The sequence below is a fragment of the Haliotis cracherodii genome, unplaced genomic scaffold (assembly GCF_022045235.1).
Source record: "Haliotis cracherodii isolate W230 unplaced genomic scaffold, xgHalCrac1.p SCAF_18, whole genome shotgun sequence".
NCBI classification, from domain to species: domain Eukaryota; kingdom Metazoa; phylum Mollusca; class Gastropoda; order Lepetellida; family Haliotidae; genus Haliotis; species Haliotis cracherodii.
In genome coordinates, this window is record NW_027266273.1 from 1483104 (window position 1) to 1627282 (window position 144179).

At 38.8% G+C, this 144179-nt stretch overlaps 6 protein-coding genes across 7 annotated transcripts; 2 read left to right on the forward strand and 4 right to left on the reverse strand.

Annotated features, from left to right (window-relative positions):
* Positions 1–10026: 10026 nt before the first annotated feature.
* On the reverse strand, positions 10027–22069 carry LOC139466100 (NADH dehydrogenase [ubiquinone] 1 beta subcomplex subunit 3-like). The gene is made up of 2 exons (XM_071248115.1): positions 21874–22069; positions 10027–10395 (listed from the first exon to the last, which is right to left on the reverse strand). Exons 1-2 carry the CDS (start codon positions 21993–21995, stop codon positions 10236–10238), a joined length of 282 nt encoding a protein of 93 aa, XP_071104216.1. The 5' UTR covers positions 21996–22069; the 3' UTR covers positions 10027–10235.
* Positions 12941–16859, forward strand: LOC139466098 (uncharacterized). Its single transcript, XM_071248113.1, has 3 exons — positions 12941–13181; positions 14175–14282; positions 15309–16859. Exons 1-3 carry the CDS (start codon positions 13015–13017, stop codon positions 16846–16848), a joined length of 1815 nt encoding a protein of 604 aa, XP_071104214.1. The 5' UTR covers positions 12941–13014; the 3' UTR covers positions 16849–16859.
* LOC139466099 (uncharacterized) lies at positions 18607–21738 on the reverse strand. Its single transcript, XM_071248114.1, has 3 exons — positions 21422–21738; positions 20889–21074; positions 18607–19980 (listed from the first exon to the last, which is right to left on the reverse strand). Exons 1-3 carry the CDS (start codon positions 21692–21694, stop codon positions 18841–18843), a joined length of 1599 nt encoding a protein of 532 aa, XP_071104215.1. The 5' UTR covers positions 21695–21738; the 3' UTR covers positions 18607–18840.
* Positions 22070–40832: 18763 nt separating the features above from the next.
* On the reverse strand, positions 40833–52423 carry LOC139466101 (prohibitin 1-like). The gene is made up of 6 exons (XM_071248116.1): positions 52238–52423; positions 49002–49163; positions 43878–44020; positions 43268–43384; positions 41552–41647; positions 40833–41170 (listed from the first exon to the last, which is right to left on the reverse strand). Exons 1-6 carry the CDS (start codon positions 52323–52325, stop codon positions 40958–40960), a joined length of 819 nt encoding a protein of 272 aa, XP_071104217.1. The 5' UTR covers positions 52326–52423; the 3' UTR covers positions 40833–40957.
* A 2547-nt stretch (positions 52424–54970) lies between these two features.
* LOC139465652 (lupus La protein-like) lies at positions 54971–72055 on the forward strand. Of its 2 annotated transcripts, none has more exons than XM_071247385.1 (14): positions 54971–55052; positions 56932–57019; positions 57769–57838; positions 58416–58522; positions 58897–58998; positions 61263–61373; positions 61713–61813; positions 62558–62620; positions 65348–65378; positions 65835–65975; positions 66697–66814; positions 67388–67509; positions 68526–68559; positions 70806–72055. In XM_071247385.1, the coding sequence occupies exons 2-14, from the start codon at positions 56948–56950 to the stop codon at positions 70847–70849; spliced, it is 1116 nt and encodes a 371-aa protein (XP_071103486.1). In that variant the 5' UTR covers positions 54971–55052; positions 56932–56947; the 3' UTR covers positions 70850–72055. The 2 variants fall into 2 exon arrangements, with proteins under 2 accessions (XP_071103486.1, XP_071103485.1); XM_071247384.1 differs by having other exon boundaries at positions 55032–55120.
* Positions 72056–100293: 28238 nt separating this feature from the next.
* LOC139465653 (BMP-binding endothelial regulator protein-like) lies at positions 100294–117829 on the reverse strand. The gene is made up of 10 exons (XM_071247387.1): positions 117218–117829; positions 112612–112697; positions 107256–107358; positions 107041–107123; positions 105308–105398; positions 103515–103810; positions 102969–103106; positions 102671–102827; positions 101664–102461; positions 100294–101500 (listed from the first exon to the last, which is right to left on the reverse strand). The coding sequence occupies exons 1-10, from the start codon at positions 117324–117326 to the stop codon at positions 101313–101315; spliced, it is 2049 nt and encodes a 682-aa protein (XP_071103488.1). The 5' UTR covers positions 117327–117829; the 3' UTR covers positions 100294–101312.
* Between the last annotated feature and the right edge of the window lie 26350 nt (positions 117830–144179).

Sequence of the window (144179 nt, forward strand, 5' to 3'; positions counted from 1 at the left end):
TAAATAATCATATCTAAATGTATGATAAAGAGATTTTGTGAAACTAAATATTTTTTTGAGACTTTTGTTTATATTTTTAATACTTTGCAAACTCGGAACTACTTTTTAAGTCGCAATTACAGGGGGTGGTGAAACGTCCCTGTGTGTTAGGTAGGGAGTATTTACGTTTCAAGGTTTTACATTTGAAATGAAAACAAAACCCCAAACTTTCCAGAAGACAACTGAACAAAAAGGATATAAATGTCGAGTGAAATATCATGTTTCTCTCATCGATTGAACGGGGAAAAGAGATATTGTCACGACATGAAATATCCTCTATTTATTTTACTGTCCTTGTTGACAGGCTTTTATAGTTTAGGTGTACTTATCTATCTCAGCTTTGAAAGTCACGGTGTGGCTGAAATACTGCCGATGTGACTCAGTCACTCACTTATAGATTCAGCTCATTGACAATGCTTTATCAATAATGAAAGATGCATTGTATCAAACATTTTTTTGTAACGTGGTGTACCAATATCAAACATATTCAACAAGATTCATTACTTAATCAAAAGAAACCACGTATAGCGTACTAGGGTTCAAACGCCTTTGTATATAGCTATAAAAGATATCATTACCAGTTCTCACAAATGTCTGTAAATTAGTTTCAGCTGTTCTAAACATTGACCATACTTCCTTCAACGTGAAACACTGTGTCATTGTTCTCAAGATTGACCCACACTTGTTATACATTTCATCATTACCTTAAAGATATTAAATACAAAGGCCGCTCACTAATAAAGACTTCTGTATAACGTCATACTAAATGATCTCAAACATTGCTGTCGCCGAGCATAGAACGGCTGATGAATTGAATGTCGAGTATTGCTACAGGCAACTCGGTTGATTATTCATTTGTTTGTCAATATATGTGTGAGCCTTGGGCTGCATATTCTCCGAGATTGGGCTAGCGGTTAGTGGTTATATAAATGTCAAGAACGACAGACATCTTTTGATGTGTTATGTCGGACGTAATTCCTTTGTTTGTTTTCGACAAGAATAACTTAAATGTGTAAAGGTATGTTTTCTCAGTTGCCCGAGCATATGATTTTAAGCATTAACGTTAAACTGCCTTCGTTTCGTTACAAACCAAGTTATGATACAAATATAATTAATTCACGTGTTTGTATTTTGTGTGTTCCTTCATTCCGCACGATACCTCTGTGTGCTTGCTTGTTTGTTTGTTTGTTTGTTGTTTAATGCCGCACCCAGCAATATTCCAGCTGTCTGTAAATAAAAGAATCTGGACCAGACAATCCAGTGATTGATATCATGAGCACCCATCCACGCAAATGGGATACGATGACATCCATCAACCAAGTCAGCGAGCCTGACCACCCGATCCCGTTAGTCGTCTTTAACGACAAGCATGGGGAGACCTATTCTACATACCTCTCATCTACCCACATACCCAGATCCATACCTACCTCTCATCTACCCACATACCCAGATCCATACCTACCCCTCATCTATGCAGATCCATACCTACCTCTCATCTATACTGCTTCATACCTACCTCTTACCTACCCACATACCCAGATCCATACCTACCCCTCATCTATGCAGATCCATACCTACCCCTCATCTATACTGCTTCATACCTACCTCTTACCTACCCACATACCCAGATCCATACCTACCCCTCATATATACTGCTTCATACCTACCTCTCATCTTCCCACCTTCACACCTACGATGTACTTCTCTTCAAGGCAATCTCCCACCAACCTATCATGCCAAGCGCATTTTGGACACTTGCAGACCTGCAAGAAAACATACACAACATGCCTGACATTCCAATTTGTCTCAGGGATAATCATATCTGACATGCCATTGAAAACAAATTAAAATTTGCATTAGATCCATGTCGATATATAATAATGTGACCGTCTTATGAGTCAGCAATGACGTCTTATTTTGTCTTTTGAGTTTCGGGGATAAATGATGCATGATCAACGATACTTTACTTTCAATAGTCTGTGGATAGAATAGATTAGATATGTAAGAGCGTGGGAGAAGTAGCGATATATTATGATTCCGGGCAGCTCACCAAGTAATAAGTCAGAAATGTCTGTGTTGAGATTGTTCATACTCCGACTACTAGCTGCCACCGCATGGGAAACTTGCACCGACCTTTCAAACTTGAAAAGGTCCCTGCAAGAAAACATTCGTCTTGAGGTGGGAGTGTTTTTGTCTCTGAACAACTCCGGTCTCCTTCAATGTGTCAAGGAATGCAAGTTGAGGTCCAGATGTCAGTCCTTCAACTTCAACCTGGACGCTCATCAGTGTGAGTTACTGGACACCACCAGTTCTGGAATGTCTGATTCAAATCTTCTAACCACTGCTCAGTATGTCTATTCGGACATCATGTCTTGGGCAGGACATATTGCGGGGAAATGTGAGGATCATTCTTGTCCATCAACTACAGTGTGCCGGGAGAAAGGGGTCAGCTACACGTGTCTGTGTTCCGATCCACCCGCAGTACAGAATGCAAGCCTTGCAATAGTGAGTAAATTATCAATTCTTCCCATGTGTATCTGTTCGTACATTACACACACAAAATACCGAGAAAGGACATTACGTGATATGGACCATTAGTTATGAAATGAGCAAACTGTTTGGAAATATTTATTGAAGTTGTCAGATGTGTTCATGTGGATAAAACATTTACTTCGCACTTCTCAACGCTTGCACGTTTTTGGACTTATATCAAAAACAAAATATAGAAATAAGGATAAGGACTTATCGAGGCTTTTAGGGTGCGTGTTTAATAGTTGAACTACCCGATCCTCTTAGATGTAGGAACAGACAGTACCATGTACAGGGAGAATAGGGACACGGATTTGTTCGTTTTAAGATTTGCGTCTTTACTTGATTATGTCAAAAGTCCGAAACGTGCAGGTGTAAAATTGGAACAGTTTTCAGTCACGGGAAACACTCCGCGAATTTCACAACAATATTCCCGTAGCTTTAAAATTTGACGTTTCCATTTGACGTTAACAAACAATTATTGCAAACCCTTATCATATGTTTCTACAAGTATTATCTTCCGCAGGGTTCACCTTCAGAGGTGGTTAATGTGATTTGAAGCCTCTGATTTACCGTTTTGAATTGACTATTATCTAAATTCATGGTTGTTTCCTAGAGCACATGTTGGTAGCTCAGTCGAGCGAAGGAAGTAAAACACTCTAGGGGGACGTTGAAGGATGACAGGTTGTTTATGTTTTGATATCGGTCGAAAGCGTACACGTTGGTAGGTACGTGACTGAACGCCCCGAGTGACCATTGTTCCGTTCTGTCGCTTACACCCATGCAGGGAGTCGGATAATGATGCTACATAGTCGTAGTCGTTGGACACGTGGTGGCCGTAGACGACGCAAAGACAAGACAAATCCGTCACCTGCTAATGATAGTCTGGGCTAGTCTCTCCGTTTGACCGCGTCCGTCTGATTTCGTAGGTAGAGGTATATATATAACGTGGTGCAACGCTAGTGACCCTTGTACATGTTAAGTCTTTGAATGGCAGTTACTGTAGAAGTGGATTCACATAAGAGAGAATACATGGATGTCATCTTCTTTTTTATAACGAGGAACTAAACGTTTCGAAGTGCAATGTACAGTTTCAGGTGAATGAAGGAGTAAGAAAATAATCCGAAACACTGTGATCCTCAAAATAAAGAAGTTGACATCCATATATTCTCTCCCTCACACACATTCATAAGATCCGGTAACATAAGGAGGTTTGAACTGACATTTGTAGATAGCGCTGGGGATTCGTGTCCTGCTTTGAGGGGGTTCATGAATAGTGGCGATGATGTTTATAGGATATATTAAAACAGACAAAGGAGATAGAATATCGGTGGACTTTGGAGTGACTGGGTTAGTTGAGTTTAAATGCTGCTTTGGACAGTGTTCCAGTTTTTTCTGGGCGTGTCAGCCTCATTTTTGGAGGAAATCCCGAAGCAATGTTGATGTCAGACTTTTACTGCTTTGGTGAAACCCACGAGCATGGGTATAGTGCTGACAAATCTAGAAACATGATTGGGGCCAACCGGGATTTGAACCCACAAACATAGGTTCCTGGGTGCCCAAGGGAGGGAAACTTTGGGCATCTTAGACTTTAGAAACATTGAACCACGTCTCCCGGTCAAGACCATTAATCCCCAGCACTATCTATAAATTGCCATACAGGGAAACCGGCCCAGATGAACGACAGGAGCGGGCGGATTGCACGTTAGTCGTGGCGTCGGCTATGGCCACCGCATCACTAGCAACTACATTTATGATGAAGAATCGTAAGTGGTGCGGGTCTCTGCACCGGGAACACTTGGCACTCGGTCCCGGTTTGCACAGTATCAATATGTATCCTTCCGAATGTTATTCAATCATCAACAATAAAAATTGTGTCTTACGTCGTCCACCCTAAGCTACCACCCACATATTAATTAATCGCGAATGTGAATAACGAGCATTGCGGGTTCGTCATAACGAAATATGATTTTTTAAAGATGTGATGTATGTTTACAGACCGCGCTGAGTCAGATCATGTGGGAGATCGGGGAGGAGGTGAAATATGTATGTGACACCCCATTTAGTCCCCGAGGTCGGCGCGTCTGCCAGTCCGATGGCTCGTGGACGGACTTCTGAAACTGAATACTCCGCTGGACAAAGCTACGGAGGCCGTGTGCTTTTGATGTTGTGTGTTCCCGATTAACAGTGCTGGGTTGGACGTTTGACGTTCAATATTAAATGTACCTTCTTCGGTGTAAATAAAAAGTGTCGCCTTCGTTAATGAAGAAATAAGACTTCATGAAATCTTTCCCCTTTAGTCAAATTACCGGAACGTTAGCAACAAATGCTGATCTTGTTATATGGCAGTGTATTTTATTGTGTTACATTGTTTTTGGTCGAGATTCGGTAGACGCTCATTGCATTGTCTTTGGACAGCGATCGGTCGTCAGGAAGTTACTACATTTAGATGCAAGTGTGGTGTGAAAACTTTCGGTTTCATAGTATGTAACCGAAAGTTCTGTTCTGTTATGTTCTAGGTTTAGACTGTTGAGGTCACTGTATAGAAATTTCCAGGTTAGACTATATTAGGGGACAAGAGCGTGTTTACGGGATCTCTCAGGTATTTCATTGCTTCGAAACCAGCTTTCATGTTAGGATCGCTCATCATCCCTGATTCCCTGCCATGCCTATCTCGGAAGCTTGACCACAGTCGCCGCTGGGTGAATATATATAATTTGACACTGATCACTGCCATCATATTATTTATCACCCCGGTATCTCAAAGCATTCAAACTCCTATCAATCACAATCACTTCAGTCCTTTCTGTAGCCGTTATCCCACCCAGGTCTTAACACCACCAGCTCTAAAGCGATTGCCTTCAAGAACACATGGCGTGACGTAACGTTCACCTCGACGCCTGTAGACACGTGTCCCACCATCGGGTCAGAGAAGACGGAAACGTAACAGTGATAAGTACCCTTCTCCGGCAAGTATGGAACCTGTCATTTCTTATAACTGCAAGGTATGGGGCACAGAATAAATTTTGTTGTAATACTGTAGCAAATAGTGCAAATAGTTTCACACCTGAACAACATGAAGAAAACATGTTTTAGGGTATTATGGTTTCAGAAAACACAAAATGTGGTGTGCAGAATTGAGCTGTGATTTTTTCCTATTATTTACAGACATTAATAGAGATATGAGTGAGTGAGTGATTGAGTGAGTGAACGCCGCTTTTAGATATATTCCTGCAATATCACGGTGGGGTACAACAGAAATGGGCTTCACACATTATACCTATGTCTGGAATCGAACTCAGGTCTTCGACATGACAAGCGAACGCGAACCACTCGACCGCCCCAATAGAAATATGAAATGTTACTAGCATTCTGGCATAATTAACTGGCATGTCACCAATATTGTTTCAAAAATGCTTTCAATAAAAGTGTTAATATGGCCCAAAACAGAATTGGTTGGTATTTAACTCCCCTTTCTCTTGGATAAGCTTGGAATTAGACACAGTGCCTTAAGATTTTTTGACAAAAGTTGAGAAATAAAACTTACAGAAGATACAAAGATGACAAAATTAATCCGTATCTGCATCACAACACGGTAGAAAATACAGACTATCAAAAATGATAGTTTCATGGACAGATACATGTATTTTCGAACCTGGCCTTTTACAGTCAGTTAACGCCTTTGCCTCGGGAGATGGTTAATGTAGGAAAGAAGATATCAATAATTTGATTTTAATGCTTGTTACATTTTCAATTTCCACAGGCGTGATTCCGTTTTGTCAACTTAGGCTAAAACCACCACTTTTCTGTTCCTCACTTCGCTGTTTTCAAAAGATGATTATCCTAACTCATGTACAGCTGAGCTTCTGAGTTTGGCGCAAGGCAGTGGTGCTCTATAGTGTCTAGTAATGCGATGTGAGTGGTAAGGACAGGGTCTCATATTACATGATTTTGCCAGAATCTCCACATTTGGTCTAGTATTCACTCTATCGCCTTCCAAGATATTTTTTACACACCTTCTTGGCTATCTTTCGTTCTAACCACCTTCCTTGCTATCTCTCTTTCTTGCCACCTTCCCTTCTCTCTCTCTCTACCTACATTCACAGCTACCAATACATCTCTACCCACCTTCCTCTCTACCTACATTCACAGCTACCTCCACCTCTCTACCCACCTTGCTCTCTACCTACAAGGGCGGTCGGGTAGCATAGTGGTTAAAGCGTTAGCTCGTCGCGCTGAAGACCCGGGTTCGATTCCCGACATGAGTACAATGTGTGAAGCCCATTTCTGGTGTCCCCCGCCGTGATATTGCTGGAATTTTGCTAAAAGCGGCGTAAAACCATACACACTCACTCACTATACCTACCTACCTACATTCACAGCTACCTCTACCTATCTACCCACCTTTCCAGCTCTCTCTCTACCTACATTCACAGCTACCACTACCTCTCTACCCAGCTCTCTCTCTCTCTACCTACATTCACAGCTACCTCTACCACTCTACCCACCTTCCTCTCTACCTACATTCACAGCTACCTCTACCTATCTACCCACCTTCCCAGCTCTCTACCTACATTCACAGCTACCACTACCTCTCTACCCAGCTCTCTCTCTCTACCTACATTCATAGCTACCTCTACCTACCTTCCTCTCTACCTACATTCACAGTTACCACTCTCTCTCTACCCAGCTCTCTCTCTCTCTCTACCTACATTCACAGCTACCTCTACCACTCTACCCACCTTCCTCTCTACCTACGTTCACAGCTACCACTACCTCTCCACCCAGCTCTCTCTCTCTACCTACCTACATTCACAGCTACCACTACCTCTCTACCCAGCTCTCTCTCTCTCTACCTACATTCACAGCTACCTCTACCACTCTACCCACCTTCCTCTCTACCTACATTCACCGCTACCACTACCTATCTACCCACCTTTCCAGCTCTCTCTCTACCTACATTCACAGCTACCACTACCTCTCTACACAGCTCTCTCCCTCTCTACCTACATTCACAGCTACCACTACCTCTCTACCCAGCTCTCTCTCTCTCTACCTACATTCACAGCTACCTCTACCCACCTTCCTCTCTACCTACGTTCACAGCTACCACTACCTCTCTACCCAGCTCTCTCTCTACCTACATTCACAGCTACCTCTATCATCCTTCCTCTCTACCTACATTCACAGCTACCACTACCTATCTACCCACCTTTCCAGCTCTCTCTCTACCTACATTCACAGCTACCACTACCTCTCTACACAGCTCTCTCTCTCTCTCTCTACCTACATTTACAGCTACCTCTACCACTCTACCCACCTTCCTCTCTACCTACATTCACAGCTACCACTACCTCTCCACCCAGCTCTCTCTACCTACCTACGTTCACAGCTACCTCTACCTACCTTCCTCTCTACCTACATTGAAGGCTACCACTACCTCTCTACCCAGCTTTCTCTATACCTACATTCACAGCTACCTCTACCTATCTACCCACCTTCCTAGCTCTCTCTCTACCTACAATCACAGCTACCACTATCTCTACCCAGCTTTCTCTCTACCTACATTCACAGCTACCACTACCTCTCTACCCAGCTTTCTCTCCCAGTCCAAGCTATCTCTCTTTCTGTCCCCACTTTCTATCATATACATATATAGATCTATATTGTCTTTGACAATACTCATACTGCTTGCTACATCTCTCTTCTACATTCCTAATGCCCTACGCACATTCAAGATGACTACTAGTATCTATTCTTGAATGCAGGATACTTCATTAAACTCTAGATCCTATGACTATGTGTCTGTAGCACGAAATAATGTGTACATCAAATTTGCATGTATAACCTTTCAATAACAATAACAATAACAATGTAAAGGCACATCAATAGTTCACAACTATGCAGTGCTGATTACTGGTAAGTCCCGTCAGTAATTATCTTATCATTCACAAAATAAAGCTATTCAATATAAGAATGTCACATATATTATATATATATATATGTTATTGATGGAGGGTTACAATACCTTGAGATAAGCATTCACCATAAATATCATAGCAAAAGTGAGAGGTTTTTAAATGCTTCCATTTTCAACATATACCAGTGAACTGGAATAATTGATAACTTTTTTCTAAAGAATTACTCCTGTTTTGTTTCTTTCTGGTTTGGTTTGTTTGTTGTTTAACGACTCAGCTATATGACGGCTGTCAGTAACTCAACTAGCCTGGACCAGACAATCAAGTAATTGACACATCTACGCAAAAATCACCAAACCTGATGACCCAATCCATTTACTTGCCTCTTACAACCAGCATAGGATTCTGGGGGCTAACAGCTGAAAGAGTAACGAATACCTATTGCCATTTCAATGTACTGTATGTGTCACTTTGTAAACAAAAAACAAAACATGAGTCAGGAAATAAAAGATTCAACTAGAAATTACTTTGCTACATAAGGAAATACTTGGCGAGTAATGGCGACACTTAGTTATATTTTCCAAGTTTATATATTTTGTGGGCTAAATTGAAAACCATAACACTAGGTGAGGTGAAATAGGGTTTAACATCATGTTCTAGGTTCTTACACTTATACAGCGATGTGCATGTATGTGTGGATCCTTTTATAAGTCCAAACTTATGCCTGTTAGTGCTAGCCCACTGAGATACCCAGCTCAGACACAATACAGATTCCAAGCAGGCCAATCCTTGTTTTATTTTGAATACCGAGCACCAGAGAGAGTAACAAGTCATTTCTTTTGGTATGACATGGCCAGGGATATCGAACCACCCACATGCCAATCTTTAGAGAAACACTCTATCCACACTAGCATTAAAGAAGCAAGGAGTCTGTGGTAACAGCCATGGTTTCAGTGTCTGCAGTTTTACAATCTCATTAAAATCAGATCTTAGTTCTCGCTATTGCTAAACAAAGATCTGCGGACATCCCATTATAGGCCACGTCAGAACGACCTTTCATCCGACCAATCAAAGCGTCACTTAACAGATCATGAAAGTGACAGTCGAAATGTGTTTCTAATCATGCAACCTCGAAAATGTTAACACTGGGTATTCCGAATTACGACCCGTATGGCTGATTCAAAATAAAAATTATCGTCTATCGCTCACTTCTGTGGGATAAACACGGAGGAGACATTGAACAGTACGTGGGAAGCTCTGCCATACATTCTCAACCATATATAAGACATTCCAGAATGTTCATTTGTTCAGTTCAAAGTATAGACAAATTTAAGACTTAATATTCTGGTTGTTATTTTCATGTGAAGAACACAGAGCATGAATGTTCTAAACTTCATTTTTTCCTATTCCCATACAAGAATAATCAAATGGTAATCAAACTGGTGATAAATCTTGAAATTTCAACCCATTTCTAACATTTGCCCAACACAAAATGTTACATGTACATAATTTATATATTACAACAAACTGAAAAATGGCTTATGATTTTTTATTTGTCTCTTCAAACTTCAAGTACAACTATTGTGTTTAACAGAGCACAGATTCACACTACCCAATCTTTCAGTGGGATCATTGTTGTCTCACTGACAGCCACAATTCAGTGCAAACTAAGCGTGCAGTCAGTTAACATGGCTGGGATACAAGTCTTCATTTACAAATCATGTCACTGTCTGGCTGGAGTTGCCTCCCTTAATGACCACCATGCTCATCCTTTTTGAAAATAAACTTCTGAGCTAGTAATGTGACGACAACAGCTGGGAAAGCCCACTTGAAGCCCCTTCCGACACTTTTCATTGCTGCCCGCCCTACTCCTTGGAAGTTGTCAGGGTGGTAACGCCACACTTCATTTCTGCAAAAAAACATAACATGAAAATACTGAAACATTGTTCAACTGTGTCACTCACTGACATTGACATTAATAGCCGAAAAGCATCTTGGTCAGTGTTTAAGGGGGGACTGGGCCTTGTGAGTTTTTTGGCCTTGTATTTGAATCATGGGACATCTAAATTATAACTTTTTAATTTTAGATTTAAGTAAATAAACAGATTTTCATTTCTAACACAAATGAACAGGTCATATGTCATACAATCATGTAAGTGGACCGGTGTGTAGTATTCCACACCCTGATCCACATTCAATTATCTATCTAGTTTGTTGAATATTGCATCTATGATGTCTACTGTCTAACTTACGGTACTTTCTGTCAATATTGACAGCTTTTTCTTATGCATAATTTGTCATCATCACTTCATGAGTAAGACATGGGTGATGAGACATACAAGTTTAAGTAGTTAGGGCACTGAAATGACATACATTCAATTACTAAGGAAATTACAAGAAACAAGAAAAACATTTAACATTGGTTATTAAATAGTATAACACTAGTTCTTTAGAGCTATTATTCAACAAAACAGCTTAAGAGAAAAAAATATAACAACTGAGATGATAAAATGTACATATTTACAGTATAAAGTTAACAGTAAATAAAAGGAAAGCACAGGTAAGACTCATTTACCATATTTACATATAGAGAATTTGCATATGGGGCCTGACCAGTTCCTAAGAAACCTGATTGCCCCATAAGCAAATGAATATAGCCTGAACTTAGAAGTTGTTACACGGGGAATCTAGGCTGTAAGTTCCTGTCTGAGGGATTTGATTGGCTACTTTAATCTTATCAAATTTGAAATATACACAGATAAGACTTTACTAACAAGTTTGAATGTATGCCTTTGCCACAGTAATATTCAATGTATTGACAAAGACAGGTTCTGTGTTCAATTTCACAATTGTGCAAACTGTGTCACAAGAGGATAATGAAAAGAAGTTCTTTTGAGTCATGAAAAAATGGTAAACACTGTTTATGTTATGTATATCTTTGATACCTGATCGGGTGGTCAGCTGACTTGGTTGATGCATGTTAGTTTTTATATAACATACAATCTGTCAGGTAGTCAATCACTGGATCGTCTGGTCCAGACTCGATTATTTACAGACCGCCATCATATAGCTGGAATATTGCTGAGTGCGGCGTTCAACAACATAAAAACAAACAAAACTTGGATACCTGCAAGGTCATATGTTTTCCATCATATCATGTATATAATCAAGGTAATGTATGCCTCAGTTTTGATTTATAGTTAGAACCTGGCTGGCATTTGTTTAAATATCATGTCAATAAGCCCTCACTGTTTAATGTTGGAAATGTCATGGTTCATTTCACCATGTTCATGATATAAAACTTCAGCTGTTAATCTCAATGTAGTCTCATCTTAACGTATCTACATGATCTAGTTAAGTCAAAACATTTAATAGTAAAAATATTTGGATTCCAAAGGCAATAAAAGAAATGATATTAATCATGGGAATACTCCAAATCACTGGCTTTCAATCTGCGCTACACAGAGGATCAACTCGGGTTGCCAGCTTGAGTGCATGAGCATGATGAGTAAGTTGGGTTTTACACCACTTTGAACAGTATTCCTGTTTCATCAGTGTCAGCTTGATGCGGAAGGAAAGCCATAAGAAATGTAGGTCTAAGACATTTACCACTTATGTGAAACCCACAAGCATGGGTATGGTGCCTGCTTGAAACTCAGCTAGGCTAATATGTTAACATAATTAGCCAACACCTTACTACAGATACACCATCACAAATAATAAGTGCTTGTGTACATATGATCAGCACCTATTTGGTTACCTTGATACTCATGTGGTGTAGCCTTTTTTCTCGGCGAAACTAAAAAACTTGATAAAATGTTACAGATTGTCCTCAAATTACAATGGATTGATTCTTTAAAAGTGGTGAGATAGGTAACCCATACCACAACTCACAACTAACCCTAAGCTTCATTACGGAGTACCAAACCCTCAGGATCATAAAGGAGTGTTTGATTGGCAAGGGTTTGCACACTAAGGATCATGAAAGGGTGTTTGATCAGATAAGGGGATGGATCCAAGAGCTAAGGATAGACTTAGGGTTACCTATCCTAACTAAGGTTCAAAGTGAACCATGAGCCAACTGCCTGCACCTGGAGTCAATTGGAGCCATAGCTCTGTCCGGAAAACTGCAGTCTTGCATTAATCTTCATGCTGGTTTTGTCAACAAAGGTAATGTAGGCAATTGCCAACTTTAGAAGTAAGCTATATATATTCATGGATGTTGAACTTGACCATCTTGATAACAATGGAAGCATCTTGTAAAAACCCATAAGCTACATTTGAAGAACACAAACTTTAAAAAACGTAGAATAATATCACGCAGGCCTACATGAAGCATACTTTTTACAGTTTGACATGTTTATGGATAATGTGTTGCAGCTAATAAGCCATTTCATCGATTACGTCACAGTTTATGTGCACATACGCGTCACGTGATACACAATAATATTTCGAGGGACAAACATCGCAGTTTTTCGCGCGCCTCTATTTGACAGTTGTTTTGCCGTTTACCCACATCAGTATTAGCATGGCTTCTACCTCGCCTTTGTTTAATGTTTCTCTGCTGCCCGAAGATGTCCCTGGAGCTCAGTTTATTTATCCAGACGTCGATAGACATTCAGTTGTTCAGCTGAAACGGTGGTTGGAGTGCCGAGGCCTGTCGATGACAGGAACGAAGACCGAACTCGTCGAAAGGTAAGTCGTCTTATTTATTGGATTTCGTTAAAAATAGTATATGTAAGTTATGAGAATCTATGAAATATACATCTTTGTTAAAGGTATCGTGCCGTGATTGTTATTACAGTGGTATGAAGGTGCTCTGATGATTAACCCGATGAGCATAGAATTTACGAGACAGACGTCATATCAAAATCCAAACCGGAAGTGATTTCCGTAATATTTGTTAATGCTAATAACGGATAATATTGAAATACATTTTTGTGTTTCAACTCCATAAATGTATGTGGGAATAATAGATTAAATCTGTCGTGCTCTGTCGTATTCGTTATCAGAACGACATTTGCCTGGATGAGAGAATTCGGGCACTAAACGTTCGTCTGAAAAAGGGCAATAACTGTTTTCACCATTCTAATCTAACAGCTTGGGCTATGATACGGTATTTCCTCTATTATTTTTATATATTCATATGATGACCACAACCTGGTCTGGCAGCCACAATACTATATGTACCTGTGCCAATTATTCTATTTACACATGCAAACGTTGTTGTTATTATTACTATTATTTTCCAGATTTGTTAAGGCATAAATAATTGCACACAATTTCCATGTAAAAATAGAATCGAATTACCAAACACCTTTATTGTCATTTTCATCTCTATGTAGTGTTTTTCTTCACTCACTTGGGCTAATATGAACAGAAGTATACAATTAACTTAGTTATTAATATGTATAATTATTACTTCAGTATATAACACCATTGCTTCAGGTAACGAGTAAGAGCATTTTGGCATTACCATACTCTGCAAAAAATTTGATCTTATTATCATGATTACCCCATAACAATGATTAAAGTGAGTGGACTAATATTACTAGTAATAATATAGATGGAAAGTAATCATGCAGTCATTTACTAGTAAGCTCAGTGGTTGGAAACTGAATTCATCTACTCATTGATCAATATCTGAAATTGTAACATGACTGATGTTTACCCATTGTTTTCCCACAGATGTCAAGAGTGTATCAGAGCTCAGCAGGACACAGACATTTCCATTTCTATTGATAATGGGAAATGGTACCAAATAAAGGTTCAAGATGTTTTGGCATCTCTTAACAGGTAACTATGAGGTTTCAATTCCAGATTTTATCTTTGACCAAATGCAAAGATTGCGTAAGAATGGGTTGAAATATTATTGATGCATTTCCATTTCTGGATTGAAATGGCATTGAATTCTGTGAACTTTTGTCAAATGGATTTAATATTGTGAACAACATTTGTAATGGAACATCATCTAAAAAGTACCCAAAAATAAAATGTAAGGGAATTTTAATTACTGTTCATAGCATATTTTATTCTGAGAAAATTATATTAATCACTTAAATAATTGAATTAATCAACTCAAAAAAGATTTTTTTACAGGAATCAGAAAATATTTTTCCATCAGGTTGAAAAAAAAATGTTCGGAATATTCTAATTTTCAAAAGCTTCATGTCTTATGGGTCTTCAATATCCTATGGGTCTTCTGTTATAAAGTCCCAGGACCCCACACCCCACCCCCAAATTAAATCAAAATAATTGGTCCCTTAAGAAAGATAATACTTGCATCACATATATATGATATTACAATGTCACATAGCTCGGTTTTAAGGAAGTTGATTTAACTTGCACCAGGTGCATGTTGACATGAAAACGCAGTTGCACTAAACAAAATCAGCTAGCCCTGGTCCAATATATATATAAAAGTTGAAACAGGCTGGTCTGCGGCCTGTGTCTTGTTTATTTTTGGATTATTGCTGTGAAACGTGATAGGAACATTTGCACACAATCTAGAAGTACCTACAATGTGACAATGTCAAGCCCACGAAATCATAACAAATTACACACAACACAGATTAGTTATGTAGTATGGTAAATAAACTGTACAGGTATTGAATGTGATCCAAGATTGATGTGTGGATACACAGGGGTTAGACTTATAGACAAACAAATTTGGATATATTTTTTTACATGCATTTAGTGCATTTTGACATCAATATTAGGTTGCATGTTACAATAATATGTTGCACTGGTGCATGAATTATATAGCCAAATAGTTACCTGTGTCATGATTGTGTATTGCACTATTTTCTCTTTGTATTACAGTTCAAGTCCGTGTTCGGCTGTGAGGCAACCTCCCACACCACTTATCACTGGATGGAAGGCCTTCCCTTCTGGCAACATCCCACCAACCTTCTCATATGGTGATATATACCAGTATATTATTGCATCAGCCAGACTACAGCCTCTACCACAAGTCACTCCTATCAATGACGGTGATGATGATGATGATCAGGACAACACCTTCAGCACTGCAAAGCCAATGAAGAAGGGACGAGCTTTTTTTAAGAGTGGCCACATACAAAATATTCAAACATGTTCTAAAAATGAGTATTATTATCTTAAATGTGAATGTCTTCCATCATACAGACTAGGTATGATGTACCATGTACATGTTACTCTTGATAATTTTGCTGTCATCCAGGATGCATCATGTGATTGTGTAGGTTCAGCCACTGGACGTTGTAGCCACATTGCAGGATTATTGTTTGCATTAGAGGATTATACTGTCAACTTTGGCTATACAGCACCCTCATGTACTTCTTTCTCTTGTTCCTGGAATAAACCCCGAAACAAAACTAGAAACCCACAACCAGCCCACACTTTGCAGTACAGCAAAAAGAGAGCTCCAAACCGTGTTATTGATCATGACCCATGTCCTGTTGCAGATCAGTCTCACAGAGCTGACAGTAGTTTTGCAACTGCTTTCATTTCTTCTGCACTAGCCTTGGATACAAATACTTCATGGCAGAGTATCCTAGAAATTACTTATGATGATTATGAATTGTCTAATGACTTGAAGTTACATCTCATGGATAAATGTGATGTTTTCATTGAAAATGTGAAAGAAAGTATTTCAGAGTATGGGGTTGGCCCTTGTGAAGTACCTGGTACTGTGGGTCAAGCAATTTCTGATCAGTGGCATAATGCCAGGTGGTACAGAGTGACAGCATCTATTTGTAAAGACTGTTCTATGGTATCCACAGATCGAGGTAGATATCGCTTGTTATCATCACATGTATGGGGTATTGATTGTTTTAATACAGTTGACATGAGGTATGGATCACATAATGAAAAAAGAGCCTTTGAAGACTATTCATTAAAATATGTAGAAACATTTACCTGCCTTGCAAGTGGTTTCTGGATAAATTCAAAGTATCCTGAACTAGGATGTAGCCCTGATGGCATCTTACAGTCTCTCAGTACAGATGTGGCTGATGGTGTTTTAGAAATTAAGTGCCCATCAGTACTTGAAAACATTAATCCAACTGAGGCAAAAGAAAAACTTACAAAGAAACAATACTATTCATTTTGCAGCACTTTCGAAAATGGCAGACTAAAATTGAAAAGGAATCATAAATATTATTTCCAATGTCAAATGCAAATGGCCATCTGTGAAAAATCTTTTTGTGACTTTGTAATATGGTCGCCTGAGGGTATGTCAGTAGAAAGAATACCCTTCAATAAATTATTTTGGGAACAGACATACCGCCTCTTGAAAATATTTTACAAAAATATTCTAGTTCCTGAGATATTTGAAATGAGAGTGCCAAGAAAGCTACTTCCCTTTGATCTGTCCAAGTAAGCATAACAAACATGTAACATGAGTGAATGTCCATAAAAAACAAGACACAGAAGTTAATGGTCAGTGTGTTATATTTATTCACTTCCAACATTACTTTGATCGTAAAACTGAATCACATGATGTATGATTCAGCTTTTTTTGAATACACTGTACAGTGTATCCTTGTGAGGTTGTCATGATTATTAGTACAATATACTTCATGTATAAACTTGACATTATACTAAGTGAGCTCCATATCGTACCACACTTATGGTGAATATTTTTCTTGTGCTGCATTCATGAAGAAAGTGAAACACCTTTGCTCCCAGTTAGTATCGTGAGGGCTAGAACTTGTTCTCGTTATTCAAGTTAGTAAACATTTCAACATTTTTTCACTTCTAACATTGTGAGAATGATGAACGTTAATAACTAGTATGCATGGTGTACAGCTTAAGCAAAGCAAATAACTGTCCAGATAATGTTATTCAAGTTATGTGAACAACCATGATAACAATTATGTGCAGTACTGTCATTTGTCATTATTTTTATACTTCACGGACTAAGTATTTCACAAATGTGGATACAAGTTAACTTTGATCAACACAGCATGAAGAGATTTTGTCGCATACCTACTTATTGATGCAATACATGTAGTGTCATAAATCGTACATAAGTAACAAAGAAGATTCAAAATTGCATGTGGTACCTTCAGAATCAGGAAGGAGAAAAGGACACATTTGAGTTTAAATACATAATTGGTAATAGAAACAATCATATCATGAAAACAAAACCAGTAATGACTTCTTGAAACATTTGTTATTGTTTTCAAGGAACAAGAGGTACTAAGTTTACAATCAGAACATATTTTTCATTGTTTAGAGTTTAACAAACAATTATGGCGGTGACAAAATGGTTGGGCTGAAAGGCATAAAATGTTTTGCATATCTACAGCGGTAATGTTATTAATATTTTTCATTATCACTATTTTCAAAGTAATAGTTACATTGTTGGAATATCATAAACTAGATCAGTGGAGACATGCAGATACTGTTACAATTGAAACAATGGTTATGAGTGTAGTTTTTTTTATAGAACCATGAATCATACTTCTCGCTGAGAGATACCTCCGTAATGTTTACCCTTTTCTAGTTGTAGTCTTGACATGTCAATTATTCACGCTGTACAAAAGTGTGCATACCTCCTATACGGAAACTGGGTCATACCTCCTATACGGAAACTGGGTTAATGTTTCCGGCCTGTTCCCATGACAGACATATAAATTTGTACAACAATACCATGTTCAAATGATCATTCCAATACATACTGCAGTTGTTGGGGAAAATACCTTGATAAACAGTGAAATAATTGTAATACCTTGTTTTCTAATAACAGTTATGACGATACATCTCACCCTCAGGGACATGTAATAACACAGGTGAAGTACTACAGCCAACAATGCTGTTAAATATTAAAGTGGTTCAAAGCTCATATGATGATGGCTTCATGTCCTTGAAGAAAGTTTAGCATGATTCCAAAAACGATTTTCTGGGATAATATGTATGAACATTATGACACAGAACAGATCACAATTGTGAATGATTCAAACATCTATCTTCACAAAAATAAAACTGATCAACTAATTAGTAGCTATTTGATAAGGACGCAGTGAAAACTGCAACAGACATGAGTTCACCAGCGCAGTCGTGGACATATACATGAGGTGTCAATAAAAAATTTACGAGCAATATTACTCTTTGTTATTATTTCTTGCTGCAGGTAGTCACAAGTCATGATTGAACACCGATATATGGCATCGCAAATGGAAACTGGTGATAGATGCTGAGCAATGACTTGGTTCATGATGTACATGTTTTAGTGCGCTTTTTATTGTATAAAGAAGTATTTATGAGATATTGAAAAATAATCAGCTGATAACGACAACTACTCGGGCTAGAATTATCGTACCTCCAATCATATGTAATATACATTCAATCATGGTAATGGGCTAATGCCCTATTTAACAAGTGGTGGCTGATAGTTGGAAAGCATTCCTATAACAAATACTATCTGGGACGCTAAGTGTTTCATTGAAAGAGGAATAACTGTGTTTAATATACGATACTCCCTCAACCTTCCCACTGATCTCTCCACATGTATTCTTGTTCTAGCAATAGATCGAGTCAAGATATCTTCTTGAGGAGTCAGCTTGTCCCTTTTGCCTAGAAATGGAGGAATATTCAAGTGTGCTCTACGGCTCATGAGGAGATCTTTGATATTGAAGCCTCTATCGGCTAAGATCAAATCACCTGGGTTAATTTTTTCCAGAAAGCCTGATTTCCTGATAATATCTCTGTCTGATATGCCACCTTCATATGCATCAGACAAAAATGTAACAGCACCAGTTGGAGAAATACCAAGTAAAACTTTCAAGGTGTTGTGAGTTTTGTACTGAGAGTACATGTTGCCTTGCTCACCATAATCACTTGGTCGCTCAGAAAACACTTCGAAACAATCAACAATAACTCTGATGTTTTTGAAGCTTTTAAACACAGATGGCAATGTTTTCCTGATAAGATGTCTAGAAGGAAAGATGTGATCTTTCAAAGTAATAAATTTCATGTACAGAAACTGAATCCAAGTGGTAATGATACAGGAAACAGAACCGACACTGATGTTATATCTATAGGATAAATCTTTTGTTGGAAAGTTTCTCCTTAATCTGACAAGTGTCAAAACAAGCTGGTCTTTGATTGATAAAACCCTGCACTTGCCAGGTTTACTGGAACTTATCTTATTTCCACGCCAGTAACAAATGTCATTTACACTGTCCCCAAGGGAAGCAAAAAGATGATTAAAATGAATAGTTTTCATGCCAGTATAGTACTTGAATTTCTTCTTATTAGATACCAAATTATCAAATAGTAAATCACAGCTTTTGTTGTCAAGATCCCTGCTTATTTCACAATCTGAATCAGGGACTTGTGCGGTCATCTTTTCATAAATTTTAGATACCAGAATGCTGGAACACACAAACTCAGTCTGGTTGGACTCATGCTTCGTTGTCGGCATTGCTTGGCAGGCAGCATCACTGGACCTGAGCTCAGTCAAGGTAGCCTCTTCTGTGTCAGCACCAGTAGCACAGACATTCTGTTCCTGTTGACATAAAAATTAACTAATGATACATAATGTTTGCTCATTAACATCTAAGGCATGGTTAGGAAATTGTTGTATCTTAGTGGCAATGTCATGGTTGAAGTAAGTTCCTGGTGCCTGAGTGAGTATGGCTTTACACCGCTTTGTGAAATACTCCAGCAATATCACGACAGGGGACACAAAAAATGGGCTTCACACATTGTGCTCGTGTGGGGAATTGAAACCATTCTTTGGCATGGCGAGTGAACACTTTAACCACTAGGCTACCCCACCGCCCCTCCTGTTGGCTTGAGGTCATAATTGTAAAATATATTTTTTCAACAATACCACCTACTACAATGATTGCATCAGCTGCTATTAATAAGATAAACAAATGGTGAACAAACAACGTGCTTAAATGCTTAATGCATCAATGAAAACAGTGTTATCAATTTCAATGAAATTGAAAAGGACAGGGAATAACTTTCAAATTACAACTGCTTATTATCTAGCCATGGTGAAATGACATTAATGAGTCTTCTAGTTGAACCTTTATTCCAAAAGGCACACCTAAAAATGTTCATGTGTGACTGTGGCAGACAAGAAAACAAAAACAGGTCTAACCCTTTAGTTTAAGGTTAGGTGTAAGGTGACATTTTCATAAACAAGTTATCTGCTGAAGCTAACACTGACTTGCAACTAGGTCTATATACAAAGTAAATATTCCTTTAGGATAATATTATTAATGGTTTACATTCCAAAATTGCATACCATAATTTTTTTTACTTAAACAAAATATGGATCTAATATTTACCATTGTTTACATGGTTAAATATGATTGCAGAGCCCATTTACATCTGATTACAGGCTTAAATTAATTTTTTTTACAAATGTAATACATTTATGGCAATATAAAATTTGGTCCATACCAATTCGGTATTGACTGTTTCCTGCCACTCCAGGTGCTTTCTAGAGGTGTATGGGTGGTCAGCTGCACACACTGCAAGTAAAGATAGGCCATCACCTGCTGTAGAAGTGGGCTCCAACCTGGATACCTTACATGGAAGGGGACATCTCTCCACAGGGCTCTTTCTTTTCTTTGAAAATTTCACCACCTTGAAAAAAAATAATATATGGACTGCACAAATCTGCCACTATGTTTGGAACATGGGCCTAGAATCTACTTATTGCTCACATGGTTGCTTTAATCAATTTTCCATGACATTTGAACCCAAATTAATGCTTGTCATTATTCCAAATTAAATAAATCTGAATCAGTTGTTAAATCTGAAAACTGTTCACCAAATTGACAAAATGTCGTATGACATATCCAGTAAACACTTTGAACATCGAACATTAATTTGACCTTCTAGGCCTAGTCTACTTATGGTGTATCGACATAGATCTAGATGTATGTGTCTGACGTTATAATGACAAAAATACACAAAATCATAACACGTACCTGATCAAAAGTATATGTTGCCGGGATAGGATCGGGATGTTCAAGTGAAGGACCATTCCCGCCGATAAAGTGCTTGGAACATATGTAGGTGTACTTGTTGACCTTGTCCGTCGTAAAGCCCTCTCGACAACAAGCGCGAACCCACCTTGCACACTTCTCAGGCTGCTTGTGAAACTTAGGAAACAAAATAAAATGGATCCCTGCCATGTCAGGCCTATCCGTATAGCGGTTGTCACTTCGGCAGATCCCATACGCACAGTGTTTAGCTGGCATCGTGTTAAAATATCCGAAACCGCGCTACGATTCTAACAAGCGGAAGAGGGACAAATGGCAATGTTTGTCCCTCGTTTTTCGCGCATGCGCGAACCTAAAATAGAGCGGAAGTATCTAAAATTCTATTTTTAGTAGTTTGGCCTTGTTGATGAAATGGCTTATTCTGTGTTGTTTCTCACCGTATCCATGGATCTTTCAAGCCTCTGGCGGCCAATAAACTCTGCAGTTGTTCTAATTCTTTTATCCCTTCAACTTTATACTGTCTCCAGTCAGGTATTTGGACTTTCCCACCGCCTCCCATACCGAAATTTGACTGGAATCGGCAGCCTTCGTCTGGTCACCTTTCGTTCACCTTGCCGCCGGAAGTGAACGACGCGGTACTTGGTAGATTGTAAAATGCCGAACATAAACATACGGAAATGACTATTGTTGATAAAACACCACATTGCTGATTACATAAAGAGTTAAACAACAGACAAGTGGTTTATATGAATTGGTGAAAAGGAGGCTGATTGTATCATTTATCATTTGTGTTCGTAAGATTTCACGCACTTATTTTATGTAATATAAAAGAAGGATCGAATGAAAACGGAAAAAAAGGAACCAACGAGAAACCTATGTAATAACGGTGTTAGTGCAGCAATTACCAGGTAGTTTAAAACAAATGTGTACATTAATTTCATTTCAAATATCTCACCCAAATTTATTTAGGTATTAGATATCTGAGATAATAGCTACCGGGTATGTAAGGATTACAACTAGGCAGTACATACCGGTGGTTGATAGAAAGAGCTACAGACTACAGACATGGCAAGCAGACTGTAAAGTTTTAAGCTGAAGAATTCCCACAGCAGAAAATCTATCAGCTATGCATCCTTAAAATAATTCTTATTTTAAAAAGATATACCCACATAACAGGCTGAAACATCCCCCTGGCCAGTGGCTAGTTCTTCCCTGAGAAAGTAATTGCCTTGGCCAGATCAAATCCTGGGCCAGTTATTCTCCACTGTGGACAAAGCTTCCCCTACAGGTCTTCTAACATGTATTGACACAGTAAAGTGTCTTTCATGGCCAAGCCTCTCCCATTAAGGATTTATTCAGGAAAAAAATATTTCAAATATTTCTCATAATTTTAAAACTTATATTCATCTTCAAATAATTCAGATATTGTTCCACAATGTTAAAATGTTTCTATTTTTAGATTTATGGAATATGAGGATGTTGATGCAATTTGATGATTGACAAGTGCTAAGCTTCTATGCTGTAAGAGATGTTCATGATGTTTCTGTGAAACAAAATATGTGTATTATTTCTCTGTACTATTCAATAGTTATAATTGAAATGGCAATAGAAATATTATGTAATTCAAGTAGAGGAAGAACTTACTAAATATATGTAATTGGAGTGTGTTTTGACGAGGGACAACAACTAAGTAATCCCGCTGTTTAGGTAATGAAATAATGAGATTAACAAATCAAAGGCAAATCAACAACACCAGTTTTGAAACGGAGTCTCCTTCCTTGTTCTCTGACTAAACAGATCACTATTAGTCAAAATACATATGTGCAAGATACAACAGTTGCTTCCTTCAAACACATGTCAATTGCATGAAATATGATTTAAACTTATACAAAGTATGTGAAGTAGTAAATGCGATGGTTACTGATACTCATACTATGTTGTTTTCATTGTCCGCTATTAAAATACTCCGGCTATTGTTATATCACCATGTATGTTATATAAAAACTACATAATTTGTCAAATATGATATTGGGCATCTTGATGTATTGGTTGAGGTTCTGCAGGGGGTCGCTAGGTAAATAATGGTGAAGACTGTGTATTTTGTGCTGGCATTGCTCAATTTCTTTAGGAATTAAATTTATAAGTATCAATACTAATATCCTTCCTGTATTTGATATCTAGATTTGATAGTTCATTATACTCGGAGTGTTTGCATGCATGTATAGAAATATGTTTCACTTAGTTATTAGAAACCACTGGCTAGAACACAATGTTGTTGTAAAGGTTGTCCATCCCTTAATCCAGGTGGTATTAAATAACCACCCAAGATAAACCTGGAGTTATGTTTGTAATCCTCCTCACACTTATCTGACGCTACACCTATAGCAATGTGTATAAACATAAGCATTTCTGATATTTATACTTATCTGATGCTATACCAATAGCAATGTGTAAAAACATGAGCTTTTCTGATACTTTTACTTATCTGACGCTACACCTATAGCAATGTGTAAAAACATGAGCATTTCTGATTAAATGTAATTTTTTTAAACTTACCTGATGCTACACAGTGCTATAGGTGTAGCGTCAGGTAAGGTGAAACATGAATTATTGGTGTCCCCTGGACTCCCCCTCTTGTTAGTCAAGGTAAATTCCTGACTGACCTTATATTATAGTGTGTGTGTGTGTGTGTGTGTGTGTGTGTGTGTGTGTGTGAGAGAGAAGAGGGAGAGAGAGAGCCCTCCCCATGTGTCAATTTCTTGCAATCCTCCTACTTGTTCATTTCAAGACGGTCTTTGACATCCAAATAGTTCATGACATCACTTATGTCCTATATGGCTAGAATTGTTTAAGAACTGTCCTTTTCTAATAGCTCTCCCTGTGAACCTGCCATGCCTTTCTGCAATACCTTACTCTGGCACAAATATCTATTGTAAGAAACATTGGTGCAAAAGATTCTGGGAAAAAGAGAAAAAACAACCTTTGGCCAATATCACTTATGGTCATACATTCAATCAAGGTTTAAGCCATGTGCCCACAGTGGTGTTCTTAGGAACGAGACTTTTCAACCTTTTGTATAATGTGAATAAATAAAAAAATTTAAAAAATCACTGATTTGAACAAGATATCTTCATAAGAAAACCGGACCCGGGGTAGAATAGGTCTTCAGCAACCAATGCTTGCGGTAAATGGCGACTAACGGGATCGGGTGGTCAGGCTCACTGACTGGATGATGCATGTCATCCATCTCAATTGCGTGGATCGATGCTTATATTAATCACTGGATTGTCTGGTACAGACTCGATTATTTTACAGACCACCATCATATAGCTGAAATGTTGCCAGGTGCAGCGTTAAACAACAAACCAACCAACCAACCATAAGGAAACTGCATGTCAAATTCCAGTTTCATCAGTCAAGCAGTATCAGAGGATTTCAAGGTGCTACCCCTACTTTCTTGGCATCCCACATACCACATAATTTGTGTCTGCATTCAATTTATGAACTCTTGAGTCATATCAGTGTACACAAATTAGACTGGGATTGTTACATAGAATGCAAGACATCCATGCTCATAAACTTGGGACCAATATATTATTGATCTGTCACCCTTTGCAAGAAAAAAAAGTTGAAAAATAAATTTCAACACTGAAATATTGGCATCCGTATACCAGGCAAAAGTTCTTTCACTGAACAGCAAAGGGCTAACTGGCAAAAAGAGCAAAAACACTGGCTTGTTGTCCGTGGAAAGTTTAGGCCTGTTTGAATTTGTTTTGCTATTTTCTTCTGTACCAACATGGTGGAACTTTGCCTGGACAATCAGACCAACAGGTCCTCCCAATGTCGCTTGAACCAGTTTTTAAAGCTAATTTTGGTTTTCACAGCATGCTGCAACTACATGTGAACACCTCATTTTTGCCAATTCTCCCCAATGTATGCAGATAAATTGTTTAAACATGGTGGCATGCCAGTGTTTGGTGCAGTTCTAATATTTTGCACCTACTTCGATTTTAAAAGACAATGACCACATTTTCACTTTAGTAGTATAGGTAATAGGGGTTCTGGCTCACTTCCACTGGAGCGGGATTCATATACTTATACCACCACTACAGGAGGAATTTTTTATGCCAAAATGACTATGCGATTCAACGATAGTCATGAGATTAAACTAAATTGACCACCACCTGGAGTCTATGATATAAATTTTTATAGGTAATAGGGGTTCTGGACCACTTCCACTGGAGCTGGATTCATATACCTATACTGCTACTACAGATGGAATTTTTTATGTGTAAATGACTATGCGATTCAACGATAGTCATGATTTGTATTAAACGAAATATCAATATTAATTAATAATGAATAAAATTTACTATAGCCCACGAGGATATTGGAAAGGTGTAGGAGCAATAAAAAAATTAGCCACCGCTGCTAAGGTATCTAAAGATGTGGCCAAGGATTGGTTAAAGAAACAAGCGTTGTGGCAAATATATTTACCGGCACCGCGTTATATACCGAGGAAGAAGTTTGATATTTCTACGACGAATGAAGTTCATCAGGCTGACCTCTTGTTTCTTCCCCACGATAAGGTAAAACGCAAAACGTATAAATACGCTTTAACAGTAGTGGATGTGGCTAGTCGATACAAAGAGGCTGAGCCATTAACCTCGAAAGAATCAACAGAAGTAGCTAATGCACTGAGTCGCATATATAAACGCGGACCGCTAAAATGGCCTAAGCTATTTCAAGTAGATCCCGGTCGCGAGTTTATGGGATCGGTAACTAAACTCTTAACAAAGCACAATGTCAAAATCGTCCGTGGTGAAAGAGAGGCCCACCGTAGTCAAGCCATTGTTGAAAGATTTAACCGGACACTAGCGGAACGTTTGTTTGGCTATCAGTATGGGATCGAAATGAAATCGGAGCGATTGAGATCAACCGAATGGGTGACACGATTATCAGCCGTTGTATCAGCGCTGAATAATGAAGTAACGAGATTAATAGGGAAGAAACCATCCGATGCGATTAAAATGAAATCCGTGACTTCCGAATCTTCAGCACCGAGGAGAGGCAAAGAACAAAAACTTCCGGATAGAGTAAGGGTAAGATATTTATACCAGCCCGGTGAACTCGAAGGAGGCCTACGTCGCGCAACCGATCCCATATGGTCCCTTAAGACGTATAACATTAGTCGATTGGTAACGAAAGAAGGAGAGCCTATTCTTTATTATCTTCAAGATGGACCGGGCAGGGCATTTGTACGAGAAGAGTTGTTCATAGTTCCCGACGGTACGGTATTACCACCATAACCATAAGCATAGGTAGTTACACCATCATTATCAATCCATCTCTTTGTATCTAAGGGGGATAATGATGTCTTGTTCATTCTTAATCCATATATCCTATGATCGTAACTTCTTAAAGAGTTCATCTCGTGTTTGAACGTTCTACCATTGAATAATGATTCTTTATACTGTTCATGTTTGATATGCTTTTTTACCACATACTTCTTAACACCCTTAGCTTTTCTTATCTCTCCATTATCGGACTTTTTTATAGAATACATCTTAGGTCTTAATCCTACATACTCCGCTATAGGAGTCCCAGCACATTCATCCTTCATCTTACCTAACACCTTTTTATTTACTACACTGTGCAGTGGATTATCTTTTGGGTAATCGCTCGTGTCGTACATATCTATTTTTTCTGCCATATCTTTATACACATCCTCGGTTTGTATTTCCATCAACAAAGAATCTGTGTCGGTATATAACACCTCGCATCTATCGCCGTATTGCTTCTTAAATTCGTTGTAATAAAAGTCATACATTAAGTGTTTTGACAAGTCGAGAATACTCATACCGACGTACACCGGTCTGTTGAATTTTATATTACTTTTCTGCATATGCAACGCGGCTAAGTCGTTATCGAATATCTTGCTTCTGTTAAAAGCCGGACTGGCTATAAGTTTCCTGAATCTTTCTTCCTCATTAGATCTGACTAATTTAACATCAACACGCTTCCTTAGATTCTCCATAGTTTTACCGAATACCGAGTTATTCATGAGCTTATACAGATTCTTTTCGAAATCGCTGGTAGCTATCTTTCTTAAATCTGTGTTCAGCCTTATATAGGGCTCCATCCAAGGGCTTTGATCGAACTTAAGAACTCTGTGTATTTTCTTTAGTTTCATACCTAACGATAGATACAACTGGAGATTTCTGTAGTGAACTATATATTTCGTCTTATCCATCAAATTTGGTACGAGTTTTTCTACGTTAGCTAACCTATTATTACCCATCAATGAACGTTGATATTCCGACATCCAGTCTTTATTAACCATTAATCTTTCGGGAGCTAGCGGATAACTGTTATGGTCTTTATGTAAGGAACTCGGATATTCCAAGTCAACTTCTAGTATGTACCCTTTATTCTCATCATTATTATTGATATCATTGACCCATTCAAAACCACCCGTGGGTAAAGGTTGACTCATAGCCCATCCGTACAAATTGTTAGCGTCGAGATATAATATGTGCGTGTCGGGTTTACTCGGATCATATCCTTCCACTAATTTATTATTAGCCTTAGAATACCTTTTGGCCGCCATCGATATACCCCCTCTTAATCCTTTCTCAATAAACAAGTGCATATCGTAATCTGTGAGTAGTTTTAGTTCTACGCCGGTCTTCTTCAACAATGCATCCCACGATAGTCCGGGACTGGAATAGTACCATGCCGGGTCCAAGCCGTATTGTTTTAAACACGTCTTTCTAAATATCTCGAATATATCAGCGAGTAACAGTACATCGGTTTTTAAGTACAGATCGTGATAATCGCCTAAATTCTTACAACCTAATTTATCCCAGACCGTCAGAGCGTGTTCATAATCGGCATCTGTTATTCTAGATTCCGTTAAGTTACTATAGAATGATTCGAGGGGTGGTAATTCAGTTTCTTCGAATCTAGACCAATCATCCATATATTCGTAAGGATATACACCTTTTCTCAGCAGCAAATGACGAGTTATCTTATCTGTATATTGATTTGTTATAGCGAAGTCATCGGGATTGTTCGCTTTAGCTAAATTGTCCAGGGAAGATAACAGAAACTGTACGGAGTCTATGAATCTAAGCCCATTACTTTGCTTTATTCTAGATTTCCCATCCTTGTCCCTATAATGTATAGGTTTAGTCAACGAGAACGATATGTATTTTTCCATATTGTTAGGAATGCACGTTAAACCGCCGTCGGTCTTTGAGATAGCTTGCATAATGAGATGTGAATCATATCCTCTAAGGTTATGAAACACAACGGGGATGGGTATTGTTTGAGCATTCATTTTTAGTTTCAAGTTACACTCGTTATGAGCGGCTCCCCGATAATTACCCGTGACGTGACAATGATCTCTTACGGAATCCCCATCCAGAGGTTTATTACAAACGTGACAACTCGTTGACTTCTTGTGGGCCCTCCAATCATCTATCGTCAAACGCATGGGTTTCTTACACGATAATTCTTCCCTGATTATTCTCTCTTCATTTTGTAAATATTCTAGGAACTTTCCCGCTGCATCGGGACCTCTGTAAATCACGGGAGTGTTTGTTTTCCCATCATACCTTACAACTATATATCCAAACCCACAAGGAATATGTTCTTGAGTTTTGTAGGTAAAACTACTCTCTTGATTATTATGGTTGGTATTTTCTATGGGTTTGATAAGCGCTTCGAAGTCGGCATAAATTACGTACGGTACTGGCATTTGATTACAATAATGTTCAAATTTTAATATATTTTTTCCCTCTTTAGGCATATCGATCCTGATAGCGGTCTGTCCAACACCTCTACAGTCTTCTTTATGCGCTTCTAATAGATCTTGTCTGCTGTACCCATGCAGGCATCTTTCGCAGAAATATTTCTTTCCCTTATATTTAGTTTGATCGTATAGCACCCTGTTTAAACTCTTTATCCACGTATAATGATATTTTCCATCTTTTTCGATCAGAAATGAATTGATTCTGGGAATATGTTCCGGAGCGGAGCTTATCCTGTGTACAACAATTCCTTTAGAATGTCCGAAAACATTTATAGCTAAATTATTTTGCTTTTCCACCTTATCAATTTGCGATATTGGTGTAGGTTCGTCTATACCATCGAAGTTGAGTCCATCGTTTTGGGGATAGCTAGAAGGTCTGTCCGCATTTTTGTCTACGGGGAACAATGCAGATCTTATCATCATTCTTAAACAATCATCGGATTTATTTTTTACGTTAATTATGGCTTTTTTCTTCTTATAATACGGGGGTAAATCTATGTAAGATCCACCTTTGAAGGGCATATAATTCGCTATATCTAAATATAAACTATCGATTCTATCCACACCCCAACCCGAACCTCTATTAGTCCAGCGTTCTAAAGTTTCCTGTATCCTCTGAATTGATGTATCTAATGATGCGTTTATAGTATCGGATTCGGTTATAACTTCTTGATTGCTACGGAAATATGGTTCGGTATATTCGACGCTATCGTCTGCGTTACTTTTACTCAATGTCATTTTAATCGTCAGCTGGTATTTTATACTTTGTAAATCATCTAATTCCTCGTTAATTTTACTCGATATGATGGGCTTAATATCGTTAACATCCATGTTGGAATTAATATCCATCTTCCAACCTCTTAGATATTTACCAACGCCGGCGGATGTGGGTACAAATATTAATTCTTGTTGTTGTTGATTATCATCATCCTCGTCTTGTTGATTATTATCTAGTAAAGCGATCAATTCAGCTCTTCTCATTCGAGAATAACCTCTCAGCCCACTGTTTCTCGCTCGAACTCTGAGTTCTCTAACAGTCTGGGGTGGTTCCAAACCGAGTAAGGTAATCAATTCAGCTTTTCTCATTCGAGAATATCCACGTAGACCACGTTGCTTTGCCATAGCTTTTAACTCTCTGACAAAAACCATTGTGGTTGAATGGTATATGCAAAATGATTCATTTGTCTAATTGGTTGTTTTCATATATCTAAATACGTATCCTCCCCAACCTATTCCTCTCATTGATGTAATCTCTCTTCCTAGCATAAATAATCTGATTCCTGACCCTATCAGCACCATGTTCCTTACATAAACAATAATGACCTTTGACCCCTATCCCGCATTCAGAACACTTATAGTTTATGTGTCCACGCTTGATGTAATAATTGTGTATACCGCAGTAAACATCAACACAGCGGCGGTTACATAGAGTCGTCTTCCCCATGAGTGTAAACTTGCAGTTATTCATGGTATATACATCTATCACATCATTTGTCTAAATGCAAATCACATCTACACTAGGGAATAGCTGAAAATCAATACTGCGGATAACCCAATAATAACAAATGCGACCTCTCGGTCTTTCTGAGCCTCTGACGGTGTATAAAACTGACTCATTGTTGGTCTAGGTATTGGGTCGAGTTTTTTCCCATAAACGAGGTAGTATTCGTGCATGGCAGATTCGACATCCTTAAACGTTTGAATTGAATGTCCTTCCTTAATCAGTTTTTCATGAATAAAGTCTAATCTCTTCATTCTCTGCTGCGTATATTGTAACTGAGCTGCTTGGTATTGTTCTAATGCTTTCTTATGTCGTTTACGCTCCTCTTCAACTTCTTTAGCGTTTGATTCCCTCATACTGGAAAATAAATAATTACTCCCCGAAAAAGCTAGAGCATTAACAACAGCTCCACCGACCATCATCGCAATTGATGCCATATAAAATATTCAAATGTTCAATAATATAAAATATTCAAATGTTTAATTACTTCATTATGTCTTCCGGGATAAGTCCTTGTTTGATGAGCATATCCTTCGTTGCCATTGCTAATCCAATATCCAGAATCATCATACCTATGTCATATCCATTAAAATCTAGCTTGGGAGGTGTGGCTTTAGTAAGCATTTTAGCCATACGGGCATATCCAATGGCCAAGCCGGTGACCACCGCTGAATGATACGTCGCGTTTACCAACATTTTACCGTCTGTAACTGGAGTAGTCATGCTTCTTATAGCATTATATGAGGACTAACCTCTAATTGAACTTGTTGTTGCGGCGGGGGTGACGTTTTCTCTTCTTCGGTCTTATAAAAGAACCATACAGCCGCTATACCAGCAACTCCTACTAGTGCCCATGTTTTAATCGGATTTGAATTATTTATTAATTTTGCTTTGCGCGCCAGCCCTCCCTTTCTTCCTGCGGCTATTTTTTTGGGGTTCTTAGTAACTCTAGCTTGTTTTTGTGTTTTCTCATTCACTTGTGGTTCCTCATTCACTTGTGGTTCTGTTTCCGCAATCTGTTGTGGTGTCACCTGTTGTGTCTCCATTTATATTATTAAGTGGGCACGTATGTTTAAATTGACAATACCTAGCCGTTATTAAAGCTGTGGTGAGCGGAGCTAAGAACATTCCGAATCTATGATAAAACTCACAGCTCACTGAGCTTATAGCGTGTTCGATGAATGGGTCTTTCTCTAGAGATTCGCATAAATACATGCGATGTTCTGCCGGGATAGGGAGAAACGTACTAGCTACGACTGTGTATAGTTGTAATATAGACGACCCTATCGTTTTAGTCATGGTAGCTCCCAGTCTAGACTCGTAACGCGCGTACAGTTTTTTAATCTCTTCGTCGGTCATGTTATCAATTTTTTCGATGGTATAATTTTCTCCCAAATATTGGGAACATTTTCCACCGGCTACCAAAGCCGCGAGTCTTTCTCTATGTTTATCTGCATGTTCTTCTGTATGTTGATCAGATTCTTTGAGCATTTGTTCGATGAGTTCGTCGCATTCCATAATGTAATACCTAAAGAGATATTTAAGTCTAACATAATATAATATGACGTATCCAATACATCCCGTAATAATGAACTGTTGCGAAAGAATGATGATTTCGAACCACATTTTATGTAATATTAACCGCTAATGTTCAATTTGCTACATTTTTGCTACATTTTGCTATAATTTTGCTACATTTTTGCTACATTTTGCTAAGCAATTGCATAAGCAGCTGGTTGATCGGTTTTTAATACGAGTTTACAGTGCTTCGTTGCTGCTAACACTTTTCTGACTTTGTCACGTTCATTCTTGGTATAAATGACGTCATTTTCGCGTAAACATTCCTCGAATGAATCTCGATCTTTGCAATGAAACAGCGCTACCCATTTGGTCTGCTCTCTGAGATCTTTCAGGACAGAGTTGTATTTTTGAGTAAGTACCCAAACGCTATGTTGAGTATGCCGACCGGAGAATGCTAAATACGAAAGCATATCCTTCTTTTTTGTTAATTCTTTACTCGCGCTGCAGTCGTCTATTACGAAAAGGGTTGATTCTCCTTTGTATTTTTCATGACATACTCGGAGACAGTCTTGTAAACGATCGCCTGGATCGACTCTGTGTATTCCGTCGTCATTCATTACCCAATCTCTCGATAAGTATGTTTTATTAACGCTTATAGTCGGGCACAGAATAATAATATGATCGAAAACGTCCCGATAATGACTTTCTAAAATATCTAGAATAAAGGCTGTTTTTCCGCAGCCCGTTTGCCCGCATATGATAGCGCAGTGCGGATCTTTAGGTAAAAGATTATTAATAGATCGCTTGCACGAATCTCCCATTCTGTATATTAAGTTGCGCATCCATAATCACGTACAAATATATGTTTAATTTACCAGCCGCTTCGAGGAGCTTCGTTATCTGTATGGTGGCACCCTCGCTAGCATTTTCTATTCTCCTCCCACTGCCGTGTAATTGGTCATCGTCCGTTGTTCGCATGTCGAGCCATAGCGCGTACTTCGAGGTGAGGTATTCACCCATCGATACACTCCCTAGAGACAGATCTTTCACGACCGCGTTAACTTCCGGAGAGCGTTTTATAGAAGGAAGTTTTTTAATCTCATACCACTGTTGATGCGATAGCATTCCTTGGCTATATAGTTGATTAGGAACGCCCTCGATAGTCAATTCTACTTTTGTAATCTTGGGATTGTAGAACTTCTCTGTATTTCTTTTAAACGCATCGGAGGGGTCCTCGAACAACATTAAAATACCCTTCAACGACCTCGTGGGGACGTTTAGATTGATATTCCACAACGTATCTTTTTTGTCCATCGTGATCTTTCGGTGTCGCAGCACGCGATCGTACAAAATGGCTAAACTTCCCGAATACTGGTTACGAATTTGTCTGGCTAATTCGGGATCCGTTATCATATCGTACTCGAGCGAGATATTGTCAATGGAATAGCTAGCATCTACATTAGCGGATCTGATTACTCTACCGTAGTCGTTAAAAGTGAGTTCGTATTCTAACCTATCGCCTAGGGATGCTTGATAAAAGGGCATGTGGGAATCTAGTAATTCAAAGTCTAGGGGAATATAGAATCTGTTACCTAATGCGTCGGCAACGGCCTGATCTTTTACGATGGTACCATCACCATTTTCAGCACCTACGCGCAGTCTCAATGTGTTCTTATTACAAATACCTTGGTACTGTAAGTTTTCCCGCTCTTTATCCGTTCTCCAGAGATCCATGTAACAATAGTATACATCGCTATCGTCGATACTCAAAACCTCATTACCGCTAATTTTAATCGCAATTTTCTTAACGATAGCACGACCTAAGTTCTGAACCGGCTCCCTGTTAACGTCGGTAGAATTCAAAACAATCGTAAATGCTAGTCGGACAGTTCCCGGAACTAACACATCGTGTGCGCCGAGATTAGGAAAGCGAACCAGAAGCGTTTGATTCTGATCGATGGTACTAGGATTATTAGTTATAGTTACAGACTGACGAATTGCTTTGACCCCTAATGGATCTCGAAGTCTGCGTTGTGGGTTTAACTTGCGTCCGTATTGCGAAGACATTGTTATATTGAAAACATGTACCCTATGTTTAATATAAAAATGACTGATTTTGATATTAATGACTTAGATCTAAGTACCTTTGGTGACCCAATCGAAGATACTGATGAAACCAGGTTTGGTGACACAAATCTTAATGATGAAATTTTACAATCAACCATCAATGATTATTACGATGCATTAAAAGATGATACTCCAATAGGTCGTGAATATTCAAAGTTTGAGATAGATAGTAAAGGAATATTGCGACTGCGTGGCGCTCCGGATATTGATCTTATGCATTCTCGTACTCGTAAGCCCCTAGCCTTGTCTACGATAGCCGCTAAAAAAGGCATCGGCTTTGTTCGTGATGAATTAGGTTTTGTAGACTACCGACGACTTCCCGCGAAGACTACTAATGCTCTTCAGACTATGAGGAAAGAACTCGTTAATACAGATGATTTGGAAGCAGCCTCGATGGTGGCCTCGGACGGACTCGGAGAAATCTTAGATACCTATTACGATAATTCCACGCATTCAGAGTTCAGTATTAGGGAATTACGAGGTCTTGACAAGGCAATGCAAACTATGCGGGGAGAACTCATCAATAATATAGCCAAGCTATCCGAAATCGACAAGCATATAGCTCAAGAGAAAACAAAACTCGAACAGGCGGGCGATGAATTCAGTAGACGTCGCGTTGCTGAAAGATTGCGTAACCTAGAAGAGGAAAGATTGGCCCGCCTCGAAGCGGCTTCCAGTAATAGAAAGGCACTTCGTTCGCAAATCAGTCGTATTCGAGAAACTATCGATCAAGTCCTAAACGATGATACTACACTGGCCGATAAAATTAAAACATTGTTCAGAGAACAGGGCATAACAATTGCTAGTATTTTAACCGCGTTGGGATTTATTATATCGACTTTGACTCTCTCATTAACAGGTGGTAGTACAGGTAGCGGAGGATCACCGCCTAACGATAAAAACGGTATAAGAGAGTGGATAAAAAAGCATTTAAAAGCATTAGGTTCAGCACTGGGAAAGCTAGCTGAGAAAGCCGCGGCTGCACTTCCCGGTATAATAGGGAGTGTTGTTTCCTGGCTATTGAATTTATTAGCTAAGACCACCACTTGGCTTAGTCAAAACTTGTGGGGGTTGATCGTAGCAATTGCAGGGTTGTTGTACGTATTCGCTAAGAACTATTTAACCACCAAATCATGAGTAAGCCAATCGAGACTCCACCCACTACAAGCGCTGTTTTTTCATCGATATGTTGTTGATTTTTAGCCGCAATATGCGGTGACACTTGTGCATCAGTAGATGGTTGTGCATTAAAAGATGTTTGCGGCTTGACTATTCCCTTTTCACCCGTGATCGTTTGCGTTATTAATTCGACGTTCATATCTGAATTTATACCTGGTTTTTGTTGATCGGTAGCGATAACAATTTTATTATTATAACCGATCACTTGACCGATCTTAAGTTCCATATTACTCGGAGACATGTATAGTCCCGGTGCATAAACAAAGTCCACTTTGGATTGAGCGTACTGTAATGCATCTTGAAAACGCTTTATAGACGATGGAATGTCAACTGGTGAATTAATGGCGTCCTCCACGTTTGCGACAAACTGTTTTTGCGCATCGAGCGCCGTCCCAGAACCGATAATGGACGTTCGTGTTTGCGATTGCGCTCCGAGAATTGCCCATACATAAGTTCTTATCGATTCATTAACTCTTACAAATCCTGGGTTAGTAAAATTATTTTCCGTTTTATCATTAAGAAATTCATTCCAAGCGTCTCCGGGTGGTTGCTCAACCTTTTGGATGGTGAAAGCAACACCACCCTTAAAGTTCATACGATCATCTCTCCACTCGTTACTTGAGAGAGCAAAGCTCGGAAGGAGCCGACCCCTTTTCAGTAAATCATCGCTGACTTCTTTAACAGAGTGTGCACCAGCGTATGGAATACCTAGACCATGGTTAACTCCACTCAGACGCCAATCTTTACTCATAGAAACATTAAATTCATTACAAATACGTTCAAATGCCTTCTTATCGTACTGATTATTTGTGGAATTCCACGCTCGATCCTGCGGTAATGGAGCACTAATTTCTTTAAGTATACTACTTCTGATAGTACACGTGAAATGACATAACAGACTTATTCAGTTCAAATCCTGGAGCGTAAAGAGATACGCCACATCCCGTTGTGGCACACCATATGGCAAAGTTTAACTGATTCTGCCAAAATTGCATCGGATTGTGAAACCAATCGTGCACCATTTTATCGCTAGTTGCCGTGACCCTGTACTTTTCAAAGATATCGGGGAATTTAACTAAAAATTCAGCACCAGAGGCAGTTACTATAATCGATTGATTAGTAATGCAAGTTGATTTCATATTTAAGTTATGATATAGTATCATTGTATATTTAATATGTATGTTACACTCCCGGGAATAACAAATGGCCAGTCTATTGAACTGCTTCATACAATCGATAACTCTGATGGACAACTCGAAGTCGCTCTATGCGATGTAACGTATTACCCACGGTGGACCAATATAAGTGCTGCGAGAGGTAATAATAATGGGATAAGGTTATCTAAGGACCAAGGTAGAAATATTGTTATACCTGATGGGTATTACAGCGTATGCTCACTCAATGATGAATTTTTTAAGCCTTATGGAGCTAGTCTCACACAAAATGAGGCGACTGGGAAAATAAATTTATCCCCTGGAGAAAATGGTGTATTTATTATCGGAAACATAGCATACACACTTGGATTTGCAAGACATGATATTGTAAGACTCTCTTCATCAAAAAATGAGGGATCTAAATTACCTGATTTAGTTCCCTATAAAGAGCTGTGCATCCATCTTGATCAAATCAGTACAACGGATAATATTCAACTAGAAAGCCCTTCAACTCTACTCAGAAGTGTTCCAGTGAAAAATGAAAAATACAATAGCGGTAGAACGGAATCTTTCTCGTCATTACAATATAAAAAATTAAAGCGTGGTATTATTTCAGACCTCAAAATTTCTGTATTAGATGTAAAACACCAACCTGTACATATAGGATACTTAAGTGTAACACTCCATATTATAAATAATGGTTGATGCATCAGGCCCTGGAACGCTTAGACAATGTAATACAATTGCGCTTTCCGATCTCGGAGACACGGAAGGATTCGGTAAACCCGGTACCAATGGTAAGTTATACGCTTTACACTTACACGATAATGTATACAAGCGGAAAGAAGTCACATTCACGGGTAATCTGGAAGATTTAAGCGATGTCGACGTTAGTAGACTCCTTAAAACCACTCCGTACAATATCATTTACAACAGTGAGAATAAATGGACTATGGTCGAGGCAAACATCAAGTGGCTACTGAATATCGTCATTACCCCACCTTATGCGATGATGGGTAAGGGACATAATTTAACTAAGATAATAAATAGTGGCATCGTACTCGCGGCCTATATCCCGTCAAAACGAAAAAGTGTGTTAGTCACTCCCCTGCCAGAAAAACCAGGTCATATGTTATATAGTCGTCCGGCAATCCAAAATGTTAGTTTAAATTTGGTTACAGAATTCGATGATATTAAACAGAACTTGAGTGCAATACCTAATATTTCTACGCTTATTATTGAAGTCTTGTTCGGAGATGCACCGGTAGATGCCTTCGAAATATTACCAGGTCTATCGATTAAATGGCTCAAGAAACACGAGCGTCAACGTTGCAGTATTATTCATGTCGGTGCATCGCCCGTTGCAACCCTCGAGGGGGTTCAAATTATTAAAAGTGGTAGTATTTCTCTTTCTAAGGTATTCTTGCCGTATAATATACATTTGATAAGGTTGATGTATACTCTCAAAACATTTAAGCAAGACCAATTAAAGACTATTATATATTCGTAATATACACTATGAGTTTATATCCAGCGCTCGATGAAATGATGGAAACTGTTGATGGATTTCGATTACATCAAATAAACGACATAAAACATCGAATAGAGAAGGATAGGGAGTTGAGACTTGGATTGTATAAAAAGTATCGCAGAGCCGTGAATGCTCTGGACGGAGTTGACACCGCTCTTGTAGTGGCTGGCATGGGACTCGGTGTAGCCGGTGTCGGTTTACTATCAACTATAATCGCCGTGCCTATCGTGCTCGGCATGGAAATAACCGCTGGAGTCTCGGGACTGGCAGGAATAGCGATAAAATTCATTTCTCGTAGGTTGCAAAAGAAAGCATTAAAACACGATAGTATTCGAATACTCGCCGAAGCAAAGTTGAACAGCATCGAGGATCATATTTCGACAGCAGTGGCCGATTGCAAGATATCCGAGGATGAGTTTCGTTTAGTGCTGTCGGAACTCACCAAATACAATGAAATGAAGCAGGAGATTCGATCAAAATCTCGTAAGACCAATGGTATTAGCGAAGACGATAACAAAAAGTTCATAGAACAAGGGAGGCAACAAGCGCGTCAATTATTCCGTGCCAAAACCAAAGAACTGGTTGGAGATTAAAAATATCGTGTGATTACATTTAGACAAATGCTTACATAAATATATAATAATGGAAAAAACTATTAAATGGAGAGAATTACCACAAGGTTTTTATTATATCAGTGATGTCAAACCAACCAAATACGGTAATCAATTGTTTCTTATCAATTTACAAAAAGAGTGTAGTTATATAGTCTGGTCTCCTAGTAAAATGAAGGAAGAACTTAATAAAAATGTTGAATATCGCTTTATAGATAAAAATAATGAAGAATATTTTTATTACCATTTAGACTCATCTAAAGCAATGATTGGACCCAGGTATTGGTGAGATAGAGCCATGACTATCGTTGAATCGCATAATCATTTTGGCATAAAAAATTCCATCTGTAGTAGCAGTATAGGTATATGAATCCAGCTCCAGTGGAAGTGGTCCAGAACCCCTATTACCTATAAAAATTTATATCATAGACTCCAGGTGGTGGTCAATTTAGTTTAATCTCATGACTATCGTTGAATCGCATAGTCATTTTGGCATAAAAAATTCCTCCTGTAGTGGTGGTATAAGTATATGAATCCCGCTCCAGTGGAAGTGAGCCAGAACCCCTATTACCTATACTACTACTTTGATGACACTAACTATTACGCTGTAAAGGTTGAATCAAGGTCAAATTCTGAACATACATGTTGGATCCACTATGAACTACACATATGACAAATTTCAATAAATTCTCTCATGGTCAATAAATAAATGTATTAGTGATGCTCGGTGAGTATCGGTACAAATATGTTTGTATCATGTATGGTACCAGACTTTGAAACCACAAAACCACAGTTCAGTGAATAAGCAGGCTAAAAAAGTGTTTGCAAGTTCTTGCGCCTTCACAGCCAAATCCAATCATGCATTTCTGGCCACACGTGCATATGAAGTTATAATACAACTTATATCCAATGCCCCATAAGAAAATGATATGCAAATCTGTCTCTGAATTTCAGCCAATCACATGCTGCACATGTCTGCACGGTAGTATGGTTGTAAGCAGACAGGCATGTTTGCATTTATGTAGCAAACATAATACACATGACCTTCATCGTGACCTTGACTGTCAGTCTTTGCTGATTGAGGCCCTGCAACTATAGCAAAGCATTTTCTAGTTCCTCTGTGAACACACTCTTCTCATATCAGGACCTTTCAGGTTGAAATTCACCCCTACTGACATGACTGACATGAAAAAGGAAAACATACTTGATATGCCATCCCTGACTTGTCCTAACTGTGTGTGATTTCAGAAACAAAGTGCAGTGGTACTAACATTCTGACATGGGGTTTTTGAATTATGTTTACACCTGTATCAACTGTATTGAAGATATAAGAAGTAAAGCAAATCAAACCCTGGATCCATTTTCTTCAGAATCCCACAAGGGAACGTTCACTCAGATAGGTAGGCAATGTGTTGGCCATTAGTAATTCTACAATAAAGGACTCATCTGTCACTCTACAGTGGAGGGGAGCCTAATGAGTTGTTCCGATCATGCTGATCATGTCACACTACCTTTGCCTCTGTGAAACTACCACAGAACACACATCTTACTTTAGTACAAAACAGTAAATAGTGCATCAGTAGTGACAAAACAACAAACAAACATACATATATATTTATTTCCAAGTATGTATAATGTTATTGTATTACTCATAGCGCACACACACTGCATTCAGCACTGTCTACAAAATGTTTATCAACCTCAAGTCTACAGAGGCTAAAGAATGCATCTCTGACTTACTCTAACACTGATGTGTTCAACTCATACAAAATCACAAACAGATCTTGAATATTCAATCTATATCATCGTGACATATTACTCTTAATAAGAAACATTTTCGATCTGCACCAAAACAAGTGAAAGAAAGAAATATGTAATCATCTAAATACATGATTTGATTTTGTGATGGAACAAGTCAAGAGAAAAAGTCCTTCCAATATGAATCTACATGCTAAATGATCAAATATTTTCAAAAATGTTCCTGGGGTCCCTAGAATCCTGAAGAATTCTTCTGGGGATACACAAAAAGTTGACATCAGTGTCCACCTCTTGTTATACACAGTCTCTGTCTGTCACTACATTTACTGGGGCAGAGCCAGGAGAGTCTGCTGTCCGCTGGGGAGGTAGATGACGTTCCTGGTCCGGGACAGCTGGTAGGCAATATCTTCTGCAGCTTCTATCTTCCTCAGTTCCACCAGACCCTCTCCTGCCTCACCGAACGCCTTGGCCAGGAGATTAGCAGCACTGGAATCACCCTCGGCTGAGATGACGGCAGCTTTCTTCTGTTGTTCAGCCTGGGAAAACAAAGGGGTGGGTTGTTGTTTTATGCTACAGAAAGCAATGTCCCAGCAGCCAACATATAATGGGAGTCTGAAACTTATAACATGAACAATGATCTACGTGCCTCCTAACCACTATATCCCAATTTGAAAAAACTCTCAAGGCTGAATAAACTAATTAACTTAGCAGATAAAACTTAAAAAGCTACTAGCTCTAAAATGTACTGAAGAAGCCATATGGCGGTCTAGAAGACTAAAAACTTTGGGCACAGACTAACCCGTCACACAACTATTCAGGCTGAAATAGTCACCATCCAATCCCATCCTCATTTGTCAGTTCTTACAACAAGAAGGATCCACACGAGGCCTGACTGCTCAACTGGGATCGTATCTTACCTTCTCTACAATATATCTGGCTCGCTCGGCATCCTGCTGCGCAACCTGCTTCATCTCAACAGCTTCAGTGAACTCTTTGCCAAATGTTAAATGTGTCTGGAAACAAACAGAAAAGACATGATCTACTGTCATCTCAACTTGTTAGGAATGTTCAGGCATGAATCGTGTGTACTATGTGTACAATGTGTGTAAAAAGGCACCTATTAGCTGGGTGAACTGATTTGGGGGTCTAAAGGAAATGTTGACAATTGAACATAACAATATTGTTTCAAATACAACAGATAATATGATTGTTTAATTGTTTTGCAATTTTCATGATTATTTTCCAACTAAAGAACCAGGTTACTGTCAACATCTGATGAATTTACCCCAGAACTGTCAGGTTCATTGGCATTAGCAGGAACAATGCTTGATGAAGTTGCAGATGAGCTTGAATGTGTAACAATAAAAAAATTCTCATATCTTCTTGTTTTGCCATGCTTTGAAAAAACTTGACCTTGACCTTAAGCAATACTGGAGTGAGTGAGTGAGTGAGTGAGTGAGTGAGTGAGTGAGTGAGTTGGGTTTAACGCTGCTTTTAACAGTATTCCAGTTACATTGCGGCTTGTCAGCTTAATCTGGGAGGAAAGCCCGAAGTGATGCAGGTCTCAGACGTTTACCACTTCGGTGAAACCCACATGCAAACCTAGAAACATAATCGGAGCGAACCGGGATTCGAACCCACAATCATAGGTTTCTGGCGTGCCCAAGGGACGCAACTCTGCATAGCGAATCTCGGCGCCTTAGACGACTGGGCCACCATTGCCCCCTTAAGCAATACTGAGACAGAGCACTACAACTGCAGACACGTAAGATTTTGCATACTCAGAAGATACCAGTCATAGATGGAATCCCTCAAATGAAATAAAAATACAACTGAGAGAGTTGTAGTTTTGCATTTTGTACATGTTGTATGTCCTGTTTTAATTTTTATGAGCACAGGACAAAGGACTTTGCATCCAGTAACCATGGTAACTTCCAAATGCAACACGTAACATCTCTAAAGACAGTGAAGTAAGTGAACATTCTCTTCAGTCAGCAATATTGCAGACTTATGGAGGCCTTTAAGGAACTGAGTCTTGGCCTGGTAAAATAGGGGTTCATCTAATGATCAGTGATTTACCTGGGTTATTTATTTTGGGGACCAGGGGTATTCAAAACTGTTAATTGTAGGTGGGTTAAAAAAATGGGAGATCCAAGCTACAAAATTGGGATCCCAGAGATATGTTCCAAACTGAATACATTCAACCACATGTGACATGACATTGGGCATAGGCCGAAAGTTAAAACTATATCAGGCATTACCCAACTGAAACAAATTTACAAGTGCTTGAGCTAGAAGACTGCTAACCTTTCAACTGTGTATTGTATTTTTTAAATGATTACACAAGGAAATTGAAATTATGAATTATTTCTAAACAAGCATACCAATTTTCTGTATCCAAGCGGATGCACTCTATATTTTTTTCAATTTTTATGTCTTCTGTTAATTCTTTCCTGATCAAAACCAATGTCTGAATATGACGGTAAGACTCACCAAGCTGACAAGTGCAACCAGCATGTGCTCATTTTGTCAGCTCTTTTGACAAGCATGATGTACGAGGGGGCTGCCCCTGAATCCACACCAGCACTGGTTGTAAAATTTGAACTACCTAATAACTGTCAGGGGATACTTACCAAGGAGATGTCATCAAGTATCATTCCGAACTGGTGTGCTCGTTCTGTGAGTTCCTCACTGACTCTCTGTGATACTATCTCTCTCTGCGTGATCATCTCACTGGCATCAAACTGAGCCTGAAAAGGACATTTCGGGAAAGGAGTTCATTCAATGTCTGACAAGCAACCATTCTACACTACAAGAATAGCCAGCATGTTCTCTATCAAGCAGCCACGAGGGTGATTAACTTCTTGCACATGAGGTTAGGAAAATCAGAGTAAGAACATTATAAACTCTGTATGTTAAAAATGTTTGATCCACGAAAGTCAGACATTTCAGGAATGATAAAAAACCCCGACTAATTTGTTACAGAAAATATTGGAAATAAATAACCAAAAAATGGATACATTGACCGAAATAAATTGATTGTGTTTAAAAAAACAACCCAGCCCAATTCCTCTATCCCCAAAAGCAATAGAATACAGAATAGGTGGTCCCTTAAAAGCCATCATTGCATTGGTACATGGTAACTTATTTATCACTCAAATATATCAAAAATTATTTATCATTATTTTCAATCCTTGCTATATCAAGAAGTGACATGGACACAAATATCTCAAGACCACTCACTACAACAGCTTTCAACACTTCATTAGTGATGGAAGGGAGGACTCGTTCATCATAGTCAACGCCTATGTTGGAGAACAGATTTGGCAGCTGATCCACCTGGGGGCGGAACAGGATCCTCAAAGTGATGTTGACATTCTGCAAGTCTGTAACCATGGAAAAATGACATAAATGAGCAAATACAAATTGTTCATTGTAAAAATATGATTTTTACTTATCCTAACTCACACTAATGGCATATCTCTTCTCATTACTTAAAGAAAGTGGAAACTTCATGTGCTGTGTTCCCTGAGAACAGAAAAACATATCACCCAAACACACCCCTCTCATGCGCAGGTGCACCAGACCCAGTGACATACCCATCTGACTCACCACTCTCTCATTTTCTTAACCTCTTCATGGCCGAAATCATCAGGGAGAGCAGGGGACTGCTGGGTGGGTGCTTTGGGGTACGAGTCACGATAAGGAAATTAACATGATATTTTTACCCTAAAAAAAAAATAAGTTACCTTATCCTGACTAATGCTAATTGCTAGAATGTCACAGTTGGCGGTGGGTCTGACCTGGATGTCTTTAAGATATATGCATTAAGCCCTGAGTGGGCAGAGGGACATGTCTTCAATGTCCTCTGATCCTAGAATGGACAAAACCTCTGGGACATGAAATTGCCTATCTGCTTGTCCATGAAGCTGGTTCTTTGCGATTATTATTAAACATATTTTATTGTCCAAAAAGACAAAGGGATTGGGCACAAGGGCACCAGTTATTACCGCCTTCTCCCTTTTGCATGAAGTCTCAATCTCAGGCCGAGAAGGACCGATACATGTTTACCACTGTTGAACCTGGTTCAACTGAAGTTGATTGCATGCATCTCTGACATTCTGGCTGCAGTAACTAGAACAAGAATAAATAGGATCTTTTGTGTCAGATGTTCAAAATCAGCTTGTAATGGTTCATAAATATTGCTGGTAAGATGTTTCAGCACTACGTTTAGATCCCAAGCTGGGGCTCAAAATTTCTTCTGTTGATCATCAAGTTTGTAGGATCTCTGCAGGGCTTGCAGTTCCGGAAATTTTTTCTCAGTTATTCATGGTTAAGACGGAGCTGACAGCTGCCAAAGAAGATCCTCATGTTGAACCCTTGAGGTTTCTTGTGCTTTTCAAATGACTAAGAAATCCGCTACTTGTGAAGTAGCTTTTGCTGCTTTGAACACTTTTAAACTCGCGAACTGGTCCAATCTCTTCCACTTGTGATCATACAATTTCAATGTGAATCTACGAAGTGCTAAGTGAGTGAGTGAGTGAATATGGTTTTACACCGCTTTTAGCAATATTCCAGCAATATCACAGCGGGGGACACCAGAAATGAGATTCACACATTGTACCCATGTCGGGAATTGAACCCGGGTCTTCGGCGTGATGAGCAAACGCTTTAACCACTCGGCTACCCGACCGCCTCACAAAGTGCTTAGGAAACGTCTTTAGCAGCCCTGGTCGAGTATCCTCGTCTTGTGAGGCTATTCGTCTTGGATGAACTTGTTTTGAGTGTGGATGACGAAGTAGATTTGGCAAGTTTGGTAGCTTTATTAGAATGTTTTTTCCTGCTATTCTGAGGAGGTCTGGGAACCATACTACCGGCCAATAAGGTGCAACCAAAATCAGTTGCAGGTTCATTGTGTGAATGATCTTCTGAAAAAACAGAGGTATCAGTGCTGGTGGTGGGAATACATATACTCGTGAAGTCCTTCCCATGATATTGCCAGCGCATCGTTGACTGGGTTAACAATTTCAAGTTGAAATTCAGTTGAAGTTTAGTAGCTCTATCTGTTGATGAGCCTGCACCCCATCATCCAGGTAGGAGTGCAACGGGTCTCCTTGTGCAGAGAGGCCACAATTGGTTTGATCTCACACATAAATAATCACTGGGTCGTTGAAATTCTAAACAGCAGGAGGCCGCAGGACTATCAATTGGTAATGTTGCCCTTGCACAGGAAACGTAGATATTTATGGAGGCTAGATGGGGATGTGAAGGTAAGCATCCTGATAATTGATCCTTACTAGATGCTTACCAGATAATCTTCCTCGTTTTATCATTTGCTTTACCTGGTGTAGATGGATCTTCATTTGAAGATCCTTTTTGTTGAATTCCTTCATGTTGTAGACAAAACGACTTTGCGTTTGAGTTCTATTTGGAGATTAAGAAGATCAGAGAATAGAACTTCGAAATAAGGACATCTGATTGTACTATCTCTGCTGCTCCCTTTGTAAGAAGTGTGTTGATGGCTTCTGCTTACAGTGAACTATGTTTATAACGAACACGCTTAAAACGAACTGACGGAAATAACAAACTATTTTTTGTCCCGCCCATTTGCTGCGTATATTCCGTACATTTGCTTATAACGAACTATGGTTATAACGAATTAAGATTAGTGGTCCCTTTGATTTCGTTATAACTGTAGTTTACTGTATTTGGATTGCAGTGTCTCTGGATATTGGACAAATAGCGGATTGAGAGAGAGGTTCCTTGCGTACAGCTGGACTGTAACCCTTCCTCAAAATGTTCAATACGATCAGGTTGTCCAGGATGTCCCAATAACTGTATCATCTTGCCAGTCCTTCACCTACAGTTGATTGCTGAACATGAACGGCTGGAGGTGGAAGTTCCTAGTTGTTCAACAGCCCCCCTTCAGCGACAGGCGTGCCTTGGCCTTGACCAGACTGATCACATGGTCTGTCTGAAGGTCTTGACTCCTTGGTAACCAGTGGATCGCTTGTCATTAGCTTTCTGAAACCCAGAGAAGCAGCTTTTGAACTGCATTGCCTGTACATTGAGTTTATAGTTTGAACTGACTTCATGAGCATTTGATTCTTTGAGTACTGTACCACATCTTTGTTAGTGCTATGACTGTGACCATCAAAGATGGTAGAAGAATCCCATGATAGGTGCAGAAGCAGCTTTGTACACAGGTCAGTCTGATGAGACTTGGCTATTAAGCCCTGGCAATGAAGAAGCCCGAGTCCAGCTAAGATTGAACAACCATTATCAGAAACCAACTCTTGATTCTCTTTTTATGCTACCATTGTCGATAGAAACATCATCTCCTGGTCGGTCTGGGGATCTGTTAGGTCTTTACATAGCTTCATTAATGGAGCGTGACATGTTAAGGCCAAAGAAGGCCAAGGTGGTATCCAGCTGACAAAGCTTCATATCGTTGACATGATATGTCTTACTTTTAGAATCAGACATTAGTGAATAGTCTTCGTCAATCTATGGAGCCCGGAGAAAGGTGTTCATGGGGTGTAAAGGAAACTTCTTAGCGTTGAAGTATTGAGGTCGTAATCCGAGAGTCCGAGCAGCTTCGACAAAGGAATTGTCCAAAGTTTTTCCTATCTGAGAAATCACCTTAATCAGAGGGATGGTCAAGGTGTCAATGTCTTATCCTTTGATACAGTAAGGATCACCCAGGATAGTATCCCTGGAGAGAAAGAAATGTGAAGTCCATCGCCAACCCATGCCAGTGATATGTGATCTTCATAATGGAAGAAAATTCTTCCAATTGTGTTGACTCATCTTCATAATCCGCTTCAAATAGTTCCTCCTCCAGGATTAGGAAAGAAGCATTGGGGTTAGGTGCCATAGAAAATCGGCAACATGACTGAGAAGTCTCATCAGAGGTAGGCGCCGAAGGAGTAGGCTGCATGCAGGGTCTGCCTAAAGTTGTTGCATGACCATCTTCCCGAGGCAAGAGCATTAACTGACTTTAAAAGTCCAGTTTCCACCCTTGCCGAACCAGACTGGAATTCCTGGGCTCGATCGTAGCGCCACCAGTGGCTATAACGAGTTATGTCCATTCTATGCCTCGCCCATATGGACCAATCAGATTCCACCTTTTGTATCACATGCATTTGCTTCAAACAAAATGGTGGCGCCCAGTCAAGACAATGTGGTCTACCACCAAGATCTATTTGGTCATAAAACGGTGCTTACTTCGTGAAGTACATCAAATCACGTGAGCACCTTGATTATAAACATGAAAAGATTTGGAAAATATCTGTTGACAACGAGTTGGCGATGCATATGCTTTGCAAATCCTGCAATCGACCAAACACTGCATGACAGTTTACGAACCGGATTTCAATTTCGATGCACGATTTTGATTGGACTATGCATTGACTTGTTAGTCCAGCCAAAATCTAACTAGTTCGGCAAGGGTGGAAACTGGACTTTTATAGTCAGTTAACATTCTTGCCTCGGGAAGATGTTGCATGGCCTGAAGAACCGGCAGCATAATACTGGTTATCAAACCAGTGTTGGATGACAGAGTAGGTGTAGAACTCTGTGGGAAGAATGCAGGCTGCATGAAGGTAGTGTAGCGCAAAGGTCTGAGGCGAAAGTACAGTGTGGTGACAACAAGTGGAACAGATGGGACGAGGATCACGATCTGAAATACAATGGCAACATTTTGCACACGTTTTCATCATGAAAAAAAACGGGGGGATATTCAAAGAGCTAAAAATGTACAATTACAGCCAAATCCAAAAATAAATAAAACGGATGAATATGATAAAGGGATGTTAGAAAAAGGTAATCCGTATTTCAAGCTTAGAAAACAAATTCCCAACTAGCTTGTTGGCTTAACAGTGATGAGTCAGACGGGTTGGTCACAGGTTCCAGTACCTGCATTTGTGAGAATTTTCATCTCTCTTGGAACTCAGCACAGGAAGTTTCCACTACCTTTTGGGAATGAGAAGAGATAAGCAATTAGTATGAGTCAGGATAAGATAAAATGTAAATAATTCAAAGTGGGTCAGTCAGGTCACAATGGCCTACCATTAGCCAGGACTGAAAACACTTGTTCCTCATATTTTATGTCCACTCTTAACACAATTTTTGCTTGTTTAACACTGCATTCCAGCTGTATGTCACCTAACTGGACATAATCAAGCCTAAACCTGACAAACCAGTGGTTGATATAATGAGCAACACCCCATACCTTGAGTTACAATGACAGGCATTCAAATAAGTCACCATGTCTGAATTAATGTTCAACAAACTTCAATTTCAATTTTGCCAAATTTGTATTGAACAGTAAGCTTATAATTTCAGACATTCTAAGTCTCTACCTACCTTTGCTTCCTGTGATAACTGGAATATTGCGGGGTCTTGATCGAACATCAAAGATGATGGGTTTCTGTACCCATGGAATGACAAAGTGAGTTCCTTCTCCTACAACAACATCTCTCACTCCTTGGAAGCGATCGAAAATAACAGCCCTGTGTCCACCATCAACTGAAAAGAGTGAGTGAGTTGTGTTTAACACTGCTTTGAACAGCATTTCAGTAGTGTCACAATGTGACAGCTTGATGTGGGAGGGTAGCTCAAAATGATGCAGGTCAACACCAACAAGCATAAAAGTAGAAACATGAATGCTGATGAATCCGGACGTCAAAGTTTACAGATGAAAGATCTTTGTCTGGCTTGTACATGTGTACCATATTGTAAAAAAAGTGAAGCCATTTTATCATGTTTTAACTTGAAGTCTAAGGGATCATTGAAGATCTATATGAAATTGACCAAGTTTGTGACAAGTGCTGATATTACACAATGGTGCAAATAAGGATGCTGCCTTTGCATATAATAAAGCAGCATAGAGTTACCAAGATTGAACTATAAGCCTCTGACCATGCTGCATGACCGGTTTGTTCCATAAAAAGTGTAAAAGACCAACCCCCAGCCCATCTCCTTTTGATAATTACCCCTAACCCAACTAGTCTGAACTAGACAATGAAGTGAATGCTTTTATGATTTGTTTTGTTTGTTTGTTTGATGTTTAACTCAGCAATATTCCAGCTACATGACGGTGGTCTGTAAATAATCGAGTCTGGACCAGACAATCCAGTGATTGACATCATGAGCATCGATCTACGCAAGTGGGATATGATGACATGCATCAAACATGTCGATGAGCCTGACCACCTGATCCCGTTGGTCACCTCTTACAACAAGCCTAGTCGCCTGTTATTGCTGAAGACGCATTCTAACCCGGATCGTCCCAGGTTGTTTGATTTTATCAGCAACGATCCATGCCATCAGGGTACCATTACATGCAATCAACTAAGTCACCAAGCCTGGCCAACTGCTCCATTATCGTCTGATATGATCATCATAGGATGTTGGTGACCTCTTCTAACCCAGAGCCTCAACAAAGAGCATCACTTTAAAGAAAGCATCAGCGGTTCCTTAGATGAGTCTCAGTCACAGGACATCAGAACTCTAGTAACATCATGTGCTTTCATTTTGTCTGGACCAGACAAACCAGTGATGGGTACTCGTGTATTACATTCAAGGTATTATGAATCCAGAATCCACACAAGGCAATGTATTTAATACAGTGGGCTCTGTCCAAACTGGACTCTTAACTAATCCAGATCTCTGTCAATACCAGACCAAATTTACACTTTTGAACTTACAATCACTCATAAATAAAATCTGTCTAATTCCTTTACTCCAAATTATGGACTGAAATTACAAAACTTGACGACTCTCTTATGCAAAAAGATACCAGTAGACTCATAAGGAAAGTGTCACTCTGTAGTAAACCTTTCCAACATCTCCCTCACATGTCTAGGAAAATGTTTGTGTTAACAAACAATGTGATTACAACATAGATTGATCATGTTGAGCAGTTGATGTCAAAATGGCCTTGAGTTATCAGTAACATACATCATATTACAAGCTATAAGCCAAACTTTGATTCTGAATAGTTTGCATAACCGGGAGTAGTGCACTTTTTTAAATCCAACTAGTGCTGAGGGGGCTAAGAATGCTTTGTCAGCTTACCTGCTTGGCTAATTAGTGCATTAATAAGCCGACGCTACCACTGGACCAAGAGCGCCATCACATGTAACTAGTGCTCGTTTAACGAGTCATTTGCACCTCATTATCATGCCTGCACAGTTAACAATGATATGTGCATGCGTGTTACTGATGTCACACCTCTCCATTCATCCATCAAAATGAGTAACCAATTGAGCTACGAAATGTGTTAAAACAAACTATACAATAATAGGATTATTGGAAACACTGTAAAAAGGTAAGAACTTATGTATGGCTAACCCTAAAGATTGAAAAGGGGTGTTGGATCGGAAAGGTGTGTCAGTTCCCCAAGATCGAAAAGGGGTGTTGGATCAGAAAGGCATGTCAGCTCCCTAAGATCAAAAAGGGGTGTTGGCCCAGGTGTCATTGGATTATTGGAAACACTGTAAATAGGTAAGAATTCATGGCTAACCCTAGCCTTAACCAGGCTAACCCTAAGGATTGAAAAGGGGTGTTGGATTGGAAAGGGGTGTCAGCTTCCTAAGATCGAAAAGGGGTATTGGATCGCCAAGGCATGTCAGTACCCTGAGATGAGTGTGAGTGCATTCTAGCGTGAGCCATGGTAAAGGTATAGCGAGACAGTGGTAGTGCAATAGCGCGGTAATTGAGCTGTTAGTAGAGGAAAAAGCTACGTCCGGTAAACTGCATTGTTGTCGCATAACCTGTGATAACTAACCATGCTAACAAACACCTCAAACAGTTACATCTTATAAGGATTGGAAGAAAATACTACGGTCAAGATTAATTTATTGTGTCGGCCTTTCATCAAGGCATATCATTTAGGTATTATTCTACATGTACATGTCTTCAAGCTTTACCATGTTTACTGTTATCAAGAGACATAATTTGTTGAATCAGAACTGCTGTCTAACTAGACCTAAACCCCAATCCTGGCAAACCAGTGAGTGAATATGGTTTTATTCTGCCTTTAGCAATATCTCAACAATATCAGGATGCGGCACACCAGAAATGGGCTTCACACATTGTACCCAGGTGAGGAATAGAACCTGGGTCTTTGGTGACAATGTGCAAATGCATTACCTACTACGTTTGGCTACCGCCCATGCAAACCAGTGACTGAACACATGATCAATGATCTATGTCATCATTTGCCAAGGTAGCAAATATGGATAAAGAAACAGTATCGTTGAAAATAATAAAAGGAAGACGTGAACCTAACAGTTTGTGAATAGTTAAAAATGTATACTACTCACAAATTTGACACAAGTTAGTTTTGTTTGAGACATATCAAATTTAATGGCATTGGGGTTAGAATGACGAGGACTTTCAAGAACATTTTCATTATTTTTATCAATTTAAAAAAAAAGAATTTCTTCGATATCATTAACTCAATTATAACTTCGCACGCAACTAGGAAATGAACCAATATAATGCCCCTAAGGATAGCCTAGATCAATCATAAATTGAGCTCATGCAAACGAGAAAGTTCTGCTCATCGTGCTCTGATCGCACGTCGATATATATACCGTTAAAAAGTGCTGTTTGAACAACTCCTCCAGCAACTGCAAGACCAAGGCCGAGTTTTCCAATACCACTAAACAACCGCTGTGCCATCTTGCACTCTGTTAGGCAATCGAATGTTTTGCAGTTATTTGCATCAGCTAGATCTCAAAATTGTGATGAAACCTTGGCCCATGTGTAGGGTACAGGAAGTGGACTTAGCGCATGTCCAGTTAGAGAAAATGCAAAAGTTGAAGTTTATCAACAACGGAATAGGATCGAGGGCTATTTTAAGGACAGCAACACACAATGGTCTCGCAATAAAATGAATGCTGAAATAACTGGAAAGAAAAAACTGCAAATACATTATGCCAACGAGAATAGTTATTTAACAATAACAACTTTAAATATGCCATCTATTATATGTCCCCGATTCTGGCCAAGACACGTGGAGCTTTTGCAAATTAAAATATTTTCGACTTGATCTAAATACAATATATAATATTGAATTACATATTATTTGTTATAAAGCAAATAATGGTGTTTTTGACTATGTGTAATGTTTATATAAACATGGTGAACAACACTAACGGACTTGTGTTAAAGATTTAAAGGGTGCTTCAATATGGGTGCTGGCGAAAACGGCACCGCATTTGGCGAAAACGGCTACTATGTGACGGGCGAAAACGGCACCTCTATTTTTAATAACGATAAGAACGATTTATGTTGTATTATATCTGATTTATGTTATTTGTTACATATTATTTGATGTATTTACATGTTATAAATTTCCTGTTTTCCAGTTGTTCACAGATAACTACATACATTCACATATATACAGTTCTTCACAGTTTTCATCTTCATCTCACGTTTACAATATCGGCCCATGTACCACCGAGCAATAAGATGGTAGCTGACTCAGGGGGCTAATTTCTAATGTAAACTTGTTTGTAAGAGACGATGTAAGTTTTCGCCAATCGGTGCCGTTTTCGCCAGGTGACGTTTTGCTGAGGTGCCGTTTTAGCTATAACCCCTTCAATATGAACCTGGTTTTCCTTCAAGTGAAAGCTTACTTTAGTGAAATCAATGGAAAGGGACAAGAAAACAATTTCAACAACTTAAAATGAAAGTTAAATAACTAAACAAATAACGCAATACTGACGTTTGGGATAACTGGTACCTCGGGGATCACATCCGTGCGGTGGTTAAGTTACAAGTATATCAGCTCGGGGGCAATTCAACACTGATCGCTACGACAGTTGTATCTGTACAGCTCGTATGCAGTAGGGAACCGAATAACATTGAAAGATATATTTACCTGCTTGAATGCAGAAGAAAACAATAACAAACGTTATTTTATTAACCACTAAAGGAGAAACACTCGAGGCAGGACCATAAAGAAACAGACAAGCAATTGATTAGGGTCACCTCATAAAAATGACAAACTTTTCAGATCGGTCATATATTTCCTTTGTTCGTGGGTTAAAATAATCTTCAAATCATCTCCTATAAAAATCTGATTTATTTTCATTCGTATGTCATTACTTAAAACATAAACTGCATTTATCCCCAATCGCAACCGGCATAATTGTGGTAAATATATATCAAAACAACTTCTGGAAGAATTTTAATGGTTGAGACTTGCATTCTATACTCATACCCAAATTGAAATACGCATGAATAGAAAATATGAGGTAGAGCTTTTGACCTTTTACTTTTCAAATATCTTGACAAAGGTTTTTTTCTCTCGACAAAGTAGTAAGTTTAAGATTAGTTTGGAATTTCCCCCTTATAAATATCACTGGCGATTACATTTTCTTTATGTTTGTCTCAGGTTAGCAGGACTAGTTACAAATAGGATCATGCTAGAACGACACCAACAATGTCTGGCGATAATGAAAGCAAATTGGCTAAAATGATATCAGATTTCGTTGGTGAAAACGGCACCGTATATATTATTTGTAAGTATATCGAAAGTAAACACTGTGTTACCATTCAATTTACATTTATTCAACGAAAACAATTTTTGCTGATGTATTTTTGTTTTACTAATCAACAGAGACAATGTACTCTGATATAACTATATAAATAATGTTTACAAATGTTATCATTCAATATTCGCAAAAGAAATCATGACTTATATGTTCATTATATTTATTACATGATTTATAATAATTGAATCTGCGTGTTTGCATGTATATATTTATTTGAGCTAATCAGTTTACGCGCTGATTTCCTTGTTACTGGGAGAAATGTAATTGCAACACGTACCGTTGGAAATAGTGTCTAACGAAATAAATGTTTACATGACACTAAGTCTTGTTAAGAATAGCAACTTCTTTTAAACTTTCTCACGACGTGTCTGAGCTACTTCTTGCTCCTTCATTAAGTGAATGATTCCTTCATTCCTTCATTCACCTGATGAAGGAGCAAGAAGTAGCCCTGACACGTCCGGAGAAAGTTTAAAAAAAGTTGCTATCCATAAAAAGTGTCATTTATTCATTTTTTTCAAAGACTTGAATTAAATGTCGTCCTAATCTTCGGAATTTACATTAAAATAAGAATTTCTAAGTTGCATTGAGGGTTACTTACTCACTAGGTGTATTCGTACTAACTGTGTCACTATTTAATTTTCTATATTTGACCTGTTGGTTCCGAAATATATGCACTGTTGAATGGTTAATCGGGTACATCGAGTGTCTGTAAATCATTGTTCGTTTTCGGAACTTGAGAGTACTTTCATAATAATTTAATGCCGGACTCTGCGCATGCGCCGTAAAGTGATGCAAAAACGTGGTTAAAGTGAGCAAGGGAAACAGACTTAAAACGTCCCTATTTGGTGTAAGTAGTAGACGACATTGCCACTGACACGCACTAGTCGATAGCTTAGACATGGATGGTGCTGAATGGTAAGAGTGGATCGAGTAGTTGACATGTTGCTGGGATTTAACGCAACGTGGTTTTGCTTTCATTTCCGAGCCCATGTGCTTATATACCCTCATATTTGGACTTCGAATAGTGTGCTACACGTTTTATTTGGATTCTCAGTCAAATATGGTGGTTGCGTCCTAATTATGTTTAACTTAAATGTAAGATTAAGATTGTTTTGAAAATATTCTGACAAAACTTTACCAAACTCTGTTTTGATGTACATTTTTAACATGTTTAAGTTTGGAGGATATCTTGTGTGTTGGCATCCCTGCAGTTTCACGTTGGCTACCTACTTAACCAACATGACCCAAGCGTTACTTGATCACATTAAACTTAAAACTTTCTTTCTATTATAATAAATATGAGTTATATATGCTTTGAATCAGCATGGCGTTTAATTTTCCTAGTTACACAAAGTCCTTTATACATTTTAGTTATGATGGCAGATCCAATATGTTTCTTAAGCTGGTATGGATTGACTCTCGACTGGTTTGCCATTGAAATGTCCCCTGGGTTCAATATGATAGAGCGAGAACTAGTCCTGGTTAGTATGTAAGTTCATAGAACATTGTTCTGTATCTATCTGTGGAGCAGTTTGTTGAACAGTGAGTCATAAGTTAATCAGTAAAGATCTGGGAACATTTCTGCATACACTCAAGTCATGTTTATCTGACATGGTTGGTTGCATGTGTTTCTCGGGTAAACAAAATTAAGTAGTACCAAGGGTCGTGATTTTAAATCACTACACGATAGATGATGATACATGCATGTTGTAAAATAATAAATAAGGAAATATTCATATTATGTTATATTGTCAGCTGAATATGTTTCTAATCATGCAAACTCTGAACATGTGATATCCTTTTTTGTGTATTTAAAAGATTAATTTGTATTGTTAAGCTAGTTTATCTCTGCAGGCGTTGTCATATGCAGCCACTAGCCGACTCGTCTTGCATCAGACCACAGGGCTGTGTACTCGCCGCCAAATGACCACAGTGTATACCGTCAGATTAACGAGAATCATTAATGATAGATTTCAGCAATTCATTGCATATTACGTGTGTCGGTGTCGGAATGTGAGACTGTCGGTTTAACATGTTAACAGGTCAAAATAGCACTGATTTAATTGGTTCCGATCATTAGTGTCATTTAACATGTTAAATGCAGACTGTCGTATTAACAAGACTTGACTGTACTGTGTTGTACCCAGAGTACTTTTCAAAAGTAAACTAATCGAGAGTGACCATGTCTGTGTTTTTTTTATCTACTCGTTTACTGTAGGTGTTTTTGAAGATCTTTATTCACAATCAGTCGCCCCTGTGCCTAAACAATATGTCGTGTATTACCATGCTTGTACTTGTATGTATAGGCTAACCATGTTAGATGGATTAAATCTAGTCAAATAATTAGACGTAAATGGTATAGTGGTTCATTGTTCACATAGGTTCTTTCCGGGCATGTTTTCATTTGTTGTGTTACTCCTCAGCACTACTCTATCTATACCCATGATATCACGTTGACCTGTAAAGATTCTGGTCTTAACATACAAGACAAGCCAGTGGATGATATAATGAGCAAAGTCCTACACCTTCAGGGCATGATCATGATGACATACAATCAATCTAGTCACTCAGTCTGACAACGCGATGTTCTTTTGTTGGCATACTGGCCCAGAATCCTGAATAATATTAGTGTCACTATGGTGCCATCAGTATTCATGCAGTGGCACAAGTACAGCAAAGGTATCAATGAGAATTGGTGTTAATTCTTCATTTTATGTCTTTTGCAGTGAAAAGGAAAACATTATGGCAGGAGAAAACGGTACAGCATCTGGTGCAGCGTCTGCACTTGAGACAAAGATTATTAACCAGATAGAGGTGAGTCTTCTTCAGAATCCTGTAACTATAGTATTGGCACAATTGTCATGATTATAGCAATACAGGGTCCATACAAGCTTGAAAAGGCCTTGATGTTTAAGTTCCCTCGTCAAAACCATTGACGTTTTAGTGTCAACCTTAAAAAGCCTTGGAAATCAACGACATAGCTTGAAAGCTTTGAATTTGTTCAAAATGACATATATATATATATATGTATACTACTCAAAAGAAGTTAAAGAACTCCCAATTCTTTCATATTACTACAGTTAATCTCACATGCCGAGACAGATTAACTATATTAATATGAAAGAATCGGGTGTTCTTTAACTTCTTTTGAGTAGTATATATATGTATATATGTTAATAAAGGTATTAAAGCACACTAAAAATGTGCCAAGTAGGTTAAAGTGCGATATATGACATTAAAAGATTTGTGTGTCAAAGATTATGAAGATTTATCTTTTTGTAGGTTGTGAAAATATATCTTGTTGGAAAATGTAAGAAAATGTTTATAGTAATATATAATAACATAGTATGCTTGACTTAATAAAATATTGTCAGCGGCAGCCTGAAAAGACCTTTTATTTTAGTGTTCCGTATCTGTATGAACCTTAATTTGTGGAACTGAGGCTTTGACATGTTTTATTATAATTGTAATCTGATAACCTCAGATGTATTTTGTCAGATTTTGACCAGATTTGAATAGTTTTTTTCACAGAACATTTTGAACATGCCTATTTTTATTTTCAGTATTATTTTGGAGACATAAACCTGCCACGAGACAGATTTCTTCAGGATCAAATCACTCAGGATGATGGCTGTATCCTTTATTTTTCAAAAGATAGTGTACACATCTATCACATTTTTATAGACGATATATGAAATAGTTTTATCATGATCATGCGGTCGGTTGGGTAGCCTAGTGGTTAAAGCATGATTCCCAACATGCGAACAATGTGTGAAGCCCATTTCTGGTGTCCCCCACCGTGATATTGCTTGAATATTGCTAAAAGCGGCAGAAAACCATACTCACTCATGAACATGCATCTGGCGTCTATTTCTACAGTCGTAAAAGTTTGGGTTACAGATTTACCCAGTAAAGATTTTATTATTTAGGAAAAAGTTCTGTTGGCTGACCATGCTTGGCGTTCATACTCTTGCCCATGTATTTTATCACTAATCAATTTCATGTTGGAATCGACAGCTTCAGGATGGGTTAGTCATGGGTTTCAATAACTTATTTGGAAACCCCTTTCATAAGTTTTGATGACAATTTGTCGGTTAAGCAAAAACCCAAGCAATCTCCTTAAGACATGGGAGATTGTCATGTTGTTATGCTGCATGCTAACAGTCAGTTTTAATTTTTAACCATCCAAACATCCTTAACTGTAAAACAGGGGTGACACTGGAGACGATGCTCAAGTTCAATCGACTGAAGAAGTTGAGTGATGACCATGATGTTATCTGTGCAGCTCTGAAGAAGTCTGCAAGTGGCTTGATTGAGGTAGGTAGACTCAAGCTGTGTGCTTTCCTCTAGGGGTTTTATTGAGGAAGGTAGCCTCAGGCTATCTGCTGTCATCTAGAGGTTTTATTGAGGTATCAGGCTACCTGCTTTTGTCTAGGTTTTTTTTTGAGGTAGGTAGTCTCAGGCTATCTGCTGTCATCCAGTGGTTTTATTGTAAGCACTGACTGAAAATCATGTCTGTGGCTGAAGCATGTCAACATGTCATGATTGTGAAGTTCACTGCACATATGCACTCAGTCACTGGTTTGTCTGGACGTGTCCATTTACCTTGTAGCAGGAATATGTAATATGTGCTCACTCAAAGGTTGGCATGACAGATTGGTTTGAGTTTCAAGTGTATCAATGTGTTGTAGGTTGCCGAAGACAAGACGAAGATCCGCAGATCTCCCAGCAAGCCAATCCCAGACAACACGAAGGAGAGGAGGGAGGAAGTCTCAGCCAGATCTGTATATGCTGTAAGATTGATAGTTGTCATGGTTACTAAACTTTGTAGTTTTACTGGAAGCTAGAAACTGACCAATGTTTCTCACCTGCTTAAAGTTTAAGAAAGTTAGCTTTGTACATTTTTATTTGAGCACATGATGTTACTAGAGTTCTGATGTCCACTGACTGATACTCATCTAAGGAACCGCTGATGCTCAATTTATTTGGATTTTTGTTGTTGCTAGAAACAGCTGGAATTAGCTTCAGATGGCATATGCAGATATTCATGACAAAGATTTGTTTAAAAAATATTCTTGATTTGAAGATTACATAACAAAGAAAATCTTATTTGATTTGTTTAGTTGTTGTCTAACGCTACACTCAGCAGCTACATGGCTGCGGTCTATAAATAGTCTGGACCAGACAATCCAGTGATTGTCATCATGATCTTTGATCTACAGAATTGGGATACAATGACATGCATCAACCAAGTCAGTGAGCCTGACCACCCGATCCTATTAGTTGCCTCTTACTGCTAGCATTGGTTGATGAAGACCTATTCTCTACCCAGATCTTCACAGGTCTCTTACTTTGAAGTATTTCCCATTCGAAGATGAAACCAAGCACTACTTCATGTGCATATGTCGTATACTATAATCATACATCAATTGTCATATTAGATCTTTCATACAGTATAACTGATTGCTTGAACCATTATAAGGCTCAACATTTTTTTAATTGGTTTTAATGATTCTGCCAGCCCTAAGTAAACTAGACAACAATAAATCTGAAGAGCATTATTTATGAATTCATGCTGAATGCTACTTAATGTATTCTGCATACAACAGGGCAATCTACAAGACTGACAGACAAGCTTTAGTCAAACTGCTCACATAGAAACTATCGAAATAACTGAAATGTATTTGTTTTGTACCAACCAAGATATGAAAATGTTTCACCCAATGATTGGAAATATTGTACAAGTGGCAATGTAAGAATGTTCTTATAGTTATCATTGCCTTGAAAGATTAGATTTGGTGACTAAGTTTTGTGTTCACCATTTCGTGTGACCGGTAGACCTTAATACATGGTGCATGTTGTCAATCTCCACTGAACTGTGTTAAGCATGAGCACATGATGTTACTAGAGTTCTGATGTCCTGTGACTGAGACTCATCTAAGGAACCGCTGATGCTCAGAATTGTCAATAGATTCCAAGTTTTTATTGGAATATGATGAATATATTATCAATATTATGAAATATTGAATATGAATCATGATGTATTGATCCTATTTAATCATTATTTGATAAACATTCAGGTATGTGTTCAGATAATGTATCTCTTCTCTCTAGATCTCCATGTCAAGATTGTCATGACAGATTATTTTGAACACTTGTGCAGAGTTGCGTCCCTTGGGCACCCTAGAATCCTATGATTGTGGGTTTGAATCTTCATTTGGCCCGATAATGTTTCTTGGTTTCTCAGCACCATAACCGTGCTTGTGGGTTTCATAGGTGTGGCTTTCCCCCCACATTAAGCTGACAAGTCGTCATATAACTGGAATACTGTTAAAAAGGGCTTTTATCCAACTCTCTCACTCAATTTATATTGAAAGCACATGATGTTACTAGAGTTCTGATGTCCTGTGACTGAGACTCATCTAAGGAACCGCTGATGCTTTCTGTTGGGTGTTGCTTTTACATGCAGTGTTTCAGTGACAAATAATTCCATTGCCACCCTGCTTGGTTAATTGTTTTCCTAAGAAGCCATTTAGCTTCTCCATGAAAAATAACCGCAATAAGTTTGAATTTATTCAATGAAATTTTAGAAATTTTTATATCTGGTCCAGTATCTTGCTTTGTCAGTATTCCCTGCAAATGATTGGTTCATTGAACAATAACCATGTGTCATTACATTTTTTATTGAAATTAACCATTAGAATTCTTTTCGCCAAGCCTCATGAAAGACATTTGTGACTGTGAGTGTCTATCTTTCTCTGTACTAAATTCAGCATTAACATCAGAAATAAGCACTAGTCCTATATTCCTTGCCAAACTGACCAATAGCTAAAGGTATCATAAGGGCTACTTGAAATTTGCCCTTTTTAATGTTATCGTTATAAGGACTAGTGGACTAAAACTGGTAAGTTTCTACTGTTGGAATTTAGAGTTATGAGCAGACGATGACTTGCTGGTTCCTTCCATCGTATTACAGGACTTTTTTCCTCCATCATATAACAGGACTTACTCCCTCCATTGTATGCTAGGACTGACTCCCTCCTCCTTTGCTTTACAGAAAGGCTTCCCCGAGGATCAAACTCTGGACCAGCTGCAGGAGTTCTTCAATAAACAAGGTCAAGTGGAGAGTATTTCCATGAGACGCATCCCCAAGACTAAAGACTTCAAGGTAAGGGCAGAAGTAAACAAACCTTGAATTTTCATGTAAAATGCCTTCTTATGGATCTGCAGTGCTTTTTACTGTCAAAGTTTCAGGGGGCTGTATTCTGTAGTAAAGCGATCGATGTATACATGCTGAAGTAAGGAGTTTGAGGTCTGCTGTAGTAAGCCAATTGAGGTCTGCTGTGAGTGTTGAGGGGTCGTTGTTGGCTGAGTCCTATGGAGATTCATAAGAGGTGACTTAATGGAAAGTGGTCAGGCTCAGTTGCTGTAAATGCTACAGTTGCTGTGAATGCTTCAGAGAGAATGAAGTGATGTCTGATACTGACACTTGCTGTGAATGTTTCAGGGGTCTGTGTTTACTGTGTTCTGTAGCAAAGAGGATGCAGAAAAGTTTGTTAAAGCAGAGTCCTTAAAGTATGGAGAAACAGAGCTGGTCCGATGTTTCAAGTAAGTCTGCATCTGTTAATTGTGCAAAATATTTCATTCATCACTACAAATGTTTTTGACATTGGCCTGAACATTAGGCAACATATGTTCAACATTATATAAGATTTAGAATGTTGTTTTTAGAAATCCTCTCATTATGATGTTTATATCCAGGATATGAGCAACCCTTGAAGTTGAATATTGTAACTTAATTTATCAGACATTGAAATAACCAGGCACTCTAAGTCTAATTTGTAATACCATGTCCGACTTTTTAACACAACTTAGAAGTTAGATGTCTATTGTAATGAGTGAGATAAAATAGCATGTGCTACTACAGACAGTTGACTAATGTGATCAGATCACCAAGCCTTTGTGCAGACTTGAAATAGCCTTGAAAATCACCAAAATAGGTTGAAAAGCCTTGAATTTGTACACAATGATGATCTTGTCAATAAAAATATTAAACACACAAAACTAATAGTTAGAAAATCTAAGTGTTATTTATCACGGTGTTAGATTTGACACTTTGCCAAACACTTTGAAGAATTCATGACAGACTTAATTTATTTAATTTGCTGGTATTGAAAATCTAATTTGAAAATTTGTAATGTTCATACTGCTTTTTAGGTCTTACGACTAATATGCAGTATGCTGGATTTAAACCCAACTTGAAAAGCCTTAAATGACCTTGAAGGGCCATGAATTGTAGTGTTCCATATCTGTATGAACCATGCAAGAGAATAACCAATGGCTCTTTTGCAGAGATGATTATTTCAAGAGGAAGAATGAAGAGAAGAAGCAGGCGAAGAAGCAGCATAGTGAGGAGTGAGTAAACACTTGTACATGGTTTTACATTGAAGTATACGGCAAGTTGCACTGTCAGTTGGTCAGAAGTACCAACTTGTCATAGAAACTAACTGTCCATCATACGATGGCTATGAGGTCATTGTGTCTGCATGTTGTAGATTGTTGCTCATTCATCAGCTCCTGGTGTACCCGGATGAGGAAAGAGTATACACAGGCTGTTTAGTAGTAGTAGGGTCAACTTTGGCCTTACACAGCACTCACTCATTCACTCAATCACTTGATGAGGGTTTCAAACCTGAGATTCACCCTGATTGATCTTGGTTTGTCAGCATCATGCCCATGGATCATGATTCAACTCCTGTTTAATGCCAGTTTTATGAACGAGTGAATTGTCCTGGTAATAGGACAAGCAGAAGCCACTCAGATAATAGAACAATTCTCAATTTTCATAAAATTGGTATTGATCAGGAATGAATTTAGTAATTTATTTATTAAATGTTGAGTATAAGTTTTGGTGGGAAATGCTATCTTGTATAAAATGTGCCATCAAAAACTACATAGTTTTGCTTCAGGGAAGTGTTGGTTGGATAAGGGTGGATTACTTGTTACCGAGTCACCGGTGTGTTTCAGCGAAGTGTTGGTTGGATAAGGGTGGATTACTTGTTACTGAGTCACCTGTGTGCTTCAGGGAAGTGTTGGTTGGATAAGGGTGGATTACTTGCTATTGAGTCACCAGTGTGTTTCAGGGAAGTGTTGCTTGGATAAGGTAGGGTTACTTGTTACTGAGTCACTGGTGTGTTTCAGGGAAGTGTTGGTTGGATAAGGGTTAGTTACTTGTTACTGAGTCACCAGTGTGCTTCAGGGAAGTGTTGGTTGGATAAGGGTGGGTTACTTCTTACTGAGTCACCAGTGTGCTTCAGGTAAGTGTTGGTTGGATAAGGGTGGATTACTTGTTACTGAGTCACCAGTGTGCTTCAGGGAAGTGTTGGTTGGATAAGGTTGAGTTACTTGTTACTGAGTCACCTGTGTGCTTCAGGGAAGTGTTGGTTGGATAAGGTTGAGTTACTTGTTACTGAGTCACCAGTGTGCTTCAGGGAAGTGTTGGTTGGATAAGGGTGGGTTACTTGTTACTGAGTCACCAGTGTGCTTCAGGGAAGTGTTGGTTGGATAAGGGTGGATTACTTGTTACTGAGTCACCAGTGTGCTTCAGGGAAGTGTTGGTTGGATAAGGGTGGATTACTTGTTACTGAGTCACCTGTGTGCTTCAGGGAAGTGTTGGTTGCATAAGGGTGGATTACTTGTTACTGAGTCACCAGTGTGCATCTGGGAAGTGTTGGTTGGATAAGGGTGGATTACTTGATTATTGAGTCACCTGTGTGCTTCAGGGAAGTGTTGGTTGGATAAGGTTGAGTTACTTGTTACTGAGTCACCAGTGTGCTTCAGGGAAGTGTTGGTTGGATAAGGTTGAGTTACTTGTTACTGAGTCACCTGTGTGCTTCAGGGAAGTGTTGGTTGGATAAGGTTGAGTTACTTGTTACTGAGTCACCAGTGTGCTTCAGGGAAGTGTTGGTTGGATAAGGGTGGGTTACTTGTTACTGAGTCACCAGTGTGCTTCAGGGAAGTGTTGGTTGGATAAGGGTGGATTACTTGTTACTGAGTCACCAGTGTGCTTCAGGGAAGTGTTGGTTGGATAAGGGTGGATTACTTGTTACTGAGTCACCTGTGTGCTTCAGGGAAGTGTTGGTTGCATAAGGGTGGATTACTTGTTACTGAGTCACCAGTGTGCATCTGGGAAGTGTTGGTTGGATAAGGGTGGATTACTTGATTATTGAGTCACCTGTGTGCTTCAGGGAAGTGTTGGTTGGATAAGGGTGGGTTACTTGTTACTGAGTCACCAGTGTGCTTCAGGGAAGTGTTGGTTGGATAAGGGTGGATTACTTGTTACTGAGTCACCAGTGTGCTTCAGGGAAGTGTTGGTTGGATAAGGGTGGATTACTTGTTACTGAGTCACCTGTGTGCTTCAGGGAAGTGTTGGTTGCATAAGGGTGGATTACTTGTTACTGAGTCACCAGTGTGCATCTGGGAAGTGTTGGTTGGATAAGGGTGGATTACTTGATTATTGAGTCACCTGTGTGCTTCAGGGAAGTGTTGGTTGGATAAGGTTGAGTTACTTGTTACTGAGTCACCTGTGTGCTTCAGGGAAGTGTTGGTTGGATAAGGTTGAGTTACTTGTTACTGAGTCACCAGTGTGCTTCAGGGAAGTGTTGGTTGCATAAGGGTGGATTACTTGTTACTGAGTCACCAGTGTGCTTCAGGGAAGTGTTGGTTGGATAAGGGTGGATTACTTGTTACTGAGTCACCTGTGTGCTTCAGGGAAGTGTTGGTTGCATAAGGGTGGATTACTTGTTACTGAGTCACCAGTGTGCATCTGGGAAGTGTTGGTTGGATAAGGGTGGATTACTTGATTATTGAGTCACCTGTGTGCTTCAGGGAAGTGTTGGTTGGATAAGGTTGAGTTACTTGTTACTGAGTCACCAGTGTGCTTCAGGGAAGTGTTGGTTGGATAAGGTTGAGTTACTTGTTACTGAGTCACCAGTGTGCTTCAGGGAAGTGTTGGTTGGATAAGGGTGAGTTACTTGTGGTTATTCAGAGCACATGTCATGCAGTTTCCACAACCCTGTTGTGAAGCACATTCTTCATTTCAAATATTTCTGTCTTTGAAATAATTCCACTTTTCTTTTCCAGTGTCAAGGAAAAGGAGAAGGAGCAAGATGATGTAAGCTGTGAATTGATTCATTGTTTTATCTTGTTAGTGGGATAAAAGGTTCATTGTTGACCTTCAGTATTGTGATATACCATGCTAGTGATATTAGTGGTTCTAAATATAGATTGCATTCGTTAAATTATTCCATTTAACACTTTAATAGTTATTTTGGTAGTCAATAGGTTTTCTTACATGTGAACATCATTGATCAACATTCACAAAACAAGAAGAATTTCAGCGCTACTGCTCCCACATGTTACAAGCATGTTCATGTGATGTTGTAACTCTAATTCCTTGTGTAATATTGCTTAAGATACATCTCTCTGGACACGTGTTCAGTCCTGTTGTGTATTTTGAATTTGTTTTAGCTGGTTGTATGAGCAATGTAGAGTAAAAGTATTACATGCATGTTTTTGATTGCCAAATACCAATTAACCATGTTTCGAAAACCTGATTTTGCTGTTATAGAAAATCAGAGATCGAATTAAGACAGCCACCATCTTGAGACTTGATGGTCTCCCTGGTGATATCACACTGGAAGATCTCCGCAACTTCTTCACAGACTTCGGGACAGTGGCCTGGGTTGACCACGACAACGGAGAAACAAAGGTAGCCGTCTTGTGTGAAATTAAACGTAATGTTCCCATCTTCTTGATATTTTTGTACATATATTTCTGTTTGGATATGTCTTTGTGTGGTAAACTGTGTCTTCATTGTCCATCTTGCCATGCAGAATTGAATCCTTTAGCATGTTAAGCTGAACTGCTGACCGTTTGCTCCAATCTAAAATGCTCATAGCTTTTAGCAATCTTATTAACATCAGATATGTTGCTCCGATATGATACCCATCCAGTGAAGTGCCAATCAGATGTCAGCTTTCAAGGATGATTTGGCTTCATTGCTTTACCACTTGATTCAGAAATTGATTTTAATAAAAAGGAATCTGCACAGAATGGAGATATTCCTCAATGGTTCTCCATTTTTTGCTTACGATGCCATGGCATTCAGAGATGTATCAATACACATCTAAATACTTGAATATGTGGAAGGAATTGCAATCAACCAGTTTGTGTTTAACTTGCATGACTTGTGTTTAACTTGCATGACTTGTGTCAGATCTTGCTTTTTGTTTCGTGATACAGTTATTGAAAAAAACCTAGTAAATTTTAGTTTGATAATACATACAGATTTAATACATGAATAGATACATGGGTATGTGTATCACATCATACTGTCAGGTGTGAATTCAAAAAGCATCGGTGACAACCTTAACAAATTTTATTGTTTATCTCTTGCATGAGGTATTGATGTTGAAGACTATTTGTTGCAGGGCTATGTGAGGTTCACCAATGAGAACGAGGCAACAGAAGTGTTGACTAAAGCTAAAGAGGCAGGAGAAGGGAAGATTGAGATCAACAATAACGAAGTGACAGCTCGTGTGCTTGATGGTAGGTGGCTTGCTATGGCTTTATCCTTGTGTAGTATCCCATTCTTAGTCTCCAGGTAAGGATTCTGATCAGGATAGACACAGTACCCCATCTTTGCCATGATTGTCTCCCCTGATTGAGTTGTGAGAGGCAACTAAATGGGTTGGGTTGTCAGAGTTGGTGACTTGCAGTATCGATCACTGAATTGCCTATACTGGATTTAGAGGCTGCCATCATGTAGCTGAGTGCAGCATTAAACAACAAACACACATGATTGTCTTCCCTTTAGGTATTCCTAGGCACAGTGGGTCCCCAGTACCTAGTGCTTGTCATTAAAACTGACTTGTTGTTGATGCTATCAATCACTGGTTTGAAGCAACACTTGATGACTTACATGGCACAGTGATGTAACATTAAAATTGTAGATAGTTGTGTAAAATTAATAAATGTAAAAGAAGAAGATTATTGTGTAATGTTATGTCTGGGAGGCACTGTAAGCCCCTAGGTTGGTAGATAGAGATTAGATGACCACAATGTCTGTTTATGCAGAAGTACTATTCTTTTCGGAATATGTTGCACCTTTTCTGTGTGTAGGTGAGGAGGAACTCAACCACTGGAAGATGATCTTCAAGACGATGGAAGATCAGCGGAGGTCTCGCAACAAGCAGGGTGGAGGCAGGGGAGGCAAGCGCCGTAACAACCAATACGGGGGAAGGGTAAGTCAATGGGAATTGCCAGCACTCATGAAATGTCTTCTTTTGTGCTAATTATAGTTTGATTTACTCAATAGTTAATGGTGTGAAACTGACAATTGATTTTAAGCTTTGTGCATGTTGGCAGACTGAATAAGGTAGCAATAAGATCATGTCAGTATTTTCTGTAACTGTAGAGAAAGTTTTCAAGCATTCCTTCTTCAAACAATTTTTCGAAATTACCCATTTGGCAAAGTGTTAAGATAGGCCCCTTAATATTACAGAGCTTCAAATTAGATGCATATTTGCGTAACTATTCAAAACACAATTACTTTCAAGTAACTTGCGTACAGAAACGCATGCATTAAATGGAAAACTCAATTGTTCGAAAACAGCACGCGTAAATACCCAATGAAGCTTTTTCAGCATGCATTTTTCAACAGAGCTAATTTCTGAAACACAATAACGAGCTAATTTACTTTTCGAGTCAAGCCTATAGTTAGAACCGTTATATACATCTAAAACATAATTTCATTTTTTTTAAATCTCAAAATGCTTGATCATTTGGTTACCCAATGAAAAATGTAATAACCCAATTAAAATAGAAACCTTCGAGTGAAAACTCAATTGCTCAAAAAGTTATCTGCAGCTCTGATTCCCCATGTACTCCATTCTTGTTGTAAAAGCGGACGGATGAGGATCAAGTTGTTACAGTGTGTGAAAGGGATCATTGTATTTCATCATTCCTCAATGATGTGGATCATCATGTTGAGCTTTCGGCCCATAACAAGCTGTGATATTACTGAAATACTGTTCAAAGTTGGATCAATGCAAGCTCATTTGATGTGGATCGTTTGCTCATGAAATCGACCACTGAATTGACCAGACCTGACTTGATTCTTCATAGGCAGCTGTTACATGGCTGGAATATTGCTGTCTGTGATGTGAAACACCATGCACACTATCCACTATGACCATTGAAGTTTGAAGTTGCTGCGTAGTTGAATTTGAATTACCTTAATTTCCTTTGTTGCATACAGGGAAAGCGACGGATCAACAGGGACAGGGACGGAGGTATGTGTTCACTTTTACATCGGTTCATTGTCCTATTGTGAAAATGTCAGGGAGTGTGTTTAGGGAAACATTGACATTGTCTGGGTAGTGTTCAGGTTTAGGTTGTCTGGAATTGGGTGGGTGGGGAGGGCGGATATTGTTAGTGGTTAACCTATTTCGGGGGAGAGGTGGTATTGTTCAGGGTTACACTGTGAGGGTGGTTGGAGTGGTATTGTTCAGGGTTACACTGTGAGGGTGGTTGGAGTGGTATTGTTAACGGTTACTGTTAGGGTGGGAGGTGTGGTTACACTGTTTGTGTGGGTGGTGTGGTATTGTTCAGGGTTACACTGTTTGTGTGGGTGGTGTGGTATTGTTTATGGTTACCCTGTTTGGGTGGGTGGTGCGGTATTGTTCAGGGTTACCCTGTTTGGGTGGGTGGTGTGGTATTGTTCAGGGTTACACTGTTTAGGTGGGTGTGAGGGTGGTGGTATTGTTCAGGGTTACACTGGGTTTGGCGAGTATGAGGGTTGTGGTATTGTTCATGGTTACAGTGTTTGTTTGGGTGGTGTGGTATTGTTCAGGGTTACACTGGGTGGGTGGGTGGTGTGGTATTGTTCAGGGTTACCCTGTTTGGGTGGGTGGTGTGGTCTTGTTCAGGATTACACTGTTTGGATGGGTGTGAGGGTGGTGGTATTGTTCAGGGTTACACTGTTTGGGTGGGTGTGACGGTAGTGGTATTGTTCAGGATTACACTGTTTGGATGGGTGTGAGGGTGGTGGTCTTGTTCAGGATTACACTGTTTGGATGGGTGTGAAGGTGGTGGTATTGTTCAGGGTTACACTGGGTTTGGTGAGTGTGAGGGTGGTGGTATTGTTCAGGGTTACACTGTTTGGGTGGGTGGTGTGGTATTGTTCAGGGTTACACTGTTTGGGTGGGTGGTGTGGTATTGTTCAGGGTTACACTGGGTGGGTGGGTGGTGTGGTATTGTTCAGGGTTACGCTGTTTGGGTGGGTGGTGTAGTATTGTTCAGGGTTACACTGTTTAGGTGGGTGGTGTAGTATTGTTCAGGGTTACACTGGGTGGGTGGGTGGTGTAGTATTGTTCAGGGTTACGCTGTTTGGGTGGGTGGTGTAGTATTGTTCAGGGTTACACTGGGTTTGGTGAGTGTGAGGGTGGTGGTATTGTTCAGGGTTACACTGGGTGGGTGGGTGGTGTGGTATTGTTCATGGTTACACTGGGTGGGTGGGTGGTGTGGTATTGTTCATGGTTACACTGGGTGGGTGGGTGGTGTGGTATTGTTCAGGGTTACACTGGGTTTGGTGAGTGTGAGGGTGGTGGTATTGTTCAGGGTTACACTGTTTGGGTGGGTGGTGTGGTATTGTTCAGGGTTAAGCTGTTTGGGTGGGTGGTGTAGTATTGTTCAGGGTTACACTGTTTGGTTTGGTGTGAGGGTGGTGGTATTGTTCAGGGTTACACTGGGTGGGGTGGTTTTGTTCAGGATTACACTGTTTGGGTGGGTGGTGTGGTATTGTTCAGGATTACACTGTTTGGGTGGGTGGTGTGGTATTGTTCAGGATTACACTGTTTGGGTGGGTGGTGTGGTATTGTTCAGGATTACACTGTTTGGGTGGGTGTGAGGGTGGTGGTATTGTTCAGGGTTACACTGGGTGGGGTGGTTTTGTTCAGGATTACACTGTTTGGGTGGGTGGTGTGGTATTGTTCAGGATTACACTGTTTGGGTGGGTGGTGTGGTATTGTTCAGGATTACACTGTTTGGGTGGGTGTGAGGGTGGTGGTATTGTTCAGGGTTACACTGGGTTTGGTGAGTGTGAGGGTGGTGATATTGTTCAGGGTTACACTGGGTGGGGTGGTTTTGTTCAGGGTTACACTGTTTATGTGGGTGCAAGGGTGGTGGTATTGTTCAGGGTTACACTGTTGGGGGTGGTATTGTTCAGAGTTAAACAGTAGGGATGGGGGATTCAATTAAGGTTTACACTGGGTGGGTGGGGTGGTCTTGCTGACCCATGAAGATCTGGCTTAGGATTTTCAGCAGCCCGTGCTTGTTGTAAGAGGTGACTAATGGGATTGGGTGGTTGGATTCACTGACTGGGTTGAAGATAGTCATTGTGTTCCAGTTGTGTAGATTGATGCTCATGATGTGAATCACTGACTGGATTGTCTGTTCCAGACTCGATTATTTACAGAGTGTGGCATCAAACAACAAACAAGCCAAGAGTCTTGTTGATGTGACTTGCCTCTTATTTCAGATGGAGAACCTGCAGCCAAGACATTGAAGACAGAAGATGACTGAGAATGGGTCTCCCTGCTACTGAAAACAACACAATCATCAGATGTCTCTGTTGTGCCTTTGTTTATCACAGAAGACTCCACCAAGTTGAGGAGCAGATGTGGACTAGGACAGGGGACCGGGGGATGAGAGATGAGGGGACGGGGGGATGTGGGCACACAGCATTCAGTTAATGGGACGTCTTGGGCCGACAACCATGAACATAGGGATGTACATTCAGATTATCTGTGGCTGTATAAGAGATGACAATGTAGATATGTAAGCACTTGGAAAAGAGGTGGTGAAGTAACGCATTCTATGTTTTGTTTCACATTTATCAAGGGTGTTTCCATTAGATGTAAAACCAAAAGTACACAAGGTATTGATGAATGGAATAATGGGTGTTGCATCCTGTGTAAAACAAATTTTTACATGCTGTTGAGGATATTCACAAAATTAAACGATTATTGTTTAAGGTGTCTCCACATCATCCAAAGCTAAATGCAGGATTCAAATACATTTTTGGACATTGCAATTAAGTTGCAGGCAGAATAATGTTTGCTGATCGTGTCAGACCACTGAAGTTCAAATAAAAAATACTGGTAGGTAAAAATGATACATTTTATATTTTAGGTTTTGGGATTGAAAAAAAAATTGATTGAAGTAAAGATCTGCCAAAATGTAATGCAAGAGGTCATGCTTGTATTTCCCAGCTAATATCAGCGGGCCACTCCAATATTGCAAGGTGAAAAGAGGTAAAGATTTGGAAACCTGTTGTTTCTTCAGTATCATATGTAATAGCACTGCCCAAATCCTAACACTTTTTACCCAGTCCTTCTACTGAATTTGATAAGTTTCTTACTCTGTTAAAAAGATGTTTGAAATACAGGTAAAGTAAGCAAGATGGTTTGTTTTGGTCAAAATACAGCACAATAAATTGGGTGAAAGTGTCTGCAATAATGTCGTGAGTATCCACCCTTGGTAGCTCCACTCACTCCACTCCACTGTTGAGAGGTATGGGTTGGCCCAGTATCTTCATTTACTCATCTGTACGTAGTACATTTCATATTTTAATGTACTTTTTATACTTTTGTTTGTTCCTAATTTATTTTAGATAAGTTTATATTAAGTGATTTGGAGACATTTTCACCTTGTATTATGAAAGTTGATGAGTACTATTTTAAGACTAACTGTAGTTACATTTTATCGCCTACATTTCCATTTGTACATAGTGTCAATAAACTACATTTATCACTACCTTGTGTTTTACATTCTTTTGTGAGATGTTGTATCCTTGCAGACATCGTAAGTTATAATATGCCCCCAAGGGTATCCTGGGTATGAATATGTTCCTAGTAACCTGTAATTATGGTAAGGGACCAGTTGATTTTCGGAAAGGGGGAGCTGGGAGATCAGATATTTTTTTCAGCTACAGCTACAAACAATATATATTTATTTATTTAGAACTATAGCCCGAAATTTTGTAAGAAACACATCTTGCATTTCTTGCATTTTCATGGGAAAATTAGTGGAACTTGGTGAACTGGTGCCTTTTGAGGATCTGAGATGTTGAAAAATACTGAACAGCATTTTTTGAGCATCGATCCACTTATTTGAGATAAAATGACATGCATCAAACTCTGTCTTCAAGTCTGACCACCCGATCCGGTTAGTCACCTCTTACAACAAGCAAAGTAGCCTTTTACGACAAGCATGGGTTGCTGAAGATGTGTTCTACCCCGGATCTTCATGGGTAGACACACATATGCAACTCTGCACAGTGAAGTGCAGCATTAGACAACTGGGCCACTTTTCGCCTCTCCAGACACCACTTTTGCATGAAAATCACTTAGAAAAATTAAATTTCAAGAGCACAAGGCAAATCTGATGCAATTCCTTCTTTTTTTTAGCTGTACCACATGTTCCAGTGTTGTTTTTTCCAGGTGAACAATTGACTTGCATTTGCATGTGTTTGTGATGGGTGCCACCAGTGGGACAGCTCACCATTTCGCGAACACCTGGTATCATCACCATTTGATAATGATTCATAAACACATGCTCATGATATAGTCGGAAACGTACTATGGACCCTGCTATTGGCATATATTTCTTATGAATGTGGAAAGGGTTTTGTGGCTTTTACTTTTCAGTTTTATGTACAGTGCAATGTACATGTTACCTGTGTATTTTCACAATGTGAAGGAGTAGCGTTTGAGCCAACTTGTGGGGAAGCCGGATTAGAACTGGTCCCGTCATAATTATGTCTGAAACATTGACCCGTGTGGCGTTAAACAACAAACAAAACATCTAGAAGGGCAAGTACAATGAATCATATGTATGTGTCTCGACTCGACCTGTGCTACTCAACATTGGATTATCTGTAAACGTCGGGCGTTCAAAAAGTAAACCCTTGTGTTTGCATTCCGACCTTTTCAAAGAATAGACGGTTTGTTCAAAATAACGAAGCCCATATTCCTTTTCAGTTAAAAGCTTGATTGGTCTGTCGTTCTTTCAAACACCATCTGGCTTCGCATGTGTTAAGACTGAATTATGATCACAGAATGTGGCGTTCAATTGGTGATTACCATTCATCACACTGTTTTGATAGCGTCACACGATGGGCTGCAGTCGATTCCATCGGGACGTCATCGACAAGAGTTGACAAATATTGAACGCTTTATACTCATTTTACTCAAGTTTACAACTTTTGGATCATTGTATTTCCTACTTATATTCTAATATTGTTTGTTTGCGTGAAAAAGTAAGTGTCTATATTAATTTTGTTAAAAACACATGAAATATGTACTTATTTTGATATGGAACTGTTTGGCTTCAAAAGATTGGTTAATCTTCCAACTGTGTATATAACAAGCCCCTTTAATCATAATGAAAAGTTATTTCAGGCGCATTGAGATCAAAGACTAGCACCGCCTTAGGATCCTTAAGCCACCATCCCTAATTGTTGATGGGGTTTTGCAATTAGCAGGCAGCATATATATTTTGTTAATATCCCGAAAACGTTTGATAGGTCCATGTTCAACTAGACGTCTGCAGTCAGAATATTTAATGGGATTTTCGTTTTGAAAAGTGTGTTTGCGAAAAACAAAAAGACACGCTTGAATATAACGTATCTCTGCTGTACAGGACAATTTTTGTGTTTTGATCAAAATGGCAATTTAAATGACACGTGCGATCACTAAAGAAGTACGATTCACATTAAATTTCCAGTGTCCACTAATATTAGTACTTTCTGTTCAGAGAATTCAAACATAATTATATATTCGAGATAGATGTTGCAGTTGTGTCAGTGGTGCCACATGGCATTGATTGGATTTTGTCCACGAGCTGTAATCACATCTAATTACTGTGACTACTGTCGGCATCCTCTCTGATGTCATTATAATGAACGAATGAATGAAGCCGTCTTGTAGTTTCCCGCAACATTTTCCATCTGCTCTGTTACATAACGTTGTTGTTCTTTATCAGTAAGAGGGTGCATGAAAGACTCCCGAGTGCGAAATCGTATCCATCGGAAGCGCTCGTTAAATCACTAGTAGTGTCTTCCCGCAACAGGTTACACTTACTTGTAAGTATGGAAGTATTGTTTTTTATCTACTTAATTCTTATGAGTTGAGGCTTTGAAGGGCATTTAGACTTGATACATATAAGGAAGAGAATTTATGGATGTCAACTTCTTTATTTTATGGAATACAGGGTTTGAGAGTAAATACTTGCTCCTTCATCTTCGCGTGTGTTAAGACTGAATTGTGATCCCAGAATGTGCCGTTCCATTGGTGATTACCATTCATCACATTGTTTTGACAGTGTCAAAAACCATGGGCTTGTCATAAAAATAAGCTTGTCACTACATTCCTCTTATTACTAAAATTACTAATAACAAAACTTTGTCAACTGTCTATATTTAGAGTAGCGGAGATGTTAAAGCATTCGCTCGTCACGACGAAATCCCGGTTTTAATTCCTCTCAAGAGTACAATGTGTGAAACCCATTTCTGGTGTCTATTTATAGGTCCATGTTCAACTAGACGTCTGCAATCAGAATATTTAATGGAATTTTTGTTTCGAAATATGTGTTTTTGAAAAACAAAAAGACACACATGAATATAACGTATTTCTGCTGTACAGGACAATTTTTGTGTTTTGATCAAAATGGCAATTTAAATGACACGTGCGATCACTAAAATAGTACGCTTCATATTCAATATCCAGTGTCCACTAATATTAGTACTTTCTGTTCAGATAATTCAAACATAATTATATAGATGCGGCAATTCTGGTGATAATAATGATGATGATGATGATGATATTATGGGTAATATTAGACGACTTGATGGACACAGTCACAGCAACAGCAAGAACGTCATCACGCAGTGATTCCGCCGTCACTGTAAGACACGCCGATGACATCTGGCAGTGGTGCCACATGACATTGATTGGTCAACGAGCTGTAATCACGTCTAATTACCGTGACTACTGCCGGCATCCTTCTCTCTGATGTCATTATAATGAACGAATGAATGAAGCCGTCTTGTAGTTTTCTGCAACACTTTCCATCTCCTCTGTTACATAACGTTGTTCTTTATCAGTAAGAGGGTGCATGAAAGACTCCCGAGTGCGAAATCGTATCCATCGGAAGCGCTCGTTAAATCACTTGCATTGTCTTCCCGCAATAGGTTACACTTACTTGTAAGTATGGAAGTACTGTTTTTTTATCTACTAAATTGTTGTGAGTTGAGGCTTGTCATAAAAATAAGCTTGTCACTACATTCCTCTTATTACTAAAATTACTAAATACTCAACTTTGTCAACTGTCTATATTTAGAGTAGCGTAGATGTTACAGCATTCGCTCGTCACGACGAAATCCCGGTTTTAATTCCTCTCAAGGATACAATGTTTGAAACCCATTTCTGGTGTCCTCCGCTATTGTTGGAATATTGCTAAAAGCGGTGTAAAACCACTCTCACTCACAAATATTTCTTTTAAATTTAATCAACAGCCATATATCCCACCAAGAGAATAACAGTATATTCACATAACAACCTGCCAGTTAGATCTCAAGCTGAATGTGATTTCGTAATACATCAAGACTCGTAGAGTTAGTATTAACATAGGATTAAGCGAATGATGCTTAAAAGAATTGTATTTCAGTTATTAACGGCATGCTTGACTGAAGTGAGGCGCTTTATTCAAGGATTGTTCATCCTGCTTATGCAGTATTCAACCCTTCTTTAGGAATGCGTGTCTTTGAAGCTCGTGCTTTTGGGAAACTTTATGCCATATAGTCATCATTCAGAATCATAGATCCCAGTAATTTTTACGTGTTGTTTTTGTTATAACAATCATGGGTTACTGACACGCTTAAGGGACGCAACTCTGCACTACGAAGTGCGGCATCTGCGACAACTGGGCAACTTTTCTCCTCTTCCAGTGACCACTTTTTCATGTAAATCACTCGGAAGTATGAAATTTGAAGAGCAAAAGGCAAGTTCGATGCAAATCCCTCTTTTTAACCCGAAACAGGTGGGGTTTTTTTTAGGTGAACGGTTGACATGCCTTTGCATGTGTTTGTGATGGATGCCACCGGAGGGACAGCTCACCCTTTCGCGAACACCTGGCATCATCACCATTTGATAATGATTCATAAACACATGCCCATGATATAGTCGGAAACGTACTATGGACCCTGCTATTGGCATATATTTCTTATGAATGTGGAAGGGGTTTTGTGGCTTTTACTTGCATGCTTTTCAGTTTCATGTACAGTGCGATGCAAGTCCCTCTTTTTAACCTGAACCTTATGTACAGGTGATTTTTTCAGGTGCACAATTGACTTGTCTTTGCATGTGTTTGTGATGGGTGCCACCGGTGGGACAGCTCACCTTTTTCGCGAATAGCTTGTATCATCACCATTTGATAGTGATTCATAAACACATGCCCATGATATAGTCGGAAACGTACAATGGACCCGGCTGTTGGCATATATTTCTTATGAATGTGGAAGGGGTTTTGTGGCTTTTACTTGCATGCTTTTCAGTTTCATGTACAGTGCGATGCAAGTATTTCAGTTTTATGTGCAATGTACATGTTACCTGTGTATTTTCACAATGTGAAGGAGTAGCGTTTGAGCCAACTTGTGGGGAAGCCGGATTAGAACTGATCCCGTCATAATTATGTCTGAAACATTGACCCGTGTGGCGTTAAACAACAAACAAAACATCTAGAAGGGCAAGTACATTGAATCGTATGTATGTTTCTCGACTCGACCTGTGCTACTCAATATTAGGTTATCGGTAAACTTCAGGCGTTTGAAAAGTAAACCCTTGTGTTTACATTCCGACCTTTTCAAAGAATAGACGGTTTGTTCAAAATAACGAAGCCCATATTCCTTTTCAGTTAAAAGCTTGATTGGTCTGTCGTTCTTTCAAACACCATCTGGCTTCGCGTGTGTTAAGACTGAATTGTGATCACAGAATGTGGCGTTCAATTGGTGATTACCATTCATCACACTGTTTTGATAGCGTCACACGATGGGCTGCAGTCGATTCCATCGGGACGTCATCGACAAGAGTTGACAAATATTGAACGCTTTATACTCATTTTACTCAAGTTTACAACTTTTGGATCATTGTATTTCCTACTTGTATTCTAATATTGTTTGTTTGCGTGAAAAAGTAAGTGTCTATATTAATTTTGTAAAAAAACACATGAAATATGTACTTATTTTGATATGGAACTGTTTGGCTTCAAAAGATTGGTTAATCTTCCAACTGTGTATATAACAAGCCCCTTTAATCATAATGAAAAGTTATTTCAGGCGCATTGAGATCAAAGACTAGCACCGCCTTAGGATCCTTAAGCCACCATCCCTAATTGTTGATGGGGTTTTGCAATTAGCAGGCAGCATATATATTTTGTTAATATCCCGAAAATGTTTGATAGGTCCATGTTCAACTAGACGTCTGCAGTCAGAATATTTAATGGGATTTTCGTTTTGAAAAGTGTGTTTGCGAAAAACAAAAAGACACGCTTGAATATAACGTATCTCTGCTGTACAGGACAATTTTTGTGTTTTGATCAAAATGGCAATTTAAATGACACGTGCGATCACTAAAGAAGTACGATTCACATTAAATTTCCAGTGTCCACTAATATTAGTACTTTCTGTTCAGAGAATTCAAACATAATTATATATTCGAGATAGATGTTGCAGTTGTGTCAGTGGTGCCACATGGCATTGATTGGATTTTGTCCACGAGCTGTAATCACATCTAATTACTGTGACTACTGTCGGCATCCTCTCTGATGTCATTATAATGAACGAATGAATGAAGCCGTCTTGTAGTTTCCCGCAACATTTTCCATCTGCTCTGTTACATAACGTTGTTGTTCTTTATCAGTAAGAGGGTGCATGAAAGACTCCCGAGTGCGAAATCGTATCCATCGGAAGCGCTCGTTAAATCACTAGTAGTGTCTTCCCGCAACAGGTTACACTTACTTGTAAGTATGGAAGTATTGTTTTTTATCTACTTAATTCTTATGAGTTGAGGCTTTGAAGGGCATTTAGACTTGATACATATAAGGAAGAGAATTTATGGATGTCAACTTCTTTATTTTATGGAATACAGGGTTTGAGAGTATATACTTGCTCCTTCATCTTCGCGTGTGTTAAGACTGAATTGTGATCCCAGAATGTGCCGTTCCATTGGTGATTACCATTCATCACATTGTTTTGACAGTGTCAAAAACCATGGGCTTGTCATAAAAATAAGCTTGTCACTACATTCCTCTTATTACTAAAATTACTAATAACAAAACTTTGTCAACTGTCTATATTTAGAGTAGCGGAGATGTTAAAGCATTCGCTCGTCACGACGAAATCCCGGTTTTAATTCCTCTCAAGAGTACAATGTGTGAAACCCATTTCTGGTGTCTATTTATAGGTCCATGTTCAACTAGACGTCTGCAATCAGAATATTTAATGGAATTTTTGTTTCGAAATATGTGTTTTTGAAAAACAAAAAGACACACATGAATATAACGTATTTCTGCTGTACAGGACAATTTTTGTGTTGTGATCAAAATGGCAATTTAAATGACACGTGCGATCACTAAAATAGTACGCTTCATATTCAATATCCAGTGTCCACTAATATTAGTACTTTCTGTTCAGATAATTCAAACATAATTATATAGATGCGGCAATTCTGGTGATAATAATGATGATGATGATGATGATATTATGGGTAATATTAGACGACTTGATGGACACAGTCACAGCAACAGCAAGAACGTCATCACGCAGTGATTCCGCCGTCACTGTAAGACACGCCGATGACATCTGGCAGTGGTGCCACATGACATTGATTGGTCAACGAGCTGTAATCACGTCTAATTACCGTGACTACTGCCGGCATCCTTCTCTCTGATGTCATTATAATGAACGAATGAATGAAGCCGTCTTGTAGTTTTCTGCAACACTTTCCATCTCCTCTGTTACATAACGTTGTTCTTTATCAGTAAGAGGGTGCATGAAAGACTCCCGAGTGCGAAATCGTATCCATCGGAAGCGCTCGTTAAATCACTTGCATTGTCTTCCCGCAATAGGTTACACTTACTTGTAAGTATGGAAGTACTGTTTTTTTATCTACTAAATTGTTGTGAGTTGAGGCTTGTCATAAAAATAAGCTTGTCACTACATTCCTCTTATTACTAAAATTACTAAATACTCAACTTTGTCAACTGTCTATATTTAGAGTAGCGTAGATGTTACAGCATTCGCTCGTCACGACGAAATCCCGGTTTTAATTCCTCTCAAGGATACAATGTTTGAAACCCATTTCTGGTGTCCTCCGCTATTGTTGGAATATTGCTAAAAGCGGTGTAAAACCACTCTCACTCACAAATATTTCTTTTAAATTTAATCAACAGCCATATATCCCACCAAGAGAATAACAGTATATTCACATAACAACCTGCCAGTTAGATCTCAAGCTGAATGTGATTTCGTAATACATCAAGACTCGTAGAGTTAGTATTAACATAGGATTAAGCGAATGATGCTTAAAAGAATTGTATTTCAGTTATTAACGGCATGCTTGACTGAAGTGAGGCGCTTTATTCAAGGATTGTTCATCCTGCTTATGCAGTATTCAACCCTTCTTTAGGAATGCGTGTCTTTGAAGCTCGTGCTTTTGGGAAACTTTATGCCATATAGTCATCATTCAGAATCATAGATCCCAGTAATTTTTACGTGTTGTTTTTGTTATAACAATCATGGGTTACTGACACGCTTAAGGGACGCAACTCTGCACTACGAAGTGCGGCATCTGCGACAACTGGGCAACTTTTCTCCTCTTCCAGTGACCACTTTTTCATGTAAATCACTCGGAAGTATGAAATTTGAAGAGCAAAAGGCAAGTTCGATGCAAATCCCTCTTTTTAACCCGAAACAGGTGGGGTTTTTTTTAGGTGAACGGTTGACATGCCTTTGCATGTGTTTGTGATGGATGCCACCGGAGGGACAGCTCACCCTTTCGCGAACACCTGGCATCATCACCATTTGATAATGATTCATAAACACATGCCCATGATATAGTCGGAAACGTACTATGGACCCTGCTATTGGCATATATTTCTTATGAATGTGGAAGGGGTTTTGTGGCTTTTACTTGCATGCTTTTCAGTTTCATGTACAGTGCGATGCAAGTCCCTCTTTTTAACCTGAACCTTATGTACAGGTGATTTTTTCAGGTGCACAATTGACTTGTCTTTGCATGTGTTTGTGATGGGTGCCACCGGTGGGACAGCTCACCTTTTTCGCGAATAGCTTGTATCATCACCATTTGATAGTGATTCATAAACACATGCCCATGATATAGTCGGAAACGTACAATGGACCCGGCTGTTGGCATATATTTCTTATGAATGTGGAAGGGGTTTTGTGGCTTTTACTTGCATGCTTTTCAGTTTCATGTACAGTGCGATGCAAGTATTTCAGTTTTATGTGCAATGTACATGTTACCTGTGTATTTTCACAATGTGAAGGAGTAGCGTTTGAGCCAACTTGTGGGGAAGCCGGATTAGAACTGATCCCGTCATAATTATGTCTGAAACATTGACCCGTGTGGCGTTAAACAACAAACAAAACATCTAGAAGGGCAAGTACATTGAATCGTATGTATGTTTCTCGACTCGACCTGTGCTACTCAATATTAGGTTATCGGTAAACTTCAGGCGTTTGAAAAGTAAACCCTTGTGTTTACATTCCGACCTTTTCAAAGAATAGACGGTTTGTTCAAAATAACGAAGCCCATATTCCTTTTCAGTTAAAAGCTTGATTGGTCTGTCGTTCTTTCAAACACCATCTGGCTTCGCGTGTGTTAAGACTGAATTGTGATCACAGAATGTGGCGTTCAATTGGTGATTACCATTCATCACACTGTTTTGATAGCGTCACACGATGGGCTGCAGTCGATTCCATCGGGACGTCATCGACAAGAGTTGACAAATATTGAACGCTTTATACTCATTTTACTCAAGTTTACAACTTTTGGATCATTGTATTTCCTACTTGTATTCTAATATTGTTTGTTTGCGTGAAAAAGTAAGTGTCTATATTAATTTTGTAAAAAAACACATGAAATATGTACTTATTTTGATATGGAACTGTTTGGCTTCAAAAGATTGGTTAATCTTCCAACTGTGTATATAACAAGCCCCTTTAATCATACTGAAAAGTTATTTCAGGCGCATTGAGATCAAAGACTAGCACCGCCTTAGGATCCTTAAGCCACCATCCCTAATTGTTGATGGGGTTTTGCAATTAGCAGGCAGCATATATATTTTGTTAATATCCCGAAAATGTTTGATAGGTCCATGTTCAACTAGACGTCTGCAGTCAGAATATTTAATGGGATTTTTGTTTTGAAAAGTGTGTTTGCGAAAAACAAAAAGACACGCTTGAATATAACGTATCTCTGCTGTACAGGACAATTTTTGTGTTTTGATCAAAATGGCAATTTAAATGACACGTGCGATCACTAAAGAAGTACGATTCACATTAAATTTCCAGTGTCCACTAATATTAGTACTTTCTGTTCAGATAATTCAAACATAATTATATATTCGAGATAGATGTTGCAGTTGTGTCAGTGGTGCCACATGGCATTGATTGGATTTTGTCCACGAGCTGTAATCACATCTAATTACTGTGACTACTGTCGGCATCCTCTCTGATGTCATTATAATGAACGAATGAATGAAGCCGTCTTGTAGTTTCCCGCAACATTTTCCATCTGCTCTGTTACATAACGTTGTTGTTCTTTATCAGTAAGAGGGTGCATGAAAGACTCCCGAGTGCGAAATCGTATCCATCGGAAGCGCTCGTTAAATCACTAGTATTGTCTTCCCGCAACAGGTTACACTTACTTGTAAGTATGGAAGTATTGTTTTTTATCTACTTAATTCTTATGAGTTGAGGCTTTGAAGGGCATTTAGACTTGATACATATAAGGAAGAGAATTTATGGATGTCAACTTCTTTATTTTATGGAATACAGGGTTTGAGAGTATATACTTGCTCCTTCATCTTCGCGTGTGTTAAGACTGAATTGTGATCCCAGAATGTGCCGTTCCATTGGTGATTACCATTCATCACATTGTTTTGACAGTGTCAAAAACCATGGGCTTGTCATAAAAATAAGCTTGTCACTACATTCCTCTTATTACTAAAATTACTAATAACAAAACTTTGTCAACTGTCTATATTTAGAGTAGCGGAGATGTTAAAGCATTCGCTCGTCACGACGAAATCCCGGTTTTAATTCCTCTCAAGAGTACAATGTGTGAAACCCATTTCTGGTGTCTATTTATAGGTCCATGTTCAACTAGACGTCTGCAATCAGAATATGTAATGGAATTTTTGTTTCGAAATATGTGTTTTTGAAAAACAAAAAGACACACATGAATATAACGTATTTCTGCTGTACAGGACAATTTTTGTGTTGTGATCAAAATGGCAATTTAAATGACACGTGCGATCACTAAAATAGTACGCTTCATATTCAATATCCAGTGTCCACTAATATTAGTACTTTCTGTTCAGATAATTCAAACATAATTATATAGATGCGGCAATTCTGGTGATAATAATGATGATGATGATGATGATATTATGGGTAATATTAGACGACTTGATGGACACAGTCACAGCGACAGCAAGAACGTCATCACGCAGTGATTCCGCCGTCACTGTAAGACACGCCGATGACATCTGGCAGTGGTGCCACATGACATTGATTGGTCAACGAGCTGTAATCACGTCTAATTACCGTGACTACTGCCGGCATCCTTCTCTCTGATGTCATTATAATGAACGAATGAATGAAGCCGTCTTGTAGTTTTCTGCAACACTTTCCATCTCCTCTGTTACATAACGTTGTTCTTTATCAGTAAGAGGGTGCATGAAAGACTCCCGAGTGCGAAATCGTATCCATCGGAAGCGCTCGTTAAATCACTTGCATTGTCTTCCCGCAATAGGTTACACTTACTTGTAAGTATGGAAGTACTGTTTTTTTATCTACTAAATTGTTGTGAGTTGAGGCTTGTCATAAAAATAAGCTTGTCACTACATTCCTCTTATTACTAAAATTACTAAATACTCAACTTTGTCAACTGTCTATATTTAGAGTAGCGTAGATGTTACAGCATTCGCTCGTCACGACGAAATCCCGGTTTTAATTCCTCTCAAGGGTACAATGTTTGAAACCCATTTCTGGTGTCCTCCGCTATTGTTGGAATATTGCTAAAAGCGGTGTAAAACCACTCTCACTCACAAATATTTCTTTTAAATTTAATCAACAGCCATATATCCCACCAAGAGAATAACAGTATATTCACATAACAACCTGCCAGTTAGATCTCAAGCTGAATGTGATTTCGTAATACATCAAGACTCGTAGAGTTAGTATTAACATAGGATTAAGCGAATGATGCTTAAAAGAATTGTATTTCAGTTATTAACGGCATGCTTGACTGAAGTGAGGCGCTTTATTCAAGGATTGTTCATCCTGCTTATGCAGTATTCAACCCTTCTTTAGGAATGCGTGTCTTTGAAGCTCGTGCTTTTGGGAAACTTTATGCCATATAGTCATCATTCAGAATCATAGATCCCAGTAATTTTTACGTGTTGTTTTTGTTATAACAATCATGGGTTACTGACACGCTTAAGGGACGCAACTCTGCACTACGAAGTGCGGCATCTGCGACAACTGGGCAACTTTTCTCCTCTTCCAGTGACCACTTTTTCATGTAAATCACTCGGAAGTATGAAATTTGAAGAGCAAAAGGCAAGTTCGATGCAAATCCCTCTTTTTAACCCGAAACAGGTGGGGTTTTTTTTAGGTGAACGGTTGACATGCCTTTGCATGTGTTTGTGATGGATGCCACCGGAGGGACAGCTCACCCTTTCGCGAACACCTGGCATCATCACCATTTGATAATGATTCATAAACACATGCCCATGATATAGTCGGAAACGTACTATGGACCCTGCTATTGGCATATATTTCTTATGAATGTGGAAGGGGTTTTGTGGCTTTTACTTGCATGCTTTTCAGTTTCATGTACAGTGCGATGCAAGTCCCTCTTTTTAACCTGAACCTTATGTACAGGTGATTTTTTCAGGTGCACAATTGACTTGTCTTTGCATGTGTTTGTGATGGGTGCCACCGGTGGGACAGCTCACCTTTTTCGCGAATAGCTTGTATCATCACCATTTGATAGTGATTCATAAACACATGCCCATGATATAGTCGGAAACGTACAATGGACCCGGCTGTTGGCATATATTTCTTATGAATGTGGAAGGGGTTTTGTGGCTTTTACTTGCATGCTTTTCAGTTTCATGTACAGTGCGATGCAAGTATTTCAGTTTTATGTGCAATGTACATGTTACCTGTGTATTTTCACAATGTGAAGGAGTAGCGTTTGAGCCAACTTGTGGGGAAGCCGGATTAGAACTGATCCCGTCATAATTATGTCTGAAACATTGACCCGTGTGGCGTTAAACAACAAACAAAACATCTAGAAGGGCAAGTACATTGAATCGTATGTATGTTTCTCGACTCGACCTGTGCTACTCAATATTAGGTTATCGGTAAACTTCAGGCGTTTGAAAAGTAAACCCTTGTGTTTACATTCCGACCTTTTCAAAGAATAGACGGTTTGTTCAAAATAACGAAGCCCATATTCCTTTTCAGTTAAAAGCTTGATTGGTCTGTCGTTCTTTCAAACACCATCTGGCTTCGCGTGTGTTAAGACTGAATTGTGATCACAGAATGTGGCGTTCAATTGGTGATTACCATTCATCACACTGTTTTGATAGCGTCACACGATGGGCTGCAGTCGATTCCATCGGGACGTCATCGACAAGAGTTGACAAATATTGAACGCTTTATACTCATTTTACTCAAGTTTACAACTTTTGGATCATTGTATTTCCTACTTGTATTCTAATATTGTTTGTTTGCGTGAAAAAGTAAGTGTCTATATTAATTTTGTAAAAAAACACATGAAATATGTACTTATTTTGATATGGAACTGTTTGGCTTCAAAAGATTGGTTAATCTTCCAACTGTGTATATAACAAGCCCCTTTAATCATAATGAAAAGTTATTTCAGGCGCATTGAGATCAAAGACTAGCACCGCCTTAGGATCCTTAAGCCACCATCCCTAATTGTTGATGGGGTTTTGCAATTAGCAGGCAGCATATATATTTTGTTAATATCCCGAAAACGTTTGATAGGTCCATGTTCAACTAGACGTCTGCAGTCAGAATATTTAATGGGATTTTTGTTTTGAAAAGTGTGTTTGCGAAAAACAAAAAGACACGCTTGAATATAACGTATCTCTGCTGTACAGGACAATTTTTGTGTTTTGATCAAAATGGCAATTTAAATGACACGTGCGATCACTAAAGAAGTACGATTCACATTAAATTTCCAGTGTCCACTAATATTAGTACTTTCTGTTCAGATAATTCAAACATAATTATATATTCGAGATAGATGTTGCAGTTGTGTCAGTGGTGCCACATGGCATTGATTGGATTTTGTCCACGAGCTGTAATCACATCTAATTACTGTGACTACTGTCGGCATCCTCTCTGATGTCATTATAATGAACGAATGAATGAAGCCGTCTTGTAGTTTCCCGCAACATTTTCCATCTGCTCTGTTACATAACGTTGTTGTTCTTTATCAGTAAGAGGGTGCATGAAAGACTCCCGAGTGCGAAATCGTATCCATCGGAAGCGCTCGTTAAATCACTAGTATTGTCTTCCCGCAACAGGTTACACTTACTTGTAAGTATGGAAGTATTGTTTTTTATCTACTTAATTCTTATGAGTTGAGGCTTTGAAGGGCATTTAGACTTGATACATATAAGGAAGAGAATTTATGGATGTCAACTTCTTTATTTTATGGAATACAGGGTTTGAGAGTATATACTTGCTCCTTCATCTTCGCGTGTGTTAAGACTGAATTGTGATCCCAGAATGTGCCGTTCCATTGGTGATTACCATTCATCACATTGTTTTGACAGTGTCAAAAACCATGGGCTTGTCATAAAAATAAGCTTGTCACTACATTCCTCTTATTACTAAAATTACTAATAACAAAACTTTGTCAACTGTCTATATTTAGAGTAGCGGAGATGTTAAAGCATTCGCTCGTCACGACGAAATCCCGGTTTTAATTCCTCTCAAGAGTACAATGTGTGAAACCCATTTCTGGTGTCTATTTATAGGTCCATGTTCAACTAGACGTCTGCAATCAGAATATTTAATGGAATTTTTGTTTCGAAATATGTGTTTTTGAAAAACAAAAAGACACACATGAATATAACGTATTTCTGCTGTACAGGACAATTTTTGTGTTGTGATCAAAATGGCAATTTAAATGACACGTGCGATCACTAAAATAGTACGCTTCATATTCAATATCCAGTGTCCACTAATATTAGTACTTTCTGTTCAGATAATTCAAACATAATTATATAGATGCGGCAATTCTGGTGATAATAATGATGATGATGATGATGATATTATGGGTAATATTAGACGACTTGATGGACAGAGTCACAGCGACAGCAAGAACGTCATCACGCAGTGATTCCGCCGTCACTGTAAGACACGCCGATGACATCTGGCAGTGGTGCCACATGACATTGATTGGTCAACGAGCTGTAATCACGTCTAATTACCGTGACTACTGCCGGCATCCTTCTCTCTGATGTCATTATAATGAACGAATGAATGAAGCCGTCTTGTAGTTTTCTGCAACACTTTCCATCTCCTCTGTTACATAACGTTGTTCTTTATCAGTAAGAGGGTGCATGAAAGACTCCCGAGTGCGAAATCGTATCCATCGGAAGCGCTCGTTAAATCACTTGCATTGTCTTCCCGCAATAGGTTACACTTACTTGTAAGTATGGAAGTACTGTTTTTTTATCTACTAAATTGTTGTGAGTTGAGGCTTGTCATAAAAATAAGCTTGTCACTACATTCCTCTTATTACTAAAATTACTAAATACTCAACTTTGTCAACTGTCTATATTTAGAGTAGCGTAGATGTTACAGCATTCGCTCGTCACGACGAAATCCCGGTTTTAATTCCTCTCAAGGATACAATGTTTGAAACCCATTTCTGGTGTCCTCCGCTATTGTTGGAATATTGCTAAAAGCGGTGTAAAACCACTCTCACTCACAAATATTTCTTTTAAATTTAATCAACAGCCATATATCCCACCAAGAGAATAACAGTATATTCACATAACAACCTGCCAGTTAGATCTCAAGCTGAATGTGATTTCGTAATACATCAAGACTCGTAGAGTTAGTATTAACATAGGATTAAGCGAATGATGCTTAAAAGAATTGTATTTCAGTTATTAACGGCATGCTTGACTGAAGTGAGGCGCTTTATTCAAGGATTGTTCATCCTGCTTATGCAGTATTCAACCCTTCTTTAGGAATGCGTGTCTTTGAAGCTCGTGCTTTTGGGAAACTTTATGCCATATAGTCATCATTCAGAATCATAGATCCCAGTAATTTTTACGTGTTGTTTTTGTTATAACAATCATGGGTTACTGACACGCTTAAGGGACGCAACTCTGCACTACGAAGTGCGGCATCTGCGACAACTGGGCAACTTTTCTCCTCTTCCAGTGACCACTTTTTCATGTAAATCACTCGGAAGTATGAAATTTGAAGAGCAAAAGGCAAGTTCGATGCAAATCCCTCTTTTTAACCCGAAACAGGTGGGTTTTTTTTACTATGGACCCTGCTATTGGCATATATTTCTTATGAATGTGGAAGGGGTTTTGTGGCTTTTACTTGCATGCTTTTCAGTTTCATGTACAGTGCGATGCAAGTCCCTCTTTTTAACCTGAACCTTATGTACAGGTGATTTTTTCAGGTGCACAATTGACTTGTCTTTGCATGTGTTTGTGATGGGTGCCACCGGTGGGACAGCTCACCTTTTTCGCGAATAGCTTGTATCATCACCATTTGATAGTGATTCATAAACACATGCCCATGATATAGTCGGAAACGTACAATGGACCCGGCTGTTGGCATATATTTCTTATGAATGTGGAAGGGGTTTTGTGGCTTTTACTTGCATGCTTTTCAGTTTCATGTACAGTGCGATGCAAGTATTTCAGTTTTATGTGCAATGTACATGTTACCTGTGTATTTTCACAATGTGAAGGAGTAGCGTTTGAGCCAACTTGTGGGGAAGCCGGATTAGAACTGATCCCGTCATAATTATGTCTGAAACATTGACCCGTGTGGCGTTAAACAACAAACAAAACATCTAGAAGGGCAAGTACATTGAATCGTATGTATGTTTCTCGACTCGACCTGTGCTACTCAATATTAGGTTATCGGTAAACTTCAGGCGTTTGAAAAGTAAACCCTTGTGTTTACATTCCGACCTTTTCAAAGAATAGACGGTTTGTTCAAAATAACGAAGCCCATATTCCTTTTCAGTTAAAAGCTTGATTGGTCTGTCGTTCTTTCAAACACCATCTGGCTTCGCGTGTGTTAAGACTGAATTGTGATCACAGAATGTGGCGTTCAATTGGTGATTACCATTCATCACACTGTTTTGATAGCGTCACACGATGGGCTGCAGTCGATTCCATCGGGACGTCATCGACAAGAGTTGACAAATATTGAACGCTTTATACTCATTTTACTCAAGTTTACAACTTTTGGATCATTGTATTTCCTACTTGTATTCTAATATTGTTTGTTTGCGTGAAAAAGTAAGTGTCTATATTAATTTTGTAAAGAAACACATGAAATATGTACTTATTTTGATATGGAACTGTTTGGCTTCAAAAGATTGGTTAATCTTCCAACTGTGTATATAACAAGCCCCTTTAATCATAATGAAAAGTTATTTCAGGCGCATTGAGATCAAAGACTAGCACCGCCTTAGGATCCTTAAGCCACCATCCCTAATTGTTGATGGGGTTTTGCAATTAGCAGGCAGCATATATATTTTGTTAATATCCCGAAAACGTTTGATAGGTCCATGTTCAACTAGACGTCTGCAGTCAGAATATTTAATGGGATTTTTGTTTTGAAAAGTGTGTTTGCGAAAAACAAAAAGACACGCTTGAATATAACGTATCTCTGCTGTACAGGACAATTTTTGTGTTTTGATCAAAATGGCAATTTAAATGACACGTGCGATCACTAAAGAAGTACGATTCACATTAAATTTCCAGTGTCCACTAATATTAGTACTTTCTGTTCAGATAATTCAAACATAATTATATATTCGAGATAGATGTTGCAGTTGTGTCAGTGGTGCCACATGGCATTGATTGGATTTTGTCCACGAGCTGTAATCACATCTAATTACTGTGACTACTGTCGGCATCCTCTCTGATGTCATTATAATGAACGAATGAATGAAGCCGTCTTGTAGTTTCCCGCAACATTTTCCATCTGCTCTGTTACATAACGTTGTTGTTCTTTATCAGTAAGAGGGTGCATGAAAGACTCCCGAGTGCGAAATCGTATCCATCGGAAGCGCTCGTTAAATCACTAGTATTGTCTTCCCGCAACAGGTTACACTTACTTGTAAGTATGGAAGTATTGTTTTTTATCTACTTAATTCTTATGAGTTGAGGCTTTGAAGGGCATTTAGACTTGATACATATAAGGAAGAGAATTTATGGATGTCAACTTCTTTATTTTATGGAATACAGGGTTTGAGAGTATATACTTGCTCCTTCATCTTCGCGTGTGTTAAGACTGAATTGTGATCCCAGAATGTGCCGTTCCATTGGTGATTACCATTCATCACATTGTTTTGACAGTGTCAAAAACCATGGGCTTGTCATAAAAATAAGCTTGTCACTACATTCCTCTTATTACTAAAATTACTAATAACAAAACTTTGTCAACTGTCTATATTTAGAGTAGCGGAGATGTTAAAGCATTCGCTCGTCACGACGAAATCCCGGTTTTAATTCCTCTCAAGAGTACAATGTGTGAAACCCATTTCTGGTGTCTATTTATAGGTCCATGTTCAACTAGACGTCTGCAATCAGAATATTTAATGGAATTTTTGTTTCGAAATATGTGTTTTTGAAAAACAAAAAGACACACATGAATATAACGTATTTCTGCTGTACAGGACAATTTTTGTGTTGTGATCAAAATGGCAATTTAAATGACACGTGCGATCACTAAAATAGTACGCTTCATATTCAATATCCAGTGTCCACTAATATTAGTACTTTCTGTTCAGATAATTCAAACATAATTATATAGATGCGGCAATTCTGGTGATAATAATGATGATGATGATGATGATGATATTATGGGTAATATTAGACGACTTGATGGACAGAGTCACAGCGACAGCAAGAACGTCATCACGCAGTGATTCCGCCGTCACTGTAAGACACGCCGATGACATCTGGCAGTGGTGCCACATGACATTGATTGGTCAACGAGCTGTAATCACGTCTAATTACCGTGACTACTGCCGGCATCCTTCTCTCTGATGTCATTATAATGAACGAATGAATGAAGCCGTCTTGTAGTTTTCTGCAACACTTTCCATCTCCTCTGTTACATAACGTTGTTCTTTATCAGTAAGAGGGTGCATGAAAGACTCCCGAGTGCGAAATCGTATCCATCGGAAGCGCTCGTTAAATCACTTGCATTGTCTTCCCGCAATAGGTTACACTTACTTGTAAGTATGGAAGTACTGTTTTTTTATCTACTAAATTGTTGTGAGTTGAGGCTTGTCATAAAAATAAGCTTGTCACTACATTCCTCTTATTACTAAAATTACTAAATACTCAACTTTGTCAACTGTCTATATTTAGAGTAGCGTAGATGTTACAGCATTCGCTCGTCACGACGAAATCCCGGTTTTAATTCCTCTCAAGGGTACAATGTTTGAAACCCATTTCTGGTGTCCTCCGCTATTGTTGGAATATTGCTAAAAGCGGTGTAAAACCACTCTCACTCACAAATATTTCTTTTAAATTTAATCAACAGCCATATATCCCACCAAGAGAATAACAGTATATTCACATAACAACCTGCCAGTTAGATCTCAAGCTGAATGTGATTTCGTAATACATCAAGACTCGTAGAGTTAGTATTAACATAGGATTAAGCGAATGATGCTTAAAAGAATTGTATTTCAGTTATTAACGGCATGCTTGACTGAAGTGAGGCGCTTTATTCAAGGATTGTTCATCCTGCTTATGCAGTATTCAACCCTTCTTTAGGAATGCGTGTCTTTGAAGCTCGTGCTTTTGGGAAACTTTATGCCATATAGTCATCATTCAGAATCATAGATCCCAGTAATTTTTACGTGTTGTTTTTGTTATAACAATCATGGGTTACTGACACGCTTAAGGGACGCAACTCTGCACTACGAAGTGCGGCATCTGCGACAACTGGGCAACTTTTCTCCTCTTCCAGTGACCACTTTTTCATGTAAATCACTCGGAAGTATGAAATTTGAAGAGCAAAAGGCAAGTTCGATGCAAATCCCTCTTTTTAACCCGAAACAGGTGGGGTTTTTTTTAGGTGAACGGTTGACATGCCTTTGCATGTGTTTGTGATGGATGCCACCGGAGGGACAGCTCACCCTTTCGCGAACACCTGGCATCATCACCATTTGATAATGATTCATAAACACATGCCCATGATATAGTCGGAAACGTACTATGGACCCTGCTATTGGCATATATTTCTTATGAATGTGGAAGGGGTTTTGTGGCTTTTACTTGCATGCTTTTCAGTTTCATGTACAGTGCGATGCAAGTCCCTCTTTTTAACCTGAACCTTATGTACAGGTGATTTTTTCAGGTGCACAATTGACTTGTCTTTGCATGTGTTTGTGATGGGTGCCACCGGTGGGACAGCTCACCTTTTTCGCGAATAGCTTGTATCATCACCATTTGATAGTGATTCATAAACACATGCCCATGATATAGTCGGAAACGTACAATGGACCCGGCTGTTGGCATATATTTCTTATGAATGTGGAAGGGGTTTTGTGGCTTTTACTTGCATGCTTTTCAGTTTCATGTACAGTGCGATGCAAGTATTTCAGTTTTATGTGCAATGTACATGTTACCTGTGTATTTTCACAATGTGAAGGAGTAGCGTTTGAGCCAACTTGTGGGGAAGCCGGATTAGAACTGATCCCGTCATAATTATGTCTGAAACATTGACCCGTGTGGCGTTAAACAACAAACAAAACATCTAGAAGGGCAAGTACATTGAATCGTATGTATGTTTCTCGACTCGACCTGTGCTACTCAATATTAGGTTATCGGTAAACTTCAGGCGTTTGAAAAGTAAACCCTTGTGTTTACATTCCGACCTTTTCAAAGAATAGACGGTTTGTTCAAAATAACTTACTTACTTACTTACTTACTTTGGAGATTTAACGTGCGCTTTCCGACTGATGCGTATTTCGCACACGGGCCCGGTCAGGCCATTTAATGTGTTTCCGAAAGGGGCGAGGGTGGACTGTGCAACCCAAGAGGGGGCTTTAGGGGTTGCTTATATAGAATTTGGGAATTTTGAGATTTGGAATAGATGCCGATGGGGTTGGGGAGGAGAACTAAGGGAGCTGGGTATGGTGGATGATTGTTTGTTTTTGTGATTTTGATTTGGTAGGTTATTATGGTTTTAGATGCGTTTTATTAGTTCCGTTTTTATTAAGAATACGCCTAAGGCCTTGAAGTTTTCTAGTTTATTTGGTGGGTTTAGTATTGCTTCTAGAGTGAGAGCCTTGTTTAGATTGAGGGTGGTTTGTAATGCGGTTCGATGTGTTAGGTAGTGTGTGCAGTGGATGAGTGCGTGTTCTGGGGTTTCTGGTTGTTTGCAGTGTGGGCAGTTACCTGTAGTGTGTTTTTTAAATTTTTTTAGGTGGTTATTTAGGTTGGTGTGTCCTGTTTGGAGTTTAGTGATTACTCTGTCGATTTTTTTGGATGGATGGAGAATTTTTGGTTTGGTTAGTGGTTTGCTGAGCACTCTTTTGATTTGGCTATTTGAGCTTAGATATAGGTTATGCCATTTTTTTGTGATTTTTTGTTTGTTTACACTTTTAATTTCTGATTTTGAGATGGGTAAGTTTAAGCTTATTTCTGGGATCAAAATAACGAAGCCCATATTCCTTTTCAGTTAAAAGCTTGATTGGTCTGTCGTTCTTTCAAACACCATCTGGCTTCGCGTGTGTTAAGACTGAATTGTGATCACAGAATGTGGCGTTCAATTGGTGATTACCATTCATCATACTGTTTTGATAGCGTCACACGATGGGCTGCAGTCGATTCCATCGGGACGTCATCGACAAGAGTTGACAAATATTGAACGCTTTATACTCATTTTACTCAAGTTTACAACTTTTGGATCATTGTATTTCCTACTTGTATTCTAATATTGTTTGTTTGCGTGAAAAAGTAAGTGTCTATATTAATTTTGTAAAAAAACACATGAAATATGTATGCTTCAAAAGATTGGTTAATCCTCCAACTGTGTATATAACAAGGCCCTTTAATCATGATAAAAAGTTATTTCAGACGAATTGAGATCAAAGACTAGCACCGCCTTAGGATCCTTAAGCCACCATCCCTAATTGTTGATGGGGCTTTGCAATTAGCAGGCAGCATATATATTTTGTTTATATCCCGAAAACGTTTGATAGGTCCATGTTCAATTAGACGTCTGCAGTCAGAATATTTAATGGGATTTTTGTTTTGAAATATGTGATTGAGAAAAACAAAAAGACGCACATGAATATAAAGTATCTCTACTGTACAGGACAACTTTTGTGATAATCATCATGATAATAATGATGACGACGATACTATGGGTAATATTAGACGACGTAGTGGACACCGTCACAGCGACAGCAAGAGCGTCATCACGCAGGGATTCCGCCGTCACTGTAAGACACGCCAGTGACACCTGGCAGTGGTGCCACATGGCATTGATTGGATTTTGTCCACGAGCTGTAATCACATCTAATTACTGTGACTACTGTCGGCATCCTCTCTGATGTCATTATAATGAACGAATGAATGAAGCCGTCTTGTAGTTTCCCGCAACACTTTCCATCTCCTCTGTTACATAACGTTGTTGTTCTTTATCAGTAAGAGGATGCACGAAAGACTCCCGAGTGCGAAATCGTATCCATCGGAAGCGCTCGTTAAATCACTAGTATTGTCTTCCCGCAACAGGTTACACTTACTTGTAAGTATGGAAGTATTGTTTTTTATCTACTTAATTCTTATGAGTTGAGGCTTTGAAGGGCATTTAGACTTGATACATATAAGGAAGAGAATTTATGGATGTCAACTTCTTTATTTTATGGAATACAGGGTTTGAGAGTATATACTTGCTCCTTCATCTTCGCGTGTGTTAAGACTGAATTCTGATCCCAGAATGTGCCGTTCCATTGGTGATTACCATTCATCACATTGTTTTGACAGTGTCAAAAACCATGGGCTTGTCATAAAAATAAGCTTGTCACTACATTCCTCTTATTACTAAAATTACTAATAACAAAACTTTGTCAACTGTCTATATTTAGAGTAGCGGAGATGTTAAAGCATTCGCTCGTCACGACGAAATCCCGGTTTTAATTCCTCTCAAGAGTACAATGTGTGAAACCCATTTCTGGTGTCTATTTATAGGTCCATGTTCAACTAGACGTCTGCAATCAGAATATTTAATGGAATTTTTGTTTCGAAATATGTGTTTTTGAAAAACAAAAAGACACACATGAATATAACGTATTTCTGCTGTACAGGACAATTTTTGTGTTGTGATCAAAATGGCAATTTAAATGACACGTGCGATCACTAAAATAGTACGCTTCATATTCAATATCCAGTGTCCACTAATATTAGTACTTTCTGTTCAGATAATTCAAACATAATTATATAGATGCGGCAATTCTGGTGATAATAATGATGATGATGATGATGATGATATTATGGGTAATATTAGACGACTTGATGGACACAGTCACAGCAACAGCAAGAACGTCATCACGCAGTGATTCCGCCGTCACTGTAAGACACGCCGATGACATCTGGCAGTGGTGCCACATGACATTGATTGGTCAACGAGCTGTAATCACGTCTAATTACCGTGACTACTGCCGGCATCCTTCTCTCTGATGTCATTATAATGAACGAATGAATGAAGCCGTCTTGTAGTTTCCCGCAACACTTTCCATCACCTCTGTTACATAACGTTGTTGTTCTTTATCAGTAAGAGGATGCACGAAAGACTCCCGAGTGCGAAATCGTATCCATCGGAAGCGCACGTTAAATCACTAGTATCTCCCCGCAACAGTTGAAGAGTTTCCACTTACTTGTGAGTATGGAAGTACTGTTTTTTTATCTACTTAATTGTTATGATTACTGTTTGTCAACTGTTCATATTTGGGGTAGCATTGTGGTCCCGGGTTCAATTATTCTCAAGAGTACAATGTGTGAAGCCCATTTCTGGTATCTCCCACCATGATGTTGTTGGAATATTGCTAAAGGCGGCGTAAGACCACACTCACAAACATTTCTTTTATATTTAATTAACACCACCAAGAGAATAACAGTATATTCACATAACAACCTCCCCGTTAGAACTCAAGTTTAGTGTGAATTCGTAATACTTCAAGACTCATGGAGCTAGTATTAATATTTGATTGAGCGAATGAAGCATTCAACCCTTCATTTAGGAATGTGTGTCTTTGAAGCCCGTGCTTGTATGAAACCTGTTATTTAATATTCATCATTCAGAATCATAGATCCCAGTATTGATTACGTGCTGTTATTGTTATAATAATTATTGTATATTATTTTGTGCTTTTAATCTTTAGCTCACCTGACTGAAAGTCAAGTGAGCTAATGTCGCGACGTCAGCCCGTCGATAAGTTATATATTTTCGACATTTGTTTTTACAAACAAATAATCTCACTATAATACACCTATGTTTGACCTAATTATCGGTCTTTTCGAGTTTTTCTCGGTATGAAGAAAAATCTCTCCAATGATTTGTGACGACTAAGGGAGGCAACTCCTATTGAACTATGTTTTTCACTGTCAACATCAACGCTTAAGGCTAATATTTTACGGGTGCTTGCAGATATTTATCACATGTTTTTTTGGAAATTGGATTTTTAAAAATTATCTTGATGCAAAATATATCACGTTGCCGTCGTCATTATTGATTCAATCAGTTATTGGTTATACAACGCTACATAAAATACAAATGTAATGAAATCATTATGTATATATATATCTCCTCTTTGTCTTATCTGTATTTTAGTTTCATTTCCTCAAGGCTATGTGGCTGGCATATTGCTGTAACTGTTCTGGCTTTACTTACTTACTTACTTTGGAGATTTAACGTGCGCTTTCCGACTGATGCGTATTTCGCACACGGGCCCGGCCAGGCCATTTAATGTGTTTCCGAAAGGGGCGAAAGTGGTGTGTGCAACCCAAGAGGGGGCTTTAGGGGTTGCTTATATAGAATTTGAGAATTTTGAGATTTGGAATAGATGGCGATGGGATTGGGGAGGAGAACTAAGGCTTTTACTTAATCGCTCAGATATACTTAAACAGGGGCCCAGAATTCAATTGACGTCTATTTGTGTATTACATGACTGAAATACCATTTTGTTTACACAATTACCTGGATCCTTAAGACCATATGATGCTCCCAGTAAATTAATCTCTTTTGTCCATCTCGCGGCCATTACACAACCAGTATAATTTGTCAATGTAAATTAACCCTATAACCAATGAAGCCGTTGATCAAAGCCAGAGTCCTTTTCGCACATCGCTCGATGTTAGATGTCGCCGTCGCTTATGTCCGTGTTGTTGTGAAAGCAAAGTGTCTACTCAGTGAGTCTATACAACGCCCAGCCACTGGCTTCGTAGCATCGTCTAGTATAACTTCTGGAGCCCCTTGGTTACATTTATTATGTCATCTCTGTATGAAGGGGTACGCCATGATGTCATGTCTGTAGATAAACTGAGCTCAACGAACATGCGGGAACTGATGATGGTGTTGGTCTGAAGCTATAGGAAATAACGTTATTAACCAGGGCCCTTAGCCACGTTAGCGTAAAATCGAACTCACGACATTGTTAAAATGGAACATCATATATTACCGTTACACGCTCTGAAGCTGTAAATGTCACAGCTTCTTTGGTAGATTCTTTTGGGCGAGGATGGGATTTTAAACTTGAGTTTGATTATTCACCCCACTACGCCGGCAGTATCATAGCACGGGGCACCAGGGACACCAGCGGACTTGGCTACCCCTGTGAGGAATCAAACACGGGTCCATTATGAAAATGTCTGGTTCTAGTGGCTTGCAACTGGCAATCAAGCTAAAATATGATTTTTCTTTTTCAGATATACAAACATCAAGGCAAGGCTTGTAAAATGTAGCATATTTGAGCTACTATGTACACACAGTTGTAGCTTGTTGGAGATATGAATACGTGCATTATTTAGCACAAGGTTACACGATGAATCGACCAGATTGAATCATAAACGTTTGATCAGATCATGTATGGTTTTCTTGCCATCACACAAAGCTGTCGCGGTCATAGGAAATGTTTAATTACTTTTACACGCAAATCCTGAGCTTACTGATGTGTATTTGCACATTATGTTTTTTTAATAATTCTCTAAGTTGCATTGTACTTATTGTTTCATGGTCTGTAAATGTCTGGATGCAAATCTCTTTATGTGTTTAACGAGAATTGTGAATTGTATACATGTATATATTTTGAAAAACGTATTTCAAGTTTCACTTTTGTCGATCCCATTAGTTCCTTTGTTGTGGTTGGCAGAAGAATCTCTGTTTTTTCTTTTGGCTTTCCGTCTTACAAAAATGTCATTGATTCCACATCGGTGACCTTCAAACACGCAATTCTTCTTGTCAAATCTTGTTGAAAATAATCTAACTACATGATCTGTTTTCCCCAAAACACGCATGATCAAAGATACCTACTCGTGTTGCCCCAAAGATAAAAGGTACCGCTAATTGCAATTAACCCTTTTAGAGCATTATTCCCTTTATGGGTAGCGGCGGTGATCAAAGTGTCAGGTGTGTTTAGTGAGCACCGTTAATTAATCAATGGCGGTAGGTCACCAGTGCCAATCGGGTGTCGGCAAATGAAAGATAAGTATTCACTTTGCCCGTGTAACTCGGATATAATCCATGGTTTGTGAAGCAATTTTAGAATTTTAGTTCTTCCGTTCAGTGGAGATTCAGGAACCTTTTTAGATGTCTCTTACTCATTATTACGGTAAAGTAAGTATGTGTTATTAGAGGCGGGTCCAGATGATCTCTATGTTTTTTCTCAGTTGTGTTTTGAATGGCATTTATTTTTGGATGTTTTCATTTTTTTCTGATTTCATACAATAAACAATAACAGAAACATTACTTCATTTAATGATAAGGTGTATTAATTGTGTCTTTGAAACAGGGCATGTATAGAATTTATCACATATTGTCACATATAGAACTGAACATTTATGAGAGTAAGTAATAATGTTTATTTTGTTAGATCTGGAATAGTTGACTAAACTTTAACGGTGTTTTTTGTTATTGAAAATACTCGGAGGCTAAAGACAAACGCAGTATTTAGTTGTTTCGTTCAGCGTAATAAAGAACTATATATGTCATATACCCCTGACCCAATGATGGTTTGTGTAAGTGGTGACGTGTTTCATCTGTGTTATGTGTTATCGGTCACTTGGGTTTTGTGACAATGCTTATTGTCTCAATGAATTGTTATTCTGATACATAATTTGGCTGAAAGCGCTGTATCGTAATTCCCGACACAATGCATAGTTTACGTTATTTGAGACCGCAATTTTGCCCTAAAGTTGTATATTGTATATTTATTACTTCACTGATAGCTGTAATCGTTAAACATGTATTATGACAAGAACAGAAAGACTGGTGATCCGTAGAAGTAGGATGTATGCCATTAAGTCCAATGCGGATAAAACTGGGAATTATTAGATAATCGTATAAATCTTTTATTCATAGATATTAATTTCTCTCGTTTAATTCTGTATTTATTAACTTATCTCTTATTAAAACGAAATTATTGAATACCTACTGGCAGTATTTCGTGGATGATTTCAGAACATCCTTGTTTATACATTACATGTGGGTATTAATATACCTTTATATTTATCAGGAATGTGTATTTACCAAAGGTTGGATGGCACTTCATTGGTATTTGAAACCAATGTCAGAATTATGGGTCATGAAGTCAGAATGGAACAGTTATTTAGCGACAGGTGTCCGACGATATTCCACAACACGTGTCAGGTAAGTTAAACGTAAGTGCGTGTGACACAGTATCAATAGCAGACAGATTTTTAATCACCTCATTGAAGCGTTAACGGTAGTTCACGTCTACGCAACGGTCAGTAATGAGCTTGTATGACGTCGTGGCGCTTATGACAGATGTATAATCACCTCGTTATAACGAGGTCCCAAGCCCTTGTGGCGTGTTGCGGACATTGGGTGTTGTGAGAAGCATGTCATTTGTGACAGATCTGCGATTCACGTGACCTGACATCAAATAATGCCTTATATTGCTCTTCTCGACAGATTTACATCATACCGACGAACTGTACAGAAGAGATACCTCATATAAAGCATATATGATTAGGTAAGTATTTTCCGTCTTGTTGTAACGCATAAAATTCCTCCGCTCTTCACATCAACTGGAGGTCCGTACATGTTGGTATTCCATGAAACAAGCAAAACCTTCGAATTGTATTCATTGATTTATTGGCAAAATAAATTAATTTCAATATGTATATGATATGTACATCGAATATAAGTTACTTCCAGATTCTGGAAAATAGTCTAAATATACAAAAAATGAATATGTACATTCATAAATAGCTCATCAAAAATGAAGTATGATACACATGACGTTGTAGTATAGCACCTTGGAAATGAAAGCCATTGATTAAGTGGCTTTCTCTTAGCACAATCGTTCGTGCAGAAATGCAATAGGAGTTCTTTTTCTAGAGGTAGACTTGGACATTATTGGAAGTCGATAAGTTAATATATTGCACTACATTAAACGTTACTGCGAATCCGTATTTCGCATTTTCTAAAATCCACATTATATATATTGTGTTGGAAACGTTGTTTCCGTCGTTATTACATGTTTTTCATAACATCTATCTCTGCTCCAGCACGTATAAGACGACATGATTTTATTAAATCATTGCCTGAGATTGAAATGTTGACAAGTGGAAAACAACGAAATAGGAATCCATGACATTTGAGCACATCAATAATTGAGGTTTGTCGGTTATATTTCTGGGGAACGTTTAAGATATCACAATAGTTGCTGTCTACGGACAGGCAATATACGCAATGCATTGTTTTAAGTTACTATCACATGAACATTCTCTTGAACAAATCCACATATTGTAAGTTTCAGTCATTTTGTTTCACTTCCCTCTCACAAACATTTAACAACTTTCAATATTTCATTGTCAGTGATCATCGTAAATTGCAGTTGTAATTCTTTCTTTTCCCAACATTTACGAATTTTGACCACTGAACTACCTTTGTTCGTATCAGACACTCTGTTCCCTCTTTTTGAAGTACCCTGAGCAGATTTACAGCACCTTCTTTTGAACCACCAACGCCCAATCACAATATTAACTGTAGCACATACATGCTTAGCACTTTGTGACGTCATAGCACAGGTTCCAAGCACTACTGCAAACGGTCGACTGTACTCTGCACGATCAGCACGTGGAGCACGAGGCGATAGCACTGGATCATGTGGTTGCACGTGGGGCACGTGCGTTGTAATTGCCACCGTAAGCTTGTAGATCACGATCTTCATGCTTTCTTTGGGCATTGTTTTGGGTGAATGCATCTGTTGTTGTGGAGGACTGTTCCTTTCCTGCACTGGCATCCAGGTTTACACTTCTTACTGCAGGATCCCAACTTGCCTTTGGAGCTGCATGTTCTTGGGCACCCCGAAGCACAGGGGGAGAAAATAGCGCCTTTCGGACATTTGGTGTCACCTGAAAATAGAGAAGAGGTTCATAAGACATTGGTTTAGATAATATTTTGACGCATTGTAATTTTGAATACAAATGCATTTATTCAAATTTAATTATTTTTTTATTTTTTTAAAACAGACATTTTCTAGAATTGAATAATTTGTAAATTGAACGTGACACATACCATTGCACATTGAATTGTCCCACTTGACCTTGAACCCTGCGCGTTTGCATTCATTAGCATATGCACGAAGCGACTCGCATGCGCACTGGTGTCCATGAGGGCAATCGCACATGTCGGTAACACATGAACTGACGTATGGCTGAACATCCACCTGGCGGCGACACTTTGCGAAGGTTTTATCGTAGAGGGCGCTGCAGTGTCTGTTGGCTCTCATCTTGGCACGGGCATCACTCTCGCAGGGGGACGTGAGACGACGGAGCTTGGGCTTGACCTTGCATGCTTTTTTGCTACCAATCCTCCAGGAATGACCAAAGTCTTCACCCTTCTCGTAGATCTTGCCCTTTCTTCCAACCAGGTCGTCGTTCTCAAGACCATTGTAGTTCCCACAGAGACCACACATCTGGTTCTTGTATTTGCTGCTGACCGTGACCTCGAGGTAGCTGTCTCCGTCCCAAACGACCTTCAATCCGATGTCAGCCCTAAAGGTCACACTATGGCCGTCTTTCCTAATGGTAAACTTGTTAGTATCTGTATAGGGAAGGGCGATCCTCTTCCTGTTAACTTTGACCACAAGGTTCTGAAGAAGACTGACACGTGTGTTGCCCATGATCACGACCAGCATCTGGGTCCAAGCAAACCCGGAGGACAAACGGACACCATTCTTGACTTTAATGGTGAAGGAATTGTCTTTGGAACAGTCTTTGGCGAGGAGGTATTTGCATGTTCCCTGGAAGTTGTACATCTTGCCGTCGAAGGTTCTGTAGTGAGGATCACCGAATACAGTACACACAGCGTCTTCTGTATAATATAAGATGATTCGTTAATAAATAATCCATGGTTTGCTTTGTTTTGTGTTCCAGTGTTTTTATTGTTTTAAGTATTGATACTATTGTGATACTATATTGTACATAGAGAATTTACCATTCAATGTTATATTAAAATGTTTTTTTTCGTAATGAAATATAATTGTAATTCTATTTTAAATACTGTTGCAAGTATGTACTTACGTTCAACACATTTAGGACAGCATGCACCAGGTTCGAACTTGAGACGATAACCTTTTGGACACCAGAGCGAGTTACTGCATCGTTCACGTTGACAGTAGGTGACGCCATCATCACAGGTGCAGTGGGTGCAGATACTGGGACGCCATTCCTCACGGTGCTAAGACAAGCAAAATATAATTATTAGTTGGATTTTAAAGTTTTCGGTGAATCTATTATATATTTTGTATATGAAAGCATTTAATTTAAATTTAAAAAGGAAATAATTACTAAAACAGTATAATGTTATTATGATGTTTACCTTATATCCCTTTTCTTGAAATGTACAATCCCTCTTAGGCAGACATTTCTTGCAGCAGGCACCATCATCTTGGGTTTGCTCACTCTCTGGACAGTCAAGGGGCGGGCAGCTCTGACGAGTACATATCGTTGTCCCTGACTGAAAAATGGAATCGTCTATGTTATACTTGGATCAAATGTTTCCAAACCACGCTATGCTATTCATTTAGTCACTTATGAACAGGTCAATGACATAACTCCTGGTTTTAGATTACGCCGCTGAATGCATGCCATTGATAACGTGTGTAACAAACTGATAGGTAATATATTGTGTAAACAGTCTAGGCATATTCATTCATACTTAGAGCGGAAGGATTGCCGAACACTTATGAGGGTGTAAAAAGTCAACAAAACATGCGATTGTTTTGGTGTTACAATTCGAGCAGCGTGTGATATAATCCCTATAATGTAGTCCGACAAAAAGTAGGACATATTAATCATGAATATGAAATGTAAAATATCTCTGACAAGGCCACACACTGATTGTATACTGAAGCCGGTAACTTACGTTGCATGTGCATGTCGTGCAATTTTGTGGAGAGAGGCTGAAGGTGTCTCCGTTTCTTTTGATAGTCCGGGCGTACAAGCAAATGTCCCTTGGGTCAAAGATGGTTCTCTTTCCTTTACACTTGGGACAACACTCTCCTTCTGGTGTATAAACAGATTCGGCGGGGCAGTTCAGAACTGGGCACGCTTTCTTCGTACATGTGATGGAGCCGCCATTGCAGGAACAGCTGACACACTTGTCCGTGTTGAGGGAAAAAACGTCGCCATTCTTGTACTCCTTTCCTTCGTAATAGCAACCTAAAACAGAAACAAAAATAAGCTGAAGAAATGTTTGCAGTAAAACAAATCTGAATGAATTGTACGTGTTTGTTGGTCGACAGTTTGACACGAACTGCCTTGTTACCATTGAATTTAACTCTCTGTATTTGGGCTAACAATATGGCGGTGTTACAACCGGAAGTACACCTGTGGTTTTCCTGCTCCGCACGAAACAGATGTGCAGTACCTGCCTGGTTTACGGGGAATAAGATTAGGCCCAAAGGATGATCGTCAGAATTTGGGTGGTAAAAAACGTGACATATAAGTGTACCTAAACATTACCACACTAGAAATGTGATCAAATCAGATTATGGTTCGACAGGGGAAGGTAAATGACTCCTATCAAGTTGGCATTGGCTTTAATACAAATACTGGGTTGGGGTGGTGGATAGCATGTCTGTTGAGGGGAAACTAGTAGCAGAATTTATGATGACATATATTTACTACGTAATCCCCCGTCGTGTTTTTTTACTGACAGTGGTCCTGTCCATATGTGAGTTTGGCCTACTTAAACCGGTCTCCTCGCTTTGATTGTAGATTACTGTGCTACGGCGGCCGCTATCTTAAGTGACAGTTGTGTCTTTAAACTCGATGTCCGTTGAGCGTTACAGACATAGCACACACCGGGGTCTGGTTTTATTATAAATGGTGTTTTAATAGAGTAAAATGCGTGATGAAGTGTCCGTAATGACTAGTCGGATGCTATAAATCCTGTCTCCACTGTAAGAAAATATCTGTTTGATTGCGTGGGGGAAAGCCAGGTATTCAGAGAGTTAATGTGCATTTATGAGGTATTTAAGAATATCTAGATATTTGTGTTATTAACCAGAGAACACAATAATCCCATTGATGTTTATTCTGAATGGAATACCATGTTTTATTTACAGTTAAACAACCATGAACAATCCTAGTGCCTTGTCCAGCTTCAGAGGAAAAGTCGTGTGTTGACAATGGTGGCTTTCAGTTCACTGAACCAATCAAATTAACTATTTGCACGCGCTGACGCACCCGAACACTTGTCCCATCTGTCACCGAAAATCAACGAAACATGCCGAAGTTATAGAATAACGCCACAAGGTTATATGTCTGTTTGGAATAAAAAAAATCGGTGAAGCCAAACGTAACAGATAAAATCAGCTGAGTGGGCATATTATACTTTGCACTGTTTGGGCAGTGGGGACTGAATCTTCGACTGAGCCATCTCCATGATGGTCATGTTTGAAATTTGGGGGGAGGAGGGCACTAGCATTCCCGAGGTTGTTTAATTAACGTTTGTAAACAAACCCAAACAAACGTTACAACAGCGGCACAAGTCCGCAACAAATGTCGAAATGTTTGCAAGTATTTTGTTGTTATGTTTGTAACCGAAACAACACAGTGGTAATCTTGGATCAATTGGGTTGGTTTTTGGGGTATATTCGCCAATCCCATTTCGTTTCACAAAATGGTTAAAGTCGGTTGTATTTTTATACATACCTTTGCATGAAGGACAGCATTCATTCTTGGATTGGATTGGATTTTTGCACGGGACGTGACACTGTTTCTTTGATCTAGTGACAACACTAGCCTAAAACGAAAAGAGATTCCATTAAAGCAAGCGATAAATACACAATAAACATTCCATAAACTATCTTTGAAATAACTCCTATAAAATATCAAACAGAAAGAAAAAGTATTTTGTGTGGAGATGCACGTGTAATATGCAAGTAATAAATGCCTCTGAATTTCGCTTTACTTGGTACAATGAGTCGATCGTAGAAACAAAATTGGGAGATCGTTCCGATAAATGATATATCAAACTGCAATAAAGCCGACATTCACAAGCACACCTGGACGGCCATGGGTGATTCTGGCGATATTTGAGTCATTAAAAGTGTCTGTCTAAAGACGAAGCCAGTGAGAGTTCACTTTTAAATGTTAGCTAATCTATCCGAATTAGTAGCTTCCCGTGATACAAAAGTCATTATCTACCAAACAACGAAACCAGAACAACATAAAACAACAATACGTTAAACGCGGGAGGCCACTTGGGTAATCCCCCCAAGGGGTCTCGCTTCTTGCCATGAATATGTACATCTCTGTAAACCGATGCCTGTTTAAGCCAATACCATTTTAAATACCATCACATACATAATATACATGCTTGGAACAATAGACATGTGTTTGTAAACATATCTTACAATGGCCATTTGTTTGTAAACAATACAGAATATTTATTGACAAGAATAAGTCACACGGCTCATCTTTCTCAGTCTAGACAGAAAGGTATCATTGCAATATAATCGTTTCATAATTAACTGTGACTAGTGTAGCCCACACGTTAAATCTTAAAGATAAATAACGAACATAAACGACGTGTGACATAAACCCCACTGGGCTTAATGTGTGTGAAAGAAACTCAACTGTTCAAAATTCTAATCTTCCATTTCAAGTGCGCGTTTTGCCTTTTCAGGCTTCGGGGTGAAATTTCTCACACGATCCAAACCCCTATGTTCCGGTCAACGATAAAACATGGCATACCACTTATCTTAAGTTTAAAAAAAATAGTAATGTACAGGCAGTCCAAAGTAGTTGTTGGGTGTTGTATGCATAGACAGTCCAAAGGCCGCGTGTAATTCAGTCATTTATTTGTCAATTTTGTTGTCAGTTTCTGAACTTGTAGTTCTGAGGCCGACTAATAATTTATGTCGTGGAAGCAGACACTGGAGATCATTACATAACACTCTATTCATGAACGTAATACACTGGAAGTAGTTGAGGGGAAAATATTTGCCAGAAACCTGTCCGAGATCTCGTGCAAATGCGCGATGTTTGAGAAGCCAACGAGATCTGTAAACTCTTAATTGTTTGGTTGGCCTTAAAGCCACGGCTTAGAGTCTTCTTGCTAACTACAATGGAGTTTAGCAGCGAGTGTACCAAGTCCCAGGCGGCTAAAACGAGGTTACTATAGACCAAGGGTTATTGACTGGTGATTTTCTACAAAAATACCCCTTCTGAATAAAAACAAACAAAACATTCCTGAAGATGTTCCGAAAGGACAAGAAAGGGAATTAGCTTGCAAACGTTCAGCAGGTGAATAGTTGTACGGCTCGTCCCTCTGAACCTTTGATTAAAATATTCTTATATTCGTCATAACCAGACGGGGCATTTATAACGTAGATATCATAAACATAGTTTGTCTGTATTTTGCAGTTGTTGCAGGTACCTACCCGACATTCAAAATGTTCGCAGGGCTTCTTTGGGTCCGACCAAATCTGACCGCTTTCGTAGCTTTTGCCTTTATACACACAACCTGTATAGAAAGAAACCCAAACAATTAATACCGATAATAACAATGCAACAAATAAAAGTAAAACAAAATATATTATTATTATTATTATTATTATTATTATTATTATTATTATTATTATCATTATTTACATACCTTTACATACGTCGCAGCACTTCTTGCTGGGACCGTCAAATAAAATGGCGTGGCAGCCCTCTAGGTTTCCACATTTGGTTTTCTCACACTCGACTTGGCCATTCTGAAACATTGAATATAAAACAATGATATAATAAATTATTTCAAATATTCCACATTCCATCGGGAAATTTATGACGCTGCGTCGCTACCTGCAGCTTTCCCTCTTTCACTGCAAAGGGCACCTGCTCAGAAATGCGGATTAAACAACCTTAATCCATAAACGTATTTACTAAACCCTGAAATGTATATAGGTAACTATGAAAAGTTGGAATGTTGTCGGTTCAAGAGAAAAGAGCAAGCCCTGTGTCCTTCCTGTTTGCGATCGCAGCCGCCATGTTGACTGGAGGAAACACTATTAAATATGTCGTCCAGTTTAACAGTACCTTATCTTCCTCTTTTATACTCATGCACACAAATATCTAGCCCTAGTGCCAGCCTAAAGTTAGTTTGTCGAACTATATTGCCTCTGTGCCATCCCTTCTCTCAATGTTTACGGGTAGCGGTTAACAAGATTCACATGGCGTCAGGACACTGCGCTAACAGACGGCCCGTCGAGTCTTTACCATACCGACATTGACAGTTGAAATTTTAATCACGTTTCGGTCCGTTTTAGAAAGCCGGGTAAACATTTCTATCTGACTTTTCAGCAATATTTCATCATTTGACAGTGTTCAGTGCGTCGATGTTTCGTAGCCGAGGCGGGGTTGTTTCAAAACCGTGTGCTGTAACAGGTTAGGGCTTACACAAAGAATCCTCTTTTGACCCGTACATACAAAATTTGTTATCATAATGTTATCAGAATTTGTACATAACATTTGTGAGAATGTGTAAAAGGCAAAGCAGAGCAGATATAGCTTAAATCAGTTCACTTGTTACTCAACACAGTATGGCCGGCATGGTTGAACCATTAAAATAGACAGTCCAAAATCTTTCAAATGATTTAATAGGACTAACATTTTCCTAACAACGACTCTTGTATATATCTACTATCATATTTAAAGTAAGTGCATGACGATGGATAGTTTTCAGCAGGTTGGAGTATTTCAAGATGGCTCTCACTGTCGTCTGCGAGTCGCCCGCTGGAGCAGACGACCTATCAAATCTTAGTTCGTAAGCAAACATACCCGTCTTTACGATCGCTAATGGTCCTCAAGAGGAATAGAGCCACTTTGCGGGGACATTTTAAAGTAACAGTTGTAATAAAATATCGAGGAGGTTTGGAGAGAGAGAGGCTGTCATATTAAACCCACACACCAATCGCGATGGATGAGATGCAGTGTAAGTTGAACAACCGGGCAACGGCCAACACCTACTTCCACTTCAACAAAAACCAAATCGGAATTATTTATAGAGACAAATTCTCGACAACAGACGTTATTCAGGTCACCAGAACTAACGTTGTTAACACAGGGATATCTGCTTCTTTTTGTTGAGTATCAAAGTCATGGAGGTAACGTAATTGATCACATACTTAGATGCACTCAAATCTGCAGCAAAATGGGCCTCGGGAAAAACACGTGTTCTTTGAAACAACAGAGGCATGAAGCCATGATTTGAAAAAGTGAAAATTGTTTCTAAATTCAGCCAGCGCACTAACGATATGCTCACTCACTATAAACTTAACGGACTTGTTAGGGAAGCTAAATCAAGTTGAGATTTGTTTTGACTCTTTCATCCTTTCACAAGATCACATCGTACTTTTTGCCTTGAATGAAAATTCGAATGATATCTTTTTCTTGACCTACCGTGCCCTCAAGCTTACTTGTCATTAGAAACAGATGTTTTTACTTGTCCAAATAGCATGTTACTCCCCGACAATAAATATATATCGCCTTTAACTTGCCCTCATACATTACATAGGAGACTAGACGCTCATATCTCAATTTGCCCAGATTTATAGTAATGTGTAAATCCCTATTGGTGATACGGGGGGTTAGATAGATATATAATTACCCTACTGATTACAAGTTGGGTCTTCCTAGAGATTTGACTGCGAAACATGCCGCCTGGTTGCTGGGCTAGACGGGAGATTGACTGGTTCTATGTTTGAAAGCGATACCTCTTATATGCTTATTGTCTACAGAAAGACTCAAATATAAGATACGAACGAATTACTTTTTTTCAGAGAACAATTTAATGTTTGGGTGTGCCGAGTATTATTTTGATTGAAATGTTATATATAGGATTTCATAAAAGTGTGAACCGGTTTCAATACGTCCAACCAGCCAAATTCACGTATATGTGGATGAAGAATGTCTATGGACAGTGTTATCTAATTCATATTACCGGCCTGCTAAGATGATCGCCCGACCTCTGTATTCCAATATAAATATTTGCAAAGGGGTATCATGAAAGGGTTAGGTTATCATAACTACGAATTAGTTAGGTGTGAACATTTTATCCGCGTTTGGACACTCAAGGATGTCAGGATAAAAACCGCATGGCAAAATGATTCACCGTTATGTCACGCCAAGAGTTATGTCCCCCTTTGATGGGGAAATATGAAAATTGCGGGCGGGCTTTTTTGCTTTTAGTCTCTTTGAACGTGATATCGAGTGTTTCTTATTTCAATCTAGAGAGCATTAGAACCAAATCCATCTTATTATGACAATTTTATCCGCCGCTGACGATCTAATTTAATTTATGGGACTGGTGTAATGTGTCTCCTTTGACTGAAGACAAGGCGTATTTAACACTTAGGTGCAATATTTGCATATATTTGGGGGTAGACTATATTGAAATGTAACATACACTATTCTGTGGGTTTATGTCCTTTGTGTGGCATCTGTAGACATACTGAATAATATGCGATTCATTAAATGAAATATTTACTTCTTCCACATTATGAATTATGAAACCGTTTCGAATTTAATGACGTGTTATGTTCTCATCCGCGTGACACTTTTCTTCCATATTCTTTACGTTATTTCCAAACATTATCTTGTTGGTATTTTCTTCCGTAAGTGTCGTCTGCCACCGAGGGCCAGAGGTCACGTGACCGCCTGGGAGCGCGCCTGCGTGAATGGGTTCGACTTACTCATGTAAACAGCAAGTACTAGGTGAACGTCGCCTATCTTGTGTTAACTCGGAAAGATCAACACGTGAGACAAAGAGAGACGCTCAAATACTTGCGGGTGGGCAGAGACCCAAAATGGAGGCAAAGTGAAGCGAAGGAGCACGGAAGGGGATAATAGGTAGACGCCACCCGGTACCCTGCGGCGAATCCTCCGTCGGTAATCCACACAACAGTTATCTCCCTTTAATGTCAACGTAACCTCTAAAAATACAGTTGACGTTTTTCTTTGTCTTTTGTCGAATTTTCAGGACATAAAACCAAGTATTTACGCTATGCCCCAAAAGGTGTTCAGGTAAGGCTTGTACGCCTTTTCTCAAATTTAACCTGATATTCATTTACCCTTTAACCTTCTGAACACTTGCAACACGCTTGACTAAAGATTGGTATATGCCCTCAAATATTATGGGAATAGAAAAAAACGAAAAGTCGTGAATGAAATTACTTTTCGGACATATCAGCTAATCTGCATTTGTAGGCGATGGAGCATCACCGTGGCCTTTTACACTATATTAATGAAGCACACGGGATCGCACGCACGCTTTCTAAGGCCTTTGTCAACATTTACGCATCACAATACTTTCAAATTGATGAATCTTTTTTGAAGATTTTCCGAAATAGAATTACAGCGACCAACACAAACACTTGTGTACCAAGCAGAACAGGTCGCCATAAGTCTGAGTGCTTCATGTAATATGAACGGTACTTTCTATTCAATTGCTCTCTTAGAGAACATATTGCGTATTTTGTCTACGAAAAGGATGTGTCCAGTACGCAACCTTTTCTATCTGTACGATCACGATGTACAGCAAAATATAATTGTCATTGTAACCTGGGTAACAAACTATTACTTCTACTCAACGTTCAACCAAACCTAGAATTTGATACGAAGGGAGACAACTGTAATTGGTGAGATATCAACGTCGGGTGGGTGGCGACAACGTTTGCCAAGATGGCGCCGATGTCGTCTGTTTCCAACCACCAAGAGATGGCGGTCAGTGTTTATGCTTGTTATTAAGCGATCTGATATACAGCTTCGCTGAAACTACTCGACTACGTTTAAGGAATCAACGTTGAGAGTAAATCAAGGGGTATAACGACATTGAAAAGTTAACGATATGTCACGAGTCAAGACATGCGACGAATTATGGCAGTTGAAAAAACCCTCTTAGGATATATCAGCCGGGAACCTGCAGATAGCGGTAGTTTTGAAATTGCATGAGACATTTTTAGTTCAGAGACAATATTTAAATACATTTGGGATAAGATAGGGAAGCATCGATTGCTTGTGGTTTCGCGCAAGCTCAGATAATGTCCTGTGTAATCGTAGTTGTTCCTCTTCATTGACCGGATGGCTAATGCATACAGAGATATGGGGCTGTATTTGTTTTGAACTCTAAACTGAAGACCTTTTGACCTAAGGGATTAAACATTGTTTAGCAAATATCAAACACACAAGCATTTGACCGGGGAATTCTAATGACCCTAATTAGCAATTTTGTTGTCTCTTTCTGTGACCCAAACAGGAAGAAAGCTTGTTGGCTGAAAGTAAGGATGTTTCAAAACATCTGTGGGCATTATTAATATTAATTATTCAAATTATATAAATAATTAATGTAACTCCTGTGTAAGTTCTAGTGCTTGAAATGCAATATCAAAACATAAGTGAATTGTAAATATCTGCAAATGTGTCATTTAAAGAATATAAAACATACATCTTCATCATATTTCTCTTAAGACGCGACCGGAATCCCCAATCCCCGTTTGCTATCTCAACTATGTGGCTTGCGGTGTTTGTTAGATTGTGAATGAAGTTTATTTTATTGAAGTAGCACTAATCAAGGACTCTTGATAACCTTTCCAGTCTCATGTCCTTATCTTTCAAGTTATCTCCCTTTGTTACTTCTTACATGCGCGTACGCTGACAATAGGATGGAGAGGTTCACGTGTGTTAGTCAGGTTCAGATAACTTAGCCTTTGACAAAGGGCATTCTGTTGTACATCTCGATGAGAGAAGTAGTGGACCACCCAAAACAAAAGAGATTCCCGTTTCCAAGATGGCTGCCGAGACCGTAATTTACGCTGCAGGCACGTGCTGTGACGTCACAGCCTAACAACAGTTGGCTTAATGACAAGCGCCTTTTACACTGGTGTTATTTTGGCGTAAAGGTATGATTTTACTTGTGTAGGATTAGTTTCAAGGGATTGTTTCAGATAACTTTGAAATACATCACTACTCACTCGACAGAAACAGGCGATGCAAGGGTCAGTTGTTATCCCAGTAATGTTGATTTCTTCTCCTTCATTGCTACACTGCTTCACCGTACCTGAAAACAGAAAAACACACATTTAATTCAACCTTACATACAATTACAACGGTATATCTTAATCAGTAAAATGGTATTTAGGAATTGAAAGCATTACGGGGCGGATCAATATCCTGATAAATCCTATCGATAAGGCGGCGGTAGTCGACAGTAAGATTAGGGCAAAGATAGCGATCGTCAGTGAGTAGACTTATTACATATGTCTCCGTAACATCAGATTTCTAAGGGTTTTTTAATCTACTCCAAGCTTATTAGTGTCGGAGCCTGACGGATGGGGGTCGGGATGGCGCTTGCCCCGGGGGGTGGGGATGACGGGGCGAGGTGACTGACACCTGGCTTTTCATAAGCTTGTTGGGAGGCTGAGAGCAGGTATTCTACCTGGCGCTTATCGGAAACTCAATCAGGGCGATTTGTGCCGTCGTCTTTAAAGGGGACAGCAAAACAAGCCACCGTAACGTAAATTGTGCCCCTTTAAAGAGCCGAACGTTTCGCCACGTCAACTGCTCAGTGGGACTGTCAGATCGTGTGTTCACAACGCAACGGGAGCCAAGAGAGCCATGCCTTAGGCACCCTCACCACAATTAGAATCCTGCAAAAGGGACGGGCTCAATAGATCTCCCTGCTGTACGCCTAGTGAAGGGGAAACAGTTTTTAATACCGGTTAATTAGGTGCTAGATGGACGTTGGGATCATAATCGTGTTTGGATTATTAGAATATAAACAAGTTCATTCTTATACGTAAAACTGAATTTCATATGGTAGTTAATATCGGTAAAAGAAACATTATTAATAAGCGTTTAATCAGGACTTTTATTACGTATATGAAGATATTTATCAATGGAATTGTTATTGGACAGCCAACAAATAAACATGAAATGAAAACATTTCCGCCAGTGAACAGTTTGATTTTAACTTATCTAAGTTGAATATGTTAACCAATGTTATGGTCTGGTAGACAACAGTCGTGTTTCACTTGTGAGAACTATACATTTAGTACAATCACCCAAGTATGTGCGATCAATCAAAGGAAAAGCTGAGAGGACTGTCAAATAAACTATCTTACTCTACAAATCCAATTTTTCACGTGATTTCATTCTGAAGAAGAGAGGTATATCTCTCGTTTATCGAGAACATAAATGCTTTAAAGGAATAGGCTTACAACTTGGCTTGTAAATATTTTTCTATTAATAAGTTTGTAAATCTAAATTTTATCATGATTATGATATATATACTTACTGTGTCAATATTATAGCACTCGGTCTATAAATTAAATTAATTAAATAATTGTTTTTGGATAATTATAATTATAATTTTGAATTACATTTAGTTCGTACCTTCCACCAAGAATATGTGTTTGTTAAGTAACTGTGAACTGTAGAGAAATCCTTATTTAGTAACTGGCATTGGTATGGCCTGATAACTAGAAATCCAAAGGTATCTTAGTACAAATAATTCGGAGTTTAAAAATGTGTGTGTCACTAAAACTACAGATGGATTTGTCCTCTTCCATCGCTGGATGGTACCCGTGCTTTTCCTAACTTTATATTTTCGGAACATTCTCTGGGTAAACCAATATTAGATATTGGTCAAAAACAAACACGCCCTCGTGAGAAAGCATGGCCTGAGTTTGTTCGGCTTGTGGCGTATTCGATAGGATGACCCGAGGTTTGGTTAATGACCGAACTAATCAACTTAACATGTTAACGGTAGATATCTATCATTCAAGACAACATATTTTCAAAATACATGCAATTAAAAGCATCACGATCTTTAATTCCGTTAATAACTTGAATTTTGTGGAGCTGGGCCATGCAAATGAATAACATTTAATAGAATTAATATAATGGGGAAAGGTATAACTCTTTACTATTAATTTCATGCCTAGTTTGTTCAATGGAAACTGACTAGCCTACCCTGTTCACCCAACTGAATATAGTAAACTGAAATGGATCTACGATGTAACCTTTAGACAATGTATACTCTTTGATTACAACTGTGGTAATAAAACGGAAACAATCACTACACATAAAATATTATGAGACCCGTTAAATTTAGAAATGGCATTCATCTGAGCTAATTTATGAAAGAAATCTTTTTATTTCCAGATAATTACATTCAGGAGAATCATTACGAAAGTTGTATTTTTCAGTGTTAACATTATGTAAATATCTATGTAGTGTGTCGACTTTATGTAAGGTAAATGTATTCAACGAGAGTACTTGTATGCTGCTGCGATGGTGATTTACGGCTGGTTCATTTAGCCTGAAGCATACACAAGACAATAAAAGTACACCGGGGACATAGTTAATACGTTAACATGCACCCAAAGAACGGTGGAAATGTTGTTATTACGACACGATTAACATGAAAGGACTCATCACGTCTTGGAGCACGCTGGGATTTGTCAAATCGGTTATTGGGCCAGAAGGGAATACTGGTAATAAAACGTTTAAAGCGAACTATTTCAGATTTGACATACATTTACCTCTACCAAAATATACACCACAACCACGTGTGAAAATGTCAAGCCACCCTCAGCTTTCAATGTTACATTACTCTGAATTATCATAAATGATAGTTTCAGGATAATTTACAACATAATTTCCAAATTTACAAACTCTTGGTGTTAAACAATAATTAAGAAATGTCAATATTAAAGATGAAAACTATTCTTTTCAAAATCATAAGTAAAATATATTTACAATGCAAACATATTAGCCGCCAAAGCTAAGCATATTTGGACAGTCGCTCTACAAACCCTTCTTGAAAAGAAATGGACGTGTTGTTTAAAGCTGCGATGCTATGCCTGTAGAAACATAAGCCGTTTTGTTTTTTGTTAGATCATTGGTTTCAAAATGTTGACAGCAGAGCCCGAAGTTGTGAAAATATCTAAACGTAAATATGAAGCGGTTCGAGAAGCTGTTGCTGTTGTTTATATACAAAATTCCTCGTGTGCATTTTTACTTTCGGAATACATCCCCGTGACTATTTAGCATTGTCAGGTCGCGTCCAATCATAAGATGACATGATTGAATATTATCACCGAAGAGTACTGATGAGTTAGTGTATTGTTATTTGCAGACAGTGCATGTGTAGCGTATTGTTATTTGCAGACAGTGCATGTGTAACTGACTTGATACCGGTTGCATCGTATGTATGTGGCTAATTGTGTCACAACGGTTTAAATGTATTCTAGAACAATATGTTATTGTTTAGATGGGAGATAACATTACACTGAAATATATCGCGATCATGTTCAAGCCCATACCACGCTTACTACCAAGTTAACGTGTGACAGAATAGAGCCAAATAAGCTATTTACAATTGTCTAATGCTACAGTGTTATATCTCTTGTATATTTTTTTCGGATGACACATGGGGACATATGGGAGCAGACACAGGTTAGCATTAAAGCCACCAATTGTAAATAACCCTTAGTCGTGTACATTTCATAATATAAAATACCAACCGCTGATATATATTATTTCGACAGTAACCTAATGTTAATTTCGTGAACGATCGATTTATGAACAGTTGCCATCGGAAATGTCGGCCTAAGTTGACATGGTGTTGCGACGTAAGTAGGCCAGTTTTGATATCAGATTACATTGCCATCAGCGAGGGTTATGAATGGGCATAGACTAGAGCAGTATGGCCCTTACTAAAGGTTTGAATTAAATAAAATAACACCCCGTTTTAACGAAGCTGATCGTAAACATGGCGATTTTATCTATGTCATTGTTGAAAGATCAATAGCGTTGGACGAAGGTAGGGCTGCGATTTCAACACAACGCTGTCCCGGGTGGTATAACGTATTGATTAAATCATATTTTTGATTTTCTATCGATCGTGGAATAATGAGGTTTGAATGTAGACTAACATATTTGTATAGAAGGGAACAGCGATCTGCATGTAGAAACGTTGTCCCAACAAACACAGGTTGAATTATACATATTTTCTTTACGCCGCTTGACCAAGAGCTTTTTGTTTAGCCATTGTGCTACTCTGGGGGAAGAAAAATATTGATCAAACACGTTTGGTAGTAATTACAAAGATACGAGAAAAAATCTATTGGTATAGCTATCTCAATGTTATTTTTCCCATAAATTGTACACAAAGTTTAAGGTTGACGTGAGGTTGTCATCAAAACAAGTAGTAAATTTCAAATTGGATATACCTTCGGTTGTATGGCCATTTGGGCGGCCAGTGTTGTGGTGGTTTATAGGTGGTGGGTCTGTTTAAAGCGACAACCTGCTGTGTTGTTTCTCTGTGGACTGTTGGCTATAGGATCAAATCTAATACTGACTTTTGTCACTTGAAATGCAGCTACTATGAAAGGACCACCTCCAGTCTTCAAAGAATAGAGCGAGGGTTTGTATCTTGGTGTATGATTTCTTACCCGCTGTGCTCGGGCAAAACACCCGCTCTAGAGGTGAGTTACTTATATACGCCTTGACTCACTGCCTTAAGGAAAGGGATGGGAAAACTAACGTAGTACTTTAAGAATTAAACTGTCTCACCTTGTAAAAGAGCAGCACTTGGTGACAGGTGGATCCATAGTAGTAGTGTGACAATCGCCGATATCGTTGTCCTGTGGCTGGAGAAAGGTTCTTGCACAAAACAAAGCATAGTATTTTTGAGAATAAAAATTCTCAAAAAATATTTATGAAACGATAATTGAAAAAAAATCACAAGTTGCTTCGGGCAGGACTCGATAACACAATCAGTGCGTAGGATAAAAAATATCCAAGTAGAAACTGGTGATAGCAAACGCTTGTTGTTATATGACAGCAGTTAACACTTCCGTGGGTGGTATATGTAGTGACTCCGTGTAAACACCCTTAATTCGGCAAGAGACTTGTGGTAGTACGTCTACTGTTTGAAACAGAACGAGACTGGAGTTGATGAGTCGTACCTCCCGTATACATGGGGAGTAGGTGGCAGTCGTTCCTCACGATGACACTTTCTCCTCCGTCGTGTAAAAATCATAGTTGTTTGTTTAGAGATTGTTTCTTCCTAATCAAATCAAGAATCAGTTGTTGTTGGCTAATCCGATCAATCGCTCATTAGTTAATCCCGCGCCGTCTTCCTCGAGTGCTAATCCACTATACCCCAAGCCAGGCCATTGCGTGTGTGCGGTTCAGTCGCCAAGTTAGACTGCTAGCCTAGCGATAGACGCGGCTACAGCAAGCCTTCCCGTCGTGTTTTCTTAACATAGAGGATGTCAGGCCGCGGGAGCGTTTTGCTGTTATTGTATTATGTCTGAGATATTTCCAGCACATGATATTTACACCAAACACTCCAAATAGCTTTTGTTGCTTCGAGATTGGATGTGAAGTCAGTAATTATTGTGAAAAGGAATTTTGTACGGAAGAATTAGTTTGTTTTAACTGCACAATCGCTAACAAGCGTTGGGTTTGTGTTGATGGTATTGGCTCTGGCTAAAACAGCGTTTTGTGGTATGTACATACGAGGTGTATGAGACTTCATAACATATATATCTCCTTTATTGTCTTTTATAATGGAAATGATGTATGAGTTAGATGCAGGATGATCTTTGAGGAAGACCTACACGTATCTACACACAGTGCACGCAGTATCACGAGATGCGCAGTGTCGAGAGAGGTTAATCACTTCACCCACTCATGACGTGAGCATTGTTTTAGATAGATTTGATATGATATGCATGCAGCTTCTGTAACCGTTTCTTTAACCTACATCAAAATGTTCGATAGTGTGGTGGTAGATGTTCAATTATGTGAGGTAAATGTTCTATTGTGTGACTACAGATGTTCACTATCGTAAACGTGGATGTCCAGTTCTGTCACTATAGATGTGTAATGCTTGGTGAGAATTGTCAAATGCGAACATGTAATTTGACAGACAATTGTTCAATGATCAAGTGCTGAATACTATGTCCTCTATATTCTCAGTTATGAAGCATCGTTTCCTTTTAGCCTGTACCGTATACAGGAAAGCTATTTCCCTGGCCTTGTCACATATTGAACATCCTTTGTGTCGCTTATTTTACTTCACAGACTATATCAGTTAACACTATTTACCCTCTACATTCATGTCATGTTAATTCGGAACAAGCGAACCTGTAAAATTCAGAGCACCTTTAACGTTGTATAACGTTTACCATTGTATACCTCGTGTTCTGTGAGGCGAGATCTTATAATTGCTCTGTGGAAAGGTACCATATATAATGCATTCCATTTCGTATCTTCCTAGATTATCATTTATCAACTTATATCAATATAGTGCACGTACTTTTAATGTGCAAGCATGTGCTGAACTTTCTTTCTGATGTATTGAGGTTTCTTTAAATGAGTTTTTTGGGGGCAAATGGACTGTTGACTGTGAGGGTTAACTTTAATTGCTTTGTTTTAAAGCATTCGATGACAGAAGTCATTCGTGACACCATGTCGAACGCTGTGCTCAATCGTTGAATCCTATATAGGGCTTATGCATATTTCATATTAAAACAATGACAATGATGAATGTTTTATTGGTGAAACTATGACACCACATACCTCCAGCGTGGCTTTTTAAAAAAAACAACCCAACAAAACAAATTCTATTGACAGACTTAAAAAAATTATCCCATTAAACAAATTATTTTTGACATGTGTTTTGTGAATAAGATATCTAAGCTTGTCTCATTAAACATTCACCACTGCAAAAATATCACTGTTTTCAGCAAGGAAATAACCCCTTTCTTTAAACATGAATGCTTCAAACTGGCTTCCCGATCGTTTAATTATATGCTTTCATTCCAATATAATCTGTGTTTTCAGCACAACAATAGTTTAAGCTCATCAATAGGATTAAGAAGAGTGAGTCAATGCGATTTGTATCCGATCGAGTATAGACGCTTTATTATCAAAATATTCTGCACACCTTCAATCAAGAGACGGGTATGTCCTCAATTTTGTTTGTTTTGTATTGTTATTGTGTCTTGAGCTGTGTTGTCACTGTGCAGTGTTGTGTGATTGTAACTGTGATTTCTACTGATGATATACTGGAAATTTTCTGATTGATCTGCTGGACTGTAGGTGTTCAATAGTGTGACTGAAGATATTCAATTGTGTGACGGTAGATGTATGATAGTTAGACTGAAGATATCCAATTGTGTGACGGTAGATGTATGATAGTTAGACTGAAGATGTTCAATTGTGTGACGGTAGATGTATGATAGTTATACTGAAGATATTCAATTGTGTGACGGTAGATGTATGATAGTTATACTGAAGATATTCAATTGTGTGACGGTAGATGTATGATAGTTAGACTGAAGATGTTCAATTGTGCGAGATAAAAATCCCATTATGACTTTTCATTATATTTTAAAACTACAGTTTACAAGCTTCAATTCATATTTATTACAGGGATACATGACATCACGCATAGCTATCTTCACTTAAGTAAGTTGGCGTCAAACGTCTTTATGATGCCCTAGCACAATTATGTCCTAGCACCCATAAGGTTACATACATACATACATACATACATACATACATACATACATACATACATACACACACACACACACACACACACACACACACACACACACACACACACACACACACACACACACACACACACACACACACACACACACACACACACACACACTCACTCACTCACTCACTCACTCACTCACTCACGCATATATATATATATGTATACAGATTGATGAACAATCATCAGCTCGCTGTTCATACCTTCCTTTAGAGATGATGTTATAGATATTCTGCATGTCCATTTTTATTCAACAATGCTACCATTACTATTAGAAGCGTTACAGCAATTGTTCGGTTTGTGGAAGTCAAACGCTGAATCATACATACAAAATACGCTCAGCAGGTGTCTCCGAGGAAACACATTGCTAAATGGCATTGTCAACTCACTTTTTTATTCAAGTGGAAACGCAAAACATTCTCCATTTAGTGTATATAATTAGGTTAGCCATTATTATTATTATCATACTCTGTGTATTTATTCTACGGCGTTGTAAACATATCTTTTGTTGGCACTTTAGAGCGAAAGTGGCATAACTCTAAGTAATATTTTGCTTAAGTTTCCGACAGAATTAGACCTATTTTCCCAAATCTGTTCTTGGGGACGTTATGTAAATGTCAAAGTATACACCGTGTATGAAAACTAGACCTTTCCGCGGAAGAATTTGGCGAATCCAGCAAACATGTGAATTTTATTTAAACAAGAGAATTGTCAGTGGCAAGGCATTGTTGTACTAGTATCTGCTTACGTGGCCAGTGCAGATATAATGTCTGTCCTCCTAGCGTTCATTGCCTGATATGAAATAAACACCATGTACACACATTTGTTTTACACATGTGTCGGATATGGAAAGGTTCTTCAACGAGGAGTATGGGAAATATCCGAGGGTAGCCACAGAGGACAGAGATCGTTTTATAAAATCATATCAAATAATTGAGTAAACATTTCAATTTCCTTTTGATGTTTGTATGATTTCACTCTCTCGACATTACGTCACGCATTTTGAGAACTTTACTTTTCGTATTTCTCTTGCAAAATTTTAAACGTATTTAAGTCCCGAAAGAGTGTTTATTAAGATGTATTGTTCTACGGTACCATATTGTGCGAAGCGAAAATCGACCCCATCGTCACCACTCGCATGTTTCCGTAACCTACATCCATTTGGTCACGAATGACTCGAGTCAGCTTGTTACTTTCACACGAATTAAGTATAATTTACAGAATTAATGATATCCTAAATATAAACACCTCAAATTAACACCCACACAATAAGAATACTTTTTTATTGAATATTTGTATGATAAGCACGTTCCGTGTCGAGCATGTTTTCAAATATCTTTAGAAAAACTCGTCCATAAATAATAAAAAAACTTGTTTATCAAATATTTAAATGACATGAGGACAATGACAAATTAGATGGAACGTTCCATTTGCTGCACGGGTGTGGGTAGATCGTAAGAGCTTTGCAACGTAAGCGTAAATTAAATAAGGCCTATCATATGTATTGTACATATATATGTGATTTTAACCATATCATTACTATGACCCGTTGACAAAGATAAATACACGAGCTGTCAGATAGATCGAACTGTCAGGTCTCTATCAAACTAACAATCTGCGCCCTGTGGATACAGCCCTTGATTTACTAGACCGTGACTTTGACCTTCATGTTTGACTGGTGATTACTGCGGACTTACGCCATTATTTCAGAATCCAAATTAATTATATTTTCATTTTAGTAATATATGAAACTTGTAAGGTGTTTTCATGAGCACCGATATTTGTAATTGCTATGCGATGACATTCTTTAAACAAAGTTAGCGAGGATGACTACCCGATTTTGGTAGTCGCCTCTTACGACAAGCATCGGTTGCTGATGACCAATTCTAGTCCGGACCTTCACTTGGGAGATTGCAAATGTCTTCCACTGGTCTCGAAAACTACCCTCAAATAACGAGCAACCCCCATGGACATATTATTTTTATTTAGCGGCACTGATAAGGGAGGTAACTGCGTCACGTTACGTCACTCGGCCACCCGTGCCTCCTGTCACCCAATATCTGGCAACAACTAGCTGGATTCCAGAATACAGCTCATTAGTAAGTGAGTAAGTGAGTTCGGCTTAACGCTGCCTTTAACAGTATTCCAGTCATATCACAGTTGTCATCTTATTATGAGAGGAAAGCCCAATGTGATACAGGTCTCAGACGTTTACCACTTTTGTGAAACCCACGAACACAGGTATGGTGCTGACAAACCTAAAAACATAATCGGTGCGAACCCGGATTCGAACACACAATTATAGGTTTCTGGTCATAATTCTGCACAGCGAATTGCAGCGCCTCAAAAGACTGTTAGCTCATAAGCTCATATGTATATGACTACTGACGTGAATAAAGATGAATTAGGAAACTAAAATGATCCGTATGGACCATAGGAACATTTTGGTTTTGTTAAATTAAATGGTGGCACCTGTATATGCGGCAACCATGATGGCGTTGTGCATTGTGATTGAAGAAGAAGTGGCCGCGTCAATAATAACATCTATCGAAGCAATCGTACCCACAATAGCTGCAGCTCACAAAACATATTTTTCCAAACGATAATGACTTTTTAAACACATTGAAGTTCCCAAATACCGTGTCAATGAAAGCGGTAGTATTTCTATCGGCAACTCGGTCACACACGAACAGCTGACGTTGTCATACCTCGCTGGCAATATGAATGAGAGGCCTGACATATCGCGCTAGGCCCACGGCGACAGCTCGGAGACGGAAGTGGCCCCTAGCACCGGGGTCGCTCGTTTACCTGCGTCGAGGTTGTAAAGTATTGTGTCTGATATATACCTTATTTGTCTTGTCTGTCATTGATATACTCTGGTGACAGATATTAAACAGTCACAACATGGGTTTGTAAATTACTAGAAAATCTAATTATCAAGATATTGCCTCGTGAAATACAGGCATTGTGGTTAATAATTACTGTTGTTCTCATTTAAGATGTACAGATTTCGGTCTCACTTAATATCATATGGGTTTATGGTTTGGGATTTCTCATTAACATTCCTGGGTTACGTGCTGACACAGTTTAGTGATTATACACACACATGCTCTGGGGGTGTTCTTTACTGTATTTAAGAAGAACATCCAGCGAAAATATTCGATGTTTGAATGTGTACTGAAACAGAAATTCAGAGGAGAAGAGTTAACATTCTTCGCCTCATTTAACTGAACTCTAAATTCCGAATGTATCGTTCATGTTTGGTTTCGTGTTTTTGAGAGCAGAACAACTTATGTTGACACTTCCTCATGGAATTTGTACAACAATGTGCCATATACCACCATACACACGAATGAACCATAAACCGCCATACATATTGATGTACCGTATACCACTTAAACACGGCTGTACGATATACCACCTAAGGCATGAATGTACCTTTACCATCTTACAAGTGAATATACCACACATCGCATTACATGAATGTCCCATGTTCCACCATACACGTGAATATACCACACATCGCATTACACATGAATGTCCCATATACCATCTTACACGTGAATATACCACGCATGACATTACACATGAATGTCCCATGTACCATCTTAGACGTGAATATACCACGCATCGAATTACACATGAATGTCCCATATACCGCATTTCACATGAATGTACCATAAACCACTACATACATGGCTGTACCGTATACCACCTAAGCACGAATGTACGTTATACCACCTTACACATTAATGTACCATATACCACCTCACACATTATGTCCCATATACCACCTTATACATGAATGTACTATAAACCACCATACATATGGGCGTACCGTATGCCTCCTTAAACACGAATGTACGAAAAACTACCTCTCACATTAATGTACCATATACCACCTCACACATTTACGTACTATATACCACCTTACACATGAGTATAGCATATGCCACCTTACACATGAGTATAGCATATGCCACCTTACACATGAATATAACATATACCACCTTTCACATAAATGTATCATATACCACCTCACACATGAATGTACCATATACCACCTTACACATGAATGCATCCTGTACCACCTTACAGATGAATGTACAATATACCCCATTACACATAAATCTCTCATGTACCACATTGCGCATGAATATACACCTGTGCACATGAATGGAATGTACCATATGTCACCTTACATACGACTGTATCATGCACAACCATAAACACGAATGTACCATATTTCAGCTGCAAATGAATGTATCATAAGCAACCTTACACAAAAATGTACGATATACCACCTTTCACATAATGTATCATATACCACCTTACACATGAATGTACCACATGTCACCTTGCACATGAATGTACCATATACCACCTTGCACATGGATGTACCATATATCGTGTCACGTTTCGAAAGCAACACGACCTATTTTGACTCATCCACGTTGGATCTTAACAACGTGTGTCAAAGAAACCAGATATCATCCAAAGAAAGTTCCATATATCACCTTGCGCATGGGTATACAATATATCACCTTACACAAGAATGTACCATATTCCACCTTATACATGAATGTTCCATATGCCACCTTACACATGAATCTACCATATACCATCTTACAGATGAATGTACCAAATGCCACCTTACTCATGAATGTACCATAGACCACCTTACAGATTAACGAACCATATACCACCTTAAACACGAATGAACCATATGCCACCTTACACACCAATGTACCATATGTCACCTTAAACATAAATGAATCATGCCACATGAATGTACCGCATACCACCTTACTCATGAATACAAGTGTACCATATTAAACTTGCACATGAATATACTATATATCCCCTTACATATGAATATACCACATGCCACCTTAAACTTGAATGTACCACATACCGCCTTACTCATGGATGTACCATGTACCACCTTATACATGCATGTACCACATACAACCTTACACATGCATGTACCAAATACCACCATACACATGATTGTACCATATGCCACCTTACACATCGATGTACCATATACCACCTTACATATGAATGTACCATATGTCACCTTACATATGAATGTACCATATACCACCTTACATATGAATGTACTATATACCACCTTACACATGAATGTAACATATACCACCTTACATAAGAATGTACCATATACTACCTTACATATGAATGTACCATATACCACCTTACACTTGAATGTACCACATACCGCCTTACTCATGAATGTACCAAATGCCACCATACACATGATTGTTACATATGCCACCTTACACATCGATGTACCATATACCACCTTAAACATGAATGTACCATATACCACCTTACATATGAATGTACCATATGTCACCTTACATATGAATGTACCATATACCACCTTACATAAGAATGTACCAAATACCACCTTACATATGAATGTACCATGTACCACCTTACACATTAATGTACCATATGTCACCTAACACATGATTGTACCATATGCCACCTTACATATGAATGTACCATATACCACCTTACATATGAATGTACCATATACCACCTTACATATGAATGTACCATGTAACACCTTACACATTAATGTACCATATACCACCTTACACATGATTGTACCATATGCCGCCTTACACATCGATGTACCATATGTCTCCTTACATAAGAATGTATCATATGTCACCTTATACATGGATGTACCATATACCACCTTACATATGAATGTACCATATACCACCGTACATATGAATGTACCATATACCACCTGAAACATGAATGCACCATATGTCGCCGCACACATAAATGAATCATATGCCACCTTACACATGAATTTACCACAAACCACCTAATACATGAATGTATCATATACCACCTTTTGAATGAATGTATCATATACCGCCTAACAAGTGTACCATATTACTCTTGCATATGAATATACCATATATCACCTTACATATGAATATAACACTTTACATATGAATATGCCATATATCACCGTATATGTTCCGTATACCACCTTAAGCCTTAATGTACCATATATCACCTTACGCCTGAATATACCATCTACACCTTATACTTGAAGATGCGCTGTATCATCTTCACACGAAGACACGCAATATCGCCTTGAAGATACCATTTTGCACCTTACGTATGAAGATACAATAATAATAATAATAATAATAATAATAATAATAATAATAATAATAATAATAATAATAACAATAATCATCCAGTCCAGGTCCATCCACTACATATTTGCTCAAAGCGCACACGAGCAGTTGTGACAGTAAGAAGTACTAATTTAATATATATGTCTTGAGTTTGACCTTGAAAACAGAAAGGAATGGAGAATGTTATATTTCAATCGGCAGATGGCTCCACAGTAAGGAGCGCCGTTTGAAATGAATCTTTGTCCAAAGGACTTCAGGCTGACATTTAGAACGGAGAGGAGCATCTTATCCACAGATCTCCTGCCGGGGTTTTACTCCATATACCACTTTGCACATGTAGATACCAAAATAATACATTTTACGTGAAGATACCACACACCACCTCATACATGAGTATACCACATACCACCTCACACGTGAGTATACCACATACATCTCACACATGAGTATACCACATACCACCTCACACATGAGTATACCACATACACCTCACACATGAATATACCACCTCATATATGAGTATACCACATACCACCTCACACATAAGTATACCACATACCACCTCACACATGAGTATACCACATACACCTCACACATGAGTATACCACATACCACCTCATACATGAGTATACCACATACCACCTCACACATGAGTATACCACATACTACCTTATACATGAATATACCATATACCACCTCACACATGAGTATACCACATACCACCTCATACATGAGTATACCACATACCACCTCATACATGAGTATACCACATACCACCTCACACATGAGTATACCACATACCACCTCATACATGAGTATACCATATACCACCTCACACATGAGTATACCACATACCACCTCATACATGAGTATACTACATACCACCTCACACATGAGTATACTACATACACCTCACACATGAGTATACCACATACACCTCACACATGAGTATACCACATACCACCTAACACATGAGTATACCACATACCACCTCAGACATGAGTATACCACATACCACCTCACACATGAGTACACCACATACCACCTCACACATGAGTATACCACATAACCTTACACATGAGTATACCACATACCACCTTATACATGAGTATACTACATACCACCTCACACATGAGTATACCACATACCACCTCATACATGAGTATACTACATACCACCTCACACATGAGTATACCACATACCACCTCACACATGAGTATACCACATACCACCTTATACATGAGTATACCACATACCACCTCACACATGAGTATACTACATACCACCTCACACAAAAGAATACCACATTACCTGTGAAGATACACACGAAGACAACATATACCACTTTACACATGAATATACCATGTACCGCCTTGTACACGAAGATAACCGTAAAAATACGCCATATCCCCTTTACGTGAAGACATCATACACCACCTTGTGTATGAAGATATCATATACACGCTTACACTTAAAGATACAACAGACAATTTATAACTGGTTGTATAAACCATCTCACCCATGGATATAATAAAAACCATCTTACATGTGGAAATAATCTGAACCAGTTTACACATGAAGATTATATAAACCTACGTACGCACGAAAATACTACAAACCAGCTAACACATGAAGATAATATAAACAAGATTACACATGAAGATAATATAAACCAGTCACACATGAAGATAATATAAACCAGCTTACACATGAAGATCATATATACCAGCTTACACATGAAGATAATGTATACCAGCTTTCACATGAAGATAATATAAACCATCTACACATGAAGATGATATAAACCAGCTTACACATGAAAATAATGTATACCATCTACACATGAAGATAATATAAACCAGCTACACATGAAGATAATATAAACCATCTACACATGAAGATAATATAAAGCAGCTACCATATACCACCTTACAGATAAAAGTACCAGGTCCCATCGTCCTCCGTGACAATACAATATACCATCTTCCTCGTGCAGATACTATATGAATATACCATGTGAATACTAGACTAACATATAATGGACGCGTATAGTCCCCGAAATAAACCGAGGTATTAGGTTAAATAAAAACAATTCTTTAAAATAACCTCGAATATATTATTCATTTATGTTTAAGGTGGTATATATATATATGTCTGTAGGAAAAGTGAACATGAATATGTACTGTCATTTACCTCTTTGTGCAAGAGACAACCAGAACAACGCGGGTGAAAAACATTAAAAATCTGTCGACTTAATGTTGAAAGAAAGATGATAATAAGTCGTCTTGACGGGGGACATCAGATCCCTCAATGTAACATGACTGCCCCCTTATTCGATAAGTGAGCGCAATTAAACTTTCGTATATGTTATCTCTTCTGATGTAACGTTTAACCCATAGGAAGTATGTCAGTGGGTAGAGGTATTAACATTTTCAGATATAGCGTTAACAGAAGTAGTTTGATAGATTCCTTTTAAATATGTGTGAAAGAAATAATTAACTTTTTTGAAAAAAAGGACAATTTAACAAACAGACCGGGAAACGAGGTAATTAATACCATAACCGGGCGTTTCAATTCTCACAAAAATGCCTGAAGTGTGGCTTTTAACGCATGTACTGCTAATATCTGAATGATTAGGGAATTCCGTGATATTTCCACAGGCACGACGACCGATTAACATATCATTAACAAGTCCAGTTTATTTTCGTTTCATAACGAACTTCAAAAACTTGCAACTATTTTACATTAATCTTCGACATCCTCCCAACGGGAAGTCTTCCGCGCCACTGCAAAAGCACCTCAACGTCCATGCCGCGTTTTTAATGAAAATAAAACATAATTTGTTTAGATTTATTATTAAATTAAACACAATAACATTGCCACTGAAGACTAAACACGACAGCATAGTGTGTCTCGGTTCTTCTCTCTGGGAACATCTGTTGAAACGCGTGGCTGAAAACGATGTTGATTTTATCGCCAAAGTGATTATCAGAATAAGAAAAAAACGTTGAAACAGAGATACACAGAAGCCTCGGGCGGGTCCATGCTCTTTCTACTCAGACGGCCGGACAACTTGAATCGCATTATGGAAAAGAGATACGCGCTGCCACAGAAGTATTCATAGCTGTTAAAGTGTTCGCTGGAGACCACTGAAAAAACAGTTGATCGTGTTTTACTAAGATTGTATGTTTCTTGAAATGTTTGTTACGAAAACGACAAGATCTGTTGTGATCCCAAATCGAGTATCATATTGCGGTCTGGTTGCGTTGATGATTACCAACTTGGCTTGATTTTGTAGGGATAATTTGTCAACTTTAACAGCATTTCAGAACAGCACTATAGATTCCTGGATTAATTACATGTGGTCGCCTTTCCGTTGTGGAGTTTTATATCCTTCACTGTTTTATCTGGTTTTGAAATTAGATTCTTACTTTTTTATGCATATCTACAGAATCAAGACGGTTTCAAGGGCAAATGATCTAATCAACTTCACTAACATTTAAATGTCAAGATATTGCATAGTGAAACAACGTTAGACTGGTTCCCGCGGGTGTCTGCACTTGCGCTTCACTGTAGTGCAAGCGCAGCCAATCCTGGAAACCTGACTGAAGCTTCGTGATCTGTTTTAGTTGAATATGAGTCGAGTTATCCGTTCCTCCAGACTGATAGTAAACCAATGAGCCGAAACGAATTCTGACGGGATCAAAATATATCACCATCTTAATCGATATATAGAATAGGGTAAATGAGGTGTCCCGAACACCTGGGGTGATGACTGATTCATCATCATTCATATGGGTTTCACTGCTATTTTAGCCGTTTACCCCCTATCAAATATGTTTGGGCATGTATTCGAGACTTGTTTTCTCTGGCGTTGACGTTTTAGATTTCAGTGTATGAATAATGACATTAGGCAAATATGTGCATTGTATTTGGTATTATCAGTTGTTGGAAGTTTAAATATTCTGTTATAGTTTGTAATTCTTTGTATGTAAAATGGTAAAATGGCCTCGGTGACTTGGTTGATTCCATGTCAATACCACCCGACGGAGTGGATCTTTGTTCGTAATATCAGTCACCTGGTTGTCTGGCCCAGACTCGATTATCTTCAGGTTGCCGTCGTACAGCTGGAATATTGCAGCGTGAGCTAACGAACAAACAGCACATACGCATTTACTATCTCCTCAACAGAAGGCGAACCCAAATAAAAAAATGCAACAAAGCATATATTCATTAAACAGAACTATGCATGTATAAAAAATACACTTTATTAACTTCAACCCGGTATTATTTATATCGACTGATTTTTGCTGGTCGAAGACAATGGATATGTCAATTGTTACTGAATAACATAAATTACATTTAAGTAGAAGGCTTTCTCACACTGACGCTGAAAGTTTTGATCGCCAGTTTATGGCTTGTCGTAACTGTTATCAAAACTTTTATGTAGCTGTGCTTGGTAATCAGGTATAAATTATTCATTATCAGGGTCGTGACCTTTAACCCAAGTAGTTCAATAGTACGCTTGAATATGTCAAATGAAATTGACAGGCTCGTTGAGATCGGTGGTTGAATAAATTTGAGAAATAAATTTTCGTGCCAGGGCAAATATGGATGGATTGTCAAATGAGATTCAACAAATATATGAAAAGATAAAATGGATGAAAAATATGAAAGTGTGGTAATTGAATTAACTTTGTTTAGCATGGCTGTAAGCGTACTTGTACTCAGTGAGGTATATTTTACATAAATAATAACTTCACAAAACACAACATGAAACAAATACATAAAACATGTGTTTATCTGAACTGGATATGAACGAGTTTCAGTGCAACAGCCGAATGAATACTTTTATCAAAAACTATTCGCGAAAAAACAGTTAAGAAAAAGCTGAATTCTGAATAAAATGTGTTTGCATTTATTTTGACGACATGCTAACGTCACCGATATGAAACACATTGTATCTCATTGCATAAAGATATATTTATTTCCTTTAAGTGTTAAAGTTTTCCGTAAGATTTTCCTTTAGGGACAACTGATCAAGAGTTGCGCCCAGTCTGTTACTGGTTGTAACTTTTTAATGATAGTTGTGTGAGCAGTGCTACTGGTACGGCAGGATATGCTTAACCCGTTTGCTTATACCCGGTGTCATCACTGATTTTCAGTGAAAATTCATATAATTTCACTACTATTTTGTCGCTTACGCCCAATGGATTTTGTTTCGGCAGATAATCGAGACTGGTTATTCACTGGCGTTGACATTTATATTCACATTCAGTTTACTACAGAACCTCCATCTGTCAGTTCTTAAGTTGTGTTTTTATCCTTTTCAGAAAATAAAAAAGATCCCCCAAGAGAAGAAGGTCGACGTTTTCATTTCCGAGTTTACTTCGCAACATTTCCAGCCCTTGCTAGTCTCGTTTACAATGTCGGCTGACATCCAAGTGTTTCTAAAGTCAACCACGAAGTCCAAAGGGCAAAGACCTGAAGATTAAAACCCAAAGATTGTTTTCAAAGGCATGTACACGAAAACATTAGCCAAAGTCGTCCATGTTGACTGACGGATTATGGTCTATGTGCACCACGTGCCGCGGCGAAACCCAATCGCTTGAGTCTAGTGGCATTATGGGATAGCAAACATCGGACAAGAGTGACCACAGCCAGAAGGCTTGACCACTGACCAGAGGGTAACTTGTGGGGTTGGAAATTGATTTACTCGGAGATTGTGTTTCACCATCTGAAAAATCTCTTTTGAACTAGCGTTTGATGTTGGTTGCCAAAATCAATTGCCAGTCAGGTTTGGAAAGTTCAGTGAAAGCGTGCATCGTTCTTAAGCGCGTCACAACGTCTTTCGTAACGAACTATTGGCAGATCTAATGGTACTTGGTCTGGTAATTCTTTTCGTTGACAGATGGGTAGTGGGATGAATGAAAAGGTACTGGTCGAGGAATGGGTTGAGGTTGGGTATGCGTCATCCACGACTGAACTGAATATACATGATCAAAACATGACAGCGTTAATAAGTAATATTAAAACTTGGATCGATGTCACATAAAGAGTACAATGTCAAAAACGGAAAGGGAAAACTTTCTGAAAACAAGTCCCTCTTAATTTTTATGTATTATTTCCAAAGACCTTCCTCGAAGTTTTAACCTTGCTCCGTGAAGCTGTCGCGAAATGCACATAAACATTACTGATAAATTTGAGAGCCAGGTTCACAGTTTAAGTATTTCATAATAAACAATGTAGCAATTTCTTTTACGACTAAGCGTGCCTGAAATATACTATCTAACTTTTGATAGGAGTAATCAATTTATGTCATTCTATTAAAATTTGTACTTATGATATTATGATAATCATTTTTGTGTATAATAGAAAGATAATAAATATTCCTATCAAAAGTGGTGTAGTATATACTATTGATTCTCTACGGTATAGGTGGTCCAGTATTATAAGGCGTCACAATACGCAGAGGAGAGTGGCATCCATGAGGTATGCTAGGATTCTCTGATCGTGGTTCAAATCCCAAATATTTCTAGACACGATCCGTGGTCTTTCTGACGTGTTCGTGGGGACATAAAAATGGTAAAGACTGACACTGTGATATAATTTAGATACCACACGTAGTGGCGTTAAATAAAACTGTTTAACCGCTGTGACATTTGTCTCCAAGGAGATGCAGACTTATTGCAGAGAACATAAAATAAGCAATGCTAAATGAACACATTTATGCTTTCTGTCGTAATTTTTGTAGTTCCGTTTCCTGTTGTAAGAATTGAAATAAACAATAACGCACTATAGCATCTCAGTAACATCTCAGTGGTGAATGTGGTTTAATAACATTATTGTATGGAACATTTAAAGACATAACCTTCTGTGGATTCCAAAGCTAGACTTTGGCATGATCAGCAACGCTTTCACTACTTGGCAACCCTGGCAGTGTCATACAGGAACCATTGTTTAACAGTCATAAGCCATATATTGATGTCAGCTATTTCAAGGACTATGCAATGTTCACTAATGTAACACATCTTTACTTTTTAATGCGGTATTTTGTTCAAACCATGTCCAGTCTATATATTTGAGTGATGAGAAGCTTTGAAATGAAGTTATAAAAAAGGAACCTACAAACAACATTCCTTGCACTTGCACCTTCGATAATATAATTAACGTCTTCCCGCTGACAGACTGAAGCCGGCCCATGACGTCCACGTCATTAGTGATAATGGATGTCTGAAGGCAATGCAAGTGTATTTCAACTCAACTCTCAAGCAGTATACATCTATTATCGTACCAGAAGCATTCCACAGCGATGGAGGGCACGGGTGGCCGAAGCGGTCTGTAGCACCGAGCATGGACGGGACGGCGGATGTCCAGTCGTCTAAAGTACCACAATTCGCTCCGTCTCTGTTGCGTTATAGAAACCTGGGTTCGAATCCCTGGCTATTTTTGTCTTTTTGTTGTCAGTACGGCATATATACAGGCATACACTGGCATCTTACTAATTCCAGTGACATTTATCCGACGGTTATGGAGATTCCGAGCTAAAAGAGATCCCAGCTACCCATGCTGGTCGTGGGCGGCGACTTAATGGATCGGGTGGTCAGACACCGTGTCTTGGTTGATGACGTGTCATCGTACCCCGACGGCGTGGATTGTTGCTCACAATATCAGCCACTGGATTGTCTGGCCCTGACTCGATTGTTTTCAAGCCGCCTTGATTCACTTGGAATATTGCTGACTGTGGCACTAAACGCAAACACAATATTTCATGTCGTAACAAAACAGTAGGATACTCTTGGCCAAGTTATTTAACCAGTTTATTAAAATGTCTCGACATACAGAATGAAAACAAATCTGAAGAGCCATTTCAAATCACACAAATTGAAGTACTTAAATAATAATGTTCCTGTTGTTGTCATGTTCTGTCGGTTTCGAGGGCATTTCACAAAGGCAATTCAAAGCCAGAAAAGTTTATTGTCGTCTTTGGAAAAGTAAGAAAAACGTATTGGAATGTTAGCCACATAAAGGATGTTTTGACAGTCACAGGTATGAAGCCAATAACACAACACAATGGCGCTAGGGTTGCCACTGATGTGTATACTGTAGTTTTGTCTGCGGAAAGATTTTATAGTATTGTTACACCATTCTATAAATTGAATAACGAGGAGTTAATACTAAAACTCAGTACTATATTCATTCATGGCTGTTTTATATGCATGGCAGCATCGCAGACGCTTAAATCTGCTTAAAAAGATGTGAACCACTCACAAGAATGTCCAACAAAGTATTTGTTGAATTAAGTGTGATACGTTTTGCTTTCCCAAACAGGGGCGTTATTTCTTATGTTGTGTAACAGTGTAGATATATACAAATCTATGGCATAAAGTTCGTTAATCCAAACTTTTCTGTTTCAATCATATTAACACTGGGAATTGGTGACAATGAAAATAAAACAATAATTACCACAGCTTATCCTAGCAGATGGTCGTCACGCCTCACTAACGAGGGCTTAATAACTGACGTGATATGGACTGGGTGTGATCTGGATCAACGTGCTATAGACGAACGTGATCTGTACCAACGTGATCTGTACTAACGTTGCCTGGGCTAACGTGATCTGTACTAACGTGTTCTGGACTAATGTGATCTGTACTAGCGTTGCCTTACTAAAGTTGCCTGGACTGACGTGATCTGTACTAACGTTGCCTGGACTGAAGTGATCTAGAGAAACGTTGCCTGGACTGACCTGATCTGTACTAACGTTGCCTGGACTAACCTGATCTGTACTAACGTTGCCTGGACTGACGTGATCTGGACTAACGTTGCCTGGACTGACGTGATCTGGACTAACGTTGCCTGTATTAACGTGATCTGTACGAACATTGCCTGGACTGACCTGGATCTGTACTAATGTTGCCTTGACTATCGTGATCTGGACTAATGTGATCTGTACTAATGTTGCCTGTACTAACTTGATCTGTACTAACGTTGCCTGTATTAACGTTGCGTGGATTAACGTGATCCGGACTAATGTGATCTGTACTAATATTGCCTGTACTAACGTTGCCTGTATTAACGTTGCGTGGATTAACGTGATCTGGACTAACGTGATGTGTACAAACGTTGCCTGTACTAATGTTGCCTGGATTAACGTGATCTGGACTAACATTGCCTGGACTGACGTGATTTGTACTAATGTTGCCTGGGTTAACTTGATCTGGACTAACGTTATCTGTACTAACATTGCCTGTATTAACGTGATCTGGACTAAAATTGCCTGGACTGACCTGATCTGTACTAATGTTGCCTGGACTATCGTGATCTGGACTAATGTGATCTGTACTAATGTTGCCTGTACTAACGTTGCCTGTATTAACGTTGCCTTGATTAACGTGATCTGGACTAACGTGATGTTTACTAACGTTGCCTGTGCTAATGTTGCCTGGATTAACGTGATCTGGACTAATGTGATCTGTACTAACGTTGCCTGGACTGATGTGATCTAGAGAAACGTTGCCTGGACTGACCTGATCTGTACTAACGTTGCCTGGATTGACGTCATCTGTACTAACATTGCCTGGACTACCTTGGTCTGTACTAACGTTGCCTGTAATAACGTCACCAAGACTAATGTGATCTGTTTTAACGTCATCTGGACTAACGTGATCTGTACTAGCGTGATGTGAACTTACGTGATCTGTGCTAACGTTGCCTGTACTAACGTGATTTGTACTATCGTGATCTGGACTAACGTGATCTGGACTAACGTGATGTGAACTAATGTGATCTGTACTAACGGTACCTGTACGTGATCTGTGACAGCGTTGCCTGGACAGACGTGATCTGGACTGACGTTGCCTGCACTAACGTGATCTGTACTTACGTTGCCTGCACTAACTTAGTCTGTACTAACGTTGTCTGTAATAACGTCACCAAGACTAATGTGATCTGTTTTAACGTCATCTGGACTAACGTGATCTGAACTAGCGTGTGGTGAACTAACCTGATCTATGCTAACGTTGCCTGTACTAACGTGATTTGTACTATCGTGATGTGAATTAACGTGATCTGTACTGACGTGACCTGTACTAACGTGATCTGTGAAAGTGTTGCCTGGACAGACGTGATCTGGACTGACGTTGCCTGCACTTACGTGATCTGTAATAACGTTGCCTGCACTAACTTGGTCTGTACTAACGTTGCCTGTAATAACGTCACCAAAACTAGTGTGATCTGGACGTCATCTGGACTAACGTGATCTGTACTAGAGTGATGTGAACTAACCTGATATGTACTGACGTGATCTGGACTAACGTGATCTGTGCTAACGTGATCTGGACTAACGTGATCTGTACTAGCGTGATGTGAACTAACCTGATATGTACTGACGTGATCTGGACTAACGTGATCTGGACTAACGTGATCTGTGCTAACGTGATCTGGACTAACGTGATCTGTACTAGCGTGATGTGAACTAACCTGATATGTACTGAGGTGATCTGGACTAACGTGATCTGGACTAACGTGACCTGTGAAAGCGTTGCCTGGATTGACGTGATCTGGACTGACGTTGCCTGCACTTACGTGATCTGTATTAACGTTGCCTGCACTAACTTGGTCTGTACTAACGTTGCCTGTAATAACGTCACCAAAACTAGTGTGATCTGGACGTCATCTGGACTAACGTGATCTGTACTAGAGTGATGTGAACTAACCTGATATGTACTGACGTGATCTGGACTAACGTGATCTGGACTAACGTGATCTGTGCTAACGTGATCTGGACTAACGTGATCTGTACTAGCGTGATGTGAACTAACCTGATCTGTACTGACGTGATCTGGACTAACGTGATCTGGACTAACGTGATCTGTACTAACGTGGTCAGGACTAACGTGATCTGGACTAACGTGATCTGGACTAACCTGATCTGTACTGACGTGATCTGGACTAACGTGATCTGTACTAGCGTGATGTGAACTAACCTGATCTGTACTGACGTGATCTGGACTAACGTGATCTGTACTAACGTGGTCAGGACTAACGTTGTGAGAGGGGTGGTGGTTGGGGACATGGTGGACTCAGGAAGAAAACGGTTAGTCATGGAGAGTGGGGAATCAAGAGAGAAAGAGAGAGGATGGTTGAATGATGAGACTGAGTGAGGTGAGACAGAAGTATATTTAGAGATAGAAGAATCAGAGATAAAGATGGGTGAGAGAGAGGGTGGAGAGAAAGACGAACTCGCAAACGTTGTAATAACATGGTGGCGCCACGCCCCCGCCCGAGAGGATGAGAGACACCAACAGGAGAGAATGCTCCTTCAAAGAAATCTGCAGAGGGGCACGCTTCTCTCCAACAGAAGGAAGTAGCGTGTAGTCCTAAACACAGCACTCAGGTGATAACGAGACGCGGCGAGCCCAGGAGGGTAGGGGGCATGCTAACGGAACACCTGTGACACACACACACCAGGTATCTAGGTCTCCAGTTAGACTGGGGCCGTAATAAATGACTACAGATGATCGTCGGATAACTGAAGTGGGAGCCTGGGCGACTGGATGTGTTTCACTATAGGACATCTTCTCCCCCGCGTTAAGCCCAGGCAAACACCACTGTGTACTTTGTCTACCCGCTAATCCCTCTTGCACAAAGGGAGGTTTAACCTGTGGAATATTAAGTTTTCATGTGAAGACTTATAAAATTTACTTAAAATGGTTTTGAATAAATATTTTCGACCGTATTGGAAGTCAACGGCACGTAGGGTATGGATTGTGTTATGAAAAGATAACGGAACTGAGCTTTCTTTCAGATTTATGTTACCAGTTGAGATAAAAAAAAAAGACGATTATATATAAATAAATGTAAATATCAAAGATGTTTTTTCACAAAATATTTGTTTGATATGATGACGAAATATTTAACATTAAACATGGAATCCAATAGATTAACATTTCGCTAAAGTGTTTTTATTACGTGGAAGATATGTGAGTAGATCACGTAAATATGTATACACATAAACCGGATTCTTATCGATAAAGTTTTATTTAGATGTTTGCGGTGGGTAAATAGATGTACATAAGATGTAAATAATTGGAGAGTACTTGCTCTTTTTTAAGTTATAATCTCCAAATATTTCTGCTATCAGGTTAAGGATATTTACTTGACGTAAATAATCATAGAGTGAGTGAGTGGTTATTGATGCGTGGGATGAGCAATTTTGCAGCTATTCGCTGATGCTCAGATGCTGATCGTTAGTCATGCAGTTTGTATATTCAAGATTCTCAGAACAAAATGTGAGTGAATCTTTTCCTGGGTGAGTTGGTCAAGGAGTAAGTGAATTAGGCTACATGCCACAGCCAATGTTATTATTACAGCTGACAACGACATCCTACAAAACAACAGGAAATGAAGTGGTGGCTAGTGGAGCATCAATCCATACTGTTTGGTTGCACCACTCGCCCAGACAGGTCGTAGCAGACGTTGGTATACTGCACCCGTCCCCTCTAAGACCCATTACTCGTTAACAGAGTTTCTTTCCTGCACTGGATCAAAGAATGTTGTTTGACTAGCCAAGGTTATGGTCCTCGCTCTGTCACACCCAAAGCTCACTCGGTGCCTCATACGACTGACACTTTTGGTGAGGGTGTTGGTAGTCATTTACTGATGAATCACTTCTTGGGGATCATGTATTGATGTAATTGTCCTTGATGAACCATTTCGTGCATCCATTCGTGCTATTTCATAAATCGTTTCCGTGTACATTCGCATACAAAGTGTTACACAACCTTTTCCACTAATTCTTTCAATAACCAGGGTTGTCTGGTCCAGACTCGATTTTTAACAGACCGACGTCATATCGCCTGTATATTGATGTATGTGGCGTTAAACAACAAACAGGCAAATGAATAAACAAAAACATTTCCGGATAGCTCGAAACAGTTTCTAAAGACACAATGACCTCGAGTTAACGAGGCCACGGTGTGTAGATAAATGTATGGATTCAAGAAACAGCATGAAGAATAGTTTGTGCTGGAAACAAAGGTAGCCAGACATCCTCGAGTATCCAGGGTATTATATCTTCATTCTATCATCATTAAAACCCAGGACTCATCCGTTGCCATAGCTTCGCGTTGAGTCCGATTCGAATGGCAGGACACATTACACTCATGGGCGAGATAAGGTCTGTGCTAAATTAGTGATTAGGGAGATGGGCATGATGATGTCATTTACGATTGTGACCAGGCTTTCTATCATAATAGAATGGAGATATTATACCCTAGATGATGTAGGATGAAGACGTCGTGAATATGGTCAAATTGTTAGTTTGTTTATTGTTTAAAGGCGCACTCAGCAATATTCCAGCTATATGACGGCTGTCGGTAAATATTCGAGTCTGGATCAGACAATCCAGGGATTAATATAATGAGCATCGATCTACGCAAGTGGGATATGATGACATTCATGAACCAAGTCAGCGAGCCTGACTACCCGACCCCGTTAGTCACCTCTGACGATAAGCATAGCCGCCTTTTACGGCAAACATGGGTTGCTGAAGACCTATTTCAACTTGGATCTTCACGGGTTTTATATTGTGTAAACAGTCAAATAATTTTAATGGTATTCGGTGCTTTCAGTCAGTACCTATTGATTATCAAAATACATGTATGTTTTTTTATACAGAGCAACACAATTATCATAACCTGAAAAATAATTTTGTTCGACATAAGAAAGTTCTTTTCAAAATGAGGATAAATTTAATCAACGGTATTCGTTTCGACTTTTTAAAACCTTTGCTTCTCTTGGCTGTGCATTTTTTTTGTGACATAAGTTTATCTTACGTTTAACCAGTGAAGAATATTTTTCAATGATATCTCATTACCTACACCATTCACACTGTAAACTCAAATAACATGCGAAATAAACATGAAATGCGTTTCAAAGATGTGTAAATAGTTATTTTCCAGAATATAAAAAAAACAATTACGCAACGTATGTATTTTCAGTGTAACATGATTTATAAATAAACTTTTTTCATGAAACAAATTCGGGAGTTTTCAAAAGCAACCGCGGCAGCTAACGCCTCGTTTTAGTCGTTTTGCATTTTGCAATAGACTGAAATTAGACACATTCCTTAAATTCCGTTCCATTAACAGGAGGACTATTGAATCGCTAAGGACTATTCACCCTAAAAATTCTCGTTGAATGACAGAGCATTTTTAAAATATGTAATTAATGTTTGAGCAAACAGTCAGGGCTATCTCCACGTGGGCCTACCTACAATGTACAATGGATTGGGGATTTTAAATTGATGCAACGCATGTTAATCGGCAAGATTTTAGCGTTTACTTAAAGGTAATATTCACGTGCATGCTAAATGGGGAGTCAGTGGGATAGGTTCGCGGGGTGTGTATTTGGTGTCAAGACTTCATGCCAACCAATTCATCTTGATTTTATTCTCAGTTAAAAGGTTGATGTAAAGACAGTCGCTCAGTTGACTGGTAACGAGAAATCCCTACTCCAAATGTATGGTGCGTCTGCTTTAATGGCGCTGCCAACAAGAAAGGCTAAAATATTAATCAATTCAAATCAGAAAATGAACGAAAATAAACTTTAACATATTGTAGAGCCGGGTCACCGGAAAGGTAGCAGGTACATTTTAATGAGTCAAATGAGATATAATACAAAAATACAGGATTAAAAATATAATCAAAACCCCGAACATTTTAGATAGAACAACAGTCTTGCTTATCTCATAATTCTTACAAATCTTAACTAAATATATATGTATACTGTACACTAAACTGAAATAAAATTATACATGTACTTAGTACGAAATTGAATATTGACCCATTAAAGAAAGTTAATCTACATACAAATGAAACAGTGATACACATTAAATAAATACGGAAGTGAACGGTATTTCTGTTACATTATGTCGTGAGATATAACCAGAAAATAATGACGTTGTATGTTTTGAAACTATACAGACTACTTTATTAAAAAAACTCTTTTTGTTAAAACGAGCAGACCATGTATTCAATCACCAGTCCGTCCGCTCGTCCGACAACAACCGGCGTGAGTATTGAATATTACACAACCCCCCACTACTAATGTGTTGATATATAAAGCCTACTAGTCTTTAAGACACGCATCAACACAAAACGGTCACATTTGACATATGCATCTGTAGATATACTCTAATGTACAATGCCTCCAACACCTAATAGATGTCCGATATCGTTTAAGATATTTATACAGAATGTCCACCTAGATTACAGCGGAACTTTGATCTTCGTCAACATAGATCCCAAGGAGTAGGTCTTACTTCAACGTGTGTAGATCAAATTACACTGGTTGTTCGTGGGGGAGGATTCGTGGAGACTGAAGAAAGAAGACGGCGAACGCACGCCAATGTCAATGTAAAGGACACGTTCAAGCTCCTATTTAATCAACATGCGCTGTCATTTGACGTCTTGTCTGCAGCGGTCTTATCGTCGACATACCTATTTTCAACATGGTGTAGATTAAACATTACGCTTGACAGGAGGTATATAGTTTTCGTACATTGTTGATAAAAAGTAGTGAGGGAGAATGTTTAAGTCAGTGGTTATAGGAAAGGTAGAAAGCTCTTGGGTAGGGGCATCCATTTGTTACCTTTTTCTCACGCTCGATTATTCCGCTCTTTTATTTTATTTCTTAGATTAAGTTGGCATTGAAGAATAAACAAGTCTAACATGACGATTGTGTATCCTGATATTGGACAATATGATTGATCTAAGATGCGAAGAGAAATATTGACGAGGGACTCAGGTTCACATTCTGGTAGCCATTCCAGTCTTTGTCACCATATTGTCATTTGTCATTTGTGTCTTTTATAATCTTATCTCATTGTTATGACCGTTTAAAGCATCTAAGTGTCTGACTGGGCTCATGGCCGGATGCTGTTGTAAACTGTGTAGTATGGTGGGTGTTGTGTGGTGTATTCAGCATGCAACATTGTGACATATTTCTTCTTCTTCTTCTTCTTCTTCTTCTTCTTCTGAGGCATTGTCGTTATACAAACAGGGTAACATGGATCTGCTACATTGATATACATACTGAACTTCGACTGCCATTTGACCTGATGTTAGTTCCCCTTTAATTTATTTTGGCCAGATTTTGTTTAAAGTATCATTTATTCAGAGTCGATTGTATATTCAAGTTTTTGTCCCTGTTCTTTTTTTGTATGAATTAAACTTGATCTTCATACTAGTCTTTTGTGTCTTGCCTAGTCTGTCATTCAGACCCTGAAACAAATATATCCAATATAGCCCATGCAAGTCTATAATGTTTGGCAAGTCTAGATTACTGCAGTATCAGGTATGAAGAAAGTCTCTGGGCTCCATTTTATTTTATAACTATAATTTCACAACTGTTTTTTTTCTGAAAAATATGTTCATTTCAGAGACTAGCTGTTAGTCTATGTATGGCCCTACTTGAAACAATGTTCTTTCACAAACGCAATTAGATTCCTTTCTCAGTCATATAAAAAATCTGTATCGTTTGAGGTTTTCAATACTCAAATTAAAATTCTCCCCGAACCGTTCATCCCTCGTAATGTCTGTGTTTTAACTTGGCGCCCGCCTATTGTACATCAGTTAAACCATCCCGAAGCGACAATCAAAATTCCAAACATTTAGTTCGCCCTCTTTTCAATGAGGGAAACATAAAAGTTTAGTCTGTACGTCAAACACGACCCCCTTATCACTTTCTAAATACAAAATTACGTAAACATAATTCTTAAGCTTTGTCTCGTTTTGATAACGCATGTACCGTTTAGATACTTTGGTCTACGGCGCATGCGCAATGTGACGTAATAGTTGACTCTCTCCGCAGCAACAACTGATAAAATGGCCCAACACGAGATGTATGCTGCACAAACTACAAACTTAATAGATAATCTCAGGCCGTTGCTACAGTTGTTTTGTCTGATAGGATGTAGACGGTCCTTAGGGTCGGGGTTTGTTATGGGAACATTCTGATATTATAGTATCTTTATGCACAAATTTGAACACCTGCGCTGTCGGGTGTAGAGTATTCAGAGAATATGTTAAATTTAGCCAGTATGAGTATATTCCGTAACTGCTATTTACTGGGATGATCTGGTTGTCGTTATACAGAATGGGCCTCAGAAATGTAATTGAATCAGTCAACTCTGGATTTTACGAAACAAATTTTAAAATAAGGTAACATTAATGTTTTGGAAGGTCATTATGAGAAAAAAGCAACTAAATCGAAGTTGTTTTGATATATATTGAGCAATCTTATTATATTAGTAGCGTGGTATCCACTTTTCCAAACCGAATGGTACGGGGTTTTTTTAAATTTAAGACTGAGAAAAAATGAATAATTAATTTTTCGCAGCGAATATAAAATGTCAATGTCAATACAGTATTGATTATCCACCGAAGCAGATTCCATTTGGCAAAATAGCTGTGAAAATTACATGAATGGACCACTGAAAATCAGTGATGAAACTATAGGTGTTCGCGAAAAGGGTTCGCGAAGGAATCCCTGATCCAATCCTATTTAACAACGTTTTTCAACCAATGAGCTTCCTGGCGGTACTCTGACATTAAAGGTTATTCGGGATATACGTGTTTGAGTTTACACGTACGTAATTACAGGTCCGAGATTTAGATGGCAACCCCTTTTTGGTTCGTGTGGTCCCGAATGTAGCTATAAAAGATGCCCCTTGAGTTTGAAGGAGGATAAAAATAGTTACAGA

What these genes read in the sequence shown, in the direction of transcription:
- LOC139466098 (XM_071248113.1), top strand. Translation starts at nt 13,015, where the DNA reads ATGGCTTCTACCTCGCCTTTGTTTAATGTTTCTCTGCTGCCCGAAGAT. An exon ending in AAGACCGAACTCGTCGAAAG is followed by an intron (nt 13,182 to 14,174) that starts GTAAGTCGTCTT and finishes GTTTTCCCACAG; the next exon opens with ATGTCAAGAGTGTATCAGAG. An exon ending in GTTTTGGCATCTCTTAACAG is followed by an intron (nt 14,283 to 15,308) that starts GTAACTATGAGG and finishes TTTGTATTACAG; the next exon opens with TTCAAGTCCGTGTTCGGCTG.
- LOC139466099 (XM_071248114.1), bottom strand. Translation starts at nt 21,694, where the DNA reads ATGCCAGCTAAACACTGTGCGTATGGGATCTGCCGAAGTGACAACCGC. An exon ending in CAACATATACTTTTGATCAG is followed by an intron (nt 21,075 to 21,421) that starts GTACGTGTTATG and finishes TTTTTTTTCAAG; the next exon opens with GTGGTGAAATTTTCAAAGAA. An exon ending in AAACAGTCAATACCGAATTG is followed by an intron (nt 19,981 to 20,888) that starts GTATGGACCAAA and finishes TTATGTCAACAG; the next exon opens with GAACAGAATGTCTGTGCTAC.
- LOC139466100 (XM_071248115.1), bottom strand. Translation starts at nt 21,995, where the DNA reads ATGGGAGGCGGTGGGAAAGTCCAAATACCTGACTGGAGACAGTATAAA. An exon ending in TTGAAAGATCCATGGATACG is followed by an intron (nt 10,396 to 21,873) that starts GTGAGAAACAAC and finishes GTTTTTTTGCAG; the next exon opens with AAATGAAGTGTGGCGTTACC.
- LOC139466101 (XM_071248116.1), bottom strand. Translation starts at nt 52,325, where the DNA reads ATGGCACAGCGGTTGTTTAGTGGTATTGGAAAACTCGGCCTTGGTCTT. An exon ending in TACTTGATGACATCTCCTTG is followed by an intron (nt 41,648 to 43,267) that starts GTAAGTATCCCC and finishes GTTTGTTTCCAG; the next exon opens with ACACATTTAACATTTGGCAA. An exon ending in CCAGATATATTGTAGAGAAG is followed by an intron (nt 41,171 to 41,551) that starts GTAAGATACGAT and finishes TTGTTTTCCCAG; the next exon opens with GCTGAACAACAGAAGAAAGC.
- LOC139465652 (XM_071247384.1), top strand. An exon ending in AATCACTCAGGATGATGGCT is followed by an intron (nt 57,839 to 58,415) that starts GTATCCTTTATT and finishes ACTGTAAAACAG; the next exon opens with GGGTGACACTGGAGACGATG. An exon ending in ACGACAACGGAGAAACAAAG is followed by an intron (nt 65,976 to 66,696) that starts GTAGCCGTCTTG and finishes TATTTGTTGCAG; the next exon opens with GGCTATGTGAGGTTCACCAA.
- LOC139465653 (XM_071247387.1), bottom strand. Translation starts at nt 117,326, where the DNA reads ATGCTTTGTTTTGTGCAAGAACCTTTCTCCAGCCACAGGACAACGATA. An exon ending in GCATCGCCTGTTTCTGTCGA is followed by an intron (nt 107,359 to 112,611) that starts GTGAGTAGTGAT and finishes TCAATGTTTCAG; the next exon opens with AATGGCCAAGTCGAGTGTGA. An exon ending in CTGTCCTAAATGTGTTGAAC is followed by an intron (nt 102,462 to 102,670) that starts GTAAGTACATAC and finishes TATATTATACAG; the next exon opens with AAGACGCTGTGTGTACTGTA.